This window comes from Perognathus longimembris, chromosome 28, assembly GCF_023159225.1.
Source record: "Perognathus longimembris pacificus isolate PPM17 chromosome 28, ASM2315922v1, whole genome shotgun sequence".
Taxonomy (NCBI): Eukaryota; Metazoa; Chordata; class Mammalia; order Rodentia; family Heteromyidae; genus Perognathus; species Perognathus longimembris.
Genome location: NC_063188.1, coordinates 88,468,478 through 88,612,656, shown reverse-complemented (window position 1 = coordinate 88,612,656; position 144,179 = coordinate 88,468,478). Strand labels below are relative to the sequence as shown.

At 37.5% G+C, this 144,179-nt stretch overlaps 1 protein-coding gene and 1 long non-coding RNA gene across 2 annotated transcripts; one reads left to right on the top strand and one right to left on the bottom strand.

The window, feature by feature from the left end:
- Window positions 1-49,581: 49,581 nt before the first annotated feature.
- On the top strand, window positions 49,582-137,975 carry Lancl3 (LanC like 3). The gene is made up of 5 exons (XM_048336134.1): window positions 49,582-50,379; window positions 122,560-122,683; window positions 125,584-125,781; window positions 132,110-132,317; window positions 136,046-137,975. The coding sequence occupies exons 1-5, from the start codon at window positions 49,807-49,809 to the stop codon at window positions 136,203-136,205; spliced, it is 1,263 nt and encodes a 420-aa protein (XP_048192091.1). The 5' UTR covers window positions 49,582-49,806; the 3' UTR covers window positions 136,206-137,975.
- On the bottom strand, window positions 128,212-129,423 carry LOC125343629. Its single transcript, XR_007209356.1, has 2 exons — window positions 128,554-129,423; window positions 128,212-128,332 (listed from the first exon to the last, which is right to left on the bottom strand). It is a non-coding gene; the product is annotated as an uncharacterized LOC125343629 (long non-coding RNA).
- Window positions 137,976-144,179: the final 6,204 nt, after the last annotated feature.

The following is a 144,179-nucleotide window of genomic DNA, read 5'->3' as shown; positions in this document are numbered from 1 at the left end:
TTGGAATGAACTCCACAATATGGAAATAAGAGGTTTGGGGTTTTTGTGTGTGTGTGTAATATTTGCAGTTATTTCTCTTTCCTTTAGTTTTCCTCCTCTGATTTATTCCCTGTGATCACTGTTTTTCCTTTGGTTGTTGTTTTGTTTTTAAATTTGGTACCCTTTGTCTTGTATATAAGTTTATCTGATTCAGGGAAGGAAAGGGGAATCACAGAAATGGTGGGACAAGGGTGCACCTTTCCAACAGCAATACTCCCTAGACACTATGTCAGAAATTAACTTTACAACTTGTGGGGAAGAGAAGTTGGGGGGAAGGGAAAGCTGGCAAAAACAAGGGCAGGGATAGCACTGTTTGATAAGAAATGTACACATTACCTTACTTATGTAATTTTAATCCCTCTGTACATCATATTTGCAATAAAAAATAAAATCAAATAATTAAAGTATATTTTATACACTCTTAGAAGTGTTTGATGATGATTGAGATGTTTACATCATACATATTCATTACCTATCCAGTAAAATTGGCTATGACAAATAAGCATATGACTATAATTCCTGAGGCACTATATGAAAATATAAGCCCTGTGACATTTCCAAGCTCAAGCATGCTATGAGGGCTGCTTTTACCCATGAGCAATGATGGATACACAGGCTCTTCCACGTCCTCTTATGTTACTCAGGACTGCTTGAATGTTTGACACATTTTCCTTCGTTTATTGTCAGAAAAAGAGATGGTAGGGGCTGGGAATATGGCCTAGTGGTAAAATGCTCACCTCATATACATGAAGCCCTGGGTTCGATTCCTCAGCACCACATATACAGAAAAAGCCGCAAGTGGCACTGTGGCTCAAGTGGTAGAGTGCTAGCCTTGAGCAAAAAAGAAGCCAGGGACAGTGTTCAGGCCCTGAGTTCAAGCCCCAGGACTGGCAAAAAAAAGAGAGGGCAAAAAAGAGTGAAGTGATAACCTTAAAGATGCCAAAGGGCATACATGCTGACAAAGGTTTGGAAACTGGAGAATCATCAAGACACAAACAAACATTTAAACATATGTTTGATCACAATAGTCAAATTTGCCAGGTGAAGTTATTCAATTATTTCTCTATTTTGTTGTCTTAGGTTTTTATAAGCCCAAGAGAATTGTATAAAGAGATTGGTTTTATTGTTATTTTCCATATATATGTATAATGTTTCTTGATCAAATTCATCTCCTCTTCATTCCTAAGACCTGTCCATTCTCATTCTTTAAAAAAATATTTAGTGGTTTTCATTATGCTGTTTTCATGTGTGTTCTCATCCAGTTTTGGTATCAGAGTAACACTGGCTGTATAAAATGAGTGTTGGCATTCTTTCCCTTTCTATTTCATGGAATCGTTTGAGGAGTATTGATATTAGCTCTTCATCAGAGGCTATTTCTGTGCTTTTCTTTGGTTGAGGACTCTTTAAAATGACCTCAATCTTGTTGTGTGTAATAGATATGTTTAAGTAGTTTATATTTTATGGGAACAGCTTTGGGTCAAGTGCATCTAAAAATGTAACCATTTATTCCAGATTTTCCAATTTATTAGGAAGTAAATTTCTGATCTGAAGTGTTCCCTAATAAGCCTCTGTATTTCATTGGTATTTTTTGTCCCCTTTTACATCTTTAATTTTATTAATATGGGTCTTCTTTCTATTATTCTTTTTGGTTTATTTGGCTAAGCTTCTATCATGCATGTTTACCTAACAAGAGCCAGCTTTTTTTTTTTTTTGCTTCTTTTGCCTCAAACACCTCTCCCAACACACACACACACTAGGCAACTACAAGGCCCCACTTAAACTCTGGCACTGGATTCTTTGCCTGTGCAGGAGGGGAGTTGGCTACTTTCCTTTCTTAAGGATTGTTATGTCTGTTTGCTGTTGAATCCTCAGTGCTTTTCTACCCTCACTTACCTGAAAGTCTGGCTGATGTAATATTGCTCTTGGTAACTTCCCCAGAGTAGCTAGCATTAGGTGCCTTTAGTCTTCCTTCTTAACCCTATTATCTGTTCTTTGCCCATAAATATTTAAATTACAAGAGAATAGAGGGGGCTGGGAATATGGCCAGAAGTGGCGCTGTGGCTCAAGTGGCAGAGTGCTAGACTTGAGCGGGAAGAAGCCAGGGACAGTGCTCAGGCCCTGAGTCCAAGGCCTAAGACTGGCAAAAAAAAAAAAAAAAAAAAGAAAAAAAAGAATACAGGGTGTTTTCTGTATTAGTACTTTTCACAATAAATATGGTTCACAACTGAAAATATAGAATGCAAGATGATCATTTGTAGAAAAAACACAAATTCTTATTTAAAAAAAATAATGCAGGCCAGACACTGAGGCTTACACAGATAATCCTAGCTACTTGAGAGGAAGATATTAGAAGGATCGTGATTCAAGGCAAGCTTAGATAAAAAGTTAATGAGACTCCATCTCATCCAAAAAGCTGGGCATAGTGGTTCAAGTTTGTAATCCTAGCTATATGGGAGACCTAAGTAGGACGCTCATAGTCCTGGCTGGGCCTATCTTCACAAAATAATCTAAAATTAAAAGATGATGTAGCTCAGTGGTGCTTGGGTAAGTCCCAAGTTCATTCCCCTGTACTTAGAAAGTTAGATTTAAAACTATGCTACACAAACAACACTGAAATGAATGAATAAGTTGATATAGTCACACAATGTATATGTTATATTTATAAAAAAAATCTAGAACTATACTCAACAGTTGAGTTGAATTCTGCTATCAAACCAAAGGCATAGTCAAAGGACTATAGATATCACATGATTCACTTTATATGAACTTCAAAGATTGATGAATACTTACACTTAGATAATGCCTGCAAAGTGGTACAGGAATATTCTTGGATGCTGATTCTGTTCTAGTCTTACAAGTATATTTATTTCTTTATTTTTTTATTGTTATTATCAAGTATATTTATTTCTTGACCATGCTGACTCTTATGACTTATATACTTTTCTGTGTATTTGTCATACCACAATGAAAATTTGCTATTGTTATAGCAATATTTTGATAAGTCCTAGACTTATGTGGCTTTGGAACATAATAGAGTAACTAAATCATTAATTTTACATCTAAATTTTTAGTTATGACTATCAAGACAACTAAGTTTTATTATTTAGGAATGAATACATATGTATTCATTTACAACTCAATAGAACACAGACATAGAACACTTGACTGCCTCCATTTACCAAGTCCAGAGACAATGTTCTCTTTTGAAGATGAAGCTGAACAACTCATCCAGCCCAAACCTCAAATTAACAGAAAAACTGGATCATTATGTTATTGGACTGTTCAGAGAAACTTGAAATATTTACAAAGCTGAAAATGCTAGTATTTTCCTGGGAATTCTAAGACTTGAACCCTTGATCTGTGTCTTGTTTGGCTTTTCTGCTCAAGGCTCTACTTCTGTGTTGGTTGGTTTTTGCTGGTAAATTAGAGTCTCTCATATTTCTCTCCAGACTTGCTTTGAATCCTGATCCTCAGATCTTGACCTCCTGAGTAGCTAAGATTACAGGCATGAGCCACTTAACATTGGGTTCCTAGAGCAATGTTCTGTATTCTATTCCAGATTTGTATGAAATCTTAAATGCAATATCCTATAATTGAGAGGGACCCTTATAAAATGAAATTTATATATGACTATAAAGCTTAACATTATTGTCTAATGGTTCATTGAAAAAATCTTATTCTAACTTGGTTTTTAGCTCTATTTCTAGTTAAAAATATTATTCACAAGAAATAAAAACATGGGGCTGGGGATATGGCCTAGTGGCAAGAGTGCTTGCCTCGTATACATGAGGCCCTGGGTTCAATTCCCCAGCACTACATATACAGAAAATGGCCAGAAGTGGCACTGTGGCTCAAGTGGCAGAGTGCTAGCCTTGAGCAAAAAGAAGCCAGGGACAGTGCTCAGGCCCTGAGTCCAAGGCCCAAGACGGCCAAAAAAAAAAAAAAAAGAAAGAAAGAAAAACATTATTTTAAAATTTAAAGCCACTTTTTAGCAGTAATATCTCCTTTACATATCCACAATACAAATAAGAAATGAGCATAGAACTAGAAGGCCTGAGGTAGACTCAATGCATCTAACTGAATCATTCTGGGTAAGTTCATTCCTCTGGATCTTTGTTTTATTACTAAGAGCATTGAGCTAGCGCATTGAGACATAAATTATTTCTCTCTCATATACAAGTGTGGGTATAAACAATGCAAGATACTATTGTGGGTTCAGAAAAGTAAGGTTCCTAAGCTCCTGTTGTCTTGTTTCCCATTATATTATAATAGCTACCTGCATGGCCCAAAATGGTGTACCACTACCACATTTACATTCCATCCAGCAGAAGAGGATAATAGAAAGGAGGAAGAAAAGGTTACTTCTGCTCCCATCTTCTTGGTCAGATCTTAACATCTGTCCTGAATAATTGCAAAGGATACACAGATAGAAGTTTTTGTGTTACCAGCTAAATATTGGCACTTCCATTAAGCAAGTTTTCCATGTGTCAGCTAAACATTGGCACTTCCATTAAGCACAGAGAGAGGAGTTGGAAAAAACTGGGGAGCAATTCACAATAATCTGTGTGATGAGTCTCTCAATTCTCATCCTGACTGGTACTTCTTAAGTTCAAAATTGCAATTTTTGCTTTTAACTACATAGCCTTTGAAAGGTTGTTGAGAGACAGTTTTTAACTTACTAGTAAATGAATAAATGCTTTTTAGAGCTATTTCTCATGTAACTGCCAATTTACGTCAAATGGTCTCTCAGCAACAATCAGTCATCTGGAGCAAAAGTTGCACTCCTGACAGCAAAATGTTATATGAAAGTGACTGCTTTGATTTGCAGTTATAAATATAACACCTGTAAAAGAAGATTCCAAGTGATATTGTGTTTGACAGAGAGTTCTCAATTTTAGAATTACACCTGGAAATATTTATGGGTGAACGGATACAATGTTTTATATTATCTTCAAAACAATGTGCAAGTAAAAGGGGAACTGTTGTTAACCACAGCCAGGGACGACAAGACAGGAGATGAAGAAATGAGAAAAATACACAATAAAAAAGTGGAGTACCAGGGGCTCTAGAACTCACTGGCTTCTGAACCCAGAGCTCCCATAAGCAAGTTCATTTATTTAGTTTAGTACAGGGAAGGTTACTATAGGTACATGTAGAAAACAAGATATCAATTCATATCATGGTTACAATCATTAACATAAAATATAGTTTGTGTATATAGTAATAGCTAATTCCCTGTAGTTAGGGAACAGTTAGAAGTGGTGACCATAACACAAACATTCATCTCGTTCCCATTGTCTCAAGCGTCATAGGAGCAAATCAACTGTGACTTAAACATCATAGGGTCCAGTTAATTGTAACTTACACATTGGTCTTGCCTTGTCTGTTTTGACCTTTCCAGGGTCCAGTTCTCAGCCTTCTGAGTACTGAGGAGGCAGCATTCCAACCTCTTAACCATTTCCTGGTTTCACAGCTCAGCTCCCGTGTTCCCTACAGGAAACTACTGTTAATTCTTAGATGGACACACAGTAATTTATCCTAATACTATACTTTTGTACACACTTGAAATGATCCACAATCAAGAGATAATTCATCTCTCCAAAGATATTTAGGTAAACTACAATATACATATTATTTCACACAAACAGTTTTGCCACAAAGTATTACAAGAACAATAACTTCGAATTTCAACATTCCCATGTCCTAGTAGCTAGCCATGCTTCATTTACCAGTAGTGAATGGGTTCTCTTTACCATGTCTGACAAGTGATCCATTTCACAGACCTCCTGTCTGAGTCAGCTTTCTAAGACTACTCCTGGTTTATATTTAATTGGGCTCTCGAAATAACATTTACAGGTTGCACAAAAAATAGCTTTGTTTTAAATATACTGTTGAGTTTAGTACATAGCACTATTTTAAAGTCAGTCAAGTCTTACTTGTACTAATAATGGAAACAATTTGTGAAAAAAACTTAGTTCTCTCTTACACATAAAGGTCTCATGATAAACAAGTTTCTAGTATTTATACTAATTATAGTCATACATGCCAGAGCTTTCGTTGCTAACATTTTCTTTTATTTAAATATCACTACCATCAATTTAACTTTGAGAAAATATTTTTTCACTCTTGATAAGAAAGTAAGACAAATTGAATTAAAAAGGCACCATTTGGGTTTGGAAAAAAATAGAAAAAAACTGAGTTCTGTTTTTATGTATACGGAACGTATTGTTTTGCTTTCTTCAGAACAGTTGAGAATACAAAAATGATTTAAATTTCACCTCATGACAATAGTTCTTGGCAATTAAGACTTCAGAAGCAGAGAAGAAACAATACAGAAAGTAGGTTTGCAAGTTCTTTCCTCCAACAATCAATGTAAAGTATAGGTCATAGCCACTTAAACTTCTCAGTTCTACAACAATGTTGCTCAGCAATCACTGAAAGATTTAGCTCTCAATTTGAAAACAATGAAATATGATTTAAAGCTTGTGTTATCACATGGAAGAGTCTAGAATATCTGTTTTTGTTTTTAAATTTAGAAGCACAAGAAAGAAATTCAGCCGATAAAATGTGCATTGTAGCATTAAATCCAAAGGTGCTTTTTCTCTTGGGTAAAACTTGACTTCTGTCTCCAGAGACAACAGTGCTCAGTACATTCATCCATCACCACCACCACCACCACCATCCTCTCCCTCCCTTCCTCTCTGTCCTAACAGGTGCAGCCATGTGATAGTCTTGTGCAACCTCAGACCAGCAATTTGAATTGTGTGGCATGGTTGAATGGTAATGATTAAAGACCATGAGAGCAGTTAATACCAAGAGATTGGTGTATGATGCAATAATCTGACTCCCTTCTGCCAAATCAACCCTGAAACGTAGAACTACTTTCACACATACTCTGAATGATACCATTTTCCAAGCACCAGCCACATCTTTTTGGCATGTTTACCGAAAGGCATGCATTGATAATCACTGTAATCAGAACAGAACAACATAATAGATGATATTCATATGATGCTCAACTCTTTCCAGATGACATTATGGGACTGCATTAATGTTTCCTCTTGGTTATTAACTTTTTCCTTGTTGACTTTAAAAGCTGAGATTATGCCTTATTATGCCAATACGATTATTGCTTATTTTAGTAATCTGCCATCTTCCATGATTTAATCCAATAGTTGATTAAATGCATATTTCTTTGAAGTTATGCTTTTTCTTGGGAATATGTATGATTCATATATACAGTCTTCTGTACTCACTGTATAGAGGGTACACTGCTGTCTCTAATTTGAATTGCATTATTGTTTTCAGGCTACAAACTATGGCTTCCTTTTCTAGTATTTGGTAAGACCAAGTAAATTTTAATCATATATTCAGATTTTATAAGCTCCAATTTTATTCTTTTCTAAATATCTGTCTTTGAGGATTAAAAAGCTCTTATATATACAGTCTCTCAGAATAAAATTCTTCAATCTTTTAATCTCATAAAAAATTGCTGTTGTTGGGGATGTTTCTAGCACTGCCGATGCCTTACCTGAAGATTTCCTGAGGAGTTTACCAGAAATGAGCAATAAAACTTATCTGTAAAAAACAATGACTATTTCTGGGTGCCATGAGATTTTGATATCAAGTCTAGGGCATGTGATTTCATTTGTGAATTGTGTTTTATTAGTTAACTTCTTAATGAATTTTTATTCTGGTATATATTGAGCTGTAATTATGTGTCATGATTTATTCTGAATACTGCTAATACAATGAGTTTTAGGTTTGAAGTAGATATACACCTCTTTCAAAAGAAAGAATTGGGTACCACAAAATTATCTTACATGGATATTAAAATGCATAGTGAAAAATCAAGAGAAAGAGGAGAAGAGTAAAGTTTTCTTAGCATTAGTAGGTATATTCAAATTTTATGAAAGCATATTTCACAAACTGATATTAGTGCAAGGATAATAATGAAGACTACATAGTCACTTGTCATCAAATCAATGTGGCCAGCACTACCATGTTCAAGGATTCTTTTTCAGAGTAAGATTCATAACTTGCATACAGAGTGTAATAACTAGTAATATTTCTAATAACAAGTTAAAAATGTTCACAATAAGAACAAATACTACTAATGTGTAAATACTTGTTAAAATTTCCCAAAACACACACTAAAGACTAGGATTAGATTTCAAATAACATTTTGTTTATCTAGGAAGTGATCCTAATAAACAAAACTAGAGAGAAGAAGTGATGCAAGATAGGAATAAAATTTAATAAAGTATAGGTTAATTAGCATGTGGCAGCTGAAGGCAACTGGTTAAATGTCATTGGAGAGCATCATATATGAAGGACTCCCCTCAGAGTTGTCTTTACTATCAGGTAAAAAAGCTAGAATACTTATACGATGACTCCTGTTACTCATTGTTTGAAGGTTGCTGATATGGTCATTAACTTTTCAGCATCCCTGACCTGCAGGTATGGACTTGAATCACATCCAGGCATTGAGAAAACCTTCAGACAGAAAGCCTAGGAACTATCTTCACTTAACCCCAGCACAGACCAACAGCACATGAGAAGTATCCTGTGACAATTTTTACAATAAATTTGACTTTTCTTAATCAAGCGCTCTTCCATAGCTCTGAAAATAATAGTTCACTATGAGCCATGATTCAGCCCCCAGAAAAGGCTTCAAGAGAATAGGAATTTGTCAGCTGAAATTCACATTATAGACTTTTGCAATCAATCCCTGCAATAGAGGATGTGAAATACAATGTGACATTCTTGTGGACAGCAATCAGTTCCCGCTACCAAGGCTTCTGCTGCTCACCTTCTTCTTGCAGCTGTTCCTCCAGGCTGTTCATCATGAAGTGACAAGCAGAAAAGTGGTATTATGCTCCTTGTTAGACCAGAACTTTTCACAGGAATTTCACTCTTTCCCACAATTGACAGAGGAGCCAGTGAACACCTTTTTAAGACAAAAGTTTAACCAAGATATTGGATTTTTGAACTATTTATGGTTGATCATATTTAAAATAATGTAGGCTAACCTAAAAGGACAATCTTTCTGTTGCTCTTTGAGCTGCCTTTTGCAAGAATTGAGCTCCAGTTGATGGCCAGTAAATTTAAGTAGTGGTTCCTGAAATTTTTCATTCATACTACCTCCTCATTCACCTGCAGAGTCAGAAATGAGAAGTCTGTGTACTGTCCCTGAGCTTTTTCACTCAAGGCCAATACTCTACCACTTGAGCCACAGCTCCACTTCTGGATTCTTGGTGGTTAATTAGAGATAATATTTTCATAGACTTTCCTGCCCAAGCAGGAACCTCAGTCCTCTGTTCTCAGCCTCCTGAGTAGCTAGAATTACAGGCCTGGACATGATGTATTTTTTTAAAGAGCCTATTTTGAACTATTTCCAAGTAGAAGTTGTACAAAGAGTTATTTATTTTTTGTAACTAAGTAGAAGAAAATTGGCCATGCAAAAAGAAAAAAAAATGAAAATCATAAGCTTGTCCCATGAATCCTGGGCCAGGCATACCTGTGCTGCTATGGAATCATAAGAGCCACTTGCTGTTTTTGTCAACAGCCCTTGTCAGCACACTGTGAAGAGTCAAGAGAGGCTTTAAGAAAGTTTATCATCCAAGGTCCTAGCTATACTTCTTTTTATTAAAGAGGTCACTGGATCACTGGGGTTCCATGGTTTTCCTTGAGTATCAGCCATGATTTTGAATTCAGCTTCCATACTTTCTTTAGTAATTTATATTCTTCATCTATTTGTTTATCTTTTTTTTGTCAGTTCTGGGGCTTGAATTAGGGTCTGAACGCTGTCCCACAGCGTCTTTGTGCTCAAGGGTAGTGTGCTACCACTTGCACCAAAGCGCCACTTCAGGTTTGTGACTGGTTAATTGGAGATAAGAGTCTCATGGGGGACCTTTCTGCCCGGCACCTCTCTGCCAGGGCTGGTTAGTAACCACTATCCTCAGATCTCAGCCTCCCAAGTCTCTAGGACTATAGGTGTGAGCCACCTATGCCCGGCTTTATTTCTTTATTCTTTAATGATAGGAAGATTTTTATCCTAACCAAACTATGTATTAGTGGGAATGTAGGAAATTGAGTCTGGCACTTAAATCTTCCAGTTATATGATGACAAACTTGAGAATGGCATTCTAGTCACCTCCCTTGTAATTGCACACTGTAGCCAGGTTCCTGAACCTTAGGATTCCAACAGCTCTTACAGACCACTCTTTCCCCAAGCCATGTCATATGCCTTGAAGCCATTTTCATTCCTCACAGATGTGTCTAACAGTTGTTTTGCTTTCTGACCTCACTTCTACTGCTCCTTTCTCTTTGTATATATGCAAGGGTAAGGAATGCTCAACAGTCTGCGGTTCAGAAGACAAACAGATGTGACTGAGACATCAACTCTGCAAGCCTCACAGTTGGTGGAGAGAACTAAATTGCATCACGGGATGTGTCATCAGTGTGGCCCCACCTCGTGACCATTTTGGAAAAAGATTTCCCACAGCCCACAGATACCACAGACACCAATTCTATGGTGTATCCACATGTTTGTACAAGATTCATTTTCCTTACTGGGATCAGACACCCAACAATTCTAATCCCCAAATCTTGTGTCTTTAGTTGTTGGCTCAAGGTTAGAGATCTATCGGGTTAGCCTCATCTTATTTCTAGACAGTGAACATAAAGGAAAATCCTTCCCTCATCACTCCTATGTCCCCAAGGGATTTTTCACCCCACCCTCCTGCAGGGGAAAAAGGAAGTTAAAGGATACATATTATTGGTGAATTTAGCTAAAGGCAAGAGTGTGATGATTCAGATTTGTCTAGACTTTTCTTTTGTTGGATCTGCATTTTGACTGAATGAAAATATAAACCTACAGAGGCCTTGGGGGCTTTGTCAGGGAGAGTATTCACTATAATGAATACTTTAAATCTTTTGGTTTGTTAAAAATGGTTCTTGTTCTTATGAAGACTCAATGTAGGTTGGTGGTGGCAGTAATGAGTGATTATTCTGCACATGTCATTCCAAGTCCCGGATTCCTTCACCCTGTGGATGCCATATTATAGGATCTGTAGGGATTGCAGAGAGGGTTTTCTGAAGTAAGCCTGTTTATAGAGTGAATCACTTCTACCCATATTCCATCATCTAGAAGTCCTTATATGATCCCACAAAATCACAAGGGTGTTAGAAAAACATAGGTTTTGTGATGAAGAGAAAAAGTATTTGAGGTTTTATAATCTTACTCTATCATAAATGTTTTCTTTAACTCTAGGAATTTAAAAATCCATGTAGCTATGAACAAAGCCTTTTTTCCCCCAGTGCTGGCAGGAGGCTTGAACTCAGGGCCTCATGCTCTTACTTAGCTTTTTCTCCCAAGACTGGTGAGGTATCACTTGAACCATACCTCCACTTCTGGCTTTTTGCTTGTTAGTTGGAGGTGAGAATCTGTCAGATTTGTCTGAGTAGGCTGGTTTCAAAAGTTGGTCCTTAGGGTCTGGGGATATGGCCTAGTGGCAAGAGTGCCTGCCTCATATACATGAGGCCCTGGGTTCGATTCCCCAGCACCACATATATAGAAAATGGCCAGAAGTGGCGCTGTGGCTCAAGTGGCAGAGTGCTAGCCTTGAGCAAAAAGAAGCCAGGGACAGTGCTCAGGCCCTGAGTCCAAGCCCCAGGACTGGCCAAAAAAAAAGTTGGTCCTTAGATCTGAGCCTCCAAAGCAGCTGGGATTACAGGCATGAGCCAACGGTTCCAGCAATTCCTTAAAAAACAAACAAACAAACAAAAACAGCTCAGGCCTCATAGTCTTGTTTTTACTAGTCTTCAGTCAGCTTTAAATTGAGGAGGAAATCATGGATGTTACTTTTGAAACACTCTAAAATCTGACTACAGATTACTGTTTGAAGTAAGTTTGCAAATCTTTTCTGGAGTTGAAGCTACTTTCCTAGAAAACATAAGAAACAATATCCAAACCATGTGCAAGAAACTAGCATGTTGATACATATATGAAATATTGTATATATAATATGTATATGTAATATGGTATATATAAGTATACACATCACATATATGTTAATATTAATTATTTTATATTTAAGGTATTCTATTAAAGATAACTATACACACTTATATATTATTTAATTATATTTAATTAAATACATATAACGTGTCATTAGTTAATATCTCATGTGAATTAATCCAATGATCAATTGTATTTTAACAATGAATGCATACTTAGTTGTATAGATATTATATATTAGTATATTTTTATCAATAGCATAGCAATATATGTTTCAAGGATTTTCCTACCAGGGCTGGCTTTGAACTATGACCCTCAAATATCAGCTTTCTGAATAGCTAGGATTATAGACATGACCCAAGAGGTACCCAGCTCCCATTACAATAAAAAGTTGGAGAAAATTGAATTTAACAGGAAGAAATAACTCAAGACCTGGTTCAATACATGTTTTGCTTCAAGATATCTGATTTAATATATGCTCTTGAATCTCCAACTTTAAATTTATAGACAATAATAGCAAAAATAATTCTTGAAGAAATCGCCATAAGGCACATCACATCTCTCTTGCACTTAAGAATGCTAGACTTTATGTCAACACTTTGCTTAGAAGCCACTTTAAATAGCCAAATCATCAACAAAATCACAAAGTGCAAACAAGTGCTAAATATACCATGAAAGAAACTCAATTAGAGTATAAAAGTTGAATAAAGAGAGCAGAGGGTTGTCTTGTTCTGCGTAAACTGGGAATATGTCTGCTGAATGACTCAAAATTTTGACTTCTCTGTATAGATCCACAAATATACACTGAGGAGGCCATGCTTACTGATATACTAGTTACACAAAATGTTAGCTAATATGCAAATGTGCAAATCCAGAATCTGCATCTAACAAGGTTGAACAATAATTCTCAGAGCTGCAATTCAAATCCAGACACACACACATTAAGAACACCTACAAGTATTCTTTTTTTTTTTTTTGAGGGTTTTTTGTTGTTGGTTTGTTTTGTTTTTGGCCAGTCCTGAGGGCTTGGACTCAGGACCTCAGCACTGTCACTGGCTTCTTTTTGCTCAAGGCTAGCACTCAACCACTTGAGCCACAGCGCCACTTCTGGCTTTTTCTGTTTATGTGGTGCTGAGGAATCGAATCTGGGCCTTCATATATGCTAGGCAAGCACTCTACCGCTAAGCCACATTCTCACCCCGAGTATTCTTAGTATGTGGAGTTTTGTCCTTTAAAAAATATTTGAAAGACTAAAATACACATAAAAATCCTCAGCATAGGGGCTGGGAATATGGCCTAGTGGCAAGAGTGCTTGCCTTGTATACATGAATCCCTGGGTTCGATTACCTAGTACCACATATATAGAAAATGGCCAGAAGTGGCGCTGTGGTTCAAGTGGTAGAGTGCTAGCCTTGAGCAAAAGGAAGCCCGGGATAGTGCTCAGGCCCCGAGTCCAAGCCCAGGACTGGCAAAAAAAAAAAAACAAAAAAAAACCCACAAAACCAAAAACAAACCCTCTGCATAGGGCTGGAATGTACCTCCATGGCAAAGCGCTTGCCTAGCAAGTGCAACTTCCTGAGTTTTACCCCCAGTACCAAAAAAGCAAAGACAGAAAAAAATTCTCAACATAAAATTTTGCTTCATCTACCCAACTGTCTACAATATAATGTCTTTTAACTTCAAAGACATTGCTATTTTAAACAAAATTTATTCCCTTCCTTTTTGAGAGAAAATTAGTTGTATATTACTTAGTTTCTAATTGCTGCTAAAACAAATCATCCCATACTTCCTGGCAAAAAAAAAATACAAATTTAGTTTCCATTTCTTTAGATCAGAAGCCTAACATGTTTATTATTGGGCTTAAATCAAAAGTGTTATCAAGGCTTTCCTTTTCTTGCAGTTCTAGGATAGAACCAGTTTTTATTTCCCATGTTTAAAGATAGCCCACATTCCTTGACTTGTGGCAGTCCTGTTCAGTCTTAAAAGGAAGCCACATCACTGGTGCTGGTAGCTTATGCCTGTAATCCTAGCTAATCAGGAAGCTGAGATCTGATGATCTTGGTTCAAAGCCAGACCAGGAAACTTTTACTTCCAATTAACCACCAAAAAGCTGGAAGTGAAACTGTGGCTCAAGCAGCAGAGCCCTAGCCTTCAGAAAAAAAAAAAAAAAGCTGAGGGACAGTGCCCAAACCTTGAGTTTAAGTTCCAGGACACACACACACACACACACACACACACACACACACACACACACACACCAGTAAGTCACATCTTCCTCATACCATAACTGGAAAAATTTCTCCTAATCAAAGAGCCTGTATTATTAAATTTGGCCCACTCATCAAATCTATAGTTTTCCCATTTCCAGGTCTTTAATCATATCTAAAAAATCCCATTTATTATGTAAGGCAGCATATTCACAAATTCGAAGTATTAGAGTATAGCCATCTTTTGGTTGGAGGGTTTATTGCTCCTTTTAAGAGAAACTAATTCACAAAAACCAAATGTTACATTAGCAGGTATTTTTTCCTTGGCATTTATTTTTAGAAGTTCATGTTGGTCTTATCCTCGAATAGAACTAACTTTGAAGCTAAACATTGAAAACCACATGAAGTTAGATGTTTCCTCTTTGACAAGGTTTTAATACTTATTAAAGGGCATCAGAACATGAACATAGATGTCCTCCTACTCATCACCAAATTGCAATTACATATAGCCATTATCTATTTATAACTGAGTAACCAAAATCATTTAAGTGAAGCACTTTCATAAAATAGTTAGGTATAAACTTGTGGTTTAGAGAGTTGCCTTCAGCAATTTTCCTGTAGTAAAGATATTTAACATTCAGCCTCCAAATCCCATTCACAGGTCTCTAGACTTCCAAAGAACTCAGTGGTTGTCATTTAGGCTTGGATATGGTTGAATTGGGCTGGGTTGTAAAGGTTTCTTCTACTTGTCTCCTCATTCTGTGACATGACCAACACACATCCTTTAAATAGTAGATATGAGAAATATAATAGGCTAATCTTAGGAAGGCAGGGGTAGGGGAATCATTGTTGAAAGAAAAGTCTAGGCATAAAAGTGTAAGACTCTCCCTGAAAAACTAAAAGCAAAGTGGACTGGGGATATGACTCAAGTACTAGAGTGAGGCTCTGAGTTTGAGCTACAGTACCATTAAACTGAAAAGGAGGGAAAGGGGGAAGAGGAGGAGGAGGGAGGAGGAAGGAGGAAGGCGGAAGGAGAAGAATCAAAGGAGGAAGATGAGTACTCACTGTATTCCATCCAGCTATACAAATTATCACCCCTAATGAATTCATGGCTATTACAAGGAAGGAAGGAAGTACGTGAGTAAGTAATAACAATCTATCACAAAAGAAACAAGAGCACAAACAGAATTTCTGGAGTGGCAGGCGAATGGAATGGGAAGAACTCTTTCCCCAGGAAGAGACAGTACGGTAGACCCAGGTTCAAACCCAGGGCAGCTGACATTGAGAGGACAGTTGATGCATTGAACCACCTACAGAACTACTATACTTGTCTTAATCATTGCTGAATTGTGGATTGCGACCTCCTATTCTATGTTTAGCTCAAAATCAGCCTGTTTCTGGCATGCACAATAGTGGCTTCTGGTTCTTCTTTTCAAGTTATACTGAGGAGTTTTCATTTTACTTTGTCTTAATGGCAATTATTGCAAATAAATTATTTTTCAGTGAAACAAGGATTCCGCAATGGAATAAATGTTTCTCTATTTTCTCTTTCCCCTTCCCACCTCTCCCCATTGTAAACCTACAAGGATGGTGACATTTGTAAAAATAATCCCCTTGAAACATTTTCTTTCTTCTGCATCACACATGGGTGATGAAAAATTTATATATATATATATATATATATATATATATATATTTTTTTTTTGGCCAGTCCTGGGCCTTGGACTCAGGGCCTGAGCACTGTCCCTGGCTTCTTCCCGCTCAAGGCTAGCACTCTGCCACTTGAGCCACAGCGCCGCTTCTGGCCGTTTTCTGTATATGTGGTGCTGGGGAATCGAACCTAGGGCCTCGTGTATCCGAGGCAGGCACTCTTGCCACTAGGCTATATCCCCAGCCCCGATGAAAAATTTTTAAAGACTTCACAACTAAAACCTGTACTCAAAGAAAAATTGATTGCTGTTCTATTTTTAAAGTAGAAGGTTGTTTGTCTATTTACTGAAATATCAACAAGTTTAGTTGTGCTGTAATTATCCTCCTCATTTCCTCATGATTGTACTTTAACATGTTCTTAAAATTAGAATTACGCCACTAAGAATTAAATTGACAGTAAATATAGTTGCCTACTTATTCTTTTTTAGTTCTAAGTGGCCTCATTGTATTTATTTTTTGCTTGCTTTGTGGATTCCTGACTGTTGGCTCAGAAATCAACTATTGTAATATATGTCCATTAATTACTCTCTTCTAAATATGAGAAAGCAGAGTGAATATTTAAGTTTTTAATGTTACGAACATTAAATTCACTGAGGTTCCTTCTTCCATTTTTGCTACAGCAATTTCTTTCTTTTCTTTTTATGCTAGTCCTGGGATTTGAACTCAGGGCCTGGGTGCTGTCCTCTAGCACTCTACCGTTTGAGCCACAGCTCTACTTACAGCCTTTTGGTGGTTTAATTGGAAATCAGTCTCATGAACTTTCCTACCTAGGCTAGCTTTGAACCGAAATCCTCAGATATCAGCCTCCTGAGTAGCTAAGATTACAGGCATGTGCCATCGAGACCTATCTGCAGTTATTTCTTATCCACAAATTTGATTTCTGTTCAAATCCAATTAGCCTATTTCCTCAGATGGTCAATAGGGATAATACAAGGATCAATCTCATTAGGTTTCTGTGGTGAAATGAATTCACTTATGCAAATCATTTACAGTGACGCACTGTAATTTGTATTATCCATTCTTCATCATCCTGGTTTTATGCTTCCAGGTTCTTCTGTTGATGCTTTGCAGGAAAGAGTTCATGTCTGGACTTTGCCACTAGAGGTTGCTCGTGCATTGCTACCAACAACATCCTGCATTCTGAGAAGGAAATACCCTTAGTTATTGCTTTGGTTTGTGAAACCCAAGATTTAGGAATTTAGTTTGTTGCTTTCACATCCCCAACCCTGAGCTCAAGACTGCAGGTGAGTTTTGCTGTAGAAACTTTCCATAACGACCGTCATTGTGTCTTCACATACTTTCCTTTGAAATCACCCTTTAACAGTTTGTGCTTATTTTCTCCAACACTGTCTGAGCCTCTGCTTTCATTCCAAACTTTCTCCTAGTTCTCAGTGTTAAACAAGAGCAGAAGGTTGGGATGTAAGTCTGATCCTCACCTTCATCAGACGTTAAGAGCTGAGAGGTTCAGACATGGATGTGAAGAGAGGGAAATGGGAAAGCAAAAGGATAACATAACTGCGATCGACAAATTACCATGTGAGCACTTCAAGTTTTGTTGCACATTGGCGTCATCTGCAGATCTTTTGAAATGCTCAAAATTTGTGCCTCTCCCATACCAAATGTGTGAGCCCTTGAGGTGAGACTTACATAGTTCAGGCTGTTGATTTTTAATTTTAAACTAGTGCTATTATGTGTGTCAGAGAGTGGTCTGTAGACCAGCAGCATGTATTCACTTGGGAGCCTGTAAGCAAGGCACAATCTCAAGCCCCATCTCCAACTTCCTGAATCAGAATCTACATTATTTGTTTGTTGCTTGTACCAGGGTATGCATTGAAAGCCTCGCACTTGATCGGCTTATTTATTCTTTGCTTGACTGGTGCTTTAGCACTTAAGCCATGCTTCCAAACCTGCTTGGCTTTTGGCTGGTTATTTTGGTAGTGAAGTCCTGAGGACTGCTCTTTCTGGGCTGGCTTCAAACCTCCATTTTCTGGATCTCAACCTGCTGAGTTAGTTGGATTATAGTCCAGAGCCCCTGGCAATGGCCACATCTTTCTTTCTTTTTTTTCTTCCTTCTTTCCTTCTTTTCTTCCTTCCTTCCTTTCTTCCTTTCTTCCCTCCCTTCCCTTCCCTTTCTCCTTCCTTCCTTTCTTCCTTTTTTCCTTTCTTTCTTTCTTTCCTTCGTTCTTTCTTCCTTCCTTCCTTCCTTCCTTCCTTCCTTTCTTTCTTTCTCTTTCTTTCTTTCTTTCTTTCTTTCTTTCTTTCTTTCTTTCTTTCTTCCTTTCTTCCTTTCTTTCTTTCTTTCTTTCTTTCTTTTTTTCTTTCTTTCTTTCCTTTTTCCCCTTCTTCATTCCTTCTTCAGCTTTCCATTTCTTTTTCTTTGCTTCCTTCCTCCCTCTCTCTCTTTCTCCCTTCCTCTCTTCCTTCCTTCCATCCTTTCATTCTTTCCTTCTTGCTTGATTGCTCTTTCCTTGGTTCTGAGGCTTGAACTTTGGGCCTTTCATTCTTATTAGTAGGCTTGATGGTTCATAGCTAGTACTCTACCACTTGAGCCATGCCTTAAGCCAGACATTTTGGCTGATTAATTTGGGATGGAGTCTTGTGGACTGGACTGACTTCCAATCATCATGATCCTCCAAGTAGCTCTTGGGTAGTTAGGATTGAAGATGTAAACCACCAGAGCCTGGTTTCAGAATCTACCTTTAAGGAGACCTCAGAAAATCAATTTGCATATTAAATTTGAGAAGCGCTACTGTAGTAACTTCGATGGTCAAAGCAGACTACACTTTGAAATCACCTAAAGTTCTTGAAAATAGAACTTATGCATGGTTTTATATACCTTTCTCAACTACACTTTTATGTAAATATTAGACAAATACAATAAAATAACTTACTCAATTTCAGCAATTATTATTGAATCAATAGTTATTAATCAAATACACATACAATTCAACTGTATTTTTTTAGCATATTGTTTGTTTTATACTATGAATTGGTGTCCTACATTCTTCAATCAAAGCTATTTCACCATTCCATTTTATAAAGAAAGGTAGATTGGAACAAAACCATATCTTCAATTTGCTTATTTCTTTGGCTGCTTTTACACAACTGGAGAGCTATGAATTTGCAGAGACTACATGGCCTACAAAGCCTCAGATACTTGCTTTAGCTTTATCTTCCTCTACTAAAACCCATGTTCTGTCCTCCATCCTTCATTTATCCAGAGACACCAAATATTTTCAGATTTTCACCATTATATATCTACTTGCATTGCCTTTTTCCCCTTTCATTTTGTTTGCTCTCAATAAATATTCTGCAGTGATTTGGATATTTTAAACATATTATTCGTATCTCTAATAGTCACATTTCCCAGATTTGCAATTGTCACTCTCCAGACTAACATTTTTGTGTGTATTTCAGGGAGTCAACCTGTCAATTTTCTTCATATCTTCAGTTTAGCCTGTCTCTCATTACGCTTTTGTTAATTGAGAAGCATCAATCATCCTGCTTCTGGGAGTATCAGAGTGGAACAATGCCTGACTAGCTTTTTTTGACTGATTCTCCATAATTACATATTCATCACTGTAGCTGTTTAAAGTGTACTCTTTTATAAATTATTGCAATCTATTCCAATCATTTTTCTTGCTGTGAGGCATTTAAATTTTGTTAATATGCAAAGCTACAGCTTTGCATAAGGAAGAATAGACCTCTTCCATTTTATTTGTATCCCCATGCTTATGCTTTAAATGTTGCTTTTGGCTTATAATTTATTATATATGATATTAATTGGGCCACAAGCACCAATCTTTTTCCTGATGGGATACTTTTCGCTGGATGATTTCCTCTAAAGATTGATATTTCTATAAAGCTAATTGACAACTAAAAGTCCTAAGTAAAATACATTTTTGAACTATCAAGAGATAACCCTAAATGAAAATATTCTAAGAAAAGCAGTGAGATTTGTACTCCAGAACCTTTCTTGTACCAAAGCAAGGTTAGATTTTGCCTTTTTACCTTCCTTGTCCTATCTTACTATATGGGTTTTGCCTCAGTCCACTCTTTCCAATAAATCTTTGTATCAGGCTCTGCTTCCAGGATTTTGCCCCCTCAACAAAGCTGATCACTTTGTTTTATTTGTTTTATCACAATTCTTACTTCATTCCTTGTTAACGGCGTCATAAATAACACCAGAGGTCATACAGCTATTAAGTGACAGATCTGAGATTCACATTCAGTAGTTGGAATCCAGGATTTAGATTTATAACTACTAAGCAATTAACCCAGCATTATTTGCCACTGCTAAGGTATGGAATCAACCTAAAGGAGCCTCAGTAGATGAATGGATCAAGAAAATACACATAATGGAATTCTATGCTCATAAAGAATGGCATTGTCATATTCATAAGGAAATGGAAAGACTTGGGGAAAAATTACTAAGTGAAGCAGACACAAAGAAACATGGACTCCATGGTTTCCCTCATGTATAATAACTAGAATATGTCTAGGATATTCTTAGCAGAGGATCACAACAGATCAATAGATATGTGCATATGATCATATAAGATGATGCTTATCAAAATGAACTCAAAGAAATGGAAACGAGTTGGGTTTTTTTTTAGTGTGCTGTTTGTAGGTATTTCTTTTCTCTTTTTTTTCTTTGGTTCATTCCCTGTTGTCACTAGTTTTTATTTCTGTACCTTTTGTCTTGTATACAACTTTGTCTGATTTGAGGAAAGGAAGGGGACAAAGGATAAACCAATGCAACATTGCTACTCAGTAGATACTACGTTGGAAATGAACTTTACAACTTGGGGGGGGGAGTGGGGGAAATAGGAGAAAATGAGGGAGAGGGTAACACTGTTCAAAAAGAAATGTATTTATTGCCTTACTTATGTAACTGTAACCCCTTGGTCCATCACCTTTAAAATAAAAGGAAAAAAGAATACTAGGGTTATATAAGAAAAAATAGCAAATTAGGAATGTGATTCTATGCCAGGGCTACAGACTGAAGATGTGTAGTGTAAGCACACCCCTATTCATATTCATAATAGGCACTGGAACCTTTAAGTGCAGAGAATCTACCTTATTCTCTCCTTAAGCTCTACCATGTATGCAAATAGGAACTTTAACATGCTGACACAATCTTAACAAAATAATTAAAATCATAGTGGGTCAAATAATAAGTAGTGGAGATAGTAAACACAATAACACAAGTGAGCTGCTCATTGCAATATCTAAATGAGTCCTGAAGTATTATTTTTAGCTTACCAATTTTACCTCCTGACTACATTGTGAATGACAGAAATAAAGTTTTTATCATTAGTCTTTGTCCATAGGACTTCTTACAAGATATAAAATTTATACAATCTGATTAATTTCCCAAGTTAACTCCTATGTATTATTTTTTTCCTTTACTAGTTTCATTATTACTTGATCAGGAATGGTTCAAGTTTGGAATTTGTTACCTAATGATTTATTCCATTAGAATACCTTAAAATATGACTTCATAGACATGACTAAAGATATCACATGTTTTGATTGGGAAGCCTATATTCCTCTCACTCAACAGATGCTGTGCACAATGATTTCATATGTGAAAAGTGAAATTTAACAACTAATATTACATGTTACCTCATGTATGATATATATGTATATATATATATATGTGCTTATACAGTTATGGATTGAAGGTTGCTTTTTGGAAGGGACAAAGAGAACTACAGAGTCCGGGGGTGGGGGGGGAATGGGTTTCCTTCTACCTCTTCTTGTTCTGATAGGTTACTTCTTACACGACTTCTCTATTCACTCCTGCTGGTTATTCCAGGTACTCTCATTCACATGTCTCATTGTCAGGATTTCCTTTTATACTGCTAATCTAGTTTCTCTGGTAAAAGCATCAGTTGCTGACAGCTGGAAGTTGGACAGCATGCATGCAGATGGTGAATGGCAAGGGAGTGTGACAGGAGCACCGGCAGCATATGTTTCATTTGCTTTCTTCCTAATGATATTAATAAGTTAATGTAACTTAATGAGTAAGATTTCTATTTTAGGAATTTTCTGAATAAATGGAAGTGGGGGGGTTGAAACCAACTATCTTTCTCCTCACGGTGTTAGATATATACACACACACTTAAGAATTAATCTATTTTCTGAAATGTTGGTCTTTAGTCAACCATTATATACATATATATGCATATACATATATATACATATGCATATATATGTATATATCTTCCTAAAGTGGAGCATTTTAGAGTGGTAATGATTTTAGCTTTTTTATTGGTTAATATTTTGTTTAATGTACTTGTTTCTGTTTTTGAGATTTAGGAAACATTGAATTTGCTGACCAGAAGTAAACCAAGGCTTGTTTCACTCTTTGTTAATCTGGGCCTATGCTGATACATTGTACACTATGTGTCCTAGGTTGCCAGGTTACTATTACAGAAGGTCAGAGGTTGGCATATGGAAAAGAGAAAATAGATTAGCAGTATGAAAGGAAGTCTGACAATGAGGCATGTGAATGTAAGTACCTGGAATAAGCAGGAAGAGTGAAAAGAGACTTAAGGGAAGAAGTAATCATTGTAACCTCTCAGAAAAAGGACAGGTAGAAAGAAATGCACTTGTTCCTTTGGCTTTTCTCTATTGCTCTTCTCTAGAGACTGCATTTTCTTTATTTTTTTAATTTAATTTTATTGTCAAGGTGATGTACAGAGGGTGTACAGTGAGTACGTTTCTTGTCATACTTGTTACCCCTTCCCTTATTTTTCTCTCTCCTTCCCTCCTCCCAATCCCCCCGACCCCAAGTTGTACAGTTAATTTCTGAAATATTGTCTTTTGAGTATCACTGTTGCATTGGATCACCCTTTATCTGCATTTTCTTTCTTTTGGTTTTAGCTTCTTGGGCTTGTATTCCACATAAAGCCCTCATGGCATTAATGTGTGCCTATAAGGTAACATAAGAAAGAATTTGCCTCCCCATCCCCAGCAACACCTCTCTCCTGTGTCATGTGAGAACACAGCAAGGAAATTTCCATCTTCAAACTAGGAAAAGAATCAACCATGATGGCACCCTTATCTCCAACTTACATAATTCAGAAAGGAATAAATTACCTGGAGATTAAGGTAGCTCACACCTTTAATCGTATCTTCTCAGGAGACGGAGATATAAGAATTGGGCTTGAATACTGTGATGGCCATTTTTCAGGCAAAGATGATTATTTTGTGCTTGATCCCTGCAGAAAAACATTTACATGTAGCAGTTCTACTTTTTGAACAGATGTATATAAAATTAAAGGAGTTCTTATAGGACTTAAGAACCAGGGCTTAGTTTACTTAGCCTTGTCTAGTTAGCCTTACTAATCCAAAAGAAAGTGAAGGGCTGGGAAGATGCTGAGTAGTAGGGTGCCTGCCTAGGAATAAGGTTCTAGGTTTGATTCCTATAATAACACAACTGTGAATACTTACCAATGTTTTTGACAATTCATCTCCAAATTATACCAGTGTTTGCAAAGGACCACATATATCAATTTCTTTCCAAATGTACAAGTTCAAGTGTTACATGTCAATCCTTTATGTTTTTATCTGTATTCAGAAACTGTGTGTTAGTGACAGAGGCTATCACTATGCCTCTTATTACTGTACATTCGAAGAACTTGGTGTGTTACCATATTTAATTGGTAGTTATTTATTCTGAGTAATCTTGTTTACAACATTACAGCACGTATAAAGACTAATTCAAAAGTATTTAGCTGAAACCTCTTAAGTCAAAAGTATAATGTGTAATGTAATTGTGTAGCTCATTTCAGGTTTGTTCACTATTGTACATATTGTATATATTTGCTTTTATAAAAGTTCAATGTGGGAGAAATAGAATCCATTGTATTAGGGAGATGTTCATCTTTGAATATTTATACAGGATTCAGTAGGCAGTGAGTAGTAATAACAATCTTTTTGGTAATATATCAATTAATATTTGGTTGGAAAAGGCAGTTAATTTATGGAGATATACAGTGTTATTGGTTGTGTGCAAGCTAATTAATCATACTGTTTCACTATGGACCATTTTCTTCTGATGTACCAAGTCTTATTAAATGTTACTACTTCTTGCACAGATTACCCATGTTAAAGGAAAAAGTAAAAATTGAATTTTTAAAATTATTTTTAGTTGAAAAAAAAAAAGAATTGGGCTTGGAGCCAGCCCAGGAAAGCAAAACTGGGAGACCCTTATCTCCAATTAACCAGCAAAAAAGGCAAAAAGTGGTGGGATAGTTGAAGTGGTAGAGGACTAGCCATGAGCAAATAACCTGTGCAAGTTTGTGAGGCCCTGAGCTCAAGCCCTTGTACCGGCACACATGTAAATAAATGGAGAAGAATATTTCTAAATGACCTTGCTGCCAGCATAAAACGAAAAGTGAGTAAACATGGATTATCTATGCTTACTCCTAGGTACCCTATCAATTATCTGTGTTGCAGAATAAATCCCCAAATCAATTGGAGATTCAGTTTTCTATAAAATGAAAAAACTAGTCTAGATAATCTCTCAGATTAGTTCTTATTCTAATATTTTGCGATTTCTTTTCACATCTTCACACTATGAAATGTGACTTTATGGTTTATGTTAAAGCCATAAATTCTTTTTCAAATGTATTTATTTTTCATTGATTCATTTGAACATAATAGCCTTCTGGCTGAGAGCAAATCTGCATGCCAGTGACAACAACCAACTTCAATATAAATTTTTGCAAATACAATTTGATGAATTTTAGAATAGGATTGAACTAAAAAGAGGCATAATGAATTCAGAGGCATTCTTATGATGAATCCCAGGTTTTTGATCTTGGTTTATTTCATCCGTAATGCAACTGAGTTACATAGAACATCGTTCATCTGAGACTTATATCTCAGCTCCCTTATGGGAGGTACAGATTATACCGAAATAATGAAAGGGCAAAAATAATAATGAATAGTTTCATCAACAAATTGTGTCATTATCGGCTAGCAATATTAGTCTGATTCTTAGTGAGGCAATAAAGGCTGACAACCAGCTGCAAGAGTAATGAATCTGAGTAAAAATTGATTGTGAACTGTTCTTATCTTAAACATGGAGCAACCATCCTGCTGACCCACAAGAAATCCATGCAGCAAATCACTTCAGGAGGCGTAAAAATCCAGAAAATTGCCTCTAAAGGGTAAAGCATCGTTTTCATTTTAAGAACTACTTTCAGATGCTAAATTAAATTTTAGATGATCTCAGCTTTTTTTCTCCTGTTTCTAAAGGACTTAACTCACAAATTTGTCATGCCTCCAGTTTCTGAAAGCTGGCACTGGTAGTCTTTTCTCAGACAAATTCCAAAGCTCTTTCAGGTTCAGCTTGGTTAGTTAATTATAGTCATTATCATGAAAAATACTAGGTCATGTTAGTTTCATGTTTTTTTTCTTTGCAGAAAAAACTAATGTGTGAATGTTTAGCCAGGTCATTTTGTATGCAGCAATGAACTCTGGCTTTTATTACTTAGCTGTGACATTGGTAGAAGTCAAATGCAAAGCTGAAGGCAGGAAGGTTAAAGGAACTAATGTCAGGAATGTAACAGCATAACCTAACAGCATTTTTCTTTTTTCAACATAAATGCACTGAGCTTTTAAGCCACTCCCAGCATTGTAATCTTAGAAAAAATGACTTGATTTTTCTTGCTTCTAAAATTGTACAGAAAATGGGGATATAATATTATTTCTTGAACAGCAGTGACTGAGCAAATAAAGCAAATAAAAACACAGTAAAAGTTGTGACTCAAGAAATATTTGATACTTTTTTAGTCTTTCTCAAGTCTCTTCTGAAATTTCAACAAAGTGAATTTTTTAAACGTCTGAGTAGATTTCAATGATGGTCTAGGAACTGAAACCATCTTACATATTATAAAATGCCAGATTGAATAAGTACTGTTACAGATTTTTTGTTCAGTCCTGGGGCTTAGACTCAGGGCCTGAGCTCTGTCCCTGGCTTCTCTTTGCTCAAGGCTAGCACTCTACCACTTGACCACAACACCACTTCCAGCTTTTTCTGCATATGTGGTGCTGAAGAATTGAACCCAGGGCTTCATGTGTGCTAGGCAAGCAATCTACCACTAGGCCACTTTCCCAGTCCATAGATATCGTTCTTAAATTTTAAAAGTACTCTCTTACACTAAACAATATAGTCATTTTGAAATTCACTCCTTTTGCTATGAGAAATCTGACGTACACATAAATATTCCCAAAGGGAGTTTTTAAAGGTGGAAGCCTGGAAGATTAAGGAAAATAGAAGGCAAGGCAACAGCAATAACATTGGAAAACTGGAAAGCAGTAAATGGTCTAAGAAATCTGTGAAACATGAACCCCAAACTGTCAGACCAATGTGACATATACAGCAGCATCCTAAAAGGCTTTAGAAATTGATGGTAACCATGAACCCTGGAAGATGTGATGAGGATAAGGCTGAAACCAGAAAGATTGGTTTAGTGTTGAGTCTAGATCCCTTAGTTCTCTATGCCCACCATTTGATTGTCCTGCCTGAACTCGAGTGACAATGGAAGTTTTGGTCCTTGAAAGGCGAAAAGACAGAGGATTTCTGGATTGGAGAACACCAGATACAATTGTGGTCAGGGCAACTAAGTGAAAACTACAAAATTCAATGAGCATTTTTATTTACTGAATTTGAGTTGCTACTTCTCACAACCCCTTCTTTCCTCCAACTTGGCTCCTACAGAAATGGCAGATTGTGATCCCTCCAGACTAGTCACATCACTTCATTCAACACAACTCACTTGTTCCCACAAACCATCCAGTCAGATTTTAAGTACTTCATTTTTTCAGTATTAGGGATGGAACTCAGTGCCTCATGCTTACTAGGTAAGCACTCTATAATTTGAGCCACATCTCCCTTTTGCATTTGTTTTTAGGTAAGTTTTCACATTTGTTTATGCCAGTCTTGGGGCTTGAACTCAGGGTATGGGCATTGTTCTTGAGATTTTTTTGCACCAGGCTAATGCTCTACCTCTTGATGCAGCTCAATTCCAGACTTTCTTGGTAGTCAATTGGAAATAAGAGTCTCATAGACTTTCCTGACTAGGTTGGCTTCCAACTGTGGTCCTCAGACCTCAGCGGCCTGATGGACTAGGATTAGAGGTGTGAGCCACTGGTGCCTGTCAGGGTCTTACATTTTTAAACAGCCAGCCTCCTGCTTCCATCTTATAGGCGTGCGACACCATATCCACACTAAATATTTTATTCTTAAATGTGAACACACAAATCAAAGGCAGTAATCTTCTGAGGAAAGCCTCAATTAAGTCTGAAAGATGATAGCAAAAAAAGAAGGGAAAAAAAGAAAATCCTACAAACAGAAAAAAAAAGAGTACATGGAGAAAACCAAGCTTGTAAGGTGAATACTTTTTTTTCCCCTCTAGAGTTTTATTTTATTTATTTATTTATTCATTCATTCATTCATTCATTCATTTATTTATTTATTTTTATTTATTTATTTATTTATTGGCCAGTCCTAGGCCATGAACTCAGGGCCTGAGCACTGTCCCTGGCTTCTTTTTTGCTCAAGGCAAGCATTCTACCACTTGAGCCACAGCGCCACTTCTGGCCATTTTCTGTATATGTGGTACTGAGGAATCGAACCCAGGGCCTCATGTATACGAGGCAAGCACTCTTGCCACTAGGCCATATTCCCAGCCCCAGGTGAAGACATTTTTAATGAAAAGCATTTTGTGGATATTCTCAGATAGAAAAGAGAAATTTTGACTATGAAATAAACAAGACTAATGATAAAAGGAACAATCCAGAAACAAAGATTAAAATTATGAGAAGGAAATTAAAAGTTTTAAATATAAGGTGGAAGAAGTCTTCCAGAATACAGCAAGAAGACATAACAGTAGTATAATTGAATTGGCTGGAGATGTAGCTCAAGCAGTGAGTGTTTACCCAACAAGAACAATATTTAGTTCCCAGTACTGCTAAGAACTAAATAGGTAGTATAGAAAAAAATAAGAAAATTAAAGGACTAATGCAGATGCAATTACTATCAAGTACAGAAAAAAAGGAAATGGAGAGCAAGAGATTATTGAAGAGCTAGGAATTAACTGTCCTAAAAGCACATGCATTTTCAAATGAAGGACCTAACAGACTTCTAGTAAAATTGATAAATAGACATATTACTACACTTCCAAACCTTACAGACAAGTGATGATCTTCCGTTCTTCTAGAGAGAAAAATAGAACTATTTATATTCAAAAGGCCAGGATTAGAATGGCTTCAGTCCTTTCATCTATAGCCCAATAAATAGAAGGTAATGAAGCAATGTATTCAAACTCAATGGGAAAATAATTTCCAAGCTAGAATTATCATCTAAGTGTAAGAGTGGAATGAAAGTACTTTCATACAAGGCTCAAAATTTATATTCAGGGGCTGGGAATATAGCCTAGTTGTAGAGTGCTTGCCTCATATACATGAAGCCCTGGGTTTGATTCCTCAGCTCCACATATATAGAAAAAATATCCAGAAGTGGCGCTGTGGCTCAAGGGGTAGAGTGTAAGCCTTGATCAAAAAAAAGCCAGGGACAGTGCTCAGGCCCTGAGATCAAGCCCTAGGAATAGGCAAAAAAATTATATTCACTGTGTTTTTATGCAGAAATATACTAAAAGATGAGCTTCATCAAAATGAGGGAATAAACAAAAAAAGTGAGGTAAGAAAACCAGAGAAAAGCAAGTCACAGAATTTCACAGGCTAACATGGGAAGGAGATCATATAACACAATCTTACACCAGAAGACTAGCTTAAATACAATCTAAAGACCACAACACTTACTCAAGATGTGAAACTAATGTATCATATTACATATCAGAAGAGATTTATGCAACTAATGCATAATTGGAGATTGAATTAATGATAAGGACATATAAAATTAATTGAATAACACCAGTGGAAATCATTAATTCCAGGTAAAATAAAAAGTTGTGACTAATTAACATAGTTACCACAGTAACATGTGGGCTTCACTTGTGACTAATATTTGTGTAATCAATAAAACACAATATTAAACTAATATTAATTATGCTCTATTTGAATTTGTGTGGTGGGGACTGAGAGGATGAAAGGGAGATAAATTCTCATCTTCAGTAATTAAAAAAGGCAGCAGATAATGGTAAAAACAGAAAACAAAATATACCATCAACCTAATTAGCTAATAGAATTAAATGTTGCCTTTGAAAAGTATGAAGTGGGGAAATTATTTGACTAGACACTGTGCAAATATACATTTTTAATAGTAAGAAGTGAGTTATTAGCAAAGCATAAATACATCTCAAAAAATAATGTGGACTACTTGTATAAAACCAACTCCCTCAGCAGGGATAACATGCCCAAAGACTTAAGGCACATGGATGGATAAGGACAATCACACCACATATACCTGTGCTATCAAACTAAAATTCAATTGTAAGGAAGAGGACATCAATAAAAATAATGATAAATGAAATACACCAAATGTTTGTGTGGTAATGATAACTTGAACTCAGGCTCCTCGTACTCACTTGGCTTGCTCATGGCTAGCATTCTACCACTTGAGTCCTGCTTGCAGACATACATTTTGTTGGCTATTTTGGAGATAAAGTTTCACAGACATTTCTGCCTAGGTTGGCTTTGCATTTTGATCCTCTCAGCCTCCTGAGTTGCTAATGTTACAGGCATGAGACACCAACACCTGGCTAAACATAAAAATGTATTCAATCTATGCCAGGAAAACAATTCCATTTGGAAAGCTATTCATAGAGAGAACCAATCATTCATCCTGACTTTTCTGTATATACTGTATGTTAAAGTAATCAAATAATTGAACCAAAATTAATGGAGGAAGGTTTCTGCTTTTAGAGGTATTGCAATAATGAATGAGAAAAGAATAGGAGTTTGAATATTACAACTTGATGATCACTTATGGTATAACACATCCATATAACACTGTTGGGTCTAGCTATGATGTCTACTCAAGGCCTATGGTTTCCATCCTAGGCATCTCCCTCCATAGCAGGTTTTAAGGGATGCCTCTGGCTCCAATGACATGTATGGAGTCCATCAGCTATAATAACAGCTGAATCTGGGGGGCCAGATCAAGGTGGAAGTGAGCTATGGAAGTAGACTATGGTTGGACCTATTGGGCCCTGTGGAATGTGAGCAGCCAAAAACTTCACAGGGAGCCTAGGTAACCAGATTCTCCATCTGGGATTGGAACCCAAAGAATGAATATTTTTTCCAACCTGAGCAAAGGTATGGAAATTATATAATTCTACAGAACTCGGTAAATTCTAGTGATTTCAGGATCCTAGTGAAGGTGAAATAGCTAGAGGATTCTGGTGACAGTGAGCTAAGGTGATTTTTAAAGCAATGAAATTCAGGTTAAGAAATAGAGGGGTGTTTTTTAAAAAACGTATGTTAGCGTCAAAGCCATTAATGGCATTAGTTTGATGAGTCAGCCAGATTCAGACATACTTTCTTGGATTTCCTACACACCTTGTACCTCTACCAAACTGCCTTCCATGCAGAGGTGAGACCAGGAACTGAGTTAACGGGATACACAGTCTGCCTAAAGCCTGTTTTCTCAGTTAGCCAAGGGAAGAGACTCTGACTTGAGCATATTTGGTATGCTAATTTCACAAAACTAGACACGATGGAAGCACCAAATCTACCTATAAAGTATTCTTTTATTTAATTCAGGGAAGAAGTAATAGTTCAATAAATGGCATCAGGCAGTTGGTATGCAACCTGGGAAAAATTGTAAATTTTCCAAACTTTAAACATCTTAGAAGGAAACTAGACAATAATCACTTAAAATTCTCTTTATGATTGGAGGTAGGGAGGGCTTCTCAAACCATACTGGAAAAGATTGATAAATTTGACTACATTAAAATTCACATAAAAAGGTCTAGGATAGACCTGCCAGGAGCACAATAGCTCAACAGCTACATACATATGATTATATAAGATGAGGCTAAGCAAAATGAATTCCAAGAGATGGAAACAGAAGGATTTTACTGTTGTCATTATGTTTAATGTACTAGGTGAATTTCCTTTGACGTACCCCTGTGGTGACTGTATCTGATTCTGGTACACTGGATATTGTACATATGCTTATCTGAAATGGGGAAGTGAAAGAAAAATGAAGGAGGGTGTAAAAAATATGACAAGAAATGTGCTCACTAAAATGTGCTCACTACCTTATTATGTAACTATACCCTCTCTGTACATCACCTTATCAATAAATTTTAATTAAAAAAATAAAATAAAATTCACATGTTTATTCTTCAAAAGACACCACAAAAATAATACAACACAGACTATGAGAAAATTTTAACAACAGGAAACTGACAAGTTATCAAACTAGGGCTTGTAATATGGCCTAGTGGCAAGAGTGTTTGCCTCATATACATGAAGCCCTGGGTTCGATTTCCCAGCACCACATATATAGAAAATGGCCAAAAGTGGTGCTGTAGCTCAAGTGGCAGAGTGCTAGCCTTGAGCAAAAAGAAACCAGGGACAGTGCTCAGGCCCTGAGCCCAAGACCCAGGACTGGCCAAACAAAACAAAACAAAACAAGTTATCAGAGTATATTGATCTACAACAAATCAATGTAAGAAAGACAAACAACACAATAAAATAGGTACAAACTAAAAAATATAATTCACTGACTAGGAAAAACCAATGGGCAATTAAGAGAGTTATTGTACAACAATCTGTTTGGGTTTCTTCACGTTTTAGTAGTAGTGTGTATTGAACTTAGAGCCCCACTCTTGCTGAGCAGGTGCTCTCTTGAGACACACCTTCAGCACTCCTTTGGTTATTTTCAAGGTAGGGCCTCACTTTATGCCTGGGCTGCTTCAACGGCTATCTACTTAATAGTGCTTCCCAGTGTTAGTGGGGATGGCGGGCATACACCACTGAACACAGTCGTTATGCTTTCCCTATAGCTGAGATAACACATGAGTACTGCTACATTTAGTCATTGGTTGAGATGGAGACTTATAACCTAGCTAGTCTCGAACTATGATTCCTTCTCAATCTCTATCTCTCAAGTCGGTAGGATTACAGGCTTGAGCCAATTCATCTGCCACAATCTAGCTTTTGAATATTAAATCAACCATTTAATACCATTTTACATCCATCAGATTGACAAAAAAGAAGTTTGACAACACCGTGGCATTAGGGAAGAGGTAAAGCATCTGTTACTGTTGTCAATAGTTGATTATAAACTGTCTCCACTATTGCATTTGAATTTTGGCTATTTCTAATAAAAATGATATGTCTATCTTCTTCTGCCCCACAATTTCTGGTCCTATTCCATGATATGGTTTGGATTGTAAATGCTCATATGTTGAAGTCTTGGGTCCCAATGTATCAGTATTCAGAAGTAGGGGTCTTTGGAATTTGACTGGATCATGAGGGCTCTTCGCTTATCAACATCTTAATCCACTTATGGATTCACAAGCCAATGGGCTATTGGGAAGCAGAGTCTAGTTGGAGGTAGTATGTCATTGGGAAAAGGCACTTGAAGGGTATATTTTTTCCCAGTCTCCCCCACCTCTGTTTCCATTTGGCCAGTATGAGATAAGCAGCTTTACTCAGCTACATGCTCCCCACTGATGTTCTGCATCATTACAGGCCCTGAAACAAGAGTCAAGTGACCATGGGCTCTGATCCAAAAGCAATTTTTTCCCTTTAAGTTGATTTTTCCAGGCATTTAGTATATCAACACAAAACTGACTGACACACTCCCTATAACCTTTAATACATGAAAATGACTGGATGTTTACACCCATTTCCCTAGGAAAGTAACTAAAGCAATTCTAAGATTCCCCGTGCAAAATATGTAAGTATGCTATTCGATAGTATGATTATGAATCAGTAGAAATGGATGTCAGAGTCTGTATTGGCTTTAAAAATGTTATTTGCAGACGATATGTAAAGTATGATATTACTTATACATAGTTTATCAATATTCTAAATATATACATCTTATATATATTTACATATATGCAAATGTAGTGTAAACACTTGAATAGAAATAATAAGCAGTAAATTTAGGATTGTAGACATTTCTATAGGGTGGATGTATAAGATCTGATAAGAAAATAGCCTTAAAACCATTCAACTAAAAGTAATAGTAAAGGAATGAATACATAATTTTTATAGTCTCATCACTGATTACTTCACCTACATGAATTATTCAGAGTGTTTTAATGAAATGATAAAGCCCCTAACTGCTACCCCATGTAAATTTGAAAAAGCCATCACTTACACTCTATTAAACTAACTAATGAGAGTTGCTGTTCAGTTATTGCTACCAATAAGAAAGACTCTTCCTTAGACAACTTAGGCAAAGCTGATGGTACTCTCTGCCAAAGGCTATTTCCATATCTTGACTTGAGCTATTTTAAGCATGTGTCAGATCTTGAGCAGTTTCTATATATCGCTTTGGCAAGTTCTAACATCCAAATTAGCACGTAGATGTTTGAATAACCAAGCAAGATAAATCAGTGTGTGCTTTTAATTTAAGCCTCATTTGTCCAAATGGAAAGTAAAATTCAACCCACTAACACAAAATGTCTTCTTATATTAGAGCACATTTATAGAGGCTTGTAATTCTCACGTTGAGGCTTTCACTCTAGTTAGTTCTTTATTTAAATAAATTATTTTATTGTATATTCTGTGACAGGTGCTATGATGAGTCACTCTGCTAAAAAAGCATAAAGGATATGAGGTCTTATATTGACTTATAAAAATAATTAAGCTGATTAAAGAACAGTAAAGGAATGTATCCATTACAATTATAGTTGAATGTACTCTGAATAAAATATAGCACTTTCACAGATTTATTAAATAGAAGATACTTTGTGTAAACAATAGGAGAGAAATGCACAAAACTGTTACAATTGTCTAGGTGTTCAACTACTAAATAGAAAGATATTTTCACTAAAAAGATTGAATAAAAGTCTTTAAAGGACACACTTTAGTCTTGACTACTGAATTATTAACAGAAAGCCTGCAATATGAAACATCATTCGCATGACTGGTACTTTTTGTTTCAATTTGTTAAGTATTCTATTTTAATCAGACGTGATAGGCCGTCTGTTTTCCAAAATCATCTTTTCAGCAAAAATCTTTCATTAGCTGTGCTTTGATGACATGTCATAGATATTATCTGCATATATGTATATATATTTACATCTATATTTGCCAGACTTTGTTGTTCTTTATAACTACCTAGAAAAATTCCAGTGTTCAGGACACAGCCCTGATGTATTAAATCTGAGTTTATTTGGAAGGACTCAAGTTGCTTGTAGTTTATAAAGCTCCCTACGTAGATCCAATACTAATACTACTAGTAACTAAGAGCCAGGGATATAGGTAGGTTTGTTACTCAAAATGTAGTCCATAGACTAGAAACATTGACATCACTCAGGAACTTATTAAAAGTATAGAATTTTAGGCCTCGCTCCAAACATATTAAATTAAAATCTACATTTTAACAGCATCCTAAATGATTTGTTGAATTCATGTTAATAAATGAGAAGTGTTATTGGACAGTGTTCAAATATAAAATCAAGGTAGGTTATACGTGTGACTTTGTCCCATCAAGTAGCTTTAATTTACTTGAGGAAGGTAATAAGTAGCATTTGTGATTTTATAGTCACATAATTGGATGGTCTTGTGTTCACAGGTAGAGAGAGACATGCTTGTAATGATTTACCAAAGGCAAGTAATGTTTCTACTGCTTGCTAGTAGTTTTTGATTATAGCAGGAAATCAGTAGTTATTAATTCCTTTAACATTATTTGTAACTTTATCCCATGAAGCCTTTCATTATTAGACCACCTACTTTAATCTTTTTCCAGATGAACACCATATTTGCTTCATATTTCACAGTGCAAGGCACCGAGGAAGACCCCAATAAATATTACTTGTTGTAATTGATATTATTATTACAATGACTATTATTGATAAGATTTTCTGCAGTACTGAAGTTTTAACTCAGGACTTGGTAGGCTGCTGCTCTATTAGTTGAGCCATGACTACAGTCTTGTTTATTCCTTATTATTTTTAGATAGGATCTAGAGAACTTTTGGGCCTAAATGGGCTTTATACAATGATCCTTTGCTCAGCCTCCTGAAGTAACTAAGATTACAGGTGTGAGCCACTAGGCATCTTTTTTATTTCTTCGTTGCTGGGAGTTAAATCTAGGGCCTCATGCATCTAAGCACGTGGTTACTTCTGAGCTACACCCCCAGCCCAACTATCCTGCCTTCACTTAGGAAAACTGTCTGGCTAGAATGTCCCTTTTTACTTCATCATTTGGCAAATGAAAACTTAGCATTGAAATACAGGCACTTTTGTGGCCTCATTCTACATACCCTCACTTGAGGTGATCAATCCTTGTGTCATCATCTCTGATTAGAATTAATTAGAATTAATGTCAGGGTTAAGGCCTCTCCTCCTTTATGTACCCTTTCAGGAGAGAGACCAGATGTCTTTGAAATCCCAGAGCTTACAGGCCCTCATAAAATGTATATATAAGGAATCAATGATTGAAACAAAGAGCCATCTCCTCTCATGGAGATTTGCCAGGTGCATGGCAGAGGTTCTACTCAGGCAGAATAGAAAACTATTAGAAAGCATCTGGTTTTGACAATCATAGTTCTGAGAGTCAAGTTTTATCAAGTACATTCTGTTTAAAGGAATTTTTTAAAATCACTTTTTAAAGTCCTAAACGATGGTTTTTAAAATTTTATTTATATTTTCCAGGGAAATTTTATAATATGATCATTTGACTTTTATCTGTTTCTTATGTGTCAATACATGTATTCATTGATTTATTCAATAGGAAATAATTATAAGTAGCTCTAAAGCATTATATATTTAAATGCCTTAAGTAGGGTATGAGAATGTGAAGGTATCCTTTTCACATTCCTTTGCAGAATTAAATAGAAATAGCATCATTATATCTTAATGTCTTGCAATAATATATAGTTTACATTTGTAATTAGTCCAAAAAATCCCCATTTACTATAGAAGACACAGGATTTCTTTTTAGGAAATTTTTGTGTGTCCCCGTCTCATGTTTGGTATGTTTACACCAGCTGGGCCAGAACTTAGTTCTAGAACTAAGACTTCCCTTGGCTACTGGCACTGTTTTACAATGATTTGGGATATGGAATCTACATGGAATGGAAGTAGAAGTATGAAAACACAGTTTCTAATTCAGATCGTGAATACCTCTCAGATTGGGATAATTCTGTATTATAGGTTATATGCCAGACTTCTTTCATTAGATAATGCCAAAGGTAGCCTTACTGAGGCTTGATCGAAAGTGCTATTCTTTCTTGTTTTTTTCTTTCTGCTTTTTCCATTTCTGTTGCCAGCCAACATCCCTCCCCCAACACTGTATTTGTAATAAATCAGCTGCATGCAAATCCTCTTTACAGGGTCTACTTCTGAGAATCATAATTCAATGCACTTTTCTAATACTGTATTTCTCTGTAAGTACATACACAGAGAAACTTATACACCCAACATTTTAATACTTATTTTATTTTATTCCAACCATTACCAATTAGTCACTTATATTATTTATGTCTTGATCTCCTGCTGGGTTAAAGAGCTCTTACAAATGAGAACTGTTTCATTCCCTTTGCATTCTCTGTTCTTTTCTCTTCCCTAACCATGTAACCTCAGAGGCTCCCATAAAGATTAAATGCTCAGGAACATTTGTATTTTCAAACCAGACAGGATATATACACATCTTTACAGACACAAACATTATAAAGTACAGTCAAATGTGAGATTCAAGGGATTAAAACATATATTATTAAAGGATTATTTTTTTCTGACCAAGCTGAACATACATTTTTTTAAATGTATGATTTTAAGACACTAATGCTTTTTGCTGTAAAATTAATCATTAAAAAGGATTTTAGAGTAAGAAATAGTGAAAATAATTACACCACTACAGAAGCTGTCTTTTGGATAGTTTTATGATTAATGCCTGCTAAAACTACTCAAATATAATCTGTCATACATTTTTCAAAAATCCATAATTAGAAATGAAAGAGGAGATAAGAGGTTTCCTCAAGTCTTTTTCCTTTCCAAAGAAGTCTGATCCAGTTCCCTTTTTGAAATCTGTTTCCTGAACATTCGTTCAGCTCAGATTCATTTAAGGCATATACATGCAAGGTTCTCACACAAGCAAATAAGCTTGGTAACCACCCTACCCTGAAAAAGGACACTTTGGGTCATTACCTAGCAAGGACAGACTCCAGAACAACAACAACAAAAACGTGATTCTTCCTAAGTCTGCAATAATTCAGTTACCTAGAATGCCTTGGAATGTTCTCATCAGGTTCTTGTATATTAAGTTTCTATAGTCCTGCTATCAGAGATAAAATTCATCTCCATCTCCAACCAATTTCCATACAAATTAGGTTTAGCTAAACATGTAGCCTACAGGAAAACTAACTGTGGCAAAAATTTCAAAGTATTTTTCATCATTAGTCACATGATGGGAAATCCAGTTTTCCATAAACTTCCCTGTGTCTTGAATACTTGAATCATTTTTGCCCTTTACCAAAGTCTACAGTTATCTCAATGTGGCTATTATGATTGTTGATTCATGATTGCTTCTTGTTGCCAATGGACTAGAAAGTATTGTTGAAGGAGACAATATTTCATCATTTGGAAAAAGGTGTGACTTTTTAAGCCAATGGAAAAGATAGTTTTTCTGTACAAAAAAAAAGCTTATTACTTAGAAGGAGCCACTGAGTGTTCATAAAACTTTAAATATGAAGCTTCTGGTCTAAAAGTTATATGACAATGAGGATCTTTGATTTTTTAATGTATCTGTAACACCTCAGATACTGCTGTGTCTGTAAAGTAGGTGCTTATTCAACCATACTAATGAAATGTGTCTCAGTGTTCCTTTGATGGAGAGCATTGTGAACTATGAAGAAGATACATGCTTTTATAGAGTCAGAATAAATTGTGCTAGCAACACCCAAGCTTATTGTGGACCAACAAACTGTCTGAATTCATTGACAGAATTTGTTGGATTTAGATTCTTGGCCTTTGTTTGCTAAAACATTCTAACAAATTTCATCAAGATATTATGTTCTACTACTTGCAAATTATTCTATTATATTTCTATATATTATATTATATATTATTTAATTTCACAGTTTACTCTACAACTAACTCCTGAACTATAGTAAAATATCTTTTAATGGAATTTACTTTGAAGGTTTTTGATTAATGATGCAATATATTGGTTATAAATTTGTTCAGATTTTGTATTTCTTCATGATTCATTTTATATGTTATATGTTACTGGGAATTTGTCTACTTCTAGGTTTTCTAGTTTTCTGGTGTTTAGTTTTCCCTAATACTGTTTTTGGGGTCATTTCTGTTTTCCTCTTTCTTTATCTCTTTGGCAGTAAAAGGGTTTGAATTCAGGGGCTCATGTTTGCTAAGCAGGTACTCTTACCGTTTGAATCATACTCCTAGTCATTTTCTCTTTTTTGTGTCCTTACTCTAGCTAAAGATTTGTCAACTTTGTTAATATTTTCAAAGACAAAATCTGAGTTCATTGACAATTTTTCTTTGTCCTTCTGTTCTCTGTGTCATTTATTGTGACTCTAACCTCCATTATGTCTTCCTTTCAGTTAACTTTGGGGTTTGTTTGGACCTTGAAGGAACTTGAAACAGTTCCTTTACATGTAGAGTTAAATTAGTTCTTCATTTATGACATGGGCATTTGTCACTATAAACTTTGCTGCTGCTACTGTTTTGCTGCATACTTTAAGTTTTAGTGTGTTTTGTTTTCATTTACATGTGTCTCAAAATATTTCTACTATTGTTGTCTACTGATAGTCTTATGGAGATTGCCTTGTATATGGCAAATTACTTTTCTCTGAATGCTCTAAAATTTCTCTGACTTTTGACAATATAATTATAATTTATCTTAGCACATCTTATTTGGATTTATCTTCTTATAGATTTGTTGGTATTTTAGAATCTGGGTATTTAATACATCCAGAGATTTAGGAAATTTTCTGCTATTGTTCATTTTGTCTCTTCTAAAACATCCGTGATGTATATATTGGTCTACCTGATAGTGTCCTTTAACTTACTCAGGTTTACATTGTTCATTTTTGTTTTCTTGCATAATCCTCTTACTGAATAATTTCAGATGACCTATGATTGAATTCACTGATTTTTATTCTGCTTGATCAAGTCTGCTGTTGAATTTTTTTAGTGATTTTTTCATTTTAGTTATTGCATTCTTCATCTTTAAGATTTTCTGCTTAGGGGGCTGGGGATATAGCCTAGTGGCAAGAGCGCTTGCCTCATATACATGAAGCCCTGGGTTCGATTCCCCAGCACCACATATACAGAAAATGGCCAGAAGTGGCCCTGTGACTCAAGTGGCAGAGTGCTAGCCTTGAGCAAAAAGAAGCCAGGGAGGGGGGTATGAGGGACAAGGTAACAAACTGTACAAGAAATGTATCCAGTGCCTAACATATGAAACTGTAACCTTTCTGTACATCAGTTTGATAATAAAAATTAAATTAAAAAAATAAATTAAAAAAAAAGCCAGGGACAGTGCTCAGGCCCTGAGTCCAAGGCCCAGGAATGGCCAAAAAAAAAGATTTTCTGCTTAGTTGTGTTTTATATTTGTATATCTCTTTGGAAATTTTAATTTTTCATACGTCATTTTTCTGAGGTATCATTTTATGTCCATTATTTTTTATTTCTTTTCAGGTAATTTATTGAGTTCTATTTTCTTTAGGACAAATTTCCAGTAGTTTTAAAACAATTGTTTGACTCTTCCATTTCTCTCATAGCTCTGAAACATTGCAGTTATGTATTGGTATTTGTATATTTGAAAAATATGGTACCATACTGTAATGGTTAGCATTCTGGACTCTGAACATACATCTGGACATACATCAGTCCTTATGAATTGGTTTAGTCACCAGATTTGAGTCATTGGATCTAGGGAACAGAAAGCCTTGTCAGAGAAAGAATTCAGAGACAAGTATAGACACAGAGAAGACTTAAGCAGTTGTAGGTTAGTAGCAAAGCAAGGTGGAAACTAAACAGATATATCCTTTCCAACTGGGAGAGTAGGCAGTTTCACTCTCACACATGAGATCTCACACTTGAGATCCTACATCCTCAAGTTTTTATGAGTCTGCTGACATGGTGAGTCTTGAAAAAATGTGCTAATGTCTCATTAGCTTTCTCATACAGGGTTATTTATCATCAATTATTCCACATGTCAGGCAGGGGAGTTCTCAGACTTGTATAGTCATATTAGGGCTGTTAGTTTCCATAGACTGTGAGGGTTGTGAGTCAGCAAGAACAAGCTGTATATCACAGTGACTGTTGCTGGTCTGGGTTGTAATACCTTATCAACACTGTATGATCACTCTCAGACATCAGGTTACCTTATTTCTTGTCTATCAGCTTTATGCAGGTAAAAACTTTAACCAGTCAGCATGGCTTAGAGACACTGGGAGTCTCTTCAAAACTTTTTTTTGTAAATGTATCATCTCTAAACGTATGTATTTGGATTCCTAATTTGGAGAAATTGCCAGTTTCTTTTTATTCAGGAGCTCATAACCTCATATTCTTCCTTTGTCTATCTGCTATAATACAGGTCTAAAACAATATCATGCCATTCTGCCCTTTATTGTTCTCAGAAGCACAAGGCATTTAGAGTTTGCTGAGTCTTATGATCTGAGTCAAACTTGTCAGAAACGAGTCCCTTAGGCAGACCCCTGAAAAGCTAGATGTCAGACACAAGCTCTGCTCATCTCTTTTCCCTGGAGGAAAAGTCTGCCAACCTCTATCAGCCTATCTGCTGTACTATGAATCCCATGTCACAATAGCATGGCACTCCATCCTTTGTTGTTCTCAAGGGCCCCTAAGTACCCAGAGTTTGTTTATTCCCATCAGTATTTTCAGATAAGCAAGGCACAAGTCAGTTCCTCCAACAGCTCCCAGAAAGTCAAAACTTTTGGTAAATAGACCAGTTATTCTATTCTCTCAGCAGAGATCATAGGCCTAGAACGAGGGAATGAAAATGATGGACTATGAACTGAGGGATGGACTATGACATGAGGTATCATATTATTTTTTTTTGCACAGGCATTCATACGGTTTTTATTTGTGCTTGCTTTGTATATAGAAGTCCCTTAACTGGATTTCTGGATTTCTGGATTTATTCTGGATTTCTTACACAGGGAATTTATCCATATACTGTTGGTGAATCTATGTCTTTATAGGAAGGAAGAAGGTCTAACTCTTCTTATTCTACCACCTTTATAATAACATTTTCTCTCCATATCTTGGGCTTTATTTTAGTAAGAGAGAGGAAAAACATTACATTGTGCTTATGGGAGTTTTTTGTACATTTATTTTTGTTGTGGTTAAATCTTATTCTAATGTATAAACAGAGTTGCCTGCTTTGTGTGATATATAATAACATATGAGATCTGAAGCTTCCAGATCTGGTATATATAAATCTAATATCCAATGTAGTTTTCTTCTCCAAAATATTTTATAATAAAAAGATAGTAATAATATACACATTTTCGCATGAATGCAAATCTTCCTTTTGATTTATTTTCATTTTGTTCAGTAGAAAAAATACCATAAAGGACTTGCAAAGCAAAACAATATTAAAATTCCACCTCACCCCAGTTAGAATGGCCATTTTCAAGAAAACTAATAATAATAAGATGCTGGTGGAGATGTGGCCAAAGGGGAATGCTACTACACTGTTGGTGGAAATGTAAACTTATTCAACCACCCTGTAAATCAGTATGGAGGGTCCCCAAAAGACTAAACAGAGCTTCCCTATTACCCAACAATCCCACTCCTAAGCATTTACCCAAATCATCACAAACAAGGCCACACCAAAGCTACCAGCACAACCATGTTCATTGCATCGTTATTTACCATACCTAACATATGAAACCAACCCAGATGCCCCTCAGTAGATGAATGGATCAAGAAAATGTGGTATTTATACACAATGGAATTCAGTGCTTCCATAAGAAAGAATGAGATTGTCCCATTCTTAAGGAACTGGAAAGACATAGAAAAAAAGTATAAGTGAAGCAAGCCAGACCCAAAGAAACATAGACTGGATGGTTTCCCTCATTTGTAATAACTAGAATATCATAGGATATTTTTAGCAGAGGATCACAATAGCTCAAGAGCTATTACTTGTAGTTACTTCTTTCTTATTTTTTTTTTCATTTGGTTTATTCCTTGTTGTCACTGCTTTTGATTTCTGTACCCTTTTTTCATGTATACAACTTTATCTGATTGGGAAAGGGAAGGAGAATGACAAAAATGGTGTGACAAAAGGTGAGCCAATGTAATAGTGATACTCACTAGACACTATATTGGAGGAAGGAACTTGGGGGAAGGCTCATTGGGAGGGGTAAACAGGAGAAAGTGCGGTAGGGGGTAACACTGTTCAAAAAGAAATGTACTCACGATCGTACTCATGTAATTGTAACCCTTCCATATAACACCTTGACAATAAAATAAAAAATAACAGGTTTTTATGTTGCAGAAATTTAGGTTTTAATTTATTACTCAGCCTAATATTCTATATCTTTCTCTGGACTGGAGATTCAACACAGATCAGAATATATATATATATATATATATATATATATATATATGTCATTGGGTAAAAGAAATAAAGCTATCAGAAGAGATAAGAAGCCTCAGATTTCAAAACAAATACTGAGATGAGGTAAATAGGTCCATATTTTCATGACATTTATCTGACAGTGGAAGACTATTTGATGTTCTATTCCATTGACACGTCTCTAGGCTACTCTTTATAGAAGGCCCAGAGTTTTTTTTTAATTTAATGTTTTATATTCATCACTTAAATTGTACTTATCTACACAGCTCCTGTGTGTCTGTTAGTACTCTCTGAACTCTAATTTCATATGTCTCATGCAAAACTTAAATCCAAATTTATATTTTTCTTAACAGAAAAGACAGAATGGGCAGCTTAAAGTTACTGTCTGAATAAAAACTGATTTTACCCAGTAGTGCTGATATGGAGATTCAGTTCTGTGGAGGTTTTAACTATGAATTTCAAGTATGTATAATAAGCTACTCTACTATATATTAAATAGACAACAGTAATGATTTTCTGGGAAAATTTAATTGAAAGAGAAACTGAAGAAATTCAGTTTATTTTTACTTTTGAATAAAGTTTGCCTTGTATAACGTCTAACGAAATCCTTCTTTCATTTATTTCAGAAGCAATTAAATAATCAAAACCCAAGGACATGGCTTAGGATCTTTTCTCAAAGTTGTGAGACTTTGATAAAAGTGGAAGGCTTTTGCAGTACTTAAAAGACTTAAAACAACTAAATCAAGAGTTCTGGGGCTGGGGATATGGCCTAGTGGCAAGAGTGCTTGCCTCAAATACATGAGGCCCTGGGTTCGATTCCCCAGCACCACATATACAGAAAATGGCCAGAAGTGGCGCTGTGGCTCAAGTGGCAGAGTGCTAGCCTTGAGCAAGAAGAAGCCAGGGACAGTGCTCAGGCCCTGAGTCCAAGCCCCAGGACTGGCCAAAAAAATAAAAAAATTTAAACGAGTTCTCCCTCATGCATTGTCTGCTTATCCTCTCTACAGATCTGCTCACCCACATAGCCTTCTGTCACATGTTTTCACTTTCTTGCCTACTCTACTGCTGCGGAACCAGATAGCCTTGAAAAAGATTAATTTTATTCTGTCTCATGCATCAGCAGCAAAATTTGTCAACTTGAATCTTTATTACCAGTGATCACATAAAAGCTGAAAAGCACAGCATGGTTTCTTTTTTTCTCCTTAGAAAGTTGAATTTGTCATAGCAAAAAGAAAAAAAATCTTTAGGCTTCTAAATGGAACACATTTCATTTAGGAATCATTGAGAAAGAATAAACAAAACAAAGCAAAAAATGTTTTAAAAGCATCATTAGTTTTTTAAAAATAAACAATTTAGGAAGATAGAAGAGGTTAGGTGGTAATTAGGTCATGGTAACCCACTTCTTGAAGCAACAACATGTAAAACAATATTTTGGACAAACAGTAACATTTATTCAGAGGCATCCACCAAGTTAAACCATTATAGGCATTATCCTAGAAATTGTATATGAAAAATTCTACTATAATAATCAATTTAAAGATGAACAACTGAGGCTTAGGCAAATTAAAGAATACTTTTCACAAGGTTACACAACTAAGTTTAGTAGAACAGGACTTTGACATAAAGCCTAATGCTCCTACTCATTATTTGTTCAAGAGCATATAGAAATTGTTTATTCTCAATCATCCATCTAAATTTGACATTGGCAACCTTCCCCAACATTGTTCTTACTTCTGTCCATAGCTACTTAGCTTCCTGAAAGGGCATTGTAGAACTTTCCCCTCATGTGTTCAGTTTTACACCCATTTTGGTATGCTCATGTGTTCTTCTGTGTAGAAGTAAATTTTGCCCTGCCTACTTTTCTTTGTTTTTGAGATGGACTCAACATTCCTACACAACACTCACAATATCCTAAGATATCTTTAACTCTAAAGATTGGGAGGCGGGACTTATATTTTAACTATAACTTGGAAAACCTTCATTGAAAGAGGTATAGAGGCAAGCCATCATCAATACAGTGTTTTGCATTGTTTGCAGGTTGGAAACCAGGACTCGAGTTCTGTGCCTGATGCTTTTGCTCATTGGCTAGCTCTCTATCAACTGAGCCATACCTCCTACCTCTAGCACAGTGTTTGAAGTGTTCTCTAAGAAGAGGAAACGGCAAAGGAAACCCTCTAAGTTAAACTTCTGAGCTTGCATGTTTGAGAAATCTCATGCTGGGGCTGATAGAGCAAAGGGAAGAGGAAAAGGAATAGGCAGAATGGTCTAATGAGACTGGCTCACTGCCGGCCTACCATGCATGCTGTCTTATGGGCTCTGGATTTTCCTTTGAAGGACATGAGAAACACTGCTATGTTGGGAGACAGAATAGGAACAATGTGTCATTGACCTACTTCTGTAATTCTAACTATTTGAGAACCTGAGATGGGGAATATTGTAGTTCAAGACTAACCTGCAGAAAAGTTTAACAGATCACTTCTCAATCAAAAGCTGGGCTGCCTAAACTGGGCAGATTGTGGACCAGCACCAAAAAGGGCTGAAAATATAGTTTAGCAAAAGAGTATCTGCCTTGTAAGCCTGAATCTCTGAGTTCAAACCCCATTCTCTCTCTCTTCTCTCTCTCTCTCTCTCTCTCTCTCTCTCTCTCTCTCTCACACACACACACACACACACACGTAAGTGACTTAAATTGCTATGGTTGTTGTTTTGAGAAGAACTGGAATTGTGTACAGAGGGAAAAAGTTTCCAATTAGGAATGATGGTCCACAGAGGATATGCTAGACGATTGGACATTACAAAATTCAATTATGCTCAATCGTTTCCAGGATGCTTCCTTTGAGAAAAACTGGAAAACATTCTGTCTAAAAAATGTTTATGATGGAGTATCCCATAACATGCATTAAACTTTACAGTGTGAGGTTTGATTGTTACACAAATATTGTGGGTTTTTTTCATATTCACCCTTAGATAGTAATGATTTGCCCCAAGAAGAGCAGTGTAACATTCTTTTTGCTTAGACAGTTTGCATAATTTTATAGGATTTACTTGATGAAACTACTAAAAGTTTTTCATGATAATTTTCCATAATCTGCATAATAAGGAAATACTACAAAAGAAGTAGGAACTGGGCAATTCAGCAAGATTCCCAAAGCCATGTGTTGGGAGCTGCCTGTCAGCAAATGCTGCTAGAAATTCTGTGAATATCAGGACAAATCTTGCAGATAAAGGTAAAATAAATGGCCTTGGCAACATTTTGTATAAGTTGCATATTTCTTGTTAGGTTATTGCTACGTCTAAAAAAAGCTAATTTAGAATTTTGGAACACAACTTCCTGAGTGTAGGCCTACTGCCCTGTCTTCTCCATTCCTCTGGAATAGTTTGCTCCCTAATTGTTTGTTGCTTTGTTGAGTTGATGCTATTGACTAGAGGTCATCTCTTTAGCTTTGTATGATGGGAAGCTACAAGGTTATTCCAGCTAGTATTGCTGCCAAAAAAAAAACAGTGTCTTAAAACTCAGAAGCTTAAAATAAGTACTTTAGCTGGCCATCAGTGCTTCACTCCTGGAATCCTAGCTAAGTAGGAGGCTGAGATCTGAGGATCCTGGCTCAAAGTCATCATGAGCAGGAATGTCTGTGAGGCTCATAGGTCCACCAAAAATCTGGAAATGGAGTTGTGGCTCAAGTGTTAGAGTGATCTTCTTAAGCATTCCCCTCAACCCCCCCCCCCACCAAATCTCAGCATCCAGGTCCTGAGTTCAAGCCCCAGGATTGGCATACAAAAAGACATTTTATTGTACTCATAATTTTATGGCTGACAAGATCTCGAAGTACTTGTAATAATGGTGCATCTGTTCAAGGTGGTTCACTCAAATAGCTTTCAGTTGATTCTGTCAGCGAGGTTGCAGACACAAACATCTTCAAGTAGCCTTCATTCTGTTCAGGTTTCCCCACAATATGGCAACTTCTGAGTAGTAAGTTTTTATAGGACAATTCCAGGTTCTATATGTGAGTGCTCCCGCATAGAAGACAGAAGCTGCATCACACTTAGCGACAGCTTCCAATGCCATGCACTGACATTTCCATCACCATCTATTGATTTCAGGTAACAAAGCCTAACCAAACTCAAGAGAAGGTGACGTGCCTATTTCTGATGAGAAGAATGTCAAGGTCACATTGATTGCAGAGGAACATGTGGCACAGGAGATATCGTGGCTGTATTTGGCAAATATATCTGTCACCCAGGGTTAGTTAGTAAAAATAGAATGTGTGAAGTCACTGAACTCAAAAGTATAGAGGTCACCAGATCTTGTGGAGAAACAAAGAATTGAGGCAAATTTGCAAAATGTTTACATCCTTGCATTTACACAAGCAAAAGGATGCAAGATTAATACAAAAGGTTAAATAAGTCAAATTAAAGATTCAAGAAATGCCTCGCCTTGCATTCTGTATTCCATGGGTACCTTAACAATAGCATTTTCATAATAATTCACACAAACTTGTATAATTATCTACCACAAGTAGTAAATATAGAAGAGCAGGGACTGTTCTAGGCTTTAGGTGTATATCAGGAAATAAATGTAGCCAAAATGCCCTACCTTCAAGCAGAGTGTATTTTTTTCTTCTTTAAGAATAAAGGTGGGCTGGGGATATGGCCTAGTGGCAAGAGTGCCTGCCTCGGATACACGAGGCCCTAGGTTCGATTCCCCAGCACCACATATATGGAAAAACGGCCAGAAGCGGCGCTGTGGCTCAAGTGGCAGAGTGCTAGCTAGCCTTGAGCAAAAAGAAGCCAGGGACAGTGCTCAGGCCCTGAGTCCAAGGCCCAGGACTGGCGCAAAAAAAAAAAAAAAAGAGAATAAAGGTGACTTTATTATTTCCAATAATCTCCAAGGGAATTAGCATGTCAACGTCTAGTACATGGAATATATTATATTTATATTTATATTTCTTCATTGTTATTATAAGCGTGATGCACAGAGGGGTTACAGTTGCATAAATTAGATAAAGAGTACATTTCTTTTTGAACAATGTCACTCCTTCCCTCACTTTCTCCCAGGTTTTCCCTCCCATTCTCACCCACAAGCTGTATAGTTCATTTTCCACATAGTGTCTAGTGAGTACCATTGCTGTATGTGGTCACCCTTTGTCCCTTCATTTCTGTGCCCCCTTACCTTCCTGAACGAACAGAATACTCTAGTGGAGTAATGTTGTCAAAATAAATAACACTTCTTGGTATTTTGTTTGGGTAAAGAACTCACTTTAACCCTAGAACATTTGAGACTAGAGTTTGGTTAGGTGATTGTGTGGTAGACAAAGCAATGTGGTTTGGGGGAAAAATATTTTATAGAGGCCATTGGTCCCATGAGTTCAGAAAAGCTCTGGATACCATTTAACTTTTCTCCCATGTCATTTTTTTTTATCTACCTGTGACTCTAGTTCTAACTTGTCCCTATCAATTTCCAAATAGAAATCTCTACTAGTCTCTGATCAGGATTCAAACTTTCAGGCACATAAATTTGGAGTTCCATAAAGAAAATTTATATTTCTTAACATGATTTTCCAATAGAGTTAGCCAGAAGAGTAGAGTATGTTAGTCCTGAAACTAGGCATGAGACATATTGTATAGTTCTACTTTCACCTCTTTGCCATTGACATGTAAGCCACCTTGCCCAGCTACAAAATTTATTTTTATTTTTTGCTTGCACTCAGGACTTGAGCACTGTCCCTGGCTTCCTTTGGCTCAAGGACAGCACTCTATCATTTGAGCCACTGTGCCGTTTCTGGATTTTTCTGTTTATGTGGTGCTGAGGAATCGAACCCAGTGCTTCATGCATGCTAGGCAAGCACTTTACCTGTAAACCACGAAGTCTCAAAATTAAATAACCCTGGTGCTCTTTTTGATGCCCTTCCATTTGTCATTTAGCAAGCTCGCTGCCTAAAAGTGGATTAAGCCTTATTAGTATTTATTACTTTTATTATTAAAAATCAACCCATTCTGATAGCATTGGAGGAAGATGATGGCCATCCTCCCCTGTGAAGTATGGGGATGTTCCAGCTCTGGCAACAGTCTTGGCAAAATGAGATCTTTTCTCAGACTACATCACTGCAAGGATGGATGGCCAAACTACTTCATCTTCCTCATCATTCCTCCAGCAGAAACACTTCCGAAGGGAAAAAAAAAAAAAAGACCTTCCAAACAAAACTTGTCTTTCAAATGAGTGAAGTAGTTGCTCTCCCTACAAAGTACCAGCAACATTTCTCTGAGTCTTTTACTTTTTTGTGCCTTATTCCAATCTGACCAAGATAACAGCCAAGAGAGGTAGAGGACATGCAGGTTTGTTATACCCCCTGCCCCTACACACACACACACACACACACACACACACACACACACACACACCTTTTCTGCAACTTTCGCATAGTTCAGTGACTTCTCAAACTTTGATGTGCATGTTGATCACCTTAGGGATCTTGCTACATATTCAGATTTTTGGTTCAATAGGTCTGGAAATGGAGCCTGAGGTGCTTCATTTTTAATATGTTCCCAGGTGATGCTGACCTGATCTGCACACTGATTATCCAAAAGACTCGGGATAGTCATCTCCACTGCCAGCCAGGTGTGCTAATGCCCATCCTTGCCATGCCCCGCATGCCCCTGGGCTTCCTCTGGGAGGGGAGGAGCAGAGGGCGGAGCTGGAGGAGTGGCGCGGGCTCCGCGTGGGTCCTGCCCGAGATCACCTCGGCCCCTAGGAGAGGCGGTGGAGCTGCTACAGAGCAGGAGGGGGCGGGTTCGGGGAGGGCGCGGCCTCTGGGAGGAGGGGGCGGCGCCCAGCACGCAGCCCTCGCGTGCGTCCGGGCCAGTCGGGAGCCTCGCGGCACAGCGGTGCCCCACTTGGCCATCCGCTCGGTGCTTCTTCCTCGCGCCCGCCTTCTCTTATCACCTCCCCGTCTGACTCTTCTCGCGCCAGCCCCGCTGCCTACATCGCCATCGGAGTGGCACAGACAGTCAGAGGTGGGACTCCGGGCGACGGGGCGCACCCTTAAGCGATCCCCATCTGGACTTTGTGGGGGACGCACGGGCAACAGCATGGATACCAAGCGCTGCTTTGCCAACCGCTTCGATGACTACCAGGGCAGCCTGCTGGTGGGTCAGTGCGAGGAAGCGGTGGCGCCCTTGGTCACTGCCACCATAGAGCGCATCCTCCAGGAGCTGCCCCCACTTGGGGGCGGCGCTGACGCCCGCGGGGCCACGGCCGGGGCTAGCAGCTGCCAGGGTGGGCTGTACAGCGGTGTAGCCGGGGTGGCCTACATGCTGTACCACGTCTCTCAGAGCCCGCTCTTCGCCGCAGCCCGCGAGCGCTACTTGCGCTCGGCCAAGCGCCTCATAGACGCGTGCGCCCGCGCTGAGGAGTGGGGCGAGCCGGACGCCGACACTCGGGCTGCTTTTCTGCTCGGGGGTGCGGGCGTGTATGCTGTAGCCACGCTCGTGTACCACGCCCTGGGCCGGTCTGACTATGTGCAGCCCCTGAGCAAGTTCCGGGCTCTGTGTGCCGTCTGTGCGCCGGTCTCCTTCCTGGAGTGTGGCTCGGACGAGCTATTCGTGGGCCGGGCGGGCTACCTGTGTGCAGCGCTGGTGCTCAAGCAGAAACTCGCCCAAGAGGTAAGAGACGACCCCGGCCGCGAGAGGGCGCTCGCCGCCTGCCCTGCCCTGCCCCGCCTCTGGCCCTGGTGGTCCTTGCGTGTGTCCCAGACTCCCACAGCGTGGCCTCTGGCGGTTCTCCCTCATCTCTTTGTTACTCTTTGTCTAGTAGTGTCGTTTCTTCCTTCTCTTAAGCTTTATCCCCTGCTTTGGTCAGCTTCTTCTGTCCTTATCTTTTGTTCAGTCCTTCATTTGTTGAGATTTTGTATTTTGAAGGTAGCATTCCTGTGTACATGCTTCTTTGCCAGCTAGCTTTTTGAGGGATGACAGAGTGTCCCTGTCACGGGACATTGAAAAACTAAGGGGGTAGAAAAAAAAACACATAAGAAAGAAGGAATTTTCTTTTCTTTGACCATGTTGTCAAAATTTGAGGCACCTCCAGCATTAGAGTACTAGAAACATAATAGGGGTTGAGGTGGAGGTAAGTTGTTCCTGGTTCTCTGGAGTGTCTAACCAAGAGAAACTGCCCAGATGTAGGTTGGTTGTGCTTACTATTCTATTTATCTCATAGGTTCTCTCAAATTGTGTATTCTAATGTGCCCACTAGGGTCAAATGTACATTTTTCCTTTGTAAATGTGTGTTATGGTCGTCAAGGCCACACCATTCTTAATGGCAGCTTTTCTAAATGAATAGTTCGGTGGCTTCTTGAATTTCACAAATCCATCCACACGTACAAACAGAGGCTTTTATTCTGAATTCACTTTGAATATTGAGTGTGGCTATTTGAATAGACTGCTGTTTCCTGTGGATTGGGGCGGGGGCTTTAAAGGATCATAGTAACTAGCACTGAGAAAAAAGCACTTTCATTCATAATCCACTGGAGCCACATATTGTTCCAGGGAGGAAATGACACATTTAGCTTGATTCTATTTGGGTGAGAAAAGCGTTGGAAGAAAAATTAAAGGGATATAGTACATTTTACAAGCCTAATTCACTTAGATAACTTCAACCAAGGTAGACTTGGTATTTTTTTTTAATTTGTAGCAGATGAGGTTGATTCAAGTGAGAGAAAAAAAAAAGATTACTAAAGAATCCAGAGAGTGCTAACGCGGCAGCAAAGGTCTGTGTGACAAAGTTGTCTTGAAATAGTTCACTCAGCTTCTGAGTCACTGTTGTCTGCTAGCAGTTTCCCAAGGGCCCTTCCAGTTGTATAAAACCTTTTAGAAGGCCACAGAGCTATTTACATATCATTTGCATTGCATTTGCATCTGCTTCCTAGACCTTGCAGTCTGGTGGTAGGCAATTTTCAAATTCATTTTTTTCCCCATTTTGTTTTCTTTAACCTTGCTTCTTTCCCCTTTTCAGGCCTTGGGGGCTTTTCTCTAGAACGGAATGGCAGAGTTGGGAGATCTACCAAGGCATGCATGTGGAAACAGCACAAGGACTCTGCACAAAACTTGGTGGTTCTATGCCAATTTATAGCACTTATTCACAAAGACATTTATTAAGAGCTGTCTTCTGCCTTCCTGCCAAACCAGATCTGTCTTTTTCTACTAATCCAGTTGAGATGCTTTGGCCCTGCTCCCAGGAGATGGAACAAGCTCTAAAAACTAAAAACAAAAACAAAACAAAAAAAAAAAACAGCTCCTACTCTTTTAGATCAGCTATTCCCAGTGCTAGTTTCAGCTTTACCAATTCAAGAATTCCAGACTTGAAAGGTGTAAGGCAAGAGCTATGCATGCCAGCTCTACTCCAAAGTCCTGGCTAGCATACAGCTTTTCCCTCAGCACAAGATCCTTAAGCCTTGATTAACTTGGATTTCTAAGGAGTGTCATTTCTCTGAATAATCTGTCGTATAACTCAGGTTTCTTTCCCTCCAATGTTATTTATATTCACCTTCCTCTGGAAGTTCCCTTAGTTATCACTCTAGTTAATATCTTCTGCACAATACTTTGGCACATCTTTTCCACATAATTCGTAGTAGAAGGAGTGAATCACTTTGAGCTGGATTATCCCACTAAACCATTCCATTCACCTTTCAGAAATCTTTAAAACAAGTACAAGAAATGTATCCAATGCCTAACGTATGAAACTGTAACCTCTCTGTACATCAATTTGATAATAAAAATTTGAAAAAAAAGAAATCATTAAAACACTTTATATTATGTCATTTCCCTGCTCAGCATCCTGCAATAGCTCCCTATTACTTTTTCTCTAATGATTTCTCATCTCATAGCTGAAGCTATGATTCTTAAAATGGCTGGCAAGGTCCCACATGATCTAACCTCCTTCATTCCTACTTCATTTCTCACTCACTCTTCTTCAACCACATTGGCCTTCTTGCTGTTTTAGGCATTTTCCTGTCTCAAGGTGTTTGTACTGTCTGTTCTCTCTGCCTGGAACACTTACCCTTGGTATTTTTATAGCTAGCTCCATGACCTTGTACAGGTCTTTACCTCTTCAATGAAGTCTTTCCTGTCTGCCCTATTTAAAATTGTAATCCCAACCCTTGTCTTTTTCTTCCTCACTTTTGCTTTATTTCACTCAGTTTATTTCTCTCTTCACTATTGCAATATAAATTCTATAAGCATAGAGATCTTTTTGTTTCATTGTTATATTCTCAACATTAACATAGGGCCTGACTCATATTTAGGTGCTTTACTTTTCTTGTTTCAAGTACTGTCTATGACATGGCTTAATGTATCTCTTTAAGAATGTCCCACTGTTCGATATTTTCTTTTATGATGGTGTTTCTGGTGTCATATTTATTCTTTCTAATGGCTGTGTAAAATTCTATTGTGTATAGGTACAATTTTTGGATCTACTGATCTATAGTAGAGCATCTGGACTGTTTCCATAATGGAATCATATTTAAAGGAATTCTTTGCTATGGCTGGGGTCTCAATCATTATTTTTTGAATGAATGAATCATAGTTGGTTTTTTTGTTTACAAATGTTTCCTCAGATTAAGCTAAACCATTATATCAGTGCTTCTGAAACTTTAATGTGGGTAGGAATCATAAGCATCTTCTTAATTAATATACAGGTTTTGATTCAGTGTTGGGATAAGGTGGGAGCTAATGTGTTTCTAACAAGTACCTAGATGATGCTGATGTCATTGATCCTTGGACCATGATTTCAATAGCAAGACAATATGATGCTGCATGGGTTTTGGTATCATATCAGCCATATCTATTAAGACGTGCTGTAAGGTTTCCTTCTATAAAGCTTGATATATTAACTCATAAGGTTTATTACTATGTTCTAGCATGCTAAGACGAATTTATCTCAAGACATTGAAACAGAATTATTTGACTAAATAATTTTAGTCCTTAAAATATGCTATGTAATCGATTATGTTTCTCACTTTGTGTTGGGTACAAGGATAATGACCAGAATTGTGGGCCACACATCTCACATGCAGTGCTTTACCACGTGTGTTTATATAAATCAGCATTTATTGCTATTTGTTCCATACTTACTTTATGATTTTTCTCGATCTTCCTTCAATTGATTTTTTTTGTTTCTACTTATAAGTTTCAGACATGTTCAAAGGGCATGTGTGTGTGCATATGTATGAGTGTGTGTAAGTGTGTTTGTGTAGGGAAAGACAGAGACAAACATGTAGAGAGAATCACTCATCTTCATAATATGTTTACATTTTAATTCCACCTTCTTGGAAATAAAGGAAGTAGCTTTGAGGGTTTTTCAGGCATATATCTTTTGAGCACTAGGATCCCAAAGCCCCCAAGAAGTCATGTCATAAAAGTTTGTAAGAAATCTGTTTTGCATTAAGTGGATTAGTGGAAATGTAGCAAGAAATAGTACAAGACCAGGGGGAGGCCTAGGACATCAGTTAAAACAACTGTCTCTGTGTGATCTTAGACCTTTAGACCTCAGTTTTCACATCTGTATATAGAGTAATAAGAATTCTGAAAGCTTTAGGAAGCTGGGGCTTTAACAATAATTCATCATTGGATTATCATACATTTTATTCATTCATTTGATGGATATTGGGTTTCTCTGTCATACCACACATGTTATAGATCCTGGGATTCAGCAGTAATTAATATAAAATATATAGTTTGGATGTGATAATTGATCTGAAGGAAGCAAACAGGAACTATCTGAGAAAAGGTGAAAGAAGGCTGGGCTGCTGCTTGAGATGGGTTGGCAGGAAGGCTTTTTCTGTGGAAGAGATGTCATGTCTCATCACTAGAGCATGAGAATGTAGTGGTCGCTATGCAAGCTGCCATTCCAAGCAAAGGGAGACCAGATAGGAAACAGCTTAGAAATATCAAAGACATGGAAGGCCAGCATGGCTGGAGCATGAGTGGAGAAATACATCTCATTCATGCTGTGGAATGTTGAAAACTGTGAACAGGCTAAAATAAGATCTTATATGGCCAGATCAGTAAATGTCAGGAATTGTTTATGTTTTAACAAAAGGATATATTGATCTTATTTAACTTTGAAGAACATCACCCTGGTTTCCTATACAGAGAATAGATCGACAATATTATGAATTAGGAGAGGCTGGGGATGTATCTCAGTGGTAGAACATGTCCTTAGCATGTAGAAGCCCTGGGTTTGATCCCTAACACCTGTCCATCTGTCTGTCTGTCTATCTAATCCCAAGGTGGATTTGTTTTGTGATTCTATTATCCCCCTTTTTTCTTTGACAAGGACTCCTCTTCCAGTCTGATGAAACCTTCAGGACTTCTTAGAACAACATTTTTAAGTGTGTAAAGTAAAACACATAGGATTATAAAGGAAGAAAATTATATTACAGTTAGACCACAAAAACATTAAAAATGTGTGATTCACTAGTATATGCACATTTTTATTAACACATTAAAATAAGATGTTGTAATAAGACTATGATGATGGTACTTCTGAAACAGTGATGACAATGATATTTTGAGATCTCTCCAACAACTGCAATGTGATATGAACATACTTGTGATTCGTATAGGTGATAAATCACAAGTAATACTGGTGCTTGTGGACTACATTTGAAATAAAGGGAAATGCTCTGTTGTTTAAGTAAGATGAGTAATGTGATTCATTTTGGAAGTTTTGGTGATGACTAGCTAAAATGCCTAGCATAGTGCTTAGTAGATAGTAACTACTTTATAAATCAATCACAGTCCCTTTTGTTCCTACTGGCAGAATTATGAATATCAGATAGAAAATGATACTCAATACAAGATGCCTATGTTCCTGCTGTGATTTAAAAACTGTCAAGTTGTTAATTGGGTCCTCAGTGCGTTTCTTTGTTCTTTTTTTTTTTTTGCTTGTTTTATTTTTTTGCCAGTCCTGGGGCTTGAACTCAGGGCCTGACCACTGTCCCTGGCTTCTTTTTCTCAAGGCTAGCACTCTACCATTTGAGCCACAGTGCTACTTCCAGTTTTTTCTCTATATGTGGTGCTGAGAAATCGAACCCAGGGCTTCATGTACGCAAGGTGAGCACTTTGCCACTAGGCCATACTCCCAGCCCATCAGTGCATTTCTTATGGCAAGGGTTGGAGAGCTGTACAAGAGAAACTTTTAGCTGAAAATAACAGGATGTCCAGTAGAAGTGATTGGAATCATATATGGTACCATATACCTGTAGTTTCAGGATTGGGTTCAGAGAAACACTTGAGCCTAGGACTTCAAGACTTCAAGACTAAACTGGGCATCATAGTGGGTCCTTATCTCAAAAAAAGAGGAAATTGAGATTGAGACCATGGGAATGTTTATTAGTTCACTTAACAATGACTATAGAGCTAGACCATACATACCATGATTGGTTCAGTGACTCTGAAGAGTTTAACAGACCCAAACACTTTGCAGTTGCTTTCTTTGCCATTGCTGTGCATTAGCTGTACCCACCCTCAGTATTCAACATGGCTGCTGCCATTGCAATAATCATATTCCTTTACAAATTGTGCAGAGGGAAAGATTTGAAGCATTTTTCTATGTTTTGAATCATGTAGAATGTTTTATCCTAGAAGAATTTCCCTTCTGACTCATTGCCCAGTACTTGATCCCTGGCCAGTTCTAGTTTCAGGGAAGGCTAAGTGTCTTTCATTTCTAACCTTTAAAATTGGACACAAGTTCTGACCAGAAAGAAGGGAGAAGGAAATAGTTGTTGAGAGGAACTGTCTGTCTTTCGACTTCTGTTGATAAGATCTGTCTGTGGCCTCCCAAAGCAATGGGGTGGGGGTGGAGATAAGGCTAGGAAAATTCCATATGGAGAGTGAAGATGAGCCACCAATGAAAGCCTCAACACCAGGAGAAACACGATCTCCTTATGCATATTTTCTGACTTTTATCTAATCTTTAAGTTGTGGCACTGCTGTGAGCAATGTAGAGATAGATTGAAATTTTATCTCAACCCCGGTTTTGGCCAATTCTTTAAATGAATTCAGATATATTCTCTCTCTCTCTCTCTCTCTCTCTCTCTCTCTCTCTCTCTCTCTCTCTCTCTCTCTCTCTCTCTCTCTCTCTTCCCCCCCCATACACACACACACATATTGCAATATGTGTGGGAACCTAGTGCAGGCCTTTGTGATGGTTGTGGTAGTGGTTGTTGTTGTTGTGGTGGTGGTGGTGGTTGTGTGTGTGTGTGTATGTGTGTGTGTGTGTGTGTGTGTGTGTGCTCAGTAAAATTACCTCTTTTATCCATTCACTTTTTTCTCTTTCATGTTTTTCTTCCCTTAGATCATCTTCATATCCAATGACAACCACAAGGTGTTTTCCTGTCAGTCAAACACAAGCAATTAACTATTAACTAAAACTAATGAAAGCAAATATTGGGAATATATTATGATAGTAAATATTTGCATTTTCCTAGTATTTAAAAAAATTATTACTGTCCTCATGCCAGGCCCCAGTGGCTCCCACTTGTAAGCCTAGTTATTCAGGAGGCTGAGATCTGAGGATCGTAGTTCAGAAAGCCCAGGCAGGAAAGTCTGTGAGACTCTTATCTCCAGTAAATTATCAAAAAATCTATAAGTGGAGCCATGGCTCAAGTGGTAGACTGCTAGCCTTGATCAAAAAGAAGCTCAGAGATACTGCCCAGGCTCCAAGTTCAAGCCCCAGTACCTGGAAAAAAAATCCCAGTATGTTATTACTGCCTTCAGACTCAGAAAACTCAGAGGATACAAATGAGCCTCCTATGGACTAATAATTGTTTATTCTTTTTAAAAAAATAACATCTTGGGCTGGGGATATAGCCTAGTGGCAAGAGTGCCTGCCTCGGATACACGAGGCCCTAGGTTCGATTCCCCAGCGCCACATATACAGAAAACGGCCAGAAGCGGCGCTGTGGCTCAAGTGGCAGAGTGCTAGCCTTGAGCGGGAAGAAGCCAGGGACAGTGCTCAGGCCCTGAGTCCAAGGCCCAGGACTGGCCAAAAAAAAAATAATAATAAAATAACATCTTCTGTCTGGGTGTAGGTGGCTTATACCTGTAAACCTAGCTACTCTGGATGCTGAGATCTGAGGATCACAGTTCAAAGCCAGCCCTAGCAGAAAAGTCTGTGAGACTCTTATTTTCAATTAACCACCAAAACCCAGAAGTGAAGTGGAGCTATGGCTTAAGTGGTATAGTGCCAGCCTTGAGTGAAAAAGCTAAGGGACAGTGCCCAGGTACTAAGTTCAAACACTACAGTACTGACACCAAAAAAGAAAAAATGCAAATAAATTAAAAGACAAAAGAAAGCCTTCTAGAAAATGCTTGCATTTTTATCCACTTACACAAGTGATCATATTATACATATACTCTACAGATTACTTTCTTACTTAATTGTACCTTGAGCATCTTTGAATATACTGCATAGATGTCTCTTTCTTTATATTGATTCCATTTAATGGCTATATCACAGACTAACCATTAAATTCATGTTTTCAGTTGGTGTTTCTCATGGTTTAATATACAAACTCTGAGAAACTTGTTTAGAGTCAAGTTTGACTTCAGTGGGCTTAGGATGAGAACCAAGATTCCTTTTTCCTAATGAGCTTTCCAGATAAGGTTGTTACTGCTGACCCATTGAGAACCCTTAGTATTAAATCTTTAAGTGTAAAAATGACAGATTGTGTTAGTTTCCTATTAATTTATTCCTATTAGTTTCTTACTAACTTTTTGGCTAGTTTCACTTTTATTGGTTAAACAAATGAATGGCATTTATCAAGTGACTGGCTGCTATGCAACATATAGTAGATTTCTTCCAAGAGGCAAGGATATCCATTCAAGTCCCCACAGAAGTATAAGCAGTCTCTTGGTAAATTGGCTCAACAGTCTCTCATGTGTCTATTTCACTTCATGATTCAGTTTTAGAAATTGATCTCTAACCTATAGTTGTCTTTAGTTAAGTACAGTACCTTAGAAATTTAGTTTGCCTCAGGAAAAATAAAACATGATATTCTCATGCATTATCTATGTATATCTTCCTACCCTCATCTCTTCCTAAATATTTGCTTTATGGATTTAGTTACTAGGAAAACCTGCAAGTTAGCAGATCCCTTATACTTGAGGTTCTAGCTACTTAAGCAAACTCAATTTTTCAGAAAATATTTGATCCTTTCTTTCTTTCTCTGAAATTGGAACAAAAGAGTGTTTTATATAAGCTTGGACTTCTTTTATGAATAGCTTTTCCACTCAACAACTCAGACAAAATTAATGACTTTGACACATTGAAGTGTGAGTACTCTATCTGGGCCATAACGAAGCTGCCTCCTAGATGAAAGATAAAAGTCTTACATATTTCACTGGTGAGAACATCATCTAAATGAGAGGTGGCAAAAGAAATATTGTCCATTGCATTAATGGGCAGGTAGACATTAACTGTGTCCATCTGCTGGCTCTGTTGCTTTGCATAGGATGGATTTCTCCTGCTCAGTGGTGTGTTGAAACCCAGTGTCCATGGCAACCAAAGCATTGCCCATATCAAGCAAACACTATGGGAAACAGCTGAATCTCCATTCACACAATGATTTTAGGAAGGAGTCACATCTCTGACAGACTTTGTAGCTATTCAGAACCCAAGAGATCCAGTGCCCATCCAGAAAGGAAGTATTGTCCCCATGTAATTTCAGCAATACACAATTTTGCTTTTTAAACTGTTTTGTTTCCTTGTGAGACAAAGAGAATTACACATGTTTCAAATAGGACATTTGAAATTGACTGGTATCTCAGTTGAAAACATTCAGAGTAGCTAAGAACACAATGTCCAGATTTAAGTAGCCTTGGGATTGAATCCTGGCGTCAGAGTGCAGTCACTGATTGAACTTAAACAAGTTACATAGCATCTCTAAGGCTTAATTTCTTCCTTTTCAAAATGCAATTCAGGCAACTAAGCCTACCTTTTTAGGTGTGCTAGGAAGAGCCACTGAGAATGAGCTTACAATATATTCACTAGAAGATTCTCTAGGCCCAGAGTAAGCATTCTGTATGTCAGCTGTTAACATTATTACTGTTTTGAATATTATTATTAATATGCAGTGAAACTCTTCCTCAAATAAATAGTATGAGTATTTCTTCAGATTCTCATTCTGTAAGATATTCCCCAGGGTGTTTTTCACAGCTGTATCCAGATGGCAACAGCAGAGCTTTGAGATTTTCACACAGAGGCCAAAAAGGAATGGAGGGAAACAACCTCTGCTCTGCCACAAAGGAGATTAAGTTGAGCTGCTCAGACAGATTATGTGTCAAAGTAAATTGAGTGTCTGGGCATCACCCCAGAAAGAGGATCTAGTATGAGCGACTCTCTGCTTTTCCCTCAGGGAAAGGACTCTTCTATTTTTTTGTGTGTAAATTTAGATGCTTTGCAAATTTAACATAGAAATTCCCTTTCCTATGTCTCTGATTTCTGCTCCTCAGTAATCATCTAATTGGCATAAAGCTACTGTAACTGTTATACTGATGATATTGGAATGTGTGTATATATATATATATACATATATATATATATCCCTCCTATATTTCAATTGATGGATTCAGGCAACTTGTTCCTACTCTCTTCTTCACTCTCAAAGATGATTTGCATACATGGCATTCACTCACACTTTCAGATGAAAATCAATAATTGTGACTTTGTTGAAGTGGCAAATGAGTTCTCCTCAGCAGATGTTCCAGATCGTGTATATTTGGTAGTATGTTCCAAAAAAGGATTAATACAATTGATGACTTTTTTGTCAGTCTTGGGGCTTGAACTCTGGGCCTGGACAGTGTCCCTGAGCCCTTCAGCTCAAGGCTACTGCTCTACCACTTTGAGTGGCAGTGCTACTTCTAGTTTTCTGGTGGTTAATTGGAAGTAAGAGTCTCACAGACTTTCCTGCCTGGGTGGGTCTTGAACCGCGATCCTCAAATCTCAGCCTCCAGGTGTTAGCCTTTGGTGCCCAGCAACTGATGATTATTTTCATCTGTTTCTTCAGCTTCAGGAAACAGAAATGATTTTTTTCTTGCATTAAAGCACTTTGTCATTTATATTAAAAAACTATGTGGTAGAAGTTCACTGTCAGTTTTACAAACTTAAATCTGCACTTCACTCTTAGCTTACAGATACTATTTTTATTCACTTCCAACAGTACTCAACATTAGCAACTATACTAGGATAATAATCTCTAATTATGACTATTCTTATCCCTAATCAGTGAGGTGCCATGTGTATTCATTAGTTCTACTTATCATATTGCCACATGCACTGTGTCTGGGGATTGGCTTTAATTTCCATATTGATCTGTTATATTTTTCTCTGAGGCCAGTGATTTTCACATTTGAGCATGCATCAGAATCTCTGGAGAGCTTGTTAAACACACATGATTGGCTTAGCTCCCAAAGTTTCTGACTCAATGTGTTGAGTTGAGCCTGAGAATTTGCACATTTGTGTCCCCAACATAGCTATTGGTTTGGAGAATACAATATGAGAATTACTTCCTTAGACTGTACTCTGAAATCTTGGAAGTACAGTTTATGAGAAGAGGCTGTGGAATATAATCTTACTGTCATCATTACAAAACATGCTACAGCAGAGGGCTTACTGTATAGTAGCCATTGTCATAACTATATTACTTCCATTACTGAAGAGAAAATTGAAACTTAAGGGTTTGGTACTTCCCCATCACCACACAACTGGTAAAATAATTGAACTCACATTTCTCTGACTGTGAAACTTCATAACTACTACAAATATAAGACAGATAGTCCTCCATATGATATTTTTTATTAAATCATTGATTTCCAAGAATATTTTGAGCTTGTACCTCAAGACATATGAAGAAAAAGTTACCTGAACTCAAATAATCAAAGCCAAAATATTTACAAATATTTACTTAAAATCAAATAACAATGGTAATCTAAAATACTTTATATTTACAACAAGCTTCCAGAAATCTGTGATGCTACCATGATTTAGGAATTGGAAGTTCCACATCCTTCTGGTAGTAGTATGAGTGTGGGTCAGGTCTGAAACAGAAGTAGTTTCAAGTCTGGTAGAATAGTTAGACTTAGATTCTTTCCCAAATCCAAGCAACCAGATGACGATCTTAGGCCAGGTTTCCTGAAAGCTGACCCTGAGGATGGGGGCTCATATGGTAGTTTTTTGTTAATCAGTAGAAGAAGGAAACAGTTACGAGTAGGAAGTCAAGCAAGGCTGCAGTTTTAGGCTTATTGTTAGCATTTATTTCAGTTTGAAGGGGAAGGAGCTGTGGAGTATAAAAATTATACCTTAGAGTAGAAACACACTGTTATACTAGTAATTAGCTCTGGGTGTGGAGGGAATGTAAACTTCTAGGTACTATGAGTTCTTTTGACTGCTAAAGTAACTCTTTTAGCCCCAAAGCGGTGCTACTGAAGAAGGATACGGGGAAGCAACATTTGGAGAGAGATTCAGGACTAATAAGGAGCACTTCAGAAGGATTGATAGGAATACTTCCCAGTTGTTCTTCACTAAGGCAATTCAAATCTTAGAAGCAGCCTAGAGGCTCACATTTTGCCCATTCCTCCTGCCTTTCCTTTCTCCCTCCCTCTTCTCCTTTCTTCATTCCTTCTTTCCTCCCTACTTACATAATTCTCTCCCTTCATGAACCAGAGAAATTGCATTTGAGGCTTAACAGACAACCATAGAGAACTGCCCAGTGCTGCAAGTGGCTCACACCTCTAATCCTAGCTACTGAGGAGATTGAAAACCAGAGGGTGGAAGTTTAAGGTCAGTATGAGCAAAAAAGTTCACAAGACCCTATGACAAGACCCTTTTGACCTTTAAATGGCACAATGGCATCAATCGGTCAGCTTAGCTTCATGGAAGGTTGAGAGATCAGAAGGATAACAGTTCCTTACCCATACCTAGCAGAAAATTCTGCAAGACCCCATCTGCATGGATGAAAGCTCAATGCAGTGGTGCACACTTATGAACCCAGCAATGATAGGAAGCCCAAAATAGGTGAATTGATTTCCAAGTGCATGCCTGGAGTGAGACCCTCTCTAAAAGTAACAAGTACAAGTTGGTATAAGTGTAAACTAATACAACTATTCTGGCAGGTGGTTTGGAGGTTCCTCAAAAAAACGAGACACAGAATTATCCTATGATCCATCCATGCCACTCTTGGGCATCTACCCAGAATGTTACAAGTCAGGATACCATAAAACACTTGCATAGCCATGTTCATTGCTGCACTATTCACAATAGACAAAATATAGAAACAGCCCAGATGCCGTAGAGCAGATGAGTGGATCCAAAACCTGTGATACACAATAAAATTTTAATCACCCATCAGAAAGAATAATATGTCATTTGCAGGGAACTAGATGGACCTAGAGCAAATCATATTAAGTGAGGTAAGCCAAGCTCAAAAAGACAAACAGTACATGTTTCCTCTCATAAGTGGAAGGTAGATCTAAAATATGAATGGACATGATAACCTATATAAGACTTGAGGTATTCCTACAAAATCAGTCTAAAGAAAGATGTCAGTAAAGGAGGAATCCAAAGGTATAACTCTCCTGAACATGTCAAATACTATTAATTGAAATGAATTCCAGGAATTGGAAACATGCATTACTTAAGTTAGTGGTTGTGGTACTGTGGTTGTTGTTTGTGTGTGCTTTTTTCTTTTTCTGCTTTTTCGGGAGGGGGGGTTGATGGAAGGGGAGCACCAAAAGGGAGTGAGGAAGGGTAAACAAATGCAATCATGGTATTCAATATATATTATGTGGAAAGTGAAGTATGCAACTGGTGGACAGAGAACAGAGGAGGAAACTGCAGGAAAGTAAAGGAAGAGATGGCATTCTCTGAAAGATAAGTGTACCCATTACCTGAATTGTGAAATGGTAAGCCTTTTGTAGAACACCTTAATGACACTAAAATTATATTAAAATAAATAGAAACAGTACAGAAAGCTGGTGGTATGGCTCAGTAGTAGAACACCTGTCTAGTAGGTGTTCAAGCCCCAATACCATCAAATCAACAAAAAAAACCAAAAGGCTAGGCTTCAGGTAGCTAATCAAAAATAGCAACATGATGTGCAAGTTTACCTGCTGAACTGTGATCCCTAATCCCAATAAAACACAGGCACAACTGGCCATTTTCTCAATTTAACTGTCAGAATAATGACAGACATACTCTTCACAAAGGAGTAGATTAGAGATTTTGGTATTCAGATGGAGTCAGGAAAGTTGAGCAACAGATACTGATGTTTGGAGTAGTGCTCCTTCCAAAAATAATAGCAGTTCCTCTGCCTTGTCATCTTGTAGAAAATCCCACCAATTTGCTAGTTTTCCCACATCCAGAGTTCCAACTGAGCCTTTTAAAATGCACCTCTAAAATAGGCACTGTCATTCAAAAGAAAGCTTTGATGTGAAAAGTAGTGATTCTTACCAAACAATTAAAGAAAGTGAATTTGGAAGGAACTGATAATGTTAGGAACATGCTATAGATTAGACTAAAGTATCCCCTGATGGCCCATGTGCTAAAGGCTTAGTCTCCAGCTGGTAATATTGGAAGATGATAGAACCTTGAAGAGATGGGGGCATGCCTTCAAAGGAGGTTGTAGGAGCCAGTATTTTTTTTCTTTTGATTCTGGCATTTAACTCATCTACACTGTTTCCATAACTTGTCTATTATGAATAGTGCAGCGATGAACATGGCTATGCAGGTGTCTGTCTTTATGGTAGCCTGACATGTAGCATTCTGGTTAGATGCCCAGGAGTGGCATGTTTGGGTCACAGGGAAGTTCTATGTTTAGTTTTTTGAGGAATCTCCATGCCACCTGCCCGAGTGGTTGTACTACTTTACACTCATACCAACATGTACTGTTTTTTGTTTTGTTTTGTTTTGTTTTTTGCCAGTCCTGGGGCTTGAATTCAGGGCCTGGGCACTGTCTCTGGCTTCTTTTTTTCAAGTCTAGCACTCTACCACTTAAGCCATAGTGCCATTTCTGGCTTTTTCTATATATATGGTCTTGAGGAATCAAACCCAGGGCTTCATGTATATGAGGCAAGCACTCTACCACTAGGCCGTATTCCCAGCCCTGTACTGGTTATTTTTAAAAACAGGTCTCACTTCCTTTGTTACATACTCCTACCATGATGTACTGCATGACAACAGGCCAAAAAGCACTGGCTCAACTGATTATAGATTGAAACCTCTGAATCCATGGTCAAAACCTTTCCTCTTTTTTAGTCTAATTATCTGGAGTATTTTGTTACAAAAACAGGAAACGACTAATACAAAGCATAAGAAAACCTGCTAAATGTCTAATTTGATATTGTCAGAGAACAAAATTATGATCATATGTATATAAAAGCAGAATATTATTGAAAGGAGTATCCAAAGAAAAGAAAAAGATTCTCAGAAATTAATAATCAGATTTCTGTGAAAAATAGTCTCGTACTCAAGTGTCTAAGAAGTATTCACACATTTTTGCTCATCTAAATTTTTTTTTTTGCCAGTCCTGGGGCTTGATCTAAGGGCCTGAGCACTGTCCCTGGCTTCTTTTTGCTTAAGACTAGCACTCAGCCACTTGAGCCACAGTGCCACTTCTGGTTTTTTCTATATACGTCATGCTGAGGAATCGAACCCAGGGCTTCATGTATACGAGATGAGCACTTTATCACTAGGCCATATTCCCAGCCTTTGTGCTCATCTGAAAAAGGGAAATAACCAAGAAATAGGAAAGGGACATAGGTAATATCACAGTAAATTTTCAGAACGATAGTAAAGGACAGTTCAGAAAAGCAGCTGGATATTAATTCCAAAGGGTAAGGAAAGTAGAAAAACAAATAAAAGTAGAACTTGTTGCTCAGTCAGTATACTTTTTTTTTTGGCCAGTTCTGGGGCTTTTGGACTCAGGGCCTGAGCACTGTCCCTGGCTTCTTTTTGCTCAAAGTTAGCACTCTGCCACTTGAGCCACAGTGCCACTTCTGGCCATTTTCTGTATATGTGGTGCTGGGGAATTGAACCCAGGGTTTCATGAATGGGAGGCAAGCACTCTTGCCACTAGGCCACATCCCCAGCCCAGTCAGTATACTTTTGATATGCATCAACCAGTTGCAGATCTAAGACTAAAGACATAAGCCAAGATTTACCCCAGTTGGTAAATCTGAGCCAAGTGTTTGTCCAACGTTGTGATCTTTCTGTTGTTTGGGAAGGTGGTTGAAAACAGTGTTAAGGGGCTGGGAATGTGGCCTAGTGGTAGAGTGCTTGCCTAGCATGCATGAAGCCCTGGGTTCGATTCCTCAACACCACAGAAACAGAAAAATCTGGAAGTGGCATTGTGGCTCAAGAGGTAGAGTGCAAGACTTGAACAAAAAGAATCCACGGACAGTGCTCAGGCCCTGAGTCCAAGCCCCAGGACTGGCAACAAAGGAAATAGTGTGAAATACATAACCCCATCCCTTAAATATAGCAATAAATATTAACTAAGTGGCAAACAATTTTTTTCTGTCAATTGAGAGCCACTCCCCACCCCTAGGGGACTGTCCAGAGCTTCTAAATAAGTCTTGGGGATTCATGACAGAATTAGATGTTTACTTTTATCACACATTAGAAAATTCATACATTGGACATAGTAAAAGAACCGGTAGTGTAATGATGGGGACAGTATGGATGATCAATTGTGTGGATAGAAATTGAATGACAGATGGTGAGATCATTAAACAGAAAGTTTGTCATACCACATTTGTTCCATGATTTTTTCTCACAGATCTCTCTCTCTCTCTCTCTCTCTCTCTCTCTCTCTCTCTCTCTCTCTCTCTCTCTCTCTCTCTCTCTCTCTCTCTCTCCCTCTCTCCCTATCTATCTCTCTTCTTTTTTGGTTTGCTTTCTCAATCCCTTCTTTCTAGAATCCCTGCTACCCTTTGGGTGTTATTTTCACTCTACATATCACATTTTTTGAAGCTACATGTTTCCTATGGAGAATTTCCTGTGGCATAACTGGGACAATTCCTTACTCTTGATCACCACTGCCTTTTTACTGCTACTGAACTGAATAATGGATACCCTCCTGGCAAACAGGAACTTCTTCAGTACATATTTACTGAAGGAAGGGATGGAAGCAGGTGAAATGTTTTTTTCATTTCATGAAACCAAATAACTCCCTTTATTTGAGGCTCAAGTATAGAATCTTAAGAAGGGACAGCCAATGGTTTGTTTGGTTTTTTGTTTTGTTTTGTTTTGTTTTTGTTTTTTGGCCAGTCCTGGGGCTTGAGCACTGTCCCTGGCTGGCTTCTTGCTCAAGGCTAGCACTCTGCCTCTTGAGCCACAGCACCACTTCTGGCCATTTTCTGTATACTTGGTGCTGGGGAACCGAACCCAGGGCTTCATTTATACGAGGCAAGCACTCTTGCCACTAGACCATATCCCCAGCCCTCAGCCCATGTTTTAAAGCCGACTCGTACACGTTTTTACCTCCTTATGCAGGATTTTCTTTACTTTTATGAATCTGCTAGCAGAGCCACTCAGGATTAAGTATTTGATGGCCAGGATACTTGGTTATTCATGAATATTGTCATATTTCCACTCACAGTAAACCAGTCTTTGGAAAGCCAATAAATGGTCAAATCTGACCACTTTTACAGAATAAAATGGGAAATGTCCCTTGATTGTGACAGGTCAGAATGATTCATTTATGCATTTGAGGATGACAAGTTGAACTATGATTGTTAATATTAAAGATATCCTTTAAGGAACTACAATTTTGAACTTTACAATACCTGAGAAGTAAAGGGATTTTTTGTTTTGTTTTTAAAAATTATCCCCATTACTTTTATATTTATATGGGTAAAAAATATCTTTTGTATGTTTTTGGCCCTTTATCTTGTTCTGTTTGAAGCTTTCATTCACTCTTGTTAAACTAAAATATAAGAGACCTAAACATTTTACCAGCTATTATAATTAACATTTGTTTGTTTTAATTGTTTAAATACGAATGGTTTTCCTGCACAAAGAAAGGAGACTCTACTATTAAAGTACAATTTCCAGATGTTCATTTATGAATCACCTTTGTACAGAAGTATGAAAGATGTTTTGCCATTAATTTTTCTTTTGTTACAACTGAAAATGAATACCTCACCATATCCTCTTATTGTGAATAAACAGACATCCTAAAGATCATGAAATCAAAAGCTGGGAGGAAAAAATGGGCCTTCAGATTGTTTCTATACCTAGGGCGTGGGCACTGTGCCTGAGCTTTTTTGCTCAAGGCTAGTGCTCTACCACTTGAACCATAGCTCCTCTTCCAACCTTTGGGGGTTCACTGTAGATGAGTCTCATGAACTTTCCTGCCCAGGCTGGCTTCCAACCTTAATGCTCAGATCTAAGCCTCCTGAGTAGCTAGGATTACCACCTGACTTATAGGTTGAGTTTTGATTTAGCGATGTGGCACCCTCATTTGGTGCAAACGTTTCTGATATATGCTATTAGGTCTTGACCAACAGGTAACTCCTCCTTAGTATTTCACCATGGAAAATCTTTCCCCATCTTCCCTTGGAGCAGGTGTCTTAAAAGTGCTGTGTCAAATGGCTTTTTACATTTAGCTTTCAAGCTTGAGAGACTTTATATTTTCCTATGTTCTTGTCATTGAAAAATAAATGTGTATCAGCAAACAGTTTTGCTGTGATTTCTGCTACTTCCAGTGTTTTTTCTTCCAAAGGACTTTAACCCAAGATGATACTAGGTAGCTTCTTGCTATGAAGTTCTCTTCTCTGTAATTTAAGATATGGTGTTGCTTTTGATTTGTTTAAAATGCCCTTTGAATTTTTTTGGTTTTGTTTTGTTTTGCTTTGCCAGTCCTGGGGCTTGAATTCAGGGCCTGAGCACTGTCCCTGGCTTCTTTTTGCTCAAGGCTAGCACTGTACCTCTTGAGCCACAGTGCCAATTCTGGCCTTTTCTATGCATGTGGTGCTGAGGAATCGAACTCAGGGCTTCATGTATATGAGGCAAGCACTCTACCACTAGGCAATATTCCCAGCCCATAAAATGCCCTCTGAATTTTTATTGCCAGGGATTTTTGTCTTTGGATCTCTCTAGCTTACTATAGTGTTTCCGATTTAGATTTGAGCCAAAGGACTCTATTTTCTCTATGTTGTACTCATTGTATTTGTGGTTTTGTGTCTTTAATGAGTTCAGAAAAAGAACTAAGCCAGTGTCCTTTCAAATATTACCTTTCCTCCATTTAAGCAATTTTATTGATACATAATTCATATACTGCAGAATTAACTCATTAAAAGCATATAATTCAGTGGTTTCAGTATGCTCAGAGAGTTGGATTACTATTACTCCAGTCAGCTTATAGCTTGGTCTCTCTGTTACTTGCACTTTTGATGTTCTATATAAGCCTTATTTACATCAAGATCATCATATTCTCTATTTTACTTTATATTAGTGCTTTTCTACTTTGGCTACACATAGAATCACCTAAAGCACTTCAAATTTTTCTGAAGCCCCAGCTATACTCCAGACCAATTAAATCAGAATTTTCTAGGCTAAGTTTTAGGCATCAATAATTTTTAAATTCAGCACGTGATTTTCTTTAGCAAATGAAATTCTGAGTATTCTGCTTGATATCTCTCTGTGGTTCCAAGTGGACATATATTACAACTTTATAGCACTTTACATTGCTTATTCTTTCATATTTTCCATTCATTTACATCTCAGTGTCACATTCTAGGTAACTTCTTATGATCTGTCTTCGAAGTCTCTCTTGAGCAGTATTTATTCTGTTGTTGAACATATTCTTGTGACATATTTTTTTATTAATTGCAGTTTTCTGTAAGTTCTATATAATCATTTTTTCATGGTTTCCTATTACTTGCCAAGGTTCATTCTTTTACTTTTTTTGTAAAGTACTTAGTACTAGGAAACACATCTCATATCTAATTATTTCAGTACTGGAATTCCTTCCTAATCTCGTTTCTTGTTTGTTGTGTTTTGTCACTCATAGTAACTTCTTTCCCTGAATCTTTCACTGTGCACATGTTTGGTAACATTTTTTGTCTTGTCTCTGGGAGCCAGGCACACTGCTGGATTTGGATCAATCTAACAATCTTCTTTTCTCAGATTAATGCAAGAGATCTCAACATTTGCTCTCCAGGTTGCCTGGCTTTGCTTATCACATTACATTTTAGCTCCAGGTGTTTTGCTTCCTTTTCTTTTTTGGCACTGAAGATTGAACAACTCAGGGCTTCAGGCTTGACAGAAAGTCCTACTACCACTTGGTGACACATCCAGTCCCTTTTTGTGTTGATTATTTTCAAGGTAGGGATCTGTTTTATGCCTAGGTGGGTCTTGGTGATGATATGATGCTCCTGTTCATGTTTTGTTGTTGGGGATGACAGCTCTGTGTCATTGTGCCCAGAATTTTACTTCCCCTATATCTGAGATGATAGTCACCACTGTGTTCAGCCATTGGTTGAGATGAGGTCTTGTGGACATTTTTCCATGTGGTTGACCTTGAACTTTGGTCTCTCAACCTCTACTCCCCAAGTAGCTAGGGTTATGGAGCTGAGCCATTATCATGGCTCCCTTTGTTCCCTTTACTTTTTCAGGAGACCTTAAAGGCTCCTCTACTTTCTTATAGCTTAGCTACTTGTTCTCAAATAAGTTTTCTTTAAGGATTTACCGTCTTTAATCAATTATGCTTTCTGTCATTTGTAAGAGACATTTTTATTTACTATTAGAAAAGAGAAAAAAAGAGCCTGTCAGTTAAACTAATACAATATTTCCCTATCATTTAGGATTTTGTACTCATTAAGGGCCTTTAGGATCTTTTAGACATTAATTTTTGTCACATGTATTTTTAGCATACCTAGTGGAAAAATACAAGCTAAATAAATTGCTAAAATAGGGATGGGGCTGTGGCTTGTGGTAGAGTCCTTGCCTAGCATGCATGAAGCCTTGAGTTCAATTCCTCAGTAACACATAAACAGAAAAGGCCAGACGTGGCGCTGTGGCTCAAGTGGTAGAGTGCTAGCCTTGAGCACAGAGAGGTTCAGGGACAGTGCCCAGGCCCTGAGTTCAAGCCCCAGGACTGGCAAAAAATTGCTAAAATATTTACAGAACATTATCCTGAAAAGCTCTCATCTGAGAGTCATGTATGGTTATGATTTTCCACAAAGTATCACCCTTTTTGCCATCAAAAACACTGGTAATGGATTGTTTCTCTATAAAACAAAATTAATTCACTCTGGCAATGTTTCCCTGTGTAGTTGGCACTTATATACAGGGTTTTGATGCACACACACTGTGGATGCCTCCTGAATGGTAAGAAATTTGAGAAGCAGGGGCTAGGAATAAGGCCTAGTGGTAGGTAGAGTGCTTGCCTCACATACATGAAGCCCTGGGTTCGATTCCTCAGCACCACATATATAGAAAAAGCCAGGAGTGGTGCTGTGGTTCAAGAGATAGAGTGCTAGCCTTGAGCTTAAAGAAGCCAGGGACAGTGCTCAGACCCTGAGTCCAAGCCCCAGGACTGACAAAAAAAATTTTTTGAGAAGTATTCCAATATCAGAGATGTTAAGATGTGAAAAAAGAAGCATATTTTAGAATCAATAAACTTGTGTACTTAGTTGTTTGTTTAGAAAAAGGCCCTTCTGAGTATCGTGAACAGCACTATTCAGAGTGTGGCTTTAAGGCTGGTACTGTTCTGTAAAATGTTACTGGTCTGTTAGGATATAAGTACAGAAATTGATAGCAAGCATTTCAGAACTTTTGAGTAATTTTTATCAACTGAATCTAACAATACAAAATTAGACCTGGTCTCATTTATTTCATTTTTCTGGCACTATGTCAATATATTCTTTGATGAGAGTAGCAATCTATGTGGATTAGAAACAAAACCATCAAAGTAGGTTTAGGCTACTCTTAGTGATCATTTGAGTTGTATTGATCCTAGTCATTCTTAAAGCTGGTATTCATCAGAATCACAAGGAGGGCTTAGTAAAACACAGGTAACTGTGCCTTACGTAAGTGTGACATAGGATAGGAAAATTTTCATTTCTTACAAGTTCCCAGGAGACGTTATTTCTGCTGGCCCAGAGACTATACTAAGAACCTCTGCTCAAGGCCACAATACTTCTGTCTATAGACATTTTATTGCCAAGAATTTTCAGCTTGATTTGAACAATAGAAATCCTGATACTCTTTTTAACGGGACTACTGTTAGTTTCAGGGAAGTTAGAATAACTTCTCTAAAATTCTGCTTAGTCTTTCTTGGAGGGCTGTTGAGAGTATCACTGGCTTACAGAATGAAAACGAGCAGTTTAGGTTTCTGAGTACATGTGATTCTATTTAATTGTATTTAGCATGATACCCACATTCTTCTTTGAAGAGCAAACTATGCTTTTCTTCTCAAGTGAATTGGTACTATTATCTCGTGTAAATGTGCTCTCACTTCTGAGAATGTTGTGAACAAGTTGTATATGGTATTCTAGACTTTCTTACAGTTCAAGTATCAGGAATGCTTCAGGTAACTCTATCTGGTAGTTTAAACCAAACAGCATACCATATTTTCTAAATAATCGTATTGCCTCATAGAGATGACAGTAGGCATGTTATGAAAAACATGCATTGCATATCCATGGCACGCTTCTCAGCAATGACTGTTATCATTGTCATCAAGGAGAATTTATATTAACCTTGAAACTTTGATGAAATGACATTAAGGGGAAAATTCATCTTTGGACTTGCAAATATATTAATTATTGGTACCAAAGGCAGAGTAACTTCTCTTATTCCCCTATGGCAAATGTTGCAAATTCCTGCAGTGTCTGCATTCCTCTGGATAGTTGACAATGTGGTTCCTTCACTTACAGGTCAGAATAATTAATATCTCCACATTCTAGGTGTTATAACTTGATAGAGATATTCATAATAATACTAAACCAATGCTTCTCAATCTCTACTGCACTTTACATATTCCCAAAAACTGTTACAGATCTGAAGTGGGGTGTAAGATTCTGTATCTGTTTTAAGATCTTATTGTTGCCAGTGTTCCTGCTGTAAGGACCACATGTTGAGCGGCAAGACATCTTTTACAGAATACCTCCACTTATGAGCTAGCAAGTGGATCCTTTACCAGAAGGTGGTCATCCATAATAGTCTTTGCCTGAATATGATGTTCTCATACAATAAACACAATTGGCTTACTCTATGAGTAGTATTCACATTGGAAACCATTCTTTCATTCCTATATTCTGTGATTTTTTTTTACCAGTCCTGGGACTTGAACTCAGGGCCTGAGCACTGTCCCTGGCTTCTTTGCTCAGGACTAGCACTCTACCACTTGAGCCACAGCTCCACTTCTGGCTTTTCTGTGTATGTGTTACTGAGGAATTGAACCCAAGGCTTCATGGATGCTAGGCAAGCACTCTACTGCTAAGCCACATTCCCAGCCCTTCTGTGTTTTTTTTAACCTTCATTAAAATTAAATTTTGTATCTGCAGGTGGGGGGTGGGTGGCGTAGAGCTCAGTGGTAGAACATGTGTTCAAGATGTGCAGAGCCTTGTGTTCAAACCCTAATACCAGAGAACAAAAGTGGTCAAACTTATTTTCATCAGAAAATGCTAAGCTGGGTGCTAGTGGCTCTTGCCTGTAATTTTATCTACTCAGGAGGCTGAGATCTGAGGATCATGGTACAAGGCTAGCCCAGATAGAAAAGTCCCTGAGACTTTTATCTACAATTAACTAGCAAAAAGCCAGAGGTGGAGGTACGAATTAAGTGGTAGAGCCCCGTCCTTGAGTGGAAACAGCTAAGCATGAGCATGAAGTCCTGAGTTACGGCTGTAGTACTGGCACAAAAAATGTTATTGATGGGAAAGGTTTTCATGAATGTCCTATTGAAGTTAATTCTGTAGCTTACTATTAAAGAAAGCTTTCCACACAGTAAAGAATGACAGAATGTTCAGGCATATGCCACTTAATTACGTCCTCAGAAGCTATAGCTTCTACTTGTACTCTTCAACTTGTGGTGCATGGCTAATGGTGCACGAGATGAATATTATTTCAAAAAATGATCATTTGTTTCCTTTGGTCTTGAGTGTAACAGAAGTAAGAGATACTGTAAAAGAGATTGTGTGGGCCATCACCCACTGTGAAACCCTGACATGTTTCTATTACCAAGGAGTGTATATTACAGTAAAGCAACAGAGATTATTTCAGACAATGAAATAACACATCTGAGGATGAATACTGGATTTTTTTACTGGATGAATGTATAAGTAATGACAGAAAACCTGACTCACAGTTACTTAAAATAGAGTGATTTTTTTCTAACATCTAGAGAAGAGTGAAAGTAGATAACTGCTGCCTAAATGAACTGATGAGTTAAGCCCAGCTTTCATACTCCTTTGCTACTCACACCTCAATGGTTACAGGATGTATGTAGATGCTCCAAATATCACACCTCTATTCAAGGGAAGAAGGAGAGGGAAAGCTGGAACGTATCAGGCATGTTTGAGCTTATCAAAACAGCATAAGATGTCCAAAGAAACTTCATCAAATTTCTCCTTAGATCTGAAACCTGAACTGTTTATATAACCACATAAGGGAGACTGGGAGTTTTCATTTTTCTGGGTTACCTTGAAAAGTAGTAGCAAGCAAAAAAGGGGAAATCACTTTGGGGTATACAACTGTGTGCCACACCAAAAGAAACTCAAAGCAAAATTTTCCTGCCTGCTGTGATTCAACTTTGTTCTTTTCTTTTCAGAGTGTAACCTTCATTAGTAGGAATACAGTGAGTGTATGGTCAGGAGCGGTTGGTAGCAAGAGGAAGCAAAGGTCACACAGGCTTTCAGCATTCAAACTCTTTTTCTCTCCAAGTGAGATACTTACACACACAAGGGGTTCTGAAGGCACAGATTCCACCTGAATTCAAAAGGAAAGGCAAATTGACCTCAGGTTGTGCATACAAAGCAGTTTGTAAATTCAACAGCAGAATGCCCAAAGTCATAATTATCGTGGGTCCCCTTATCTTGCAGTCTTTTAAAGAAAGTTCAAGTATTAAGCAGCTTGTATTGTCAGCTTAATGAATCTCTTATGGTTTCGAAAGAAAACCCTGTACAATTAATTATAATTTGAATGTCACTTGGATACTTCAAGATTTAATTCTTGATAAGGAGCAATCAATAAGGTCTTTTGATAAAGAACAAAGTGGCATGGAACATGAAGAATATCTTGGTAGGATATTCTTTAAAATGTCCCTTGTGCATAAATTCTTCAGTTAAAAATATTTCTGGAGAATGCTAGTATATTTTTGTTATTAATTTTTAGATGACCTTCTACATCAACTACAGTTAATTAGACCTATGTTAGGCTAGGATTTTTATACTGCCGAGCCTTAATAACTGATGTGTCTTTTTCATTTAATGTCATTAAAATAATTTAGCTATTACTGTACTAGGAGTTAACTTCTTTTAGAGTGGAAGAAAAATAGTTTTGTTGGAGGGTGATTTTCTTTTTCTTTTCTCAATTAGAAACACAGGATGTATAGTCAAAATCAGGCTTTTCGGCTTGGCTTTGTAGCATTTCAAAGGTGATTGCCTCGTTTAATCTTCTTTGTGCTTCCTGGCTCTGAATTAGTGCATGTATTTTTATCTGGGTCTAGTCACCACGTGAAAAGGAATAATTTCTGCATTGACAACATTAGAATTGGAAGAAAAATGGAATAGTCAAATTTTAATTTTGTTTCCCTTATCTAAAAGAAATAGAAATGTTTCATAGAGTCCTATTGAATGTGTGGTGACTGTGAAAAGATATGGGTAGGTTTCTGATAACATCATCAGATTAATCTTTTCTAGAGAATCCTCTTTACTACTTCTAAAAGAGAGTGTAAAATAATTTTTGCTGTGGCCTAAAGGTTGAGCATGGTCTTGGTAGGATAGAGTGGCAAAGGTATCACAGCTAGAATATCAGGGGATTTCATGAAGACCTTAGAGTGAATGAGCTTAACTCCCATCCCCTGGGAAATTTAGACATTGAAATGGAATGTTGCTGTCTTTTTTTCACATCAGCTTCCTGCTCCTGTTGACATATGTCTGAACACTACCTCTTCTTTTCTGTCTGCCTAGAACTTGGAACTTCGTTTGGCCACAGCACTTGGCACTTTGCATCTTGACTACTGCCAGGGCTAAGACTACTTTGAGGGCACACCCAAGACCTCAAGCTCCAAGGAATGAGTATGATCTGTCTCATTCACTACATTTGGTGCTGAATAATATGGGTGCAATTCATAGATTTGAGTTTGTATCTCAACATAACATTACATTCTTATCGGAGGAGTTGTGCCTACTTTCACTGTTCATTGTCAACTTGTTGAAAGGTACAACTTTGAAATATTTTTAAATGATCGATCTTTTATTGTCAGAGAACAATGAGTAAAAGGGATACCTTTAAGAGTAAAAAGAAAAAAAAATATGTTGAATTTGATGGCGATGAGAACATTCAAGTTTACTTTCACATTATTATTAGCTTTTGATACATCCATATATTCTTATAATACCCCTTGATAAGACTCACTCCCCCTGGCATACTCTTTCCATTTCTGAACCAATCTCAACAAGCTTCACTGCTCAGTTTTCACACATGTACACAAAGGTTTTATTGGGACCATATTTATCCTCCATCACTCTCTCCATTCACTCTCCCACCTTCCACTGGTACCTACACCTAAACTAGGACCCACTTTACATTCTCCTTCTTGGGCTGGGAATATGGCCTAGTGGTAGAGTGCTTGCCTCATATACATGAAGCCCTGGGTTTGATTCCTCAGCACCACATATATAGAAAAAAGCCAGAAGTGGCACTGTGGCTCAAGTGGTAGAGTGCTAGCCTTGAGCAAAATGAAGCCAGGGACAGTGATCAGGTCCTGAGTTCAGGCCCCAGAACTGGCAAAAATAAGTCCCCTACATTCTTCTTCTTATCTTAGTGTATGTTAATTACTCAAGAGGGTTTCACCGTGGTATTTCATGCATGAAGAGACAGTATTTTACTCACATGCCCTTGTTTCCCTTCATTTCCCCATCCTCTGCCTCTACTATTCAGCAGCTTTCCGTGAGTTTTACTTTGCCATCTTTGTGAGACTGAGGGAACTAGGAGTAGAAAGTAAAGAATGCTAGAGGCTGAACAATTACAAAATACATTTAGGTTTTAAATTATTTTTACACATTGATGCCTAAGAAACAAACAAGGAAATGGGCAACTCTGCTATTCTTCAGAAATGAAAATATTATCTCAGCTCTATGAAATGACACTGTAATATTGGAATGATGCCAGCTTCCCTGCTGGGCAGCCTGCCCACATTTCACCCAGGCACCAAGTCCTTTCTCTGCTGTTCTGACATCTGTGCCCTTCCTGCTTTTCTCCACTTTGCCAATAGCTTAGCTTCCCTGAGCAATATGAGAACCTACCCTTTGTTGTACTTGTGCAGAGAATATTTCCAATATTTCAGTTGCTGTTCTCCTAGTGAGCTGGAGAGAGAATAAAGCAGTGTGATCAGTGTTGGAGTCTCAAACCAAAATGTAAGGGGTGTTCCAAAGTTCAGCATCCAGTCTTTGAAGTGAGTGACTTCCCTCCAAGTCCTCCTGGCTTTGAAGTAATAGTCAGATCTACCTTTAGCCTAAAAGATATGGTGAGAGATTGTACAGTGGTTTTAACATTAGACCGCCTGTTAAGAGTGATCTGGAGAATTTTCCTGAGACAATCCAGCCTGAACACAACTACCTGAAAACATAATGGATCATATGATTGCTGTTATTCCTCACAATTCTACAGGTCAAATGGTAGTTCTGCTGATTTGGGCAGGGCTTGGCTGAATTTGCTTGTATGTCTGTAGTAACCTGAGAAGTCAGCTGACACTGGATGGTCTGGTATGGCATCCCTCATGTATCTTTTTGTTGGCCAGGTCTTATTTGTTGGGTTAGGATAGACATGACTGAATTTTAAGAGTAGTGAATACAGTGGCCACATTTGGTTATTGATGTACCTAGAAGTTTGTAAATTAGATTAGCGTTCTTTTCTGAAAACAAAAAAATAAGCATTCAAGTCTTCTTAAGGTTGCATTTCTCAAACAAAGCCTATCATATGACTGGTTCAATATCTATGTTGTTATTTCTTGTGTACCTCCAATTTCAAGGGTGAAATAATATTTTTCAACAACTAAGGTATTTCTCCTTCAGATCAATACAAATATACAACCTATTTTGTGACTATGAACATCAGTGGTGCATGTCTTTTGATTTTGTTGTATTCTTAATGTCATTAATTATCCTACTCTTATTTTTTTTATTTCAATGATCCTCATGATATCCAACAAGTCAGTAAATGATGAAAAACATCTCTTCCTGTCCTTACTTTTCTGATCTCCTTTCCTACCTAACACTCTTGACTAGAATTGTTTCAGACACATTGGCTTCCTTACTATTCCTTTGCTTATAAATAACATACTGCCATAGGGCCATTTCATGAATTATTTCTTCTGCCTACAAAATTCTTCCCTTGCCTGGACACAGTAGTTCATATCTGTAATTCCAGCTACTTCAGAGGTGGAGATGGGAGAACCTCAGTTTAGAATAGCCTGGGAATATAATGTTAGTGACATATTCTCAAAGACCAAGTCATGTATAGTGAGGCATATCTGCAAACTCAACTATGTGTTAGAGATAAGAGGATTGTGATCCAGACTAAAACAAACAAAATATGATATCCTGTCTGAAAAATTATTGAAGTAAAAATGGCTGGAAGTGATAGAGCACATGCCTAGCAAATGTGAGTTAAAAACTCCAGTAATGAAAAAGAAAGAAAGAAAGAGAAGGAAGGAAAGGAAGAAAAGAAAGGAGGGAAAGAAGGAAAGGAAGGAAGGAAGATAGGAAGGAAAGAAGGAAGAGAGGGAGGGAGGGAGGGAGGAAGGAAGGAAGGACGGAAGGGGGGAGGGAGGACGGGAGGGAGGGAATAAAAAAGAAGAGAGAGAGAGAGAGCAAGGAAGAAAGCCAGCCATATCACCTTGAATATGTCCTCACTTCCTTTCAGAACTCTGATCAGATGGCAAGACCTAAACTGACCCTTTTACTGAATATAGTATACTACCACACCTCCTCACCCCTTATTTCCTAATCTGTCATCAGTGCTATACATTTTCCTTAATAATTATCACCTTCTGTCACAATAGGTTATTACAGCAGAGAATACAAAGAAAATTTGCAAAGGGCAAAAGTGTATGAAACGAACCCTCAAAGAAACCAAATGTAGCCTTCAAGGATTTTTTTTCCCAAGTCGAGAAAAAAAAAAGATGCCCTTTATTGCCTCAATAATGAATTATGAAAACACCAGTGCCTATCAGGGAAATTTTTTAGAGACTCCAAGTCCAGGTTTTTTTATGGGAGAGTGATCATATAAGCACCCTCTACACACGATGTATCCATATTCTAGACTTTCAGAAATGAAGCAAGTGGTTGGCATTTACCACATTGGGCATATAAACAATTTAGGCTCAGGGAGCAACTTTTAGAAGTCCTGAAAATGGGCATCCCTAAATCCAAGTCCAAATGCCAGGAAAAGGCCCATCTTGCAAGCAAGCCATGCTAAGAATAGCAGTCTAGAATTTGCTATGTCAACCATTTTTTGTCATAGCATGGAAGAATATCAGCTCTTTGAGGAGAGAGATCATTGTTTTGTTCTATGATGTATACATAGAACAATGCTTAGTATGTAAGAAGTGTTCATTAAATACTTGTTGAATGAATAGGTAGAATCTAAGCCTTTGAGTATTTTCTCCATGATGGGAATATCTTGAAAGGAAAAAAATATCTAATTTACCCTTCACCAAGATTTACTTTTTCTGGCAGGCTTATCTTCTACTCAAGCATCTCTGCCCAGGGAACTATCCAGCCTTTACACCCTAATCTGATTTTTCCCATTGTTTCCCATGAAAATCTATTTCTTCTAGAAAATTCCAAACTCATATAATAGAATCATGTAACATAGGAAGTGGAAAGTTTCTTCCTCCTCCAGAGCCCATTTGCTTCAGAGCAACAGGCCAGAATAATAACCTTGATAGTTTCTTAGTCTCTTGATCCTGTTTTTTCCTCATTAATATTTTTGGCTCCTTGTTTTTCATCCACTGTACCTGGCCCAGAATTTAGGAAGGGCTATGTTTATTGCCTTTAAACATCCTTTAACTGGTTTGGACTGAAAACTGGCCTGGATGGACTATGTGACTTTACCTGAGGCTAGTGGTGACATTCAGTTTCTTCTTTTAATGTTTATTTTAAAGGTCAAAGCGTCATGTTAATGGATTGCTCCTCCACACAAGTACATTTTCTCCCTTTTCTGTTTCCTGATCCTGAACCATTTTTTTTACCATGACTATGTAAGCTCTTCCATTTACCTATTATCAGTGACTTTCAGGGTAAAAACTCATTTGTCATTCCTTGCTCCTTCCGGAGTAGAAAGATTAAGATAATTTCAAAACTACTTGTGTCAGGATTTCATCCTATCTGTAAAGTTTATCTCATCACAGATTTGTCTGTCATATTTTGAGGGTTGACAAATTGAAGGAAGGAATCATTTGTTGAAATTCAATAGAGTACCCAATCGGTGTTCTGTGTCTCTGTGTAACGTTGGCCTAGCACAAAATACTGTGAATTGGATTTATCAGCAGGAAAAGGTGAATGGTTTCCAAAATGTGGATCACAGTACCATCTTAGAACATAAATCTTAAACAACATTTGTCATCAAAATTAATATTGTTAGTTATTTATTGAAGTGTAACTACCCATAGAACATGCTAGATTGGCATCTTTCAAACAATTCTAACTAATGCTGAGTCATTTTTGTATAGGGAAAATATTTTATGAATGAATTTTTTCAGTCAAATAAAAATAATTATACCTTAGGATTCCTGAACTCATAAGATGAATTAATAATTTCTGGATGAGATATGATAAATTCTGAGAGAGACAAACTGTCAAGAGAGTATTCGGCAGCAACTTGAACAAATTACTTGGTCTTGACAGAAACGTTTTAAATACAGCTTTCAGCTGTTTCAGGCATTTAGTCATTTTGACAAGATTGGGTTAGCTTTTCCTGAAACATTAAAAAAAATCTGACATAAAAAATATAACCATATGCCAAGAATATTACAGTACTCAGTATTCTGAAGGGCAGTGGTTCTCTTTCTAGAACCAGCAAAGAGAGCCTTAAAGAATTTCAGTCCCAATTCTTTCATTTATATATGGAAAAACAGGTTCAAAAAGATATATTGACTTGGAGGCCACATAGTAAACTAATGGCAGAGCATAAAACAGAACTCGTGTCTTCTGACTTTCAGGTCACATTATAATTTGGATCGAATTTTCCATTCTAAAGTGATGGCTCTCACCATCCAGCAGGCATTAAGATCACCCAGAAAACTTGTTGGTACACGTTTCTGGGCCCTACTCTAGAGTTTATGTTTCTAAAGAGCTGAGATAGGGTGAGCAAATTTGCATTTCTATCAGGTTTTCAAGTGACATGCTGATGGTTCTGTCCCATGGACCACAGTGAGAGCCAGACTCTTACAGTGAAGTGAAAACTTTATTCACTTATTTTTATTTTATGGTCAGTCTTCATTAAGTAGTTTGATTCCAAGGCAACAATATACTAAGACAAAAAATCTGTAGGTAAATGTGCGATAGCAACTGTGTTAGTCACTGTGACAAAGTACTCAAGAAAACAATGTAAGGGAGGAAAGATTTATTTCAGCTCACCGTTTCATAGACTTTAGTCCATAGTTGCTTCTAGGTTCTTGGTGAGACAGAATATGAGGGTACAGGAACCAGTGGTGGACTAAAGTGGCTCACCTCATGGCAATCAGGAGGTAGAGAGGCAAACAAAGAGACATGGGGAAAGAGAAATACACTTCAAACAAATGCGCTCAGGGACTGATATCTTCCAGTAAGACCCTAACTTCTATAGCTTCCACCATATCCCCACTAATAAGAATTCACAAGTGGATTAGTCCATTGGTTAGGTTAGAACCTCCATGATCCAGTCACTTCCCAAAAGTCACCGGGCAACCAAACCTTTAACACGTGGGCCTTGGTGGGCAGGGGAGGGTGGGGGGATACACTTTATATTCAAGCTATAACAGCAACCTTCCATCCTATTCCTCACAGCAAATAACATTGGCAAAAAGAAGCCTATATTTACTTGCTTGGAATCCCTCTTTATGGTCCCTTTCATCTTCTAAAGGAAGGAAAGTTATTCCTTGTCGGTGTGGAGGCAAATCTGAGGTATTTTAAGAAGCAAAGAGAAAATAGGAGGAAAAAAGAACGCAGGTGGATTCTGGGACTTAAGAAAGCATGTGAAAGTTTCTGAAACAGCCGTGTTACACAAAAGAATTGGAAAATGGGGAAGGGGTTACATGGTGCTATTGTGGACTGTGAAAGAATTCCTGTTATTCTATTTTGAAAGACAAGTGAAGAAAGGGTAGTATATTTTTTATTATCTGTGACTGCTAAAAGAGACATTGCTTCAAGATTGGACCACATGGGTCCTTGGATTTATTCAGCTTACCCAAAGTACTGAAAGCACAATATCTGCTTTAATAAAATTTGTTTTCCAGAGAGACTCAAGGAAGTTCATGGAAAATTAAGTTTCCAAGGAAACAGAAGTAGATAAGAGAAACACTGTGCCAATCTATCAATTAACAAGTATTTATAGTTACCTGAAAGCTCTTACTGTTGGTGAGAGGAGAAACCTTTGCTATTGCTATAGCAGAATTAGAGAAAGAGGAAAATGCACGAAGACGCGAGGAAAAGGCTTGAGGCTATAGACTTTATGAAGGAGAAAACAGTGGTTTTAAAAACAAAGGTTTAAGTGGAATCTGAGTCAGCTTCCCATTCTTGGAAGAGCAAATGTTTCAGTTATTCACAGCTATACAAAAAATGACTTCCAAAATGTAGTATCTATTCTTTTCTTTTTCTTTTTTTTTAAATTTAATTTTGTTGTCAAGGTGATATACAGAGGAGTTACAGCTACATACATAAGGTAGTGCGTACATTTCTTGACATACTTATTACCCCCGCCCTCATTTTTCTCCTACCTTCCCTCCCCCTATCCTCCCCAAGTTGTACAATTAATTTTCATCATATTATCTTGTGAATACTGCTGTTGGCTTGGTTTGCCCTTTATCCTTTGTCTCACCATGGTGATGTTCCCCTTCCTTTCCGTAATTCAGATAAATGAACATACAATACCCAGGATACCAAAATCAAATACAGTGACAACAACAGAGGATATAAACCATAGGAAAGAAAAATGAAAGAAAAAAGAAATAATTTCACATAGTACCTTAAAAACAACAACAGCAAATAAAAATCTCTTGTTTCCATATCTTGGAGCTCATTTCGCCTACCATCATCTTATCATATCATATGTGCAGTTATTGAGCTATTGTGTGATCCTCTGCTAGGACTATCCTAGACATATACTAATTATTACCAATGTATCTCCTCCTCCTCCTCCTCTTCTTCTTCTTCTTCTTTAATTTTCTTAAAAATACACAATTTTGGCAGGGATCTGCAGGGACTGACCTCTGCTTTTGTATTGTGGACCAGAGGGGTGCAACTTGGGGCCAGAGGCACCATTGTCAAGATATTCATTCACACAGGTTGCAAACTTGTAGAGGTTTGTGTACAAGTAGCCCAGCTGAGACTGGGCCTTGGTTTGTCTCTATGTTGATCACTTTCTGAATTATTTGAACTTTATTTAGTATAGTATTAGAATGAAGTGGGCATCCAAAGAGAATATAGAAAAAAGGTATATCTCCGTTTGTGATCTAGATGCTGAAAAATGTTATTTCTGCTGCACTCTGTGCTCAAAACATTCACAGTGGCCATGGAAGCTCAAATGCTAAGAGGAATGAGAAGTTTCTAGGAAGTATATGGATAGGCTCTTATGAAAATATTTGTATAACATGTTCTGCCACATCAGAGAACCTAGGCATATTCTATGTTTTATTATTTTTAAATTTATTATTAAAAGATGGGTTCTAGCTGTGTTGTCCAAGTTGGCATCAAACTCTCCTGCATTCCAGTGATCCTCCAGCCTCAACTTCTGAGTAGCTGGGACTGCAGGCATTCACCCCAACCACCAGTTATATGTACTGGGTTTTAAATTAGTGTTTACAACAGACATCAAAGACATCTAGGTGTTCGTCTTGCACTTTTCTCTCCTTTCATCCCTGCAGACAGGATGTTTGGCCCTTACTAAAATGGCAGTCCCAGAAGCAACCCTAATATTTTTTCCATCTTTAACAGGCAATTTTGGCCATTTAAAAACATTTTAGATCACTTATCTGGGAAGCAGACAGGCAAAAACAAAGCCCAAAAGAATCAGAAGTTGCAAGTGTCAACCAGTTGCCTTTCCTTGTAGTTTTGGCTCTCTTTGCTATACTAAGAGATTCAGCTGTAGTAGATTATAATTTCAATTACAGTAGCCTCTAGAATTATCAGATGCATACCTCTTCTTAAACTGGGCTCACCCAAAGTACAACTTATGCCAAGGATTTGAGAACAACCATTTTACTTGAGAAGGAAGCCCAGTGAGGGAATAGAAAGCCAGGTAGGGCAGGGAGGAAAGCCAATAAAATAGGTTATCACATACCTCTGTGGGTATTAGGGGCTTAACACTATAGGACCCTTTGTTAGATGATGCGAACACACCTAAAGTTTTCTTTTACAAGGAATGAGGAAGATAGAGTATTTATCACTTCTTATTCCTTATTACTTAAGGACACTAACTCTAACTCCTCTACCATGCCCCAAGTTCAGGTCAAGCACAATGTAGAAACTAGAAGAGGTTTCCAGACAGAGCACCAATCTTCTTGTTATCTCTCAGATGCTGCTGATAAGCAGGCCAAAACACAGAAACAGAACACTGATGAGCTCTCTCTCTTCCTTAGATAGACCCTTGGCCATCTCCTTTGCTCTTCTAACTTTGTGGTGGTTTCTTTATGTTTCTCATTTCAAACCGTTAGGTGCCTATGTTCACCTAATTTGTCAAGATTTGTATTTTATCCATTCTTGCCTTGGAAATGTACCCAATCATCTGTTTCTTTTTAAATCTGCAAGGCAGGAGTCTTTTTGAGAAGGGTGGCTTGAATGGCCACAATCTAGGAAATTGAAGTTTTAGGTTAAGGATGCAAGCAATGAAAGAAAGGAGTAACATAGGATAGATTTTCTTTTTTTTTTTTTTTTAAAAAAAAAAAGCTCCCAGGTCACCAGGCCAACTCGAATGTTTGGTCAGTTTGAATGTTTGGAGAACTTATGCACCACACCAAGAGGTAACAGACTTGAACAAAGGAAGGGATGACATTGACCAAGAAGTGTTGTGCTTATAACATGTCTTATGGAATTGTAATCCCCTTGCACAACTACATAATAATAATATTTTTAAAAAGAGGCAACAAACTTGATAAGCTTCAGAGAATAGGCTGTAGAGCTTGAGTGTTATTTTGAATCCCAGGCTCCTTACTAATTTACCTGAGCCTCCTTTTCCTTATCTATTAAAAGTAACTATGCCTGGCTGGAATGTAGCTCAGTGGCAAGGTGCTTACCTAACAAGTGCAATGTCCTGGGTTCAATCCCCAGTACCATAAAAGAAAAGATAAAAATATACAGTTAAAAATAAAAGCAGCTATGCCATACTACTTATTATTTTTGGTAAGATGAACTAGAATATGATTTGGAATGATGCCTGGTCATTATCAAGTGTTGATTAATGTGTTACCTGTTTTTATTCTTATTTCTAGTCTGTATCTTGGACCTAGTAAATCATAATCACTGAGGATGTAGCCTGGAAATCCAAATTCAGGATTAGCCCCACTCTCCATGTGATTCATATATACCCTGAAGTTTGATCACTGCTCCAGGATGAGAGGCAGGGAGAGAAATCAGGTGGTATCAGGACAAGATCAGCTAATATAGTAACACCCCCTTTCTGTCAAATCTTTGGGAATGAGGAGTTTCCTGTAAATGAGTTATTTCTAATGCTATGATTCTCCTCTTATTTTAAGTGCCCAGTCAGGACAATTAAAAAACAACATATTATCTATTCTTAACTCTAAATGATATTACATTCATATATAGAGAATTCTGGAAATGGTAATGTTATAGCAATATTTTGGGAGTGTTATAGCAATATTTTGGGGAGTGACTCACCATCATCATCAGTCAGGCAGATATATTTATTCACTGCTTTGATAGGTCTCATTCTGGAACTTACTGATAATACAAAGATGACTGAGATCAAATACCTATTTTCAAGAGACCACTGTGTGGAGAGGCCAAGAAATGATGATAATGAAACAGTAAAGGAAGTGAAGGAACATGATGTTTTTAGTTTTTTCACAGGAATGCTCTAAAGGCTATTAAAGTTGGAAGAACTTCATGCTGGACCTCAGAGTCCCTGGGCCTGCTAGTCTGTAGCACCTGGCCTCCCTCTTGCTGTCAGTTGGCTTGCCTTACTTTTGTCAATTTGTCTGCCTTCAAATGACATTCCAATTCTCATCTCATGCACTGCTTCTAATATGCCATGGGTTGGAAACTAAATATTCTGAATTTGTTGGAAGGTTTACCTCTCAAAAAGACTTCTCTGACATTGTCATCTGAAGAAGCATCTCCCACCAAACACAAGTATTACTTGGTTTTTCTGTGTGGCACTTGTTACTAGCAGGTATTGTAGCACATATATTTATTTCTGATCTATAGACTTTTCACCATTTATAGTGCAATGGTCAGGAGGTAAGAGGATGTGTCTCCTTAACATAGCTCCATATTCTGTAACTAGTATGAATTAATTGCATTAATTTTATGGCGACTATTTGGGGTGGTTTTCCTCAATGGCCATGGTGTCCTTTCTTCCTGCTACTTTGGGTTCTGATTTATATTTGGACTTGTGATATCTGTCTGAAACTAAGTCACATTTACAAAACCACCAGTTGGACTGGTGGTAGGAAAACACATATTTATTCTGATTCATCTCAGGACATAGGAGCAGAATGCTAATTAGAAATCCTTTTTGATATCATTCTCCTTGCTTTCTCTTTTGTCCTTGGTTCTCATTTGTTTTCTTTTTTAATTTTTTGCCTTTTTATTGTTAGTATAAAGGTGATGTACAGAGTCATTTGCTTTCTGATAACTTCCTTCATTAGTTGGGGGGCACCTTTGGGTCTAATGTGTTTTATTGAAGCAGTTCTCAACCATGACTGCACATTATGATCACTTGGGGAACTTTAATACAATACTCAAGCCTGGGCCCCACTCCAAAGCAATTAAATCTTCATCTCTAGGGGTGGGACCCTGGCATTACTATTTTTGAAAAGGTCTTCAGTAATTCTAATGGGCAGCCAAGTTTGAGATCCATTGCCTTACATAAACGTATCCTAGAAAAAGTGCAGATGCTTAAAATCAACCTGCTCCACTCCTAACCGTCAGAAGCAAAACCAATTTGTTTCCATATAACTTAGCAAATGGGACTTTTCTTTTGAATACTGTCAGACTTATAAATCTCAAAGAATAATTTATATGCGAACTGCTTAAAATGGACAAGTCAAGGTTATAGTTACCATATCATATTCGTCATTTTGTGATGTCTAGAGCAACATTAGTTAGAATGTGGCTCACAAATTACAATTTAAAGCCATAATTTAAACTCCAGGTTATGGCAGTGATGTCTTGGCTACCCTTGAGTGGGTACTACTGAAAGAGTATTGTGATTATTTTAGAGTTGGCACCACGTATAAACAGAACTAGGTCTAGTAGGTTACCAATTTCAAGCGATCAGACCCTATTTGTTTTTTTGTTTTGTTTTGTTTTTTTTGATAGGGAGACTATCTACTATGTAGCTAAGGCTATCCTTGAACTTGTACTCCCTTTCCTCTTACCACCACACTGTTATGAATATAGGTCTGTGCTTCTACACCTGCCTTTAATTTTTTAATCATCATCTTCCTAGCAACACCCAACACTATTCTGTATGCTGCAAGTAATATTTACTCAGAACTTTGTTTTTTTATTTATTGTTCTGCATTTACAACTAATCATTAATATAACAATAGTCTGACTGAGCTTTTATGTGTTATGCTCTACTCTAAGCTCTTTAAACACATCAATTCACTTACTCCTTCTCAACAACTCTATGAGTTAATTTTTTTATTTGTGTCTGTCCCAGAGCTTGAACTCAGGGCCTGGGCACTGTCCTTGAGCATTTTGGCTCAAGGCTAGCACTCTACCACTCGAGCCATAGCTCCACTTCTGGCATTTTAGATGATTAATTGGAGATTACAGTATCATGGACTTTCTTGCCTGGGCCATCTTCAAACCATGATCCTCAGATCTCAGCCTCCTGAGTAGCTAGGATTTCAGGTGTGAGCCATCAGTGCACAAGTGAGATAAATTATTATTATTATAACCATCCTCACTTTATAGGTGAAGAAACTGAGGCACAAATTGGTAAAGTATCATGCCAAGATCTGCCAAAAGATAAGTAGTAGAGCTGGGATTCAATCAGTTCAGCCTTAAAGCCTGCTCATTTTTCATCTAACCCATGCTTCTCAAATTTTAATATGGATAACAGTTTCTTGGGATCTTGTTACAATGAAGATTCAAACTCAATAGGTGTAGGGTTACAATTTCTCATTGCTCACCAGCACCCACATGGTATTGCAACTGTAGATTCAGGGACTACATTTTCAGAGCAAGGATGTACCCTATGAGATTATTTCTATTTTTGTCCCCATTTTAGATGAGTACTCTGAGACACAAAAAATACCCAGTGAAGCAGTACTTAGAATTTGGTGGTTGAGGTTCAAATGTGATTGCTTAACTACTATGGTTAAGTGCATAGTAAATGGCTATGGAGTGAATAACTAAACTGACATTTAGTACTGGGTCCAACAGACCACCATTGTATATATAGTCAGGGGTTGGAATGGAATGAATGGAGTGGAATGAATAGAGCCAAGTAATTATATGTCTTTCATCTATACTTTCATACCTTGGAAACAGATCTAGCTATTATTGTTACTATGGTTTCTTTTCTTGGCACAAACAAGTTGCTTAACACTTCCAAAAAAGATATTTGGTTGGGGATATTCTTCTGTTAGTCTGTTAACCATTGCCATTTTGAAAACATAGCCCAGACCTGGCACCTTGCTGATATGAGAATTACTTATGAAATTGTCACAACAGCAATGCCAGAAGATATGGAAGCAATAGTAATTCACAAAAAAGTCACTATTTAAGGTTTTGTCACTGACAAAGAGATTATTTCCTAGTTTTTGGACAAAATGAGTATTTCCAGCAGTAGCCTTGACTCACTCTCAATGAGATTGCAAATTTTCTCCATGAAACAAAGCTCATCAAAATAAGAATCAAATTGCATGTTCTCTGCAACAATTCAACTCTTAATGTTCCAGGAAGAACTCCCTCCCCACTCCCACCACTCTGGATAATGTGTTCCAAATAGATAATCTAGATATACGACAAAGCATCTTTGCCTGGGAGAAAATTCATTTACTTATTAGATTATTTTAAGAGGCACTTCTTAGCTCAGAGAACTGGAGGTAACGAAGAATGTAATATAATGTGTGTGACTCTGTTGTGTGAATTTACACAACAGAAGTCAGGGGGGAAATCCTAGAGTTTATATACTGTAATGGGTCCAATGTTAGGGCAAGGCTGTTGGTTGGATTTTACTATCATTTTGAAGCTATTAACTTTCTCTACAGAAATATCAGTGACATATTGGCTTGTCTCATTTGTCACATCTAGAAACAACAAACTTGACCTGTAGATTAGTGGCTGTATTGACTTTACTATTCATTCATTTTGTTATTCAGTGAAGGGGTGTGTGTGTGTATGTGTGTGTGTGTGTGTGTGTGTGTGTGTGTGTGTGTGTGTGTGTGTTTTGCTGGTAGAGGTAGAACTTAGGATGTTGCATATGCTCAGCATTTATTCACTACTGGGTTATATCTCTAGGTATCAGTCACTGGGCTACATATGCTTACATCTTCTGGGGGATACCAAAGAGTGTACATGATGGTTTCTGTCCTCAGAATGCTCACTCAATTACTGAGAATAAAATGTAAATAGAAAAGTGGCTACCAGTAAGAGCCAGTGTATGGCAAGGACAATAAAATGGAACAGAATATCTAATAGGAATATTTCATCAGAGAGTGACTACTGTACCAGGATATCGACGTCATCTGAGGACTTAAGATTTAGATGCCAAGGCTCTATCTTAGAGCCACTGAGTCAGAAGAACCATAGATGGAGCCAACGGCTCTGCATTTTAAGGGACCCTAAGTTGTTTTATATAAAGATATTTTACAAGCACACTTTTGAAACACCACTTCTCTCAGAGGAATAATACATTTAGGTCTTGTCCAAAAGGGCTTGTAACTGGAAAGAAAAAAAGTGAAATTTAAACACAAATACTCAAATATAACAATGAACATTAACAAATGTAACTATAGTACTGAGGAGAAGGAGGGATGTAGAGAGAAATTTTTGCCTAGTAGAAAAGGCAACTATTTTCTACAGAAAATCTTCCCTATATCTCATTTACTAGAACCACAACATATGATCTTCAGTAGACCAAGAAATGGTCTACCTTCCATGACTTCTAGGCATTTCAGCCCATATTAAAGGAAAATTGACCTGTTAACAAGGAAGAAGCATTTTAATTAATAATTTAATAAATTAATTAAAGTAATGTACAGAGGAGTCCCAGTTTCATAAGTAAGGTAGTGAGTCCATTTCTTATCAAACTTGATACCTCCTCTGTTTTTCTCCCACCTTCCCGACTCCTTGGTTCCCTGTCCACCCTTCCCCGGCTTGTACAGTTGATTTACAGCATATTGTGTTGTAAGTATTGCTGTGAGCCAAACTCAAAGAAACATAAACTCCATGGTTTCACTCATTGGAAACAATTAGTAATTGTCTAGAATAGTCCTAGCGGAGGAGTGCAATAACTCAATAACAATGTACATATGATCATATAAGATGATGGTAGGTGAAATTAACCACAAGATTTGGGAATCAGTGGCTTATCTTTATTTTTGTTATTTTTAACATACCAAATGAAATTATTCCTTTTTATTTTGTCTTTCTTCCCCATGGTTTTACCCCTGATGTCACTGTAACTGACTTTGGTACACTGGGTATTGTATGTATGTTTATCGGAACTAGGGAAGGGGACCACAAAAATGAAGAGACAAAGGGTAAAAGGAAGAAATATTCTTAAACAACCAAACTTTAAGAGAAGCCATCCATAGCATATCACACAGTGTGCACCAGTAGGCAAAGTCAAGGGTAAGCATGTTCCAAGGAGAAGGAAAGTCATGGCTGTAAGGTCTGTCCGGGCAGGCTCCATGCAGATGTCCCCATCTAGTTAAGTCTCCACCCAGTTGCCTGGGTAACCAGCAGACCTGGAGGCGGCAGTTACCTCCCCCTTCCCAGAGGTCACATCCTAATCCATCTGGCCACACCCCCCAGACCCTGCCATAGATAAGGCAGGGCTGGGTGGGGGTCGCCTTTTTCTCCCTTCTCTCCAGCCATGCATCACCTCCTCCACAGGCCAGCAGTTTGGTAATAAGCTTTTCTTTCCTGCCTGAATACCACGTGGCGTTCTCCTTTACCAGCTACCTACTTAAAAACCTAACAATGAACAGATCTATGCAGAGTGAAGCATGTGGAAAGATAGTCACTAGATCATTTGACTGAAGCATGATACTCTTACAAAGGAATTCTCAGCCATGAACAAATCTGTGGCTGGAAATACAGTGTAGGGGAAATAAAGCTCTGTGGTAGTTTTTTTTGGCCTAACATGTGCAAAGTCCTGCTTTTTATCCTTAGCAGTGTAAAAAATGGTAAATATAAAATAAAATAGTAAAAAAAAGAAAGGCTATGGAACCTTTTGTTCATTTGGTCTCTCATGTGGTAACGCAGTTCACAAAAGAATTAACTGTTCTAGTCAGAAGTGGAATGGAATGTCTGCGCTGTCTTGATAGGCTTGTGGCCTAACTTAGGCCCAAGAAGTCTTGAAGATCAAACTAAAGAACAATGAATGCCCAAGAAACTTTTTGATTTGACCTTGCTCTCTATACCCAAGGTTTTCTGGAGCCCTCTCCCTGAAGGAGGTCATGAGGAATTTATGAATGTCATACTTTGGCACCAAAATGTAACTTTACATGCAAAGTTCAATGATCCAGGCTCAATGTCTGTTTTTCTGGTGCTACTCATTGTAAACAATGCATATGGCCTTGGACCTTTGTTTCTATTCCTGACAGTGAATTGCTAGGAGTTGAGGAGAGCATGATAGGGGAACAACCAGATGAAGAGGGTTTCTATGCATGGTGGTAAATAGCTTCCTTCTTTTCCTCAAGCTCTTACTACTCTGTATTCATTTCCCAGTTGCTTTAAGAAAGTAGTATATAGACTGATTGTTTTAAACCATAGAAATATGTTGTATGATGATTAGGAGGCCTGTAGTCCAAGTTCAAAGAAGCAACAGGGTTGTTTCCTCCTCTGAGCTATAAGAGGAATTTGTTCCTTGCTACTGGTGGTTTACTGGCCATCTTTAGCATTCTTTGTTTGTTTTGTTTTGTTTTAGGTCTCCACCTTCAACTTGACACAATATATTTCTCTATGTGTCTTATGTTTCTCCTAATCCTCCACCCCCATTTTGTGCCAGTACGGGGCCTTGAACTCAAGAACTTTAGCTCTTACTCACTTCTATTTCTTAGAGTGGGTTCTCTACCCCTTTGGCCATGGATTCATTCGGGCATTTTGCTGAATAATTGGAGATGTAATATTATACACTTTTCTGCCTAGGCTTGCTTCCTGAATGCTACAGTTATAGGTGTAAGCCACTGATATCTAGCTCCAATCCCTCCACTTTTTTGAAAAATAAGAAATGTATTGGATGAAGAGCTACCTTAAAAATTCATTTTAACTTGACAATCCATTTTCAAATAAAATCATATTCACAAATACTGTTAGAACTTAACTATCTCTTTTGAAAGTTCACAGTTAAACCTATACTTTCCCTTCTCTGGAATCTTACCTCTCACTCTCGATCCCAGTCATTAATTCTTCCTGTAGTGAACTTCAGTGGGGAAGTGGGCAATTTCAGAAAATGTTTTATCTTCAGTTTTCTGTTTGAAGAGATAATTGTGTGGAGCAGTATATGAGAAAAAAAAAACACTGAAGACTAAATTGCATATTGAAATTCAGTCTTGTGCATGAGATCCTAAGTTTTATAGAAAAGAGCAGAAGACTGAATAATTATTATAATTATTGCCAATATTGCCATTTACACAGCCATTTCATACAGGCTCTCATTCTGCCAATGAGCAAGATCCTTTATTTACATCTGTATTATTCCATAATAAATTCTCCTAGAGGATGTTTTCTGGCAGTAGAAATCCCTTTATGTAGAGAAATAACCAGTACCTTCCTAAATTTCATAACTGTTATCTTAAACCTAAGTTAGAATAAATAGAAAAAGGAAATGAGATACCGAAGAAGTATGAAATGGAATTTAAAATGTTAAAAATTATCATGTGGAAGTCTAGGTCACTTACAGATGTGGATTAAAATTTGTCTAAGCTGAATGTTTAGATTATGTGGCTGTAAATTAGACTATACCTTATTATTAAACCTTGAAAGTTGCTAATTAAATATGTCCGATTTCTCAGCAACACAGTCTCCTCTTGATCAAGAAAACCAAAAGGAGAATTTACCCTGCATGTGGTAGTCTCCATTTTCTTACATTCAATTCTGTTGTCAGTTGTTAACACTGTTTCCTCAGTGGAAATTTCCTCTTATCCTTTTTTTCCCTTGGCAATGGAAAACAGCTGCACAGAATCTCCATTCAACTCTGTGTGCATCATCACTTCTTCACTTTCCTTTATCTCAACCTATCAATATGCTCCATTCATTTCTCTTCAGAGAATTTTCCTCCCTTCGTGTGGCTCATCATCCTCACAGAAGCATGACAGTCAGCAGTTGCTCACATTGGAGTTCTGAAGCACATATGGGAAGGCATAAAGTGGAGATGTTCCCAGGAAACCAGATGAACAAAGCTTCAGTTGACATAGCCTGCTTTTCTCTTTCTTTTCTGTAACCCTCCTCATCTGACCTACTTAACCAGTGATCTTCTGAACCATACTGTTCACTGACTTCTAGTGTGACAAACAGAGTGTGGAAGTCTCAAGTTTACAGTTGAAGCACCAAATCAAAAGAACAGGTGACTTTGGGACTATCACACTGATGAAGTTTGCAACATTTGACTGCTGGAGAACGAAACCCCTCTAAAAAAATGGAGGCAGATATTCAGACCTGCGGTAGAATCATTGATTGCTAACTACTGAGTGCCCATTAGATCTGGAGAAACTGGTACCATCTTCCTAGTCTATATGGTCTTACAGAAGCTGGGGTAAATTGCTGAGAAGTTCTAAAAGACTTTTCAATAGAATAGAGACTAGATATAGGGCACCATTTCAGTAAAACTCCTCCCTGTTCCATGCAGTTCTTAATTGCTGAGGCTTCACTTTGAGAGCCAGAATTCCCAGCCCTTACTATGACTATCTTCTCAGTGCCTCGGGGAACTTGAAAATAGGGTCAAGCTTGTAGAATTAAGCAGGAGATGATACCAAGGAGATGGCACCAAGATACCAGCTACTTTTCTTGATACTTCCATCTCAGAGAAGACAACCATTTGCAAGTCAATAATGATATTTTAACGTTAGAACAATTGTCTACCTTCCTGTTTGATAGTGAACCTTGAATCTTATGTGCCACACTTAGAGGGATGTCCCTTCCAAAGCTGAGAACCCTCAATATTACAGGTATTCTCCTCTCCCTACTGTACTCTTAGAATAACCCAAAGGATTAATGGAGTGACAATGGACTTTTATCTCACAACTTTTCAGTATAGATCCCCACAGATAGCAGGCTCGTTTCCCATCGATAACATCCCTATCTCATTTCCAAATTAAGGAACTATTTAATACAATATTTCATTTTTGCAGCTAAGATCATGCTATATTGGGATATTTCAGTAGCAAGATCTCTTGTCCTTCTACCATTACTTTATGCCTTTGGAAGTAACATTTTTGTAGTCATATTCTTTTTGTCCCATTTTTTATTCCTTGACATCATGTACTGTGTCTTTTATATTTTTCAGAGATGGATAAAATATCTATAGACATTTAGATACTATTGGTTAGCAGAAAAATTCAAGATGTTTTGTTTATTCTGAAGGTCATTGATTGTGTAATCTTTCTGTGGTTGTAAGCATTGAGTTACATTAAGTGTCTAAAGAAAATGTTAGTTGAAGGTCACTTTTGTGGTGAAAATAAGTGATGGTGGGTCAATGATAACCCATTACAGATATTTTCACATCCACAGAAATAAAACATTAAAAGTAGTATGCTAAATTAAGGGAAAATCAATAACATTTTACCACCTTAAATTAATAGTTGGTTTTTTTTTGTTGGTTTTTTTTGCCAGTCCTGGGGCTTGAACTCAGGGCCTGAGCACTGTCCTTGGCTTCTTTTTGCTCAAGGCTAGCACTCTACCACTTGAGTCACAGTGCCATTTCTGGCTTTTTCTATATATGTGGTGCTGAGGAATCAAACCTAGGGCTTCATGTATACCAGGCGAGCACTTTACCACTAGGCCATATTCCCAGCCCCTGGTTTCTTTTTCTATTTTCCTAAACTACTGGAAAATTATGTCTTTTTCCCTGTTCATTTTAACAGATAACTGTGGGCTGTATCTGGTCTTATATACAATCATTCAGAGTCTTTCTTTTTTTTTTTTTTGGCCAGTCCTGGGCCTTGGACTCAGGGCCTGAGCACCGTCCCTGGCTTCTTCCCGCTCAAGGCTAGCACTCCGCCACTTGAGCCACAGCGCCACATCTGGCCGTTTTCCGTATATGTGGTGCTGGGGAATTGAACCTAGGGTCTCGTGTATCCAAGGCAGGCACTCTTGCCACTAGGCTATATCCCCAGCCCCCATTCAGAGTCTTTCTGGTTTTATGAGATGAAATAGTTGACATTGACCTCCAAGTGGTTGACTTCACAAACCACTCTACCCTAAGGATATGAAGGCACTTGGAAGCTTGAGGCAGATAAAGTTCTATGGATTTTGATTCAACTTAGCCCTTCTTGTCCCCATTTACCTGGTAGTATATCCTTGGCCCTCTTCCCATAGCAGAGGCCAAAACATGTAGTGTTAGTGCCTCTCATACATGTCTCTACTGTGGCCCTTTGAGAATTCTGAAGTCTCAGCTGACTCTTCCCTCTTCCATCTTTCCCAAGACACCATTGCTAAAGCCCTTCTCCCTCATTCCTATCCATTTTATACCCAAATTCTCAGCTCCTATTGCTAAGAGGCCCCCACCAAAAAATGCCTTCTACATCTTGGCATTTCCTGGAATCATAATTCTTATAGTGATGAAAAAGTATCGAAATGTGTATAGGAGGAGTTCAAATTGAGGAGAAACTTCATATTCATAAAGGAAATTTCCAAGGCTTTTATGTTGCTACTTTAACTCATTTTGAAATCCGCAGCTCATAGATCTGTGCTAGTCACTTCTGTTCTCTGGAATTAGTAGGGATTGAATTTGTTCTCTTCCATTTTCAAAACAGGAATAGTGTGCTAGGGGAGATTTTGAAAGAAGAGGGCCTTTTGTCATATTTTCTTTACAAACTCTAACTCACACTTGGAGATTCATACTATACTGAGAAATAAAACAATTTTAAAAAAAAAACTAATTCTTTTTAATCCAATATATCCTAAGTATGCGACCCTCAAGAACCTCCCGATCCTCCCACTCCTATTGTCTTTTGTCATCTGGTAGGATGGAATTTTATAAGCATAGCACAAGGATTGCACATTTTTCCATGTATTTAGAGCATTCTATAAACTGAACTAAATTATTTCATTCAATTTGGATATCATTTTCTGTTGTTCACAACATTATGAGGTATTTCACTGGTGCCCATTTGTTGTGTTTGCTAGTGGCCTACAAATAATAGTGGATTTTGCTTGACATTTTACCTGTTTGGATTCTCTTCTAAAGCAAATCTTGTGGGAGCCTTTTCTAGTTCCTCCCTTCTGTAACTAGGCAATCGTACTTTGTCTCCAGTACAGCACCAGATTAAATCCTAATGCTTCCCCCCAAACTGTACATAAGGCATTCCCATATCCCATCAACTACATTGCTTCTCCGTTCATTAGTTCACTCAAGGACATAAAAATTCATTGCTCGCCATTCATTGATGGCTGGGTAATGATGATGTTCATTTCACCCCTATGAAAGCCCAATATATTTATTTCCACTTTATTTGAAGGACAGTATGAATGTTGTGGGTTTATTTATTTTGTAATTCAAAAAGAAGTTACTGCTTTGAAATTTCATAATGGCTCAGTGCCTAAGAAATACCTTTAATTCTCCTAAATTACTCACGCCCATAGGGGTGAATTGAGGGTCTTATCTCTTTATGAGCCATGAAAATAATGCAGACATTTTCTTTCCTGTGTCCTCAGAGTTATGTAAATAACCCTACTTCCCTTACAAATTGAAAATCTGACATTAGTTTGCTTTTCAGGTCATTCTCTGTCTACTGTGTGAAATTCAATAGTCCTTGAAAATTCTACCTTCCACAGTCTACTCACTAGATCATTGTTTCAAAAAAGGTTGTTATTTAATTTATGTTTTAGCTTCTTTTGAAAGTTGTGGTTTTAAAAGCATTGATTTTTCAAGAATAATAGGAAGTATTAGATTTTGGTTTTTGTCTTTCTGTGAACCTTTGGGGCTGTTCTGTCATTTGTTTATTATATGACTTATTTAATTAAATAAATTTTTATTTTTAAAAGTATTGCATGCTTTGTTCCTGGGTTTCAGCAACAAAAAAGTATTGCATGCACTTGATAAAAACAAAATTAAAAACAATCTAAGTGTACGGAAATACAAACAGTGAAAAGTAATCTTCCTCTGGCTTAGAATCCCAGTCTCCAGTTCTTATTTGCATAGGCAATCCATTTTATCTGCTCTTCTGAATCTTCCCAGGAACATTCTAAAAATATCTATACTCATTCATGTGTGAATGAATGGAGCATGAAATATGCTCTGTATGCATCCTGTCTTATTTTTATTTGGTCATATATGTTGGGAAACTTTCTACATCCAAAGATAGATCTTATTCCTTTCCTGGTTAAACAGCATACAGATGTAACACATTTCATTCAGAGCATCATATTAATGGTCTTTGGAATTGCTTCTTGTTTTACCGTGACATAAAACATTGAAGTGAATTAGATAGCATCTTCCTGTGTCTGGGAAAAACATTTCTTGGAATTATTAAAACCGTTTTTGACCTTCCTTGACAAAATATCAAAGCTCTTATTTCCCTACCAATTGCCTGTGCTATCAATTTAACTTGCCTATTTCTGCTATTATGCTCGAATAACATTCTTATTTTAATTTTAATTTTCTAATTATGAATGGAGATAATCATTATATGAAAATTCATTGTCCTAGTTCTTTTCCATTTTCTACTAAATTGTTGCTTTTTCTAGTTAGTTCATAAAATTTTAATTAATATGATCAGTAACATATTTTCTAATGCCTGAGTTCTTTCCTTGGTTCTCTTCTACTACAATTTTATGAGTACTCATTTAAAGCTTAAATATTTTATTCACCTGTAAATTATTTCATGATAGTACATTATTGCAGAAATTATACCATTCAAATTACTTTAAATTCTATGGGAATGGGGGACACGTATCCCATTAGCCATTGTGCACCTAATTTTAGGTACATTTATTCAGCATTTATTTAAATAATTAGTATTTATTGAGATACATTTATTTAGTAATACACTTGTGGTATATTCTTTACTCTTCCTCCCAAAAGATTCTCTGACATGCTGTTTGTGAGGGATAAACAATCATGTGGCACTTTAATGCAACAACAGCAGTTGGGAACCAAAGGTGGGGGGTCACAGTGGTGATAAGGGAATTACTACTTCCAGCTCTTCATTGTGCCCCATGTCTAGAGTAGCCTCAACGACTGTATCAGCTCACATTCACGCTTTCCTGAAATCTCCATGTGAGATCTCACCACCATTCAGGTGCTTCCATATGGAACAAACCCTAGCCATATCTTATACCAGTCAGGCTTAGGGAAGCAGAGAGAGAGGCATGCCATAGTAAGCTCTTAGAAGAGCTCTTTGATTGTGGTAGCTCACATGTAGTACCATGTGCAAGAAACATAAGTGTGACAAATTGAAGTTTGCCTGTATTATTCATTCATTTAGAGTCTGAAATTGATAGCCAAGTGGAACTAAGTGAACTTCAAAACATCTTCATTAGTTCTTTGAAAATACATAACAAACATCTCTAAATCTCAGGTGTTTTATTATAATAACAGTGATTTTTTTCACTTATGGGGCAGATTTTGTGTGGATTCAAGTCGCTCTTCATTCTCCTTGAACCATTGTTAACTGGATTATATTCTCATGGATGAGGTAAACAAGGAATGAGCCAAATCATAGTACCATATACTTCCTTAACCTCCGTCCTCCTCCTTCTCTTTTACAAACGAATTTGGAGCCAGGCACAGAAGGAACACTTGTGATCTTAAGCTACTCAGAAGGCTAGCCTGGAGGTGATTCCCAATTCCAAATAACCAGCAGAAAGCCAGACTGGAGGTGTGACTCAGGTGGTAAAGCACCAGCCATAAGCAGGAAAGTTGAGCAAGAGCTCAAGCCCCTGAGTTTAGGTCCTAATTAATGCACACGCATGCACGCGCGCGCGCACACACACACACACACACACACACCCCTACCTCAAACTCAAAAAGCTCCCACGATATTTGATACGTTCTTTATGAAATTTCTACATATATATGTGTATATATATATGTAACATACCTTGAGCCCCTTCACCACCCATACTCTCTCCATTTCCCTGTCCCCTCCTGTTCATCAAATCCCCAATAATGCACCCTTTGGCACCCAAGTTCCACTATTGTCCTTTTCTTATCTCTTTAGACCACCTGTGAGGGAAGATATGCTTTTTGAGCTTGGCTTATTTCTCTCAATATCAAGATGTCCAGTTCCATCCACTTTCCTACAAATGACATAATTTCATTCTTCTTTATTGTTGAGTAAAACCACACTGTGTATACATATTGTATGTTCTTTATTCATTGTTGGGCATGTAGTCTGATTCTATTTTTTAGTGATTGTGAATAGTGTTGCAATAAACATAGGTATGCAGGCATTCCTCTTTTATATACCTATTTGCGTGTGTGTGTGTGTGTGTGTGTGTGTGTGTATGTGTGTGTGTGTATCTCCAATAGTATTATAGCAGGGTCAATATAAGGTAGGTCTATTTAAAGCATTATTTTGCTTTTATACTGCAATTTTTATTTTCAAAAATCTGAATAAGGAGATATGGCTCGAGTGGTAGAATACCAGATGGTAGTAAAAAGGCCCACTGAATGGCTTTGATGAGTAAGGTGTATTCTATGTACTAGACTTTCAATACGGAAATCTAATAAAAATAGTATTATAATCATGTCACAAGACTTCCTAATTTAATTATTAGTCAAGTGCTAACTACTAGTAGTTCAGCTGTAGACTTACAAAATTGACAGAAACTAAAATCCTTTGGGAACCTCCATACTGACAAATTACTATTTCAAAGTCATTGTCACGCTTTCAAGCATCAATATCTTTTTTTTTTTTGTCTTTTTTTTGGCACGGGGGCAAATGACCCTGATTCATTCTGACAAGTTCATGTGAACACTGATACTTAAGGGTTGATTTTGCCTGCTTCACAGGCTCCCTCTGCTGGAATAAGACAATATCTTTGTTCTCAAGCCTTAAAGATAGCTTCTCATTAATTGAAGTGAATGTATTGGACAATTTGCTGCATTGCTGGACTGCCTTTTCATACAGTGTTTTTGCTGTTGTGTCCTAAATTTATCTGTCATGGAGGTACATCAGTCTTGTTTTTTTTCAAGACAGAGCTTTACAAAGAGCACAGATTTGGAAGAATTTTCCAGAATGTGAATTGTTAATAATAACAAGGTTCATGTTTCCTGTGAGTAATGCCCTTATTACATCAATTCTTACCTCCTCAGTTTTAGAATATCTGGGAGTATAATGGGAAGGCTGTGGCGGGCCTATTTAGAGGTGCTTGATAAAAGAAAATTATCCTGAGTCACTAGTTTTGTTATGTTTTCTAGGTAGGCTATAACTTTCCATAGAAAAAAATGAAGGTGGATGCAAAGGCAATACTTCCCGTTACAGAAAGATTCTCAGGACATATTCATTCTCAGGACTATAGAAACAAGGTATCTTGTGAGTTGAGTTGTAAAGATAACACCATTACTAATTGCTTAAAATTTATGGAATTTCATTTATGATTTGGCAGTATGCCATAGGTGTGTACTCTTTTTCTACTTTTCCATCCTTTTAGTGTCACATTTTAGATGTAAATGATATAGTAGGGTACTCACTGAATTCTGAATTGAGATTTAAGGATGCATCCCTCTATGTGATAGCACAGAGATCATTTAGAAATACAGACTCCAGTGTATGTGATGGTGAAACTTTCGATCTAAAATCATCCTCTTCTACAGCCTTGAAACGTAAAGATTGGTCTCAACCAGTACCACTAGCATCACCCAGGGCCTTATTAGTAATGCACTTATTTTCAGCTACAAACAAGACCTACTGGATCAGATACTGCACTTCAATAAGAAAGAAATCAGTATGCACATGACAATTTAAGCAGCACTGATTTAGACAAGGAGAAAAGCATATGGTAATTCCAACCCCAAGGCATGTGTGATAGTGCTGGCTCCTGAGATCTGTAGCCAGTAACTCTTCCATTCCGCTGTCTATGACTAATACCCATGGGCTTAGGGCCAACTCCACCCATTAGCTTTATAACACTGGGCACCGAGCCCACAACCCCTGCCCTGAAATCAGAACTTAAGATCTTGTTGACCAGTGAATTCTGTCTTTGACCTCATGGACTTTGACTTCCTGCACTTACCTGTCTACGCCTCTACTGACTTGGCTGACTTACCTGACTTTTGTAGTATAGTGAATGTATTAGCTGGTTATCTTTGGCCCAAACTCCTAAATTCCAGTCCCTCCCAGCTGTGATGTGTCCAGGCTCAACTTGATGACACATTGTACTACTGAGCCAATAGGGGAAAAGAAAGCAGTAAATTTTCAGCAGTGGCAGATGTAGATTAGTCATAGCTGTCTCTGTCAAGCTATAGAAATTCAACTTAAAAGTAGCCTGTTTTAAAAAGAGCGTGACCATTATAACTCAAATATCAAATATTATAACCTTCTCAATATCATATTCTGTAATAGGGTCTTCATGCCTCAAATGTGTAAGTTGAATCTAATTATGAGGACCATTCAAACCAAGGAACCTCTTATAAATAAAATTCTGTGTATTCTTCAGAAATGTCAAAGTCAAAGGAAAAACAGTTTAGGCTCTCTTCCAGGTCAATAAGTCTAAAGAGACATGATAAATTAAATGTGTGGTTCTGGACTGGTTCCTATGACATAAAATGAAATAATTTTAGGGGATATTCATGAAATTATTGAAACAGGTTAAAGATAAACTGTCAATTGGGTAATAATATTACATCAATGGAAATTTTCCTAATTTTGACAGTTGAATTGTAGTTAGGTAAGATAATGTTCTCTTGTTTATGGGAACTATACATTGAAATATATCCAGGTAATTGTCAATTTACCCTAAAGTACCTCCTCTCTTCAAACAGAATGATAATCCAAATGTAGCAAAATGTTTCCAAAATTGGTTATGGGAAATGATATACAGAATTTTTGTAACTCTAGGATTTAATAATAAATTGCATAAATATTAAATGGGAAACTGGGCACTAGTGGCGCATGCCTGTAATCCTAGCTCCTCAGGAAGCTGAGATTTGAGGCAGTTTGAGGCCAACCCAAACAGGAAAGTCCATAAGACTCTTTGATTAACCACAAAAAAAAACTGGAAATGGAGCTGTGGTCAAGTGGTAGAGAACCAGCCTTGAGTGAAAAATTAATTGACAGTGCTTAGGCCCTAAGTTCAAGTCCCAATGCCAGCACAAAAAACACGAATGCGGGGATTTATTAGTAAAATACTGGGAATCATCATAGAATTAAAGGAAGATGTGTCAGGGTTTTATGCATGTGAGGACTTTGAGAGCTAGAAACAAAGGCATGATACCACCAGAACAGACTTTCATCTAGATCATCTTCTTTAACCTTCCGGGCACAGTGGCTCACCCCTGTAATCCTAGCTACTCAGGAGGCTGAGATCTAAGGATTGAGCTTCAAAGCCAGCCCAGGCAGGAAAGTCCGTCAGACTCTTTATCTCCAATTAGTCACCAGAAAACAGGAAGTGGAGCTGTTGCTCAAAGTGGTAGAGTGCTAGCCTTGAGCTGAAGACTTTAGGGACAGTGCCTAGATCCAGAGCTCAAGCCCCACAACCAACACACACACACACACACACACACACACACACACACACACACAAAGGATAATAAAGTAAAAACTTAGAACTTTAAAGCAAGTAAAAGACTTTAAGGTCTTTGAATGTCTCCATTTTTTATGCACGAGAAGATGGAGATCCAGATGGGGAAATGTATCTTGTCCAAGAACTAATTAATACATGTTTTAACTACAGATATTTAGGACTTCATTTCATATTGACTTATAAATAGATCTCCAGGAGCTCCAGTTGTAATCAGTTAGTTCATTGTGCTCACAAAAATGTATCCCCACAGTTTCTTCTTTCCTTAGTTGGGTAAGTTACAATATGATTTAAAGTAAGGACAAAATTAACATAAATGATATATAAGTAAGCTATAATCTTAATACATGTTCTGAGAACAAATATTGAAAGCCTTTGAGCAGTATCATGACTTGCCCTTCGCCACAGTTTTGTCCTTAATATGCCCATGATAAATGTTTAAATATATAAAAGGATTGGTAATTGTCTTTCAACATAACCTTATTTATTATAGATAAAAGCTAGCTAGATGATTTGAATTTCACCATTACCTTATGAGTGGGTACATTCTGTCTTTTTCCATGGAATTTTTTTCTCACCACATAGAAGGCAGTGATTCTTGATTGAAAAGTAACACTAATCTAGATTCGATTCTTGGAAATGTTCCTCCTGATTTGGAGAGACTATTATTACAGTCCATTTAGATGCCTAGAAGCCATCTAGTTCCACTCATTCTTTTTAAAGGTGAAGACTATCTGTACTTGGTAACTTAAAAACTCTCCCATTTCCTGTACCTGTGTAGCACTTCAAGCACAGATTTTTAAAGGAATGATTATCTATTGGAATATATTGAAATAATGATCATTAAATCACTTCTGAAGTAACATTATATCTAGAGAAAGCTGAGCATCTTTTATGCATGCTTCCTGCAATCCTGTATTACACTGGTTGAAAATGCATTTGATTAGATAGGTTGGAAGCTGAGAAATCTACCTTGATCAATTACCTGCACGACAGCTTTTGAAATAGAGTTGCAAATCTTTGTCAAAAGGTCCTAGGTAGTAGAGTGCAAAATTGAATATATGGTGGCTTAGTGTGTGATGAGAACCAATCAATAAAAAAAATAATTAAATGTGCCTTCTATCACCTGTGCTCAGTTGTGATTATGAGCGGCTAATATAAAATTTCAGAGAATATGAATTCCTAAAGTTCCCTGTGAACATTCTCGATTAGTGACCATAGCTCTATTTTCTACATTGTCCTTACTGAAGGAATCTAAATTGTGTTTGGCCTAGTACGGCATTCTGATGATTACCTGATTTTTCAACTCCTAATCTTTGACATATGTAGCCATACTGAACATATCTGTTAATGATGTGCCAGTGTAAGTCTGCTTGATGGTTCTGCGAAACTTTTTGCTTTGTTAATAAGAGAATGCATATGACTTGTGATGCCCTTCCTTATTTCTTCCTGTTTTTGTATAGATGTTATTTCTTCCTTCTTTTTTGTAGAGGTTTTTGTGTATCTGGAGCTGAAACAACTATTTTCTGTTATTTAAGATGAGGGAAGGAAAAAGGAATTGTGTCATTCAGCTCTGATATCACAAGTCACTAAATAATACCAATGATCACTTATAGATACCTTTTTATATAACAAAAATGACGTGTTATTTGATTAAGTCACTGAAAGTCAGATTTTCTAAATACTCCTGATATAAATGTTGTTGACCCTTCTGAAGTCGACCACACGGCTTCAAAATAACCTCACTTCTCTGTGAAATATTGCCCCACTCCTCTGGATCTTGGCATCTCTGTTTAGCTGTTGGGTAAATCCATCTGATTGAGGCTGAACCAATCAGATTTATGAAGAATTTTAAATTGTGTTTTAGTGATTCTAGTTGATCGTCAATATGGCTCAACTGAGGGACATGTTAAATGTTGGAAGAAATGTGTGTGTGTGTGTGTGTGTGTGCTTGTGTGTGCACATGTGCTAATGCTATAGTACAAAAGTAGGTCTCCTTCAGCCACACAAAAGTAGAAAAAACAGGTTGGTAGAAAACGTAAAGCTTTTCCAGCTTCTTTTCAGATATCAGGGCAGCCATGAGTGGATGGCAAGGTTATTCTATGAACAAGAGTAAAAAAGGCAAGAGAAATGAAGTCGTACCTCCCACATTCTAGTCATTAAACCCGAGCCTAGGGCTTCATTAGCCAAAAAGTAATGTGCACACTTTTTATGGAACTGGAGTTAGAACTCAGAGCCTTTTGCTTGCTAAGCAGGTAAATAATGTATATTTATTTGAGTGTGATTCATTCAATTAGAAGAGAGTACAGCTTTTTCTATCTCACACAAAGTTGGAGGAAGTCCCTCCTCAGGTTAGCTGGTAAAACTGGTGCCTCCTGCATACAGCCAATTTACTTTGATATTTAAAAAACGTGTATTAACAATGAAACGATTTGCTCTATCATTTAATAGATATGCTACTCAATACCTTGACTTATTTTGGTTTGCTTAAAGTTGAAATATAATTTACATTTAGCAAAACATAAAAACCTTAATGATTCAACTGCACAGTTCAGGTATCCACTACATTACTCGTATTAAAAACACATGGAACATTCTTTTAATCCAAAAGTCTCTATCCCTATCAGCACCATTCACACAAATACCCACACACAGACTCAATGAGGCAACCAGTTTTCTGACTTCAGTTACCATAGTTTGATTCCCTGTTCTTGGAACTTCTTATAAATAGAACTATATAGCAAGTACTTGTTTTGTGTCTGGTTTCTTTTTCTCAATATATTCTTAAAATCCACCTATCTTGTTGTATGTATCAGAAATTCATGCTGCTGGTATTGCTAAGCAACAGTATATTGTATGAATATACCACAGTCAGTTTTCCTGTTGATGAACATTTGTGAGCTTTCTAGGTTTTCTTTCTTTGTGTGTGTGTGTGTGTGTGTGTGTGTGTGTGTGTGTGTGTGTGTGTGTCCTGGGGCTTGAACATAGGGCCTACGTGCTGTAACTGAGCTTTTGTACTCAAGGGTAGTACTCTACCACTTGAGCCACAGCTCTGGCTTTTTGTTGGTTATTTGGAAATAAGAGTCTTTTATGATAGGTCTGGGCAGTCTTTAAACCATGATCCTCAGATCTCAGCCTCCCAAGTAGCTAGGATTGCAGGTGTGAGCTATCTGCACACACACATACCTACTCCCAGATAAATTTTGTCTTGAGTTGTTCCTTCATAGAATAAATTGAGATATTTTTGCAAGTTCTTCTTTATAACTATTTACATACTAATATATCTATGTCAACTATTTACATATTTAATACCCTTTACATATTAGGCTTAAGGCTACCCTCTCAGTATGGTGGAGAAGCATCTTTGTGCTCATTTAAAAAGTAGTAAATGGGAACTGGGAATATAGCTTACTGGGAGTGCTTGCCTAGCATGCATAAAGCCCTGGGTTTGATTCCTCAGTACCACATAAACAGGAAAAGCAGGAAGTGGTGCTGTGGTTCATGGTAAAGCGCTACCCTTGAGCTGAAGAAACTCAGGGACAATGTCCAGGCCCTGAGTTTAAGCTCCAGGACTGGGAAAAAAGTAGTGAATGGTCAGAAGTATCTTGTGTAACAACTAAGAAGGTAAATTTAAAAAGAGGGTACCTGAATATTAAGCTTATAATTAAAAGTGTAGTTGGTGACCAGGAATAAATCCAACCATGTTATGTAAACCCCAAAATAATATTGTGTTCATTCTTCCAACCACCTGTGCTATTTGCAATACCAAATAGCATTGAATTTGCAATGCAAAGCTCTGTAAAGCAATGTCTGTGTTCCAGCATCACAAATGGAGATTGTTTTCAGTGAGTGTTCCGTGATCCTACACCTCCTATCCCAAATTTTGGTCTTTCAGTGGGTCTCCATTTTATTGAACTTTCCACTTAATTATGACTAAAGCAGCTGTTTACTTATTTCCTGTGGACATACTTAAAATTCTACTGAATGCCTTCAGTCAAACATTGGAATCTGTGAATGGGTTTCATTTCCTGTTAAACTTTTCCTAGGCAAATGAGATATAGCACTTGATTCACTTAATACTGATTTCTTTATAGAGAGCCCCATTAAAATAATAATAACTTATTAGAGACTAGCAAAATAAAATATTTGGGAAAATAAATATGAGGTAGAATATGAACATATTCAGACTATCTCACTAGATCTCCATGATTACAGGGATTTTTCTTTCTTTTGCTCATTGATATTCTTCAGTAGCCATAGCAGGGCTCAGTAAGAATTTGTGTAATAAACCTTTGTCTAAACAGAGTTATAAATCCTGGTTTTTCTAAGAACAAGAAGCGTTCCCAGCTAATTTCACTCAATTTAACCACTTGGACCTTGCAAAAATTCAAATCTAAGATGTAAACTTTGGGGAGCTTCCTGCCCTTAACAAAGGGAAGGTATGAACTAATTCTATTCCTTTCATCTTCTGCCAGAGATAGCTTCTTTGGATTTTCTACTCCTTTCTCTCTTTTCCTTAGGCACAAAATAAAAACTGAAACCAACTTCAATGGCACTGTTGTTCATGGTGACTGCCTGCCCCTCATTAAGAAATCATGGTGGCAGAGCCTTTACCACTTCTTCATGTCATATCTTCTTGTTCAATGTATCACTTATATAGAAAGTGATTCTAAGCTGGGCTCACACCTGCCATCCTAACAACTCAGAAGGCTGAGATCTGAGGATGGAGATTTGAAAGCAATCCAGGCAGAAAATAACCAGCGAAAAGCTAGCAGTGGAGCTATGGCACAAGTGGTAGAGCTTTACCCTTGAGCAAGAAAAGCTAAGTGAGAGAGTAAAGCCCTGAGTTCAAGCCCCACTACTGAAACACATGCAAAAAAGTGATTCTATCTGATCCTAAAGATCCCAAGATAAATGAAACAGAAAAAAAAAAGATCAGAATGATTTTCCTTTCGAATAATGGAATATAGAATATCAGCATAATAAAAAATACTTTGGCTATTATCACAAAGAATGGAATTCTTACTTTACTTAAATCAGTAAGTGAGGAGGAATGAAGTGTGTGTGTGTGTGTGTGTGTGTGTGTGTGTGTGTGTGTGTGTGTGTGTGTTGTCTTGAACCTGAAAAGACCTAGGAAATTACTAGGTCAGTCACCTCATTTTACAGATGAAGACAATATAGTGAAGAGAGTAAATGATTGGCTCGGGGGATACAATGAAAAGCCCAAAGTAAATCTCCCAACCATGGTTAGGATGTGCCCTCACATTCCTCCCTTCCGGTAGCTTTAGTTTTGTTTCATTTTGTGTAACAGAAGCCATCATTCATTGCTAAACAAGTACCTATCACTTCTAAGGAAAGATAAACATTTATTGAAACACTGTACTTATTAAAATGTATATTAAGGTACTAGAAGAAAAAAGAACAAAAATCTAAGCAGTTTTACAGACTACTCTCCCCTTCTGACCTATAGGGCATCCATCACTCCCACAGGCACACATCAAAAAGCATAGCAAAAGAAACCCTTTCAGATGGCTCTGTTCAAAACATCCAGGCAAAAGTGTGATTGAGCTTTAAAATGTCGCAAATTGTTCAGGTATTGTTCATCTAAGACCATTTTCTTTTGTGAATAGTTCTTGAAGATAACAGAATAGGTTGCACATAATACAGTCTCTGAAGTTGAAGGGACAGCACTTCCTGGAAAACAAGATAATTGCTTCTCAGCATGCGTTGCTAAGCCTCCCACAGGTCTCCTTTCTGTCTTCCCCAAGTGGCTTTCAGGGTTTGAAGATCCACTATCATGGTGGCAGATTGGACAGTGTCCATTGTCCCTAACTACATGTGTCACTGTGGACAATGGAAGCAATGGTGACATTGTGTTTTCCATTCTTTTTCTCTGGGCTCTAGGATGGCAATTAATGAGATAAATCAATCACAAATACAGACAGAACTGGAAAAACCGCATTTGAATTTGCCTATTCAGGCAGGCAGCTTCACATTAAAGAGCACCAGAGCTAGAGGTTTCTGTGGAAACAGAGGTGCACATGGGCAAAAATTGCTTTATAGGGAGATGAATGTTTACAGTGTTGTTAGGTTCGTACTCTATTATATCTGCTCAGGTGAGGGAAGTTTGGCTGTTAGTAACCTCATGAATAATGCCTTCTTATTGTAAAGGTGATGTACAAAGGGGTCACAGTTTACATAAGTCAGGTAATAAGTACATTTCTTTTTTAATCAGTGTACCCTCATTTTCTGCCAGTTTTCCCCTCTCTCTTCCTCCCCACCAAGTTGTATAGTTCATATCTAACACAGTGTCTAGTGGGTATCACTGCTGAAGTGGTGTTTACCCTTTGTCCCACCATTTCTGTGATTTCCCTTTTCCTCCTCAAATCAAATAAAGTTACATAGAAAACAATGGGTACAGAAATAAAAACAGGGACAAAAGTGGTTGGGGAAGAACTACAAACCAGGCACTGGTGGCTCTTGCCTATAATCCTGGCTACTCATGAGGCTGAGTTCTGAGGACCATGGTTCAAAGCCAGCACAGCAGAAATGACCCTGTGAGACTCTTATCTCCAAAACCGGAAGTGGTGCTGTTGCTCAAGTGGTAGAGCACAAAGGGGCTCAGGGACCAAGTCCGGAGTTCAGCCCCACAACCGACAAAAAAAAAAAAAAAGAAAAAAGAAACCTCAAACAGTACAAACAACAACAACAACAACAACAACAAAAAACCCTCTTGTTACTCCTAAGAATATTTCTCCTCAGAATATCCTCCTTTAGTCTCACTGTGTGAATGTTTAGAGTCTGTTTCATTACTCATGTTCAAGTATAATTTTTTTCTCTTATTACCCATTGCGTTTACTTGTAGATTTGTAGGCACATTTATTTACTACAAATGAGGGAAACCATGCCATCTGTGTTTCTCTGGAACTGGCTTACTTTGCATAATATAATTTTTTCCAAGACTTTCTATTTCCTTATGAATAGGGCAATGTCATTCTTTCTGATGGAAGCATAGAATTCATTTATATCATACTCTTGATCCATTCGTCCACTGAGGGGGTATCTGTGTTGATTCCATATCTTAGCTATGGTAAACAGTGCTGTAATGAGCATGGTTGTGCAATTGCTTTAGTGTAGCCTGGTTTGTAGTCATTTGGATAAATGCCCAGGTGTGATTGCTGGGTTGTAGGGAAGCTCTATGTTTAGTCTTTGGGGAACCTCCATAGTGTTTTCCTTCCTCGGCTGGCCTCGGGTCATGTTGTTCAGATCTCAGCCTCCTGAGTAGCTAGAATTTATAGGTCTGAGCCAAAGGCACTTGGATCTCCCATGATTTTTGAAAGGTGAACTTATATCCACGTACTTCTTGTAGTGCCTGCTCATGGACTACGTTTTAGGGATTCTGACCCTGCAAATACTGCCTGTCTCCAGGTCCTTCCTTGAAATCTGTGTGAAAACTCATAATTCTTGTATGCCACATGTTTGGAGAAGCAACATCATGTGAATGACACCAAAATTTATCATCCGCTCAGTCAAAAGCTAGGCCTTTTTTCCCTTAATTTTTTCCTTTATTGTCAAAGTGAATTACAGAGGGGTTACAGTTTCATATGTAAGGCAGTGAGTACATTTCTTGTTCAACTTGTTACTGCCTCCCTCACCCCACCCCCGCCACCCCCTCCACCCTTCCCTCCTCGCCATGAGTTTTACAGTTGGTTTACACCAAGTGGTTTTGTAAGTTTTGAAAAGCTAGGCCTTTTTAGATGCCTGAAAAGCTGAACATGAGGAACCCGTTTCCTAGGTGGCCTTTTGTGTGAACATGTCCTTCTTTCCACATACCTTACTTCCCACACTCAGCTCCCTTCTTAATGCCTTTTGTTTGTTTTAGGGTTGTTATGCCAATCCTAGGGCTTGAACTCAGAGTGTAGGCACTGTCCTTGAGCTTTTTTACTCAAGGGTAGTGCTCTACCTCTTGAGCCACAGCTCAAGCTTTTTTATAGTTAATGAAGATAAGAGTTTTATAGCCTTTTCTGCCCAGGACGGGCTTCTCAGCCTCCTGAGTAGCTAGGAAGTAATATCCATTCAATGAGGTTTACTCTTTCATAACCTTGAGCCTGCAGTGGGTGGATTCTGGCCAATTCTTGTGGGGACCTCAAAACAACTTTCCTATTACTCTGATACAAAATGCTTGACTTCTTTTAAATGGCATTTACATATTCATAAACTATATCTTCCTTAGTCTCATTACACAGGCTTTCAGATCAAATTGTAAGTGTTTCAAGTGTTTCTACTCTACATTTGGCTGTTGATTCTTGCTTCAAATCTCAAATCTCACTGATGGCAGCCAGCCATAACCCTGACACTGTCTTGAGTGCTGGGATGCCTTGAAATTTTCTCCACCAGATTAATTAGTCATCCTTACACTCATACACAGTCTCATACACAGCATTAAGGCATGGACAAAATGAGGACAAGTTCTTTGCCAGAATGTGACATGAATGACCTCTACTCCATTTCCTGATAGAGGCCTTGTTCCTATCTTGAACTTTATGGGTAAAGTCTTTACTGTCTTCATTTTTATTGGCATTCTGGTCTTCTGAGCTCCTACTAAAATCATCCATTAACCTCTAAATGAAGCATTCCAGGATTTCTGTAGCCCTTATTTCTGAAAATTTCCAAATGCCTCCCACATACCATTTTAAAGGTTTCTCAATGACATAGTCATGTTTAGTTGCAGTAATAATCCTACTCCTCTAGTAACATTATTTTTCTCTGAGTCAAACTTCTTTTTGTAATAAAACACTTGACAGAACAACTTGGGGGAGGAAAGAGTTATTTTTTCAAGGGCTTCAGTCAATGTTTGCTTGGCTCCATTGCTTCTGGGCCATGGTGGCAGAGCATTATGGCAGGGAGGGTGTAGAGGACATCATGGTGTCCAAGAAGCAAAAAGACAGAGGGAGAGAGAGAGAGAGAGAGAGAGAGAGAGAGAGAGAGAGAGAGAGAGAGAGAGAGAGAGAAAGAGGAGTACAGCATATGTTACAGTCCCCAAATGAAGGCCCTTCAAATGACATACTTCCTCCTTCTAGGCTCTACCTCCTAAATTTTTGAGAATCCTCAAAATAGCACTACTCTCTGGGAACCAAGATTTTTTTTGGGGGGGGGGGGCAGTACTTACCCAAACCATTTGGAAAGGAAACGTAAATTGCTCAAATCTGCCCTAATAGAAAATGGGAAGGCCAAGATTAGGATCCAGTTCTCTAACTCTATACTACATGTTTTTAAAAAGATATTGTGTATGTTCTCTGCATTCAAAAGCCACACTGCCCTGATGCCTCAGAGAACAAAGTGTTTCAAGCCCAGAAGGACGTTAGTTATCTAGTACAGAATGACTTCTAGATGCATTCTTCAGCAATGGCATCACTATCATCTGAGAGCCTGTTAGAAATGCAAAACCTCAGATCCCATTTCATGGCTACAGAGCTAGGATGCCTTAGAACCAGACGCAGAAAGCTGTGTGATAGCCAGCTTCCTAAGTGATTTTTTAGGCACAGTATATGGTAAGAAGCACTAATTTAGTGGACAGATTCTATGCTAGCTCCTTTATTTTACAGATGAGGTAAATAAACTGAAATCTGATGACTTAATTATGGTTTGATGTCAAAATGCAATCTCGGAAGCCAGATCTCCTGATTCCTATTCCCGTACAATTACCCTCCCACAAAATATTGCATTGATGCCTGAGATTAACAACCCTGAATAATACTCAATGAACCTCTTGCCTGACGTAGCATGTCCATTCACACAAGAGTGTACATACACTGTGGCTGTTCTCTTTCCACTCTGACTCACAGCAAAGGCATTTATGTATATCCAAGTCCCTATTTCTTCCTCTTCTTCCTCCTCCTCCTATTATTTTACTCTTCTTTTAAATTTTCACTTATTCACAAGTTCATGGTTATAATTATCAACCTTGACCACTTTGTAATCTCACCTAGGGAGTTTTGAAATTGTCTAGTTGCCAGAATGTCACAAGTTTGGATATGGTCAGCATTTGGGAATTTTTCAAAGCTCCTCTGGTGACTTCTGTGTGCAACCACATGCTGAGAACTGCTTTTTAGTAGGAGTGTCTAAGTATGCAGGTGAGGGAAAGTACCATCATCTTCCTGGGGGAAAGTACCATCTTCTTCCTGGGGGAAAGTACTGTCATCTTCCTTTTGTAAGGCTCTGAAACACTGGATGTCTCAGAGGGAAAAATGAAATCATCTAGTGACATTTTATGTGAAGTAGTTGAAAAGTTATTTTTAAAGGAGTTTTTAAAGCCAGAAGTCAGTCTGCAAGAATGAGGTAAAAACCTGTTTTTCATTTTTGGGTCTCAGTGTCTTCTTGGCTTGTGTATCTTGGCATAAGAAGAAGATAGAGACAGCAATGAAATGGTAGTAAGGACCAAATGTTCATAGCTTAAGTTCACTGCTGAGTTCCTTTAATGGCTAGAGATGTTCATTAACTTGGGAAACCTGCATCCATTCCTCACTGCCCAGCTCATAATGGTTGGGTAGCATCAGGAAAAACAGATGGAATGACTTGTTCATTCTGTACCAGCATGCATGCCCCATTTGGAGGTTAATTAAGAAAATAACAAACCTGGCCACCATTGTCTTAGAGACTGCCCCACTGGGGTGTGTAATTTTGGACATATTTTTCCTGTAAACAATGTATTGGTAGAGAATATCCCATTGTTGCTGCTTTCTGAGCTGGATAACCCAATAATTCATACTGTAGTGTGACATATTGTTGTCTGATAGTCCCCTTAACTGTCTTTAGGAACTTCTTCTAGTTCCTTCAGTCTAATTTCTCACTTTCCCCTAGAGAAATCTGTTACTGAAATTAGCTTCTGTGTTACTGTTACCATAATCCTTTGGTCCTTCAAGTGTGGTTCATGGTCAGCAGTATAAACATCAGCATCATCTAGGGTCTTGTTAGAAGCAGAATCTTGGCTCCATCCTAGACATACAAAATTAGAATCTTCACTTTTATCAAGAGGCTCAAGTGATTTGTATGTACATTGTGGTTTGAAAAGCACTGCTACAACACACAGAGCTATTTCCCAACACCATGCAGCTTTAACTGCTTTCTCTTTCCACTGCTATACTCTACTCACTTCCTACTTACCCTTCAAAGCACAATGTATATTCCTTTTCTTTCTTTCTTTCTTTCTTTCTTTCTTTCTTTCTTTCTTTCTTTCTTTCTTTCTTTATTTATTTATTTATTATCAAACTGATGTACAGAGAGGTTGCAGTTTCATACATTAGGCACTGGATACATTTCTTGTACTGTTTGTTACCTCGTCCCTCATTCTCCCTCCCCCCTCCCCCTTTCCCTTTCCACCCCATGAGTTGTTCAGTTCATTTACACCAAACAGTTTTGAAAGTATTGCTTTTGTAGTTGTTTATCTTTTTTCACCCTGTGTCTCTCGATTTTGGTATTCCCTTTCAGTATCCTAGTTCTAATTCTTTCTAAAATCTCCAGTCATTACTGTTAGGATTTAAAAAAATTCTTTATATTTCGTTACTTAAATGATTTACATGTCCTTTTTAAAAAACTGTTCCTGTCATTTGAACTCATGGCCTGGGCACTGTCTTTGAGCTTTCATGTTTAGGGATAGCACTCTACCACTTTGAGCCACAGCTCTACTTCCAGCCTCCTGAGTAGCTAGGATTATAGTCATGAACCACAACACCAAGCCATCTAATTATTAAGAGTTCACTTTTCCCCCAAAGTGCCAAGAATAGTTTACTTTATCAAGATTGATTTCCTGCTTGGAACTTTTCCTTAGATCTCTTTACTCAGTTCTTTTATTGCTTTCTGAGGTTCCTCCTAAAATCAGCTCCTCCAAGTTAATGTCTTCTCAATGCCTTAGCAAATCTCCTTCCTGAAAAGGCTGGCTCTTCCTAGTAAGCCTAAAAAGAACTATAACTCAAAAGAGAGAAAATGTAAAAATTCTAACCACTTGTGAATTTGACTTTGTACAAAGAAAATGGTTTAAACCAAGTTGCAATAAATAGGGAATTTTAAAAAGAAATTTCTTTTCAAAGATGACTTGTTATTTACTCTACTTCAGTGCCTGCAGGATTAGTTTCCTAGAGTGTGGGATATGCCATTTGCTGGTATCCTTTTTATTGGTATAAATGCTCTGAAGCAAGAGATACAACACTGTGGCTACCATCTTCTGGAGTTCTAGGAAAGAAGGTGCACAAATCCTAACTACTTGTAGATGATCATACCTGAGACTTGGCAAAAGAAAGGTAGTAAGTAAGAGGCAGGAACGCTACACTGTCTTTCCACTTTGGATCTCCTTTCCAAATCAACACTTCCCACCTTAAATAGTATGTATATTTTTTCTACTTATTATTTTGGTGGTACTGGGGTTTGAATTCAATTTGTGGCTCACATCTGTAATCCTAGCTCCTCAAGTGGCTGACAGCAGAAGGATTGTGGTTTGAAGCTAAAGGAGGCAGAAAAGTTTTTAAGACCTTATCTCAGAAATAACCAGCAAAAAATGGGGCTAAAGATATGGCTCATATCGTAGAGCACAACCCTAGGAACCATAAGGCCCTAAGTTTTTTAACACCAGGATTCAAAAACAAACAAACAAACAAAAAAACCAAATAAAACAAAACAATGACAAAAAATAATGTCTATTTCCATTCTGATTCTACATATCTCCCAAGCCTACTGTTACATTGTATTTTATTTAAAGTCCTTTTGTAGCTCAAAGCTATTGTCCAGGGAAATCAAAAGTTGCTTTGGTGTCTTTTGATAGTCAAATAGCATATTTCTTTTTCTGAGCAAAAGCTGGTGCTACTACCAAAACAAAAGGAAAAGGAATTGAGATGAAATAAATTTGGGAGGAACATGCTATCAGATTCTCACTTTCCTACATCTGAGTTTGGTGTAACAATAGAGTGGGTCTGTATTCTATGCAGATGGTCACTCAGGGCATGTTAATGTTACTGGTAGTTGAGTAATCGAGACAACTTAAAGTTGTTAAAGATTCAGGAAGGACTGGCTGTCAGTTTAGATTGGGAACTGTACTACAACATTAAGAACTCATATTCAGTGAACTGCCACTCTAAGAGACCTACTCCCTATATTGTAAAGAAATATTCCCACTTGTTCTACCTACTTAAAAATAGTTGAGGAGGTTTACGACAAACATGTAAGTACATTTAAGCAATAAATAAGGCTGCAGAGAAAAATGCTTATAATAAAACCTCTAGGCATGGACATAGCAATTGAAAGGAAGAAGAAAGAGGGTCTTGAGCTCATTGTCAGTCTGGGCTACATAGTGAGATGCTGCCTCAAAAAATAGAGAAAAAATAAAGAAAGAAAGGAAGAAAGAAAGAAAGAAAGAAAGAGAGAGAGAGAAAGAAAGAAAGAAAGAAAGAAAGACAAAGAGGAAGGAGGAAAGAAAAAAGAACAAAGAAAGTAAACATGAAAGAACTCTAGAAGTAAAACCCACTAGAATAACCAGAGTTGCTGAAACTAAATAATTGTTCATTTACTTTCAAGTTTGCATTAAAATTCTAGCTGTTCTTCTATCATGAAAACAAACAAACAAATACCAATTTGTGAGGTAGACTATGAGAGGAGCTGATCATTCAGTCTTTTGTATACTGGTGCTAGAAAACTGTGAGCTGTATCTTAATAGCAACCTTGTAAAAAAAATTCCTTCTAGTATCTCCTTTCTATAGAAGCCAAAGATGTGATAAAACCATAAGTAGAAAAATATGTGGAAAGTCAGATTTATATAGTTCAGATATACAGTGTTGTTAGGTCTGACTTAAAATTGAGAAATTTTAAGAATTTATGGATAATAATTTTAAGCTAGTGTTTCTCAAACCTCAATATACATGCACAGCCCCTGGTAATCTTGTGAAAATTCTATTTCTAAACCAGTAGGTCTGTGTTAGAGCTTGGGTATTTACCTTTCTACCAGGTTCCTAGGGCATAGCCAGGCTTCTGATCTACAGACTGCACTTTGAGGAACAGATACTACTCAGATCTCAGATATTTCAAATGAGATTTTGACACACATTTGAGGACAGATCTTCCAAGACTAGAGTCCTTATTATGTATCTTAATTGCAGACATCTTTGTGATTTGGGGCTGAAAGGATCTAACATGGAAGGCAGTGAAATTGGTGGGTTTATGTGGATGGAAGAGGAATGAGAACAGAAATGGATAGTTTTATCTCCGTGCCAGAGAGAGAGAGAGAGAGAGAGACAGAGAGACAGAGAGACAGAGAGACAGAGAGACAGAGAGACAGAGAGGAGAAGAAGGAAGGAAGGAAGGAAGGAAGGAAGGAAGGAAGGAAGGAAAAAGAGGGAGGGAAGGAAAAGGAAAGAAATAAATCTCTGAGACTTTCTCAAGTGTGTGAAGTAAAGGGAAGACGGGAGGAATAACAATGTGTCTTGTAGAAATTTGACAGGAAGTCCTAAGGGAGTAGCCCCAAGCTGCTAGTAAAGCTGAAAGGACCAGCTATCTACCTGTCTCTAATTTTTTTCAATATCATTGTTTTCCCTATTGTTTCTGCCACAGTCATCCTAACCTTTCACTTTTGGGTGGCTTGTTCAGTCATTCTCCCTCATATCTCCTGCTAACTCCCACTAAACTCCAGTTTGCACAGGGTGCCGAGCTCTGTTTCCTGACCTGCCATTAGCATCCGTGGTGATTGATGACAGCTTCTATTATTTTGAACATGCATTTAAAATTGCTGCTGAAAGGAATTTGATCAGCAGTTGTATGCCTTGGAACAGTGGTACATCCAGGACTTGCATGGCATTATCCATAGAATCAATCAATGCTGATGGTGGAAGGGTGGAGAAATGTGACACCTAGAAAAGGAGATATAGGTAGCAAAGACTGCCATTTCATGGAGCCTGTGCACAGGGAGACGTACCCCAGGAAGGGGTCTGCAGCAGATGCCAGTATTTTGTGACTTCCATTTATTCAATTCCTTAATGAAGGTCATCTCTTCTATACGTGGAGATGATTCAGTCATAGCATAGCCTTCAGGCAGGACCAGTAAACATAGCACTTGCTTTATAATAATTGCTTTTTCATTTCCTCATACTCAGAGACCATTCCACTAGGAATGTTTCACAAGATCAGTGAAGGGAATCCATTAAACTAATAGAACCATTTAAATCAAGCCACCACAGACCTGCTTTGTTTTTTCACTTATGTCATTTTAATTCAGTAGAAAGAGAAATTCAAAGAACCTACTCAAACCAAAAGACTGACATATTACAGGTTTTTTGGTGCTGCAAACACAGGAGATGGGATATGGACTTATTTTGGTAAAGACCTGCTGGACAGGAAACCCCTTTGCTACCTCTAGCCACTCTTCCTCTGCTACACAGTTACTAAAGCTGTGGGACAAGGTAACAAACTGTACAAGAAATGTATCCAGTGCCTAACGTATGAAACTGTAACTTTTCTGTACATCAGTTTGATAATAAAAATTTGAAAAAAAAAATAAAGCTGTGGCCACATTCCCAGTACTGTGGCCTCAGAGTATTTTGAAAGCACAGGGGCCATGTTCTTGGAGGGAGGGAGTGTGCTCATGCGCTATGTCCCTGAAAGCTTGGAACAGGGAACGGAGAAAGCAGACAAGGACAAAATCCATCTAGTACCCTAGCATCTCATCTCCTTTCTTTTTTCTCTTTACTCTGTTCAGAGAGAAAAAGAAGGGCACATTTTCAGTGTTCCCTCCTGCAACAGACATTTAATAAGCACTATTTTCAGTTCTTATTTCCTGATCAATACACTCAAGGGTAGGTCTTGTCTGTTTCCAGAGATAAAGAACTGCATGCATAGCCAATCTCTATCCAGGCAAACAAGTGCTGCTTTCTCTTTGTTTTTCACAGTGTTTTTGAGAGATAAGGGGAAACCACGAAAACGTGATGCATGACCAGAGAGGGCTTTCAAATAATATTTTATAAATTCATTCCCTGTTCTGAGCTGTGGATTAGGAGTGGAAATAATTGGGAGGGCACCACATATAATACAAGCTGTTTTTTTCCCCTGGGTTAAAAACAAGCAGGCAAATACATATGAACACAAAAATATGAATAAATGTTCAACCAAGGAAAGAATAACTGAATTTTGAATTATGGATACAAAAGTCAGAGAGCAAAAATTTTAGTAATTCAAATAAGTCCTGAAAATTCAGTGACTGGTTTCCTACCAGAAAAAAAAGGCCTCTGTCATATGGATTCAAGTCAATATTGGGAAGATAGGACCTGTATAGAGCCCAATAGCAAAGTAAATTTCCAAAAAGATGTGGGATGGAACTAGAATAGCATCCTATTAAGTTCTTGCCTTTCAAGGCTCCTTGGTGAGTGTTTGGTGAGAGATTCAGGATGGAGGAGTTAACTTCAGATTACTGATATAATATTTTCTAGTGTAGAAATACTAGTAAATAAGTTGCTCTAATAAAGCCAGAGTATTTTTTATAGTAAATGAAGATTGTAGTATCAATTTGAATGGGTGTGGAGTAGTTACTAGACTGAAGAAGGACCTGGGACTGACTTGCTGTGACAGAGAAAGATATATAGGAACACAGGGTCTTCGGGGATGGCAAGCAGAAAAGGAAAGATAAATTTAAGAGACGGATATAGGTAGTTAATAAACAGATAATTTAAATGGAAAGTCATGACATAATTGTATCTGAATAGGTAAAAAACTGAGAAGAAAGTAAAATCTTAGTGAAAACTGAGCAGTGTTCTGTTGTCCATATTACATAATCAATATTACTTTTTCTTTCCATCTCAGGTTCCTTGATTTTCATTGCTCAGTCTGTATCTCATATCTACCAATAGATAGTCAATTCCCTATAGAAGGCAAATGTTCTGTTCCTTCCAGAATTTTCCTACAACACCTAGTGTGGGGCCTTATGAGAAGAGTAGCTCAATAACTGGTAATTAGCAAAGTTAATTTTCTTCTTTGTTTTAGACAAGGAGTCTCACTATGTAGTACAAGCTGGCCTTGAACTCACAATCTTCCTTTTTCAGATGATTTACAGGACTGAACCACCATACCTAACAACAATTTCCTATTGAAATACTTATTTTTCTAAATTAGTGCTAGATTTGAGTATATCAAAACTGGGCTGTATTTTACCTTACTACTATATAAATCAGAGGATTGAGTTATGACTTAACTAATTAGGACCTAATTTCAAAAGGAATTAGTGGGTCTAATGCCACGTTTCAGGCAGGAAAGTGAAGTATGTTCATCTTCAGAAAGAAGCCAAAATCTAGTGGACATTAGGAAGATCGCCTTCCTAACAACAGATGTCTTGTCTATCATATTCATTGTCATATTTTCAGCATCTGGAACAGATATTTAAGGCTAGACTGAAATGGAGTAGTGTCTTAATAAATACCTGTGGAAAGAAGAAAAGGAAGGGGGTAGAGAATAAAGAATGGGGAGGGCTTCTGTTTTTAAAATTATTTTTACTGTTATTGTAAAGGTGATGTACAGAGGGGTTACAGTTACATAAGTCAGATAAGAGTATATTTCTTTTTGGACAATGTTACCCCTTCCCTTGAAAATGCTCATTTTTTTTTGTTTTCTTTAACGAGTCCTGGGGCTTGAACTCAGGGCATGAGCAATGTCCCTGGCTTCTTTTGCTCAAGGCTAGCACTCTACTACTTGAGCCACAGCACCACTTCTGGCTTTTTCTATATATATGTGGTGCTGAGGAATCGAAACCAGGGCTTCATGTACTCGAGGCAAGCACTCTACGACTAGGCCATATTCCCAGCCCCTTTCCTTGCTTTTTGTATCACCTAACCTGGCAGTTATTTAGTCACTCATCTATTTCCAATGACGACCTCAGAACCTCTTGTTCTATGTTAGGCAGTAGAGATACCAAAATGATGAGATCCTACAGTCTTTGCTCTCAAAAAATAGTACATCTACCTGGTTACGTCTGTAAGATAGACTTAACTGATAGCTAGGTCTCTAGTGAGCTAGAGACCTAATGCAGCTGGAGGTAAATACTTCACTAGGGCATGGGGCCTGGTGTTACCCTGAGCATGCCAAAAGGAGCATCCAATCTGCCCTGAGGAAAGGCAGGAAGCAGAAAACAGTGCAAATCTGAGCAGAATCTTAATAAACTCTATTATGCTTTAAAGGCTTGGGAACATTTTAATATCTATACTCCTAAAACTGATTGCAGATAGATTGAACTAAATGGGGAAGACTGCATATTCTTGCATTTTAGCCAATCTCTATTCAGAGTCATTTTGATGTTAGAAGTAGTTTTGTCTTAGCTCTACTGGAGTGTGGCTAGTTTCAGGGAATGCAAATGGCTGCTGTGAATTAGTCATGCTGCAGCTTGTCAAAGAATTATGGCTTTATAAGCACAGTCTAAATGTCATAAATTGAAGGTCTGGTGTCTGAGCCAAACTCACACTATAGCATATATTAGAAATAACAGCTTTGTTGAGTACAGTCCATTAGCACCACTATTTGTTCTTTTCTGAGCAAAAAAATCTTGTTCTTGTGACAGGAATTAATGATCTAGCAGCTGTAAAGTGGCCTTTACATTTTGTAACACACTATAGCATTAAAGATCTGTGTTTCCCCTCAAAACCAACAAATATTCTGAAAAGGATAGATAAACCTAACAACAATGAACAAATTAGTGGCAAAAACAAATTACAGTTAGTTGCATTAATTTATCTATAGGAAAGGAGGCTAAGGACATGCTAATAGACTTTTTTGTTCCATTGCTGGGACTTGAATCCAGGGCCTAGATGCGATCCCTGAGCTTTTCCCACTCAACACTAGCACTGTGTCACTTGAGTCACAGCTCCACTTCTGTTGTTTTTATGGTTAATTGGAGATTGTCTTTTGGACTTTCCTTGGTAGGCTGGCTTTGGCCCTCAGATCTCAGCCTCCTGAGTGGCTAGAATTATAGGTATGAGCTATTGGCTTCCAGCTGCTGATAGACATCTTAAGCAAGAAAATATAATGTTTAGGGGCAGATGATGGATTCTACTTTGACTTTTGCTTCTTGATTTCCTTATTCAGGTGCTGACTCCAGCACAGATCAAATCAATTTGCCAGGCAATTCTGGACTCTGGGAAGCAGTATGCTATTAAGAAGAGGAAACCATTCCCTCTGATGTATTCTTACTATGGAACTGAATACTTGGGTGAGTGAAAGTGTTGACAAAGGCCAGTAGCTGGGTACAGCCTCTAATGTTAACCTTAGGTAAAAAAAAATGGAAGTTTCTGTTGCTGTTACAGGCCATTACTATTCATTTGCAATAAATATTAAAACATCGTGTAAAAACAAATACTGAGAAACATTTTAATTCATAATTTAATATTTGCTTTTATAATCTGCCTGGCAGAAATGTAGTACTTTTAATAACTTCCACCAAAGACTAAAATCCTTACTGTCAATTGAAAACTCATCAGCCTATTTTCTTTTTCTACTTAAGGAGTCTCATTGTGTCTCCCTGACCGCCTTAACTCAAGTGGTCATCTTGTCATGTCTTTCTGAATAGCTGGGACTATGGCCATGCATTACTGTGCCAAGCCTAATTTTGTTGAAATATGTTGAACAATTTTCACATTGGTTTTAAGTAGTGTCTGTGCATAGGGGAAGAGGGTTTAGTCACTAATATTTTTCAGTTTTCATTAGTAATGAATGAACAACAAACTACTGAAAAGCAGTGACTTATTTCAAGCTCTGATCCATATAAACTAGTTCCTACCATTCTGAGTCCTTGCATGCCTGAGCAAGATTTGCAAGGCTCTTTGTAGACCACATACCTCTTTCTCCATATTCAAAATTATCTTTTCTGTATCGTTTCTGTCCAGCATAGTTTTCCACACAAAAAGCCACTCTATATCTTTACATATCTGTGTAGCTTCTTTTTTCCCAGAATGCCTTATGTTCTCCCAAGTCCTCATCTAACTGTAATACCCAGACCTCAGCTGTTCAACAAAACCACACAATCTACTAATACATTTTCTGTACCTTAGGAAAATGAAGTGTTGAACCTTTTTCTAGGTGAACTTATTCACCTGTTTCAGGTTTTTCCCTGAAGCAAATTGGGTAATATCATGTCACTCTGCCCATATGTTATTTGGAGCCCTCTTCCCATAACACTATAATTAGTAGTTTACCTGTCAACTGCCTCAGGAGACTGTGTATACCTTCAGAATGGGGACTTACAGTCATTCAGCTTTGTGATCCTTTGGACTTTTGCCATAAAGCCTGCATGTAATGAAGGTGCCCAAATGAATGAATGAATGAATGAATGAATGAATGAATGAATGAACAGCTAATGAGCAACATTAATGGAAGTTAAAAAAAAAAAACCCTTTATGTTCCTGTATAACTTTCCCTGGAATCAGACCCTAGGCCAAGGAATTGTGTGTGAAGGATTTATTTGAAAGGTGATCCCAGAAAGTATTTATAGAGGAGTGAGAAAATGAGAGTTATTTGGTTCCATTTTAACATATGTATATTGAGTATTGTGATTATTCAATCACCTTTCCTCTCTCTATTTGTCTTTTCCCTTCCCATTAGGTCCCACTTCCCTCACAAAAAACATGTTTCAGGGTGTTTTTTCTTTTTATTGTTATTGTAAAGGTGATCTACAGGGAGTTTAGTTTCATAAGTCACTTTTTCAATGAAGAATTTAGCAGTGAATATTCTATTTATTCTTTGTGGGCTAGGCCATAGTCTCTGTCACAAGTATATCTCTGCCATTAGAGCATAAAATCAGCAACAGGTCATATGCAAATGAATGACTATGGCATTGTTCCAATAGAACTTTATGTACAGAAACAGGCAGTAGACTAGATTTGGTCTACTAGCCTAGATTTTTGGTAACTTATTTGTGAAAGTAGTATATTTTTTCAAGTAATATTGTGACTTCTTTATTGGCAGTGTTAGAGTTTGAACTCAGGCCACTTGAATCATACTTCCAGGCCCTTTTTGCTTTCATTGTTATTACACTTATACCTTGTATGACATGGATTATGATCCTCCTACTTATACTTTACAATTAACTGGCATGATAAGTGTGTGTCCCACAGTGTTTTTTTATTGGTGGAGGTAGAATCTCAGGAACATCTTCCCTGAGTTGCCTCTGAACCATTATCCTCCCTATCTGAGCTTTCAAAATAGATAGGACTGCAATCTTGAGCCACCATGCCCATATATTTTTAAAAATATTACACCATCTTACTTTGTCTTATTCTTCTTAAAATTAATACAGATTAATTGCATAAAGGAAAGTGTTTCATTTTGACATTCCTTACATGCATATACGATACTTAGGTCATATTCATCTCCTTTATTATGCTTTTTATTCCCTCCCATTCCTCCTTTGAAAACATAAATTTAATGGAGTTTATTATGGAATTTTCATGTGTGTGCCTAAAATGCACACCAATCATATTCAACCCCAATCATCCTTTTCTCCATTTGTGCTGATCCCCCTAAAATAGTCCCCCTTGTACATTACTGTCCTGTTTGTTTTAGATCTAGATACTTCATGTGACACTAAACACATGATATTTGTCTTTCTGAATCTGGCTTATTTCTTACTATGATGCTCTCCAGGTTCATTCAATTTCCTGAAAATGGAATCATTTAATTTTTGTTTAAAAATATCTTATATTTGTTAAACAGGGAGATATTTTATTATAATATTTCCATACATGATAACAATATATTTCAATCAATCTCTCCCTTGTATCACTCTCCCTTCCCTCTTTCCTTACTTCCCAAAATAATTTCAACAGGTTTCTTTGTTTGATTTTCATAGTTTCAGACAATTTATTATGACTCTATTCTTCATTTTAACATCCTTTTCAGCCCAACTCCCTCCCATCAGTACCCACTCATCAATAGAGCCTATTTCTCTTCTTTATGGGTGAATAATATCCACTGTATACACATACACATGCCACATTTTCTTTGTCTATTTATCACCTGAGTCATTCATTTTATCCTATGATTGCCTTTTCACTAAACTAAACTGGCTCTTCTCTCTAATTATCTGTGTAAATCATGCTTTATTTTTCCTTCCAGGGGCAGCTCATGGACTGTCATCCATTCTCCAAATGCTTCTTTCTTACCATGAGCACCTCAAACCCTCAGATCGGGAGCTGGTGTGGCAGAGTGTGGACTTCCTCATGGAACAAGAACAGAACTGTAATTGGCCACCTGAGCTTGGAGAGACCATTGAGAGAGAAAACGAGCTGGTCCACTGGTGCCATGGAGCTCCAGGTCTCATGCACACTGTTGTCTGAAAACAGGGCTTTTCATCTAGTTTAGCCAAAAGGAGGTTTATTACACCATCCTAGGACATTGCTACATGAAATAACAAGACCATTATGATAATTTACAAGCAAAACTGTCTGGACTTTTTAAGTATTTCTGAAATTATATATATATATATATGTATATGTATATCACAATACATATCTATACATATGTTAGAATGGCACTGTCCAATGGAAGAGCAATATGAGACAGATATGTAATCACAATCTTTAGAACCAGGTAGGGTAGCTTATTAGGTGCATATCATGCTGAAAGGTCTGGGTTCAATTCTCAGCCCCAAATCAGTTTTCACAGCTTATTTTTTAAAAAGTAAAAGACAAACCCTGATGGTGGCTCATATCTGTAATCTTAGCTACTCAGAAAGCTGAGATCTGAGGGCTTTGGTTCAAAGCCAGCCCGGACAGCAAAGTATGGAGAATCTTCTCTGCAATTCACCACCAAGAAGCCATTAGTGGAGCTGTAGCAAATGGTAGAGTGCTAGGCTTGAGCAAATAAAGCTCAACGACAGTGTGTAGGCCTTGAGTTCAAGACTCAGAACTGGCACAAAAAAAGGAAAAAGATGTATGAAATTAGTTTTGATAATGTATTATATAACTCAGTGGTCAACCAATCTAAAAATTGAAATAGTTCATATTTTAAAATATTCAGTGTACATCTTTAAAACCCTGTATATACTTTACATCTCCAAACTAGCTACATTTCAAAAGCTTTGTAGTCACATTGGAAGGTGCAGGTAGGAAATCTAGTAAATCATTTGGAGGCACTCATTTGCTACATAGCATGGGCAACTGACAGCTTGTTAGAAATCCCTAATCTCAGTCCCTGCTTACCGCATTGAATCAGAATCAGTAATTAAAAATGACTTAGGCAAACTGTGTGTGTGTTTAAGTATGAAGTACAGGTTTAAACTTACTTTCAAATTAATTTTTCCAATAATACCTAATAAAAAGTCTAGAGAAATGAGAAGCCATCCCCAGTGAACTTTTTGGAATTGAGCCTAGACACTTATCAAACTCCATTACCCACCTTACTTCTCCCTACTCCACCTTTACATAATCCCATTACACTGTTAATTAGGTCTTTGGAGAAGAGGAAATTTGAAAGGAGTCAAATTCAAACAAATCAATTAATTTTGGTTAATTGGCCAGGGAGATTTAAATATCAAAATAACACAGAATTTTGGATTAGGAGTGGATTTACTTTCAAGGCTATGCTTATTCGAATCATAATAGTATAGCTTTGCACTGTATTTGTTTTCTCTTCATTTGTTACCTGATTTTTAGTACCTCCTTTACCTCCTTTATGTAATATCATTAAATCAAATAGTAATTGTATTTTTGTTTGGTATAATTTGAGAAGATGAATAATATAGGTCATAGTCTGCTGGCATATTTCTTTGACTGCCATATTTACCTGTGGAAAGAATTTCAAGCTGTGGGCTTGCACATTATATGTCCAGGCTAACTCCTGCCAATTATAATTGGTACCCATTACTTCTTGTTTTAACCTTTTTGGAAAGAAAATACAAAAGTTATTTACCATCCTGAACATTGTATTTTTTTCTTGTTATACTCAATATTTCCATTTCCTCCTCCCTTTAATCATTCTCAATTATGGTTTCTGGATATCCTCCAAGCATTCTAGTACCCTTGAATATTGGAAATGTCCCAAATTAAATACAGAATATTTTAGAGGACTCAATGTGCTAGTAAAAATCCCTTAATAGAGTGGTAAGATAATCTGCTAAAATGAATGAATGAGCCAGTTAATTGATGAATGTGTCTTTGATGAGCAGTTAGTCTGTCCTTCCTATATATGAGCTACCATCTGTCTGCAAATCATGTACTGTAACAGTGCAGAACAGGATTCATCACAGTGGAGGCTTTATTTATCTTCCTTTATCATTTTGTTAAGTATTTTGAGAAGATTAACCATATGTTCCAAAGCAAAATCATTCAATCCACAAACTCACTTCACTACCAAAAGTAAAGCAATTTATAAATGGATAAAAAGTGAAATGGGGTCCATTATTTTGCCAAATCCAATCCCCAGCTCAAAGGTTTTGGTCTTCCTTTTAAGAATTGCTACAAAAAACAGCAACAAGAGTGATTACAAAATGAAGTAGATCAAAGAAAATCAGATCTTCCTGAAGGTGACAACAATAAAATCCTCCAAAATTCTAAAATAGGAAATAATCTAGAAAAATCATTTCATTTGTCTGAAGAAAAATATTAAGAGTAGATTTATGAGCAGCACAGATGGGTTAAGGTGGCAGACCAATCCTGTGATTAAAACCCTGCCAGAAATAATCCGCAACATTGAACTTCATTTATGCTACCTTATCTCTCCTTTTTGTTTCCTGTTGACTTTTCTTCAGCCTACCTCCACAGACCATAGCCTTAGGTATTGTTTATGCAAGTTAGAAATAGTTCCTGATTTTAGGCTAATAATTCTGGGTTCTAATTGCAGCTCTACCACTTTCCAACTAAATAACCTTGAGCTGGGGATATGGCCTAGTGGCAAGAGTGCTTGCTTCCTATACATGAAGCCCTGGGTTCAATTCCCCAGCACCACATATACAGAAAACGGCTAGAAGTGGCACTGTGGCTCAAGTGGCAGAGTGCTAGCCTTGAGCAAAAAGAAGCCAGGGTCAGTGCTCAGGCCCTGAGTCCAAGCCCCAGGACTGACAAAAATAAAAAAATAAAAAATAATAACCTTGAGAAAAGTCATTCTCTTCTGTGAAATATGGATGTCAAGATGGAGTAGGGAAACGCAATCTCTCTATCACCAGAAGGCCCTTTTGTACTTGGACCCTTGACATTCCTGAGGGAATAGCCCAGATGCTTTGCAAATACTCACACTTATTAAAAAAAAAACCTATAGTGGCATAGAGCTTATTCTCCACTCAATGCAGTAAAGCATTGCAGGAAAATTCATATGATACCTTCGCAGCCTTGATGACTCTGAAATACAGGATGGAAGTCATTTGCAAAATCATTAAAATAAATTCTGTGGCTAAAATAACCTCCCGGATGCATCGGGTTACATCATTACTGTGGCAACACTGACACTGCATTTCCTGTACTCTGTGTGAAACACAAGCATGAGTATTTTCAAAAATTCACTTGATAAGGCTCTTGACTTAGGAGACTGAATAAAGAACAGCTTTTGAAGCATAGATTGATCACTAAGCTTTGCAATTCTTCAGCAAAGTTACATATCCCAAAATGGACCTAAGTCTGGCTATCACAATTTGTTTTACTAGTTCTTACGTTTTCAATGATTCATTCTCTCAAACCATCTTTATTAAGTAATCATTCAATTCCTCAGTTGCATTTGGCAAGGCCAAACAGATTTAAATGTTTTTTCAAAGTCCCTTTAGCTTACCATTCTATGATCTAGGCTGCAGGAAGAGGATCTTTCATTTTGTCCCAGAACCACAGGATCAATAGCTTTTAAGTTGTTCAGGCTAATGTCCTGGTGTAGCAATTACACTGTCTCAGCACTTCTCTCCATATCTCTCAGTTCACCCCAGTTATGGGACCTGTGCTGGGATGAGAAATTAGTCATCACAGGGTCAATAGATGTTTACACATATCTATATCTAAGTACATATATATCTATATCTAAGTACATATATATATATATATATATATATATATATATATATATCCCTTTGTCATGGCCAAGCACCAGGCCACAAAGAAGGGGAACAGAATAAATTAAAGAAAGAAAGAAAGAAAGAAAGAAAGAAAGAAAGAAAGAAAGAAAGAAAGAAAGAAAGAAAGAAAGAAAAAGAAAGAAAGAAAGAAGATACAATTCCTGGAAATAGATTATGTTCATCTGAATTTGTGTAAGTAGCGCAGTTTATATAAGGAGTGGTGGAAGCCCAGAGAAGGGAATTTTAGTGCTGATTCTAGTTCCAGTAAAGGTGATGCCTGGGGTAAGTTGGTACAAGAAAGATAGGAATTTATTTTTCTAGGAGAAGTGAACAACATGAGCTTTTAGAAGTATGAAAGTTCTGTGGGTGGTGAAATTTTACTCAAATAAAAAGCTTCAGTCAGGGCATGCATGAGAAGTGTGAGAGAACAAAACAGGTTCTGGATCACAAAAGACTTTCTGTTTCATACTAGGGCACCTGGGTAAGGGAGCAATTTAGCCATTCCTGGCTCAGAGCACCTCCCTTTTCAACACACCCTATGCTGGGTGTTTAAAAGCTGAGCCTGTCAGGTGGAACCCATAAGGCCACAGCAACGTAGGATAGGGAAAAGAAGGCAAACCAAAGAGGACTATGTTCTGTGTAGCTTCAACTTGATTCTGCGTGGACATTAAGTGCCATAGACTATACAAAAGAAACAGAACAAAACACAACAAAATAGGCCCCAATGTTCTGTCTTGAGGCAAGGGAACCACCTTATGCAGCCCTGTATGGTTATAACCTGCTGAGGAGTGGATATACATCACAACTTTTCATCTTGTTGTGGGGAAATCTCTCACAAAAGTAGCATCTGTAAGCTCTATTAGCAATCAGTCAACTCCAGCAGGAACTGAGAGAGATGTCATTAACAGCATCTAGCACACCTAGCTAATTCTTCCTCATCTTCCAGTATTCAAGTTAGATGGTGACAATCTTTCTAGTAGGCCTTTCATACCACTAGCTATGGTGCAGGGGCTGTCCTATGTGCTCTCGTGACATCTGTATTTCTCACAAAGCCTAATGATTAGCTCTTTTTTTTAAAGATCTCTAGATACTGTGAGTGAATGAAAATTGAAATAAGTTCAATTCTTTTAAAGTCGTCCTCTAAATTGAGGCGGCTTTTGTTCCTAAAGCTAAAAGAAACCAATGACATAGATAAACTTTGTCAGTCTGTGCTTGATTGGAAAGCATTGGTTGTGCAAAGAGCTTGTTGTTATATAAGTATTAATCACAGGGAACATTAATGGGTATAGTTTGAGAGGATGAAATCATAGCTCTTATATAAATATAAATGTCAACAATTCTACTTAGCTCATTAAGTAATGGGAGAACCGAAAGGTACTAAAACTGATTCTGAAGGATATGGGAGGAGCAGACATGTTTATAGGTTATTGCAAATGCAGAAATGAATTTTCTTTATAGATGAAAACAGTTCTCCCACGGAAGTGGGAAGAAGGCAAGACTTTACCAAGAATAAGAGTGTCTAGGACAAGGCATTATTTGCAATATTATTGGTTTTCTACAAAGGAATTTCTATTTCTATCAAGAAGTAAAATAGCTTATTCAAAGCAAGGAAAGAAAGAGAGGATCTTGATAAATGAGTTAAGATACCCACTTCTTAATAGAATTTTAGGGCCTTACAATGTTAGCCAAGTTTTCTACCACTGAGCTATATTCTCAAAGCTTTTCCTGTTGTTTTGTGTTGTTTTGTTCTTGTTTTAGGTTTAGGAGGTAGAGAAACAATGTAGGAGCAAAATTGATCTTCTTACTAACCTCCTTTCTAAATATGGGATCCAGAAATTAGAATTTAGGGGAAATAATTTCTATTAATAGATGTTGATTCTCTTGTTTCTGTTCCTGTCTTTGTAATTGATATGACCTTTGTTGACAAGTTTTAAAGGAACATTTCTTACCTTGGAACAATGGAGGATTGACTTTATAGCTGGAGAAATCTTGGTGAGGTCATTTGGGATCATTGTTTTTCTTGAAAAGCTTTCAGTTTTGCTCTTATGAAAAGTTTACAAACTCTGAAGTTTTGTGGGGAATGAGCAAGCTGAAAAAAACAGTTAAACTTTCCAAATAGCCACATGTGCATACTACTTACTAGAGTGTATGCATTATTAAATATTAACCTATTCGTAAATTAAATTATGGATTTTACTACTCCATCTACTTCAATTAAAGTGTTTTTATTTCTCCAGCAGCCAACCTTGTGATACAATTGAAACAACTGAAACTAAATCCTACAGGGAAAAGACTTCTTCCCACAACATTCTATAGCCATGCATTCAAAATGTGGTCCTATCCCTGGGATGGAAAAACACTTGTTAGAAATGCAGTATTTCCATCTGAGAGTGGAAATTCGTGGTAGAGAACTTTCCCTAGAAGAAGTGAGGCCTTGGGCTCCATCCTAGGTACAATGAAATATCTAGACCTAATCTCTAAATATCTAGAGCAACATCTAGACCTAACATAGTAGAATCTGGGTGATTTTTCCTGAGGCTTTTACAATATGAGAACCTCTAGAGTATTAAGCTCTGAAACTCATTTCTGCTGTCTTTGATGTTTTCACAGGAATCGCTTATCTGTTTGCCAAAGCTTATCTGGTTTCCAAGAAGCCACAGTACCTGGACACATGTATCCGGTGTGGGGAGCTCACATGGCAGAAGGGGCTGCTAAAGAAGGGGCCGGGGATTTGTCACGGTGTAGCTGGAAGTGCCTATGTCTTCCTGCTCTTGTATCGGCTCACAGGAAACACAAAATACATCTACAGAGCCCAACGGTCAGCCATTCTTCTCAAATATATTTTTATATATATGTTTGAATTTCATTTTAATTTCTTGAATAGGTATATACTCATGTGTTTTAAAAAGCACAAAAACGTAACATCAGCAGTGCCTTATTACTATTTAATTAACTTCCATGGAGACATTGTCACCAGTTTCTTGGATATCTTCCTTAGGACATTTTATGTACATACATGCAAATAGAAGTGTACATATACAGTTTTGTCTTTTTTTTGGTCAGTTGTGGGGCTTAAACTTGGGGCCTGAGTAATATCCCTGAGCAGTTTTGCTCAAGGCTAGTGCTCTACCACTTGGAGCCATAGCGCGACTTCCAAAATTTCATCTTTTTTAATCAAAATTATAGCACCTTATTATCTCACTGCTCACTCCAAATCAATACATAAAGGCTATCTTCAATTATTTTTTATTAAAATAAAAATTAAAAAGTTCCTTCTGGGGCTGGGAATATGGCCTAGTGGTACAGTGCTTGCCTCGTATACATGAAGACCTGGGTTCGATTCCTCAGCACCACATGCATAGAAAAGGCCAGAAGTGGCGCTGTGGCTTAAGTGGTAGAGTGCTAGCCTTGAGCAAAAAGAAACCAGGGACTGTGCTCAGGCCCTGGGTTCAAGCCCCAGGACTGGCAAAAAACAAAACAAAGTCTAGAGGACCTAGTTTCATTTTGAAAGAAAATCCAGTTGACACAATGTAAGTCTATCCATGACAATACTCCATATTTAGCCCCTACTTCTCAGTTATCCTAGTGTGAAATTTCACCACCAGGATCTCTGCATTAGCTTCATAAGCCTCAAAGTTCCTTTTTTTTGCCAGTCCTGGGGCTTGGACTCAGGGCCTGAGCACTGTCCCTGGCTTCTTCTTGCTCAAGGCTAGCACTCTACCACTTGAGCCACAGTGCCACTTCTGACCGTTTTCTATATATGTGGTGCTGAGGAATCAAACCCAGGGCTTCATGTATAGGAGGCGAGCACTCTTGCCACTAGGCCATATTCCCAGCCCTTCCTTCTTTTTTTTTTTTTTTTTTTTTGGCCAGTCCTGGGCCTTGGACTCAGGGCCTGAGCACTGTCCCTGGCTTCTTCCCGCTCAAGGCTAGCACTCTGCCACTTGAGCCACAGCGCTGCTTCTGGCCGTTTTCTGTATATGTGGTGCTGGGGAATCGAACCTAGGGCCTCGTGTATCCGAGGCAGGCACTCTTGCCACTAGGCTATATCCCCAGCCCCCCCTTCCTTCTTGATAAGACAAATGCACCAGAGATTGTGGTCTTTCTCTTAAAAATAACAACTCAGAAATCTATGAATTTTCTTGTTGGTTCCGACTTGGTCAGAGTCCATAGGTTTTGATATATAATGTTCTCAATGACTTTCATACTCTTTTAGTTCTGTAGTGACCATTCTAGTTTCTATTTCTCTAAGAACATTAAAAATAAATAAGTTAGCTAGCTTGACCTTTGTGTAGTTTTTTATATCATTTTTGTAATGTTGACAGTATTTTTTGGAGATGATAGTACATAGGTATGATATACAAGGAAATTGCTTCTTACAAATGTTGCTGATATTCTGAATTACTATGTATTCATTAGAAATTATATTGGAATATACAGAAAATGCTTGTTTTATAATTTTAAGAAAAAGTTCAGGAAAGCAAGTCATATATGCTTTAATAATAGAATCAGTGTTTAGCGAGAAAATGACAGAAATATAAAAAAATTAATTTCTGGTTTCTTTTTGAGTGTGGTAGAATGTTTTTCTATTTTAAAAGTGTTCTGATATAGTATGTTTATGTAAAAAATAACAATTTCCATTTATATAATTTTTTCTGTATGTTCAGAGCCTAAAACACTACATTTAAAAAAATCTTTTCAGTTAATCTTATACACTTTTGCAATGTCAACATCTTTGGGGTAAATTGTGTAATGTGCCAAAGGTTATATTACACGCAATTATCAAATTTGGCTATCTTAATTCTGAAGCTCTTTTTCTTTTCACTGTGCCAGAGTGGTTTAGTGTGGTGTTTATAAAAGATCTTGTTTAAGGAAAAGATTATATCTCAAACAGATACCTATAATTTTCTTAAATTTTTAATGTAGATAAGTCAGAAAATTATCAACAGTAGCAATGACTTTGAAACTGCAATAATAGATTTTCTCATATTAAACTACTCAAGTTGCAGATATTGTAAAATATATTTTTGTTTAGGTAGGTCGGTGGTAGGTCATGTTTTAGTGTGCATTAGGCTGAGAGAGAGAATATCAGAGCAAGAGAGAGACACAAAGAGAAAGAGAGAACAAAATAATTAAGAATAAATTTAACTCTAGTGTATAGTTTATTTCCTTTGGGATTCTATGCATTTTCTTTTCTGCCTTCCTAAACATTTTTGAAGAATCAAGACTGTCAAATGATCTATAGGACTACAAAGGTAAAGATCTACCAGACAATATTCCATAATCATTGTATAGTTAAAATGTTTAAATTAATTCTAGAGATGCCTTTTTCTTCTAATTCTTACAATGTAAAATTGTGTTTAAATTATTACATATTTGAGAAAATAGTTGATAGAGAAATTGTACCAAACAAAATTGCAATCTGTTTCCTACCGATTTATTTTAAGCTGCCATCAATAATTCTAAGAGCTTTAAAAAGATAAAATAAGTAATTATTTCATTGGACACCCTCCGCCCTGTGTCAAAGCAGTAGTCTAAATTAGCATCAGTATCACCACACAGGCTTCACCAAGCTGTATCTTCCAGCCTCTGAATTATTTTTGTTGTTACTGGGAGTGAGTGGTATAAATCAGTAAAAATAAAATGGCATAAGTTATAGCACAGTAAAAGCTGTAGACTACTCTGAAAATGCTATAAATAGTCTGAATAGGATGTGTGGCAAATAAAGGTAAAAGAAAGAAGGTTTTCATTGAGAATTTAGAGGTCAGTGAGTTTTGTTAGGGTAGATGTCTTAAAAATAATCATCTTGTACCTAAGTTTCCTGGTTGATACCATCATTATAAAACGTTGTTTGCTTTTCCCATTCATCTTATTTCTTTGTTTGTCCAAAGTAGATTGGGTGAAATCTTGCCCATATATTTTCTTGGTCTCTGCCCTTTGTCACATAGCTAGTTCAGAAATAATATGCCTGCAAAAACACAGCATATTTACTTTTTTTTAAAAAAGGAGTCATTATGTATCAGTTTACTTCTCTTCAAGATAAATAAAAGTAGGACAAGGTATCTGTCTTTCACTCTTAGTTACCAGGTGGTGGAAAGAATGAAATCCTCAGAAAATAGCAAAGTTCATTGTCTCTCTCTTTCCCTCCCAAATTTCTCTCAACATCTCCCTTTTCCCTTTCTCACCTCTTTCTCTCTTCCTCTCTCCCACTCTCTTTCCTCCACTCCCCATTCTTATTATGTAGTCCAAGATAGACTCAGACTGCCTTAACCCTCTAGCACTGAAATTACAGTGTGTATATATTACAGTGTGTATATATTTGGCTCATCAAAATGCTTTGCTTTGCTGACTGTGAAAAGTACTTGGATTTGCCTGACAACATAATGTGTTGTAAAACATACAATTATTAAATAGGGGATTTTTTTTCTTGTCTCTGAAAAAAAATTGATGTTAAATCTTTTACTTAGCAGAAGAAGAAGGAGCAATTCAAGGACAGTAATATGGACATACACATTTTAAAAACTGTTCATTTTTTTTCTTCCTCAGGTTTGCTCAATTCTTATTTACCGAGGAATTCAAGGCTGGTTCACGGGTCCTTGAAAGTATATACAGCTTGTATGAAGGCTTCTCCGGGACGGTGTGCTTTCTGATTGATCTGCTGCAGCCCAATCAGGCTGAATTCCCTCTGTTCAGCGTCTTTGTTTAAAAGGTTCCATCTTCCATTATGGCCCTGAGTTTTCCTGAGCCCCCATTAGACAGTTTCCACATAAGACACCTCCAATGGTATCATAACCATGAGCCTTAACATTGCCACCAGAAGGATAAGAGCAGGCAGGTAAAGGCAGTATGATACCAGACTGGAGGGAGAACCTGCAAACTAAAGACACCACAACTCATATAAAAACTAAAAATTGACTATTTTGAGAGGTAGACATAAAGCCAGATCTCAGAGGGAAAGGAAGAGAAATGATCTATTTCTCAGTTAATGGCATAGAAAGCAAGACTGAAATAGGGACAATAGCAATAAATTGGTAATACTTTCATAATAGGAGAGCGAATTTTACCATCTGTGGATGCCCTCCACCCCGAAATTCAAGCATAAAGACAATCAGAAACTTAATTACATTTGCCCACTATAAACTGTTAGCAGGGATGAACTGTCAGGATGAAGGACACGAAGGAATCCCTTGGTTGTCCTAGGCCTTTACTTATTAAAATTCATTATTTTTACTGAATGGAGATATTTGTAAATGCATTTATTTTTAATCATTACCCTGAGCACTTTACGACACCATAACTTTATTTAAATGCTAAAATTGGAAGCTTCCTTGGGCCTTAGAATATCTCTTTTCCTAATTCATATTTTCTTTCCTCAAGCTCAATTAGACTAGGACAATTCAGGGTGGGAGGGAATATGGCTCAGTGGTAAGATGTGTGCCTAACATGCACCAGGCCCTGGGCTCTTTCCCAGCACTAAACAAATAATAGTTGAGCAAATACTGTAGGAAGTGTTACTGTCAAGTGTTTTTCTCAGTTTGAAGTGTGATCTGTGTATTGTCTATGCTAGTAATTTAAAAATACCTTTATATATGTAATATCTATAAGCTTTTTGTCAAACTGTAAAATAAGCTCTTGGTGAAAATTACTCATCTCAAAGATGAGGGTAATCACTACAAAGATGTGCCATTTGGTGAATTCTGTGTCACTTGGGATAGCTAGTCACTGGCCTAGAAAAGCATCAGTGCTTGTGTAAAGCATTATTGATTAATTTTACAGTATTAGATTAAGAGATGAGTGAACTTCCAGGATTGTCAGTGTACCTTCTAAGGCACAGGGTCTTCTGGAACTTGCTCATAATACACATTGTTATCATACCACATTGAATTCTGCTGTAAACACAAAAAAGTTGTAAAAGGCTTCAGAAAACAGTGGGCTGGAGAATACTATAGGTGCATCTAGAATATGTATAAAATTAATTTACCCCTATCCTAGAATTTAATCACAGACAACTTCATATATCACACGATGGGGAAACTGTACTGTATGAGACTTAGTCATTAGGTACTTTGGATATGTACGTATACCCCTGTACCTATGTATATGCTGCATCTATCCTCATAGAAACTTAAGTATCTCTTTTTTAGTTCAGTAGTTCCTGATTTGAATTGGGAAGAATTAGGGAAATACTGTTACCTAAAATCATTTGTATGTATGTTGGTGTGGGTGGATGCATACACCAATGGGTTTTCGTGGGATTGTGTAAGTGAATTTGTGTTCCTGTGCACTTTTTGAGGAAGAGGACCTCTACTATTTCTAAGATTTTCAGAATCTTACCAATAAAAGGTAAACATAATCTTTGGGCTGGGAGCCGGTGGCTCACGCCTGTAATCCTAGCTATTCAGGAGGCTGAGATCTGAGGACCATGGTTCAAAGCCAGCCCTGGCAGGAAACTCCCAGAAATGCTTATCTCCAATTAACCACTAGAAAACTGGAAGTGACACTGTGGTTCAAGTGGTAGAACGTTAGCCTTGAAATGAAGAGCTCAGGGACAGTGCCCAGACCAAGCCCTATGACTGACCCAAAACAACAAAATAAAAGAATCATTTGACTCTATATGTTTGCTCTGATCAAGACAAAACAGCACAGAATGACTTGGGAAAGCATGCAGCTTTTGGCTTCTTGTACCATTTACACATCCTCAAAATACAAGCATATAAAACTGGCCTCATTTATTCATCTGTGAAAATACTCAGCTTGGGGCACCATTGCATGAATAGAAGCTTTCTGATAACTCCTTAAGTTGAGTTCTAGATTTTTTTTTCATGAAGAGGCAAATGCCAAGTGGAAGACAAAATGCGTACACAGTGGTCCCCTTTTGAAATGAGAGTAGTGCCTCCTTTTTATCAGGTCACTTTAAATTTATTTCACATGGTCCCTACAGTTTGAGGACAATAACCATCCAATATCAGGACATATTAAAGGAATATCTGACGATTTTCATCATTCAGCAATTATGTAATTGCTATGCAGATGCACCATTAGGAAAGGATAGAATAAGGACTCAAACCCATATTTTCACTTTCCAAGTTTACATATTCAGTATTCCAGACTATACCAAAAAGAGGGACAGTAAGTTACTGTTTGTTTCAATTTTCTGATCCTTCCTCCATTTATACTAGAGAGCAAAAACTTAAAGGCTGAAGAATTAAGATGCCATCTCATTATTCCAGTTCTATTTCTAGCAACTGTAACAAACTGGACATCTTTCCTGCCTACCTTTGAAGACTTAGTAGTAACATTGTGCTGATCATTGTGAATAGGTAACACTTTTGGGGTCTCAAATCCAAGCAAAGTCCATACAACAGTAGGGAGCCAGCATTATAATTTGGTAGCATGAATTTTTCCAGTTCTATGTGTTTTCTTTCATAAATACAATTACATAGTTTTTCTTCCATACATTCCTGTATCCTTTCATCTTTATTTTATCCAACCTCATTTTAGTCACCTGTTTCTACCTCTTTTTATCCACTTAGAAGGAGATCAGATGTTTGACAGCATGTAGTTTGTATGTGCTTCTTAGGTAATTTACTATGTTGTTAAGATAATAGCATTCATTTATGGATAACTCAAAAAAAACAAATAAAGTCATTTGCTTGCTCTGAAGTGAATCATATTTCTTCCATCGGCAACCTACTTCTTAAGCATTCTTTGACATACTAAGATTTTAATCAAGATGTTAAACATTGCTTCAATGTCTGTAGCGAGCCTATCTAAGTAATATCAATAAGACAGATATGAGATTGTGATTCAAAATCATGTTAAGAAAACACACATGCCACATGTCTCCTGTCTGCTCCTGTCCTCTCTCTTGGTGTTCCTCCTAGTCAACATGGTATCTCACGTCACCTCTCCAGTGGAGCTGATCTGGTTTGTTGGTATTGTTTTCTGCTCTTTCTTTCCTCTCCTGCTCTCATAGCTCAGTTTTCAGGCAGTGTTAAGTATATCCGTGGGGTTGCAGGTCTTTGTGACAGGAGTCCACCTGTGGTTGCTGGCCTTCTAATAAAGACTTCTGATTCAACCTCTCAAAAAGAAAAAAAAAACAAAGAAAGAAAAGGAAACACACATTGTTGTAGGTGTATCGCAGTAGTAGAGAAGCTTGCCTACCATAAGTGCAGACCTAGCTTCAATCCCTAGCACTTCACAAAAAGGAAGAAAATACATAGAAAAAGGACAAAGAGCCCTGTGTTGGAAATTTCAAAGCCTTGCATTTTGTCTTCTGTGGGCTACTAGATTATAATAATTGCCCTGTCTACTTCAATGGAGTTGTCCTGGGAATTATTGATGACAAAACGGATACTACATCTTAACTGCTGTTTTAGCTACATGCATAGAAAATTATGCTCAGTTGTGACTTCCCAAAAGGAATTCAGCCGAATGAATCTGTATATGTGGATGCAGTTTTTGAAGTCTGAATGACTAGATAAGAACCAGTTGTATATTTTTTGTATTTTATAACCAATGCAGACTATAGTGTCTGTGCCTCAAAAGACTGATTTACCAAGGTTTACTATTACTAGGTAGGGATAGACTGGTATAGTCTGGAAGCACTTTTTAATGCAATTATTTATTTGGCTTGCTAAAACCAAAGGATTTTATTGTACCAGAAACTGGAGAAAAGAAGAAAGGTCAGATCTACAGGGCAAAAAGGAACTGGGAAATTGAGTAATTTTGAAGTGAGTTTGATATTCACTTTTTAGTTCAGGCCTCAGAGCTATGTGGCATATAAGAATGCCTTCTAAACTGATTTGATCCCTTCCTTTGGGAACTGGAGTTATTTCTTCAACATTGTCTCAAATTAATAGTTTAAAAGACTAAGCCTCAAATTTGCCAAAGGCATGTAATCTTGGTTCAGACTTGGTAAAGGAAAGCAAATAACAATGCAGGCAGAGTGGACAGGGGAAGCTTGCCAAAGCTCAGCATCTTAAATTGAGTTGTGGATGTGCACATTTAATAGAGCTAAGAACCAGCAAGGTCTTACCTGTGCATTTTATTGCTTCTGGAAACCTCTAATCCTGAACTAACTCTGATTCAGCAACTCTTCACTTCCTTCTCTTTAAATAGCTTATTCTGATGTGTTTTTTTCCTTATGTCTGTTTAAACATATGACTTCCATTCTTCTGGAAGAGCAGGTTTTTTTTCCTTATCTCCTCTGTCCACATTGGTTCTTTCGTAAGAGCTCCAGGCTCTAAGGCTGTTCCCCTCCAGACAAAAAGGCTGACCTCAAGGTCAGCAAGAGTTGGGCCTGTTATCTAGCCCGATCACAAGTCCAGGACAGCTGGCCACAAGTTTTCCGGAAAGAAGGAGATGGCAGCTGCATTTATCCGGCTTTCTCATCATAAATAAACCTGCTCATTTTTATTTTTACTGTCATAAAATGAGAAAAAGAGAAGTGAAATTAATTTTAAATTACATATTCGGGCCTGGTCAATGAGAATAAATCTTATATTGGACATGCAGATTCTTTATTTCTTTAGTCGAAATTGTTAATGAGTTAAAGCCTAATGAATAGTGTATTTAAGCTGAAAAAGAATATTTGTTTTATTTTAAGTTGTTGAACTTTGTCAGTTCCACTTAGATTCCTTAAAAAATGGCAAAGTCACATTTAAGGAACTCCCTTGTCTTATGCCTGAAATTGAAAAAAAAATAACAAAAACCAAATATGATGTATTTTTGTTCTTGGCTAGAATGGGATTTGGGCTAGCAAATTGCACAGATTAAAAAAAAGAGTGAACAGCTTCTCTTTTCAATCTTTACTTTTATTTTGAGTTGAAACTTAATTTTGTGTATTTAGGGAGTACATTATAGAACAGGTAGTGATAAAATCAGGATAATTAGCACATCCATCTCAAACAGTGCCATTTCTATATGCTACAGAATATTTCTGCATTCTAGTTATTTGGAAATACATCATAAACTATTTTGAACAACAGTGACCATTCTGTGGTATAAAACACTGAAATTAACTCTTCCTGTTAATCTTCTCATTCTTTGCTTTTCTCTTCCCTGAAGAATACAAAGGTAGAAAGAGAAAAAAAAAGAAGTGTAAAAACCTAGCTGTTTAGGATTGTGAAAACAGTTTGCAAAGACTTCCTGTGTGCTTCCTCTTTCTCTTTGTTTCTGTAGAAAATAGTTTCTCTCTCTCTTTCTCACGTGTGTGTATGTGTGTGTGTGTGTGTGTGTGTGTGTGTGTGTAAGCAGTAGAGAGAAAAAGAGGCTGAGTTAAAGAGAGTGTCACATGAAATAAAAGCCCAATGTCTAACTTTGGAGGTGTACCTGAGCAAAAAGGTGTGTTCAAGCATGAATCAATTAATGGATGGGTGTTAACTGTATGACAACTGCTCTCTAACAAGTTAGCATATAATTCATGAGAGCACTTCAAGTTGTCTGCCTTAAGCTTCCTTTTATTTTTTGTCTTTTCTTTTTTGGTACTTGGGATCAAACCCAGGACGTGGCACTTGCTAGGCAAGTGATTTGCCACTGAGCTACATCCCAGCCCAGCTTTCTTTTTTATTATTGATTCTGCCAAGTGAAAGCCATTAGTAATCATATATAGAAGATAAAAGATATATAGAAGATAGAAGATAAAAGCAATGTCTGATAGAACTATATTGTGAGCCATAAATATGAACCACAAATGTAATTTTAAAATTTGTAGTAGCTGAATTGAAAAAGTGGAATTAATATAGTTGAGTGAACCCAGTATTTACAAATGCATTTCAATATGCAGTCACTACAAAAATATTGAGATATTTGATCTTTTTGCGCTAAGCCTTCAAATTCTAGTGTATATTCTACAGATTAGACATATTTGAGTGTACAGGAGCCACATGTAGGTTGGCTACTGGAGTGGGAAGGGCAGAGATGTCATTGCACTCTTCTTCCACATGGATAAGTTCTCCCTACAGCTTATATCATTTTGACGATTCTGAAAGAAAATGGTTATATAAGTATGCAATATTTCCCAGCTGCAGCACAGCAGTATCAAAATCTGCCCTGTAAGGAAACAGATTCTATGATTAAGTAAGATAGGAAAATTCTGTTCTTTTATCCTCTTATGGAGATGACATTACAGACTCTGAGCAAACTCCTCCTCAGTGAAGAACTCTGAATTACCAGATTCTGCATCTCTAAGAATTTTAAAAATGTACCTCAATGTTTCTGGATAAGAACATTTTTGCCTTTTCCTCTCTTCACTCTTCTAGAAATTCATCTCCACTTGTCTTTACATTTCTATCATCCAAAATTCATAATTACCATTTGGTTTAGAGCAACTTCTTACTAAATTGAAACCAGCAGATAGTTTATAAGTTTTACACGTAGACAGGGATGTTCAGAAAGTTCCCAAATATGCTCCTTCCTCTTACAGTTTTGGAAACGATGACTGGTTAGGTCTGGGGACATGGCTCAAGAAGTAGAATATCTATCTGTTAAGTGCTGTTGTCCCTTAGTCCAAACCCCAGTAACACCAACCCACAAAAATCAAAGACCATTGTCTCCAGAGCCTGCGGTATATTTAGGGATGATGGCATGGCTAAAGGGGTAGAGCACCACTCTAACAAGTGTCAGGCCCTAAGTTCAAACCCAGTACTACCCACCCCCATGCACCAAAAAATTATCATCACCCTAAAACAATGATAGAAGAAATATCTGTGCAGATGTGTAAACATAATTCATACATATAAAGTAATATTCTATTGATGCTTTGTTTTTATATCTATGTGTGGTGTTATGCTTCAGCTTGTACTCTTCTTGTATTGCGTGTGAAGAAGCTGTGACACAGCAATCTGTTTAAAGTAGGAATATTTTATACTTGTCTATGGTCCATCTTTAGCAAATGATCTTTTTGCATCATGGCTATAATGAGGCCTGTGATACTGTCCCTGCAAGTTTTACAATCTGTGTTTGAATGGCAAGGCTTAATAAAATAAAATCTGCCACTAGCTAAATTTGGTTCAAGTAGAGTGTAGTAACCCATATATGTAGATGTGCATTAAATAAGTAGATTGATTTAAGTGATCTGTTTTGTCTCTGTACTTTTTTCAGATTTTATTGTTTCAATATTAAAAGATTGTCTTCTGAAGATTGTAGCAGCAGTAGAATTGCTTTGCTCTTGTCAAATGCAATGTAACATGTATTTCTATAGACTCTCCAGGAGTAGAAGTGGAACATTCTAAGTGAAAAAAATGGCTTTAGAATCTGATAATGCAGTGGTAACCTATCCTCTTAACAAGGTTGACAGGTTTCCTAGCATTGAAGATCTGGGGGATCTCTGTTTCAAAAGGATATTTTAAATTTCAATCTCTTGGATTTACTGGTACTAAATTAACAAAAAATTTTAAAATGGATTTTATAGAGTTCAATTATTAGCAAAATATATTGGAAAGTCATATCTAACTGGGGAATAGTCAATGTATTAGATTTGAAATGTGCATTTCCCAAGTGAAATGCATTTACTTTACCAAAACATTTTTTGCACAATTTACAATATGTTTAGAAATATGATTGTATCATTAGAGAAAAAAATCATCTTCCCAATGATACATTTCACAAGCACCAAATTAGTGCACTTCCTTAATCATTTGGGGAGAGGTGACAAAAGAATAACCTGTCAATATAGCAC

Excerpts from the sequence above, each read along its gene's own strand:
- Lancl3 (XM_048336134.1), top strand. The coding sequence starts at position 49,807 with ATGGATACCAAGCGCTGCTTTGCCAACCGCTTCGATGACTACCAGGGC. Across the intron at positions 50,380-122,559 it reads AGCAGAAACTCGCCCAAGAG|GTGCTGACTCCAGCACAGAT; the intron begins GTAAGAGACGAC and ends TTCCTTATTCAG. Across the intron at positions 122,684-125,583 it reads CTATGGAACTGAATACTTGG|GGGCAGCTCATGGACTGTCA; the intron begins GTGAGTGAAAGT and ends TTTTCCTTCCAG.